Here is a 133,340-nt window from a genome sequence, read left to right as displayed (position 1 = left end):
CTTTCGATACCATCAACCATGGTATCCTTCTGGGAAGACTGGCTGAGTTGGGAGTGTGAGGGACTGCATGGAGGTGGTTCCACTCCTACTTGGCAGGTTGGCTCCAGAAGGTGGTGCTTGGGGAACATTGCTCGGCACCCTGGACTCTCAAGTATGGGGTTCCGCAGCGGTCAGTTCTGGCCCCCATGCTGTTCAACATCTACATGAAACTGTTGGGTTCAGTCATCTGGAGCGTTGGAGTGCATTGCCATCAGTATGCTGATGACACGCAGCTCTATTTCTCCTTTTCATCTTCATCAGGTGAGGCTGTCAATGTGCTGAACCGGGTGTGCCTGGCTGCGACAATGGACTGGATGAGGGCTAATAAACTGAGGCTCAGTCGAGACAAGACTGAGATGCTGCTAGTGGGTGGTTCTTCTGACCAGATGGTGGATGTCTAACCTGTCCTGGATGGGGTTGCACTCCCCCTAAAGGAGCAGGTTCGTAGCTTGGGGGTTCTCCTAGAACCATCTCTGTCACTTGAGGCTCAGGTAGCCTCGGTGGCACGGAGTGTCTTCTACCAACCGGTTGGTGGCCCAGCTATGCCCCTATGTGGACTGGGATAACTTGGGTTCAGATGTCCATGCTCTGGTAACCTCTAAATTAGATTACTGCAATGCACTCTACATGGCGCTGCCTTTGAAGATGATTCGGAAACTGCAGCTTGTGCAAAATGCAGCAGCCAGATCGGTAACAGGGACCAGACGGTTCGAACATATAAAACCAATTCTGGCCCACTTGCATTGGCTACCTGTATGTTTCTGAGCTCGATTCAAGGTTTTAACCCATAAAGCCTTACACAGTTTGGGACCACAATACCTGATGGAATGCCTCTCCTGACACGAACCCACCTGTACACTACGCTCAACATCCAAGGTCCTCCTCCGGGTACCTACTCTGAGGGAAGCTTGTATTCTGGGAACAAGGGAGAGGGCCTTCTCAGTGGTGGCCCCCAAATTATGGAATGATCTCCCTGACAAGGTGGGCCTGGTGCCAACACTGTTATCTTTTCGGTGCCAACCAAGACTTTCCTCTTCTCCCAGACATTTTAGCATTTGTTTTTAAATTTTAAATCCCACTTCTAACACCAGAGTTGTGCGCCTCCCCAATCTCCGAGAGGTGAGATTTCAGGGGTCCCTGCACTCCTCCAGGGTTTGGTTTCCTTTGGGAAGAAGGTCAGCGGAGACCGTGGTGTCTTTATGAAATATGGTTTGTTTATTTACACACATTCCAACCTGAGCTTAGGATGGAGGGGGTTCAAGGCATCAGCAGTCCAATATCCAGCTTTTCCATCTGTGTTACAGGAGGCACCCCAAATGCCATGGTGCAGAGAGCCAGCCTTTCTGTCTGCCTCCAGTCTCCAAGCATGCTCCAGACACAACTAAACTACAAGCCTTTTTTGGGCTCCCGGAAGGGGGGGATGCTCTCCAGAAGAGCTTTAATGATAAAAGGGTCTTCCTGGCCCATTCACCATTGCTGGGCAACCAATAGGCCCATTATCTTACCTGGCCACTCTATTTGATTAACAAAGGAGATTCATCTGGCTAGCAGAGCCAGCCTCAAGGCATGGGATTCCAAATCAGAGGCTGGAAAGGGGACCCACAGGGATCATCCATTCCAACCCCCATGCTCATAACACTACACTCTTCCCTGAAAAGGTCTGTCCCAGACCAGCAAATGAAAAATAGAATAACAGCTTCCCCTACAAAGAAGTAACAGGTACAGGTTAGTAAGACATTGAAATATACATCATTAAAAGCATAGTCATATTACAGTCTCATTTCCACACAAGTACAAAAACAGTCCATTCTCTTACAGCACATCCTCAATTAATTACTCTCTCTTTAGGCTTCCTCTTCTTTGCTGGAGCCCCCAGTCACAGTTCTGCATCCAAACAGCTTACCCAGTCCTCATAACTTGGCAGTGGTCAAGATACTGAGTTCCTGGCATGTTTAAGCAATATTACAGCCTCAGTACTGGAGCTCCTTTGCCTTGCCTTGTGCCACTGCAGAACAGCAGCCCTCAAACAGTTGTACATACACCCGCAATCCAACAGTCATGGAATAGTAAATCTTAACATTAAAACCTTATTGCAAAAAAACTATCCACATAATTCCCCCAAAAAGTCATTAAACAGCTCATATCCCCAAACGCATGCAAAAAGACAAATCAACAGCATTTCAAAAAGGCAATACCATCAGAAGAATTCCTACAGCGAATCAGTACATAGTCCCGTCAGTACACAGTCCCATAAGCACATCCTCAACCCCCAGACCATGCAGTTGCCAACATGGCCCTTTGTCTTGGGGCTTCATGGAATTCCCAGTCCAAGCTGATCCCTGCTGGTGCCTGCAGGGTGTTGGGACTCATATCCAGGAACAGATTTGTTTCCTCATCAGGACATGGCAGACTGTAGCCATTTTCTTCCCACCCTCTGCTCTGGAAAAGTCTTTAAGCCAGTCTACTTCACCTGTCCCAAATTCCGAATCAAAGTTCTGCCACAAGTCTTTGTCTGGGGGCATCTTCTTCAGGATGAACTGGCCTAGCCCACCCAGGTTGGCAGAAAGGAATCTTCTCCATTCTCTCCCAGAATCTCCAGTGTAAATCATGGGCCCAAACAGACGCAGGTAACCTCCCAGTGTCTCTTGCCCTCCAAACTCACAGGGTGCTGGGTGCCTCTCACTGCTGTATTTTGCCCAGGGACTGCACCCATCATAGGAGCTGCATCCCACCCTGTAAGACCATTATGGGACACCCAAGTGGCAAAATCAATTGGGGATTTTATCTCACCCATCTCTCCTGGCGCTGGGGGTTCCTCTTGGGCTTGCACTCCCACCTCAGGCTTCTCCTCCTGCACTTTTTCTTGCACAGCCATTTCTCCAGGCACCGGCAGCTCCTCTCCAGCCTCTAGTTCACCTTTCTCCAAGGCTGGAACATCAATCTCATCTGTTCCAGGAGGGTTGCTGCAATCTCCATCTTGAATCAGGCACACCTTGCTCCCAATGCTTCTCCCAGGAAACTCAATCCCACTTCTAACACCAGTGTTGCGTGCCTCCCCAATCTCTGAGAGGTGAGATTTCAAGGGTCCCTGGACTCCTCAAGGGTTTGGTTTCCTTTGGGAAGAAGGTCAGCAGAGACCGCGGTGTCTTTATGAAATATGGATTGTTTATTTACACACATTCCAACCTGAGCTTAGGATGGAGGGAGTTCAAGGCATCAGCAGTCCAATATCCAGCTTTTCCATCTGTGTTACAGGAGGCATCCCATCACCATGATGCAGACAGATAGCCTCTCTGTCTGCCTCCAGTCTCCAAGCATGCTCCAGACACAACTTAACTACAAGCCTCTCCTGGGCATCAGGAAGGGGGGGATACTCTCCAGAAGAGTTTCAATGACAAAAGGGTCGTCCTGTCCTATTCACCGTTGCTGGGCAACTGATAGACCCATTATCCTACCTGGCCACTCTATTAGCTTAACAAAGGGGAGACTCATCTGACAAGCATTCCAAGGCATAGGCATAGGATTCCAAATCAGAGGCTGGAAAGGGGACCCACAGGAATCATCCATTCCAACCCTCATGCTCATAACATTATTTTAGCAGGGAAGAAGCAACAATATTGACAGTTGATATAGTTCAGATAGACACTTTAAATATGTTTGATTTACTTTGCAAGTTTAGTGAAGTTTCCTATAGTAAATCATTTTCTTTTCCTTCTGTTTCTGTGAATATGTGAAGTACAGCAACACTTTGCATAATTTACACTAAAAAACCACCAAAAACAAATGTGGGATATTGACACTTACTTACTTACTTATTAGATTTCTATCCTGCCTTTTCTTCCAGTAGGAGAACAGTCTCCAGTGGACATCCAGAGTGTCTCAGTTTGCACAAGATAAAACAGTGGGAGGTGAAATATATTGTAGCAAATTTCTAAGTGACCTCCGTGTTTTTAATTGACTATGCCCACCTTTCCTTAAGTGGAGTGGTTTTAACATAGCAGGTTGAAAACATGCATCTTGGCCAGGCCGAGTTTGTTTTTTTCCAACAGCTAGATTCATTGCTTAAGTTGCAACATATTGTAATTAGTCTGATTTTACATCAAACTGCAGTTTCAAATTCAATTGTTAATGCACCAAAAATAGAAACAGAACATGATGTTTTAAAGTGTTTTCAGCATTTTTGTTTGCTGTTCTGGGCTCCTGCTGGGAGGAAGGGTGGGATATAATAAATAAATAAATAAATAAATAAAACCTCCAGTTTAAAACACAAAAGGCTGCCTTCACCGTGATATAACGTTGACCAATATAAAGGCTTTGGAATTAATGAAAATAAACTTGACACAGATTTCTAGGATGAATAATGAGAGAAATATAATTTTCTAGGTTAGATTCTCTCAGAGCTTGGAAGTAATTCATTACAAGTTAGAAATTACTTGTAATTCATTACTTTTTTGAGGAATGAGTGGGTAATTCCTTTACATTTTGATTGCAACAGAACTAGGAGTAATTGTGTTACTTTTATGGAGTAATTGTTATGTTTCCAGAATTATTTTGGGGTATTACTGGGGGGGGGAGCAGGGGAAGTCTTCTGCTCCTCTGATTTGTGGATTATTATTATTATTATTATTATTATTATTATTATTATTATTTATACGCCTTTTGGCCAAAGGCCCTCAAGACAGCTTACAAAGAGAAATAAACACAGGTATAAAAATACAATAAAAGCAATGCAATTTACAAAAATTAAATTAAAAACAAATAACATTATCATGATTGGCACCACCAAGAAAGAGGAAGTGGTGTTAGCGGGGGCAGCAGTTTCCGAGAGGCAGAAGGGCGACAGGCATTTGTTACAGCAAAGCTGTTTGTTGTTTCAATGCTGTCTTCCTCTCCGGGATTCTGCTGCTGCTGGTGGTGATGGTTTATGTCAGGGGGCTGCTGCGGGAGCTCGGGCTCGGGGACATGGACCTTGCCTGGAGCAGGAGGAAGATGCGGCAGCAGTGGCTGTTGTTGAGCAGGAAGCCCCTGTGACGTTCCCTCCTTTGGCTCCCCCCTGTCAGGTTCCCACCTGCTTGTGGCTACCGCCTTTCACTAGGCACCACCTCAGGCCACCACCAGTCAGGATCGTCATTTTTATTTTTTTCTCCGCTCTAGCACAGATCTCTCAAGATCCCACTGCTAGGCAGCACCACCAGTCACTCCCTGTAAACAATACTGCTAGAGACTTTGCCTCAGTCTCCCTATGACTTATTGTTACTTTGTGTCTGGGTGCCCTTGCTGTCCACAACCCCCCTGTATCTGTCTATAAAGCATATAATCCTGGGTTGCTCTGGATACTTGACGATGTTACACTTTCTTCCTTCACCGCTGCCACCATTAGATACAGTTTCTCTTCAGCCTTGGTAATTACCCTGCCCTCCCTTCTGGTCTGTGCATCCCCAGCCAAGGATCAGGCTTTTGGTAAACCAATAAAAGTATTTATTTGATAACACCAGGAAATAACAAGATTACTTTAGGAATGTTCAACAAGCGTATGGTTTCCTATAGTGTCACTCTTTATGTTTCTGGTCATATATATACTCTCTAAATATCAGCCAAATATAATCCAACCCTCCCTCAGAACTCTGCCAACCAACCCATCCAAATAACTCTCCAGTAACGACTCTCCAACTACTCTCACCAACCAACCCCCTCTCAACTGTCATCTTCCCATTTATACCTTCAGCCATTCAAACACTCAGCCAATCATCATCCAGCATTCTCCAGCCTTCCAACCCATGCTCTCCCCCCTCATTCAATTCACTTACCATATATCCCTTAATAAACCCACACTTACCATATTTACAGGTTTTAACATATAAGGACATCACAGCCCCACACTGGGAGGCCCCGCATAAGAGGCCCAACATCAGGCTGTTGAGCAGGAGGCCCCGTGCTGAGAAGCGGCGGTGAGGACCCGGGCCTTGCCTGGAGCAGGAGGAGGAAGAGGATGCAGCAGCAGCAGCAGCTGTTGTTGAGCAGGATTATATCTGTGCCAGTGCTTGCCAAACCCAATGCATTGCCCTTCTATCTGCCAGCTGCAGCGAGTCCCTCTGGGTGAGATAGGCCTGCCGAGCTCACAGAGGAGCTGCTGGAGCTGGTATTGCTTCTAGATGAAAATCATGTGCCTCAAACTGGGCTTCTGTGCAGCGTAGCTCTTCCCTCATGCTCTGTGCGTGTTTAGGAGGCGACGACGGAGGAGGTGGAGAGCAAGATGGGGTGGAGTGGAGAAAACAATTGTTTAAAAAAATGGATGGTGGTGGTGAAGAATGGAGTGGAGGGAAAAAGGAGCCAGAGAGCAAGAACGGAGGCAGCAGCAGAATGGAGGTAATGAACTGTGGAAGTGACAGATGATACTCTCGCGCGTGCGTGCGTGAGAAAGAGAATACTGTTTGCACTTGGCACACAAAGTGGCCTCCACCACCCTCTCTGGCTGCTGTGCTGCATTTGCAGTATTTTAACTTTTTTAAATCTCAGGAGAAAATGTTTGCTTGGGTGAGTGTCTCTTAGTTGGTGGCAGGGCAGGGTCCAGGAGGTGGTTAAGTGAGGGAGATTATGCTGGCTGGCTGAGTGGAGACAGAGGTTGCACTTGGTTTGACGTGCAAAGATCTGAGTAGTGGCCTCTGCCTCCCTCCCCACCTCCCTTACCAGCGGAGAGACCACCATTCCTATCTTATGGATAAAAAGAATTATTCTACTATTTCTGTATGTGTGTGTTTATTTTTAATGTTGTTTTAGGCTACTTAGATGTGCAGCAGCCAAGGCCAGCACCTTGTAGGCTTTTTTTTGAAGTAACTGAAATATAACTGCAGAGATTACGTTTAAGAAAAAGTAAAGTAATTAGTTACTTTCAGAGCAATTGTCATTGTAACAGCAATTGCTACTTTTGGGGCCATGTAATTGTAACTGTAATTTATTACTTTTTAATACTTTTTAGCTTTTACTCCTTGCCCCTTCTGAAGTCTCAGGTAAAAACGTTTCTCTGTTACACGGTAGTTGTGGTCAAATGGCAAGGACTGAATTTAGGAACTGACCCCTTTCTCTGGAATGAACACACGTTGGTTTAAAGTAATTAAAGTTTATTAAAAAAAAGAAAATAAGAAAAGCATAAAAAGGTTACAAAAGCGACTTCCGGGAAGGGTGACTTAGCCTGTGCCTGCTTTTGAGACGGGCTCCTGCCTCAAAAGAAGCTTATTCAGATATATCAGTCAGTTTTTTCTTTTTTTTTTTTTTTGACTGATTAAACTTCTCCCGGGTAGGGAGAAACGAAGAGATTAACCTCAAAGCCTATTTTTGTTGGGACGACCAGATCTCATTAATTTATGGGACGAGGTCCAGCCGACGAAGGTGGGACGGATTTTCAACAGCAAGCTCTATCTGTTAAAGCGAACGTTCATCTTATCTTCTAAGAGAGAACGCACTAACAGGCAAGCACCCTTCTTTCTATATTTTTCTTTTACTTGACTTAAATTGTTGCTGTTTAAAAGAGATTTGCCAGATTGATCGGTTTTTGACATCTCACTGGGGAGCCATAACTTCTCTCTGCTACGCACTAATTAATAGCTTATCTCTGTTTTTGTTGCAAAAAGCTGTCCTGGATTTGCATTCTAAAGATATACACAGAAGAGGGATTTCTATTCCAGATTTTTATTTTGAAGAATATTATACTGTCTGAGACTACTCTCTTTTTGGTCTATTTTATTTTGACGAATCTGTTTCTTGACGACTGCCATTAATTGTTTCGATCCTGGGAACTGCATTTTGTTTACTTAACTATGGAGAGATAAGGCTGTCTGCTCTGTTTATACTGTGATGTCACCAAGTTTGGAGTATTAACCCAATTGTTGCTGAAATAAGAAGTGGTTTTCCTATATTTTTCTTTTAAAATGGCAATTAAGAAAGTGGCTGAGAATCTGGAAATAACTATGTTTCAGAAAATAATGGATGAGATTGAGATAACGAAACAAAACCTGCGACAGGGTTGTAAGGAGCTGAAAATTGAATTGAGTAAAATGACGCAGGAGATTAAAGATATAGGGGTCCCTGTGAGAGAGGTGACCCTGGAAGGGGTCCCTGTGAGAGAGGAGACCCCGGAGATTGGAACAAACGTGGAACAGGAAAAAGATTTGGAGTCTATGGACTTTAGAAATAAAATCTATTGTTTGGAGACACAGGAGATTAAAGACATAGGGGTCCTTGTGAGAGAGGAGACCCTGGAGACTGGAACAGGGGTCCCTGTGAGAGAGGAGACCCTGGAGACTGGAACAGGGGTCCCTGTGAGAGAGGAGACCCCGGAGATTGGAACAAACGTGGAACAGGAAAAAGATTTGGAGTCTATGGACTTTAGAAATAAAATCTATTGTTTGGAACTCAATGTTATCTCTGAAGAAATTAATGAAGATTCTAGAGATAAAGTTATCAATGGCATGGATAATCTTCTGGACTGGAATGATGTGATGGAGCCCAATATAGAGAAAATTTATGGAATTAACTGCAGCCATGTAGCAATGGAAAAACTTTCAAGAGATGACCCAGTGTATTTTGAAAAAAAGAACAGAGATATGATTTTACAGCAGTATTTCAGCAACCTATTCAGAATGGATGGCAAGAAAATATTTGGGATAGAGGTAATTCCCATCAGACTCTTACTATATGACTATGGCTTTGACAGCAAGATTATTATGGAATACTGATAATGGAAGATTGGATACTGAAATTACTGGACTTAACAAGACTACTGAAGATGGAAGATGGAAAATGGAACTAATAGGGATAATAGAACAATGGCTACTGAAATTACTGAACCTAACAGATTCTGATGTGATGGATTAATTGAAATGTTTATTTTGACTATGGTTATGACAATAAGATTATCATAATTAGTAATGAGATGGATTAATTGATATGCTTATCTGGAAAAAAAAATTGTTAGATATATTTCTTAAAGAATTGAAACCTCTCTTTGACTTTTTGTGGAAAGAATAAAGTAATGTTTATGAGATTTGATGATTAAGTAAGATAACTATTGGAGGAAAGTGATTTTATAATATGACTTAAGAGACAGGATTGTTATATATTATAGACTTATAACTGATCTGATCTTTGACAAATGGGAAGTCAATATTTTACTCTTTATTTTTTATTTTTATTTTTATTTTTTATTTTTTATTTTTGTTTAACTATTTTTGATTTTGTTTTTTGTCTTTGAATGTTTTATGATTTCGTCTTGTATGTTTTATGAAAATTTGAATAAAAATTATTGAAAAAAAAAAAAAAAAGGTTACAAAAGCAAAAGGGTGCACAAAATTAAGTTTTAGCAGCGAGTTGGATCCTGATACCATATGCCCAAACGGGTAAGGTTTTAGTAAATAAAAGGTAAAACAAGGTTCTTGGCACAAATCAAAGTAACAAAGCTTTCTGCCTAGGCTATACTTACAAAACATAGGATCTCTCAATGGATAGCCTTCTTCCCCTCAGGGAGTTGCGAGTCAGGATGGAAATGGAGCCACAACAGAACATCACCAAAGAGACAAGGTGGTGCTCCGAAGTGGAACACAAACCCAGAGTTCTGAGCCTCTTCTTATGGATGAAATCCCCCTCCCAGCCGGAGACAATTAACCAATTAACATTTTCATCAAAGGGATGAAAAAACTATGCTCCCACAGCACCTGGCGCCTCCTCTTGGTTTCCCATAACAAAGCAAGGAGTTTTACGGCCTTGACGGAACCAGGCCCCTTCTGCTGATAAGAAGGTGCGAGCTAACTGTAAGCTGATACAGCTGCATTGTAAAAATCACCAAGTCACAGTGATGAAAGAAAATCAAATGTTTAACTGCTTGCTAGCAAGTTAACAAAAAAGATGTCAAGGGGAAAAATCCCCACAAGGCTTTGGGGTTTAGCCATTTTAAATGCAGGCCAGGGCAAGGCTGGCAAGCTGGCATGACAAATGCTATTCTCTGAGAGCGACCTTGGAAATAGGATCGGAACCACTGTAAAACAGTTCCTCCAGTACCCATCTCACCAAGTCGGCCCAGAAGGATACCATGGTCAATGGTATCAAAAGCCACTGAGAGATCAAGTAAGAATAACAGGGTCACCCTCCCTGATAAATATCATCCATCACTTGAGGCTCAGGTAGCCTAAGTGGCACTGAGTGCCTTCTACCAGCTTCGGTTGGTGGCCCAGCTACGCCCCTATCTGGACAGGGATAACCTGGCTTCAGCTGTCCATGCTCTGGTAACCTCCAAGTTAGATTACTGCAATGCACTCTACGTGGGGCTGCCTTTGAAGACGGTTCAGAAGCTGCAGCTTGTGCAAAATGCAGCAGCCAGATTGGTAACAGGGACCAGACGGTGCGAACTTATAAAACTGATTCTGACCCGCTTGCATTGGCTGCCTGTATGTTTCCAAGCTCGATTCAAGGTGCTGGTTTTAATCTATAAAGCCTTACACGGCTTGGGACCACAATACCTGATGGAACGCCTCTCCTGACCTGAACCCACCCATACACTATGCTCAACATCCAAGGCCAATTACATGACAAAAGTATGACCCCATATGACTGACACGCAGGTTGCCCCACATGCCTGTCAATATCTATTTCACGGGGTTGCCAAATGCCTGACAGCCAGCTGGCACACAGTCAAAGAAAACATTTTAAAGGGTTTTTTCCCCTTTCCCCTGGGATGTGTCAATTATATGGCTTGCAAAGTGGAAGGGGCATGCCAAGCAGGAGTTAGAAGCTTACATGCAATCACTTCCGGGAAGGGTGACTTAGCCTGTGCCTGCTTTTGAGACGGGTTCCTGCCTCAAAAGAAGCTTATTCAGATATATCAGTCAGTTTTTTCTTTTTTTTTTGACTGATTAAACTTCTCCCGGGTAGGGAGAAACGAAGAGATTAACCTCAAAGCCTATTTTTGTTGGGACGACCAGATCTCATTAATTTATGGGACGAGGTCCAGCCGACGAAGGTGGGACGGATTTTCAACAGCAAGCTCTATCTGTTAAAGCGAACGTTCATCTTATCTTCTAAGAGAGAACGCACTAACAGGCAAGCACCCTTCTTTCTATATTTTTCTTTTACTTGACTTAAATTGTTGCTGTTTAAAAGAGATTTGCCAGATTGATCGGTTTTTGACATCTTACTGGGGAGCCATAACTTCTCTCTGCTACGCACTAATTAATAGCTTATCTCTGTTTTTGTTGCAAAAAGCTGTCCTGGATTTGCATTCTAAAGATATACACAGAAGAGGGATTTCTATTCCAGATTTTTATTTTGAAGAATATTATACTGTCTGAGACTACTCTCTTTTTGGTCTATTTTATTTTGACGAATCTGTTTCTTGACGACTGCCATTAATTGTTTCGATCCTGGGAACTGCATTTTGTTTACTTAACTATGGAGAGATAAGGCTGTCTGCTCTGTTTATACTGTGATGTCACCAAGTTTGGAGTATTAACCCAATTGTTGCTGAAATAAGAAGTGGTTTTCCTATATTTTTTTTTTAAAATGGCAATTAAGAAAGTGGCTGAGAATCTGGAAATAACTATGTTTCAGAAAATAATGGATGAGATTGAGATAACGAAACAAAACCTGCGACAGGGTTGTAAGGAGCTGAAAATTGAATTGAGTAAAATGAAGCAGGAGATTAAAGATATAGGGGTCCCTGTGAGAGAGGTGACCCTGGAAGGGGTCCCTGTGAGAGAGGAGACCCCGGAGATTGGAACAAACGTGGAACAGGAAAAAGATTTGGAGTCTATGGACTTTAGAAACAAAATCTATTGTTTGGAGACACAGGAGATTAAAGACATAGGGGTCCTTGTGAGAGAGGAGACCCTGGAGACTGGAACAGGGGTCCCTGTGAGAGAGGAGACCCTGGAGACTGGAACAGGGGTCCCTGTGAGAGAGGAGATCCCGGAGATTGGAACAAACGTGGAACAGGAACAAGATTTGGAGTCTATGGACTTTAGAAATAAAATCTATTGTTTGGAACTCAATGTTATCTCTGAAGAAATTAATGAAGATTCTAGAGATAAAGTTATCAATGGCATGGATAATCTTCTGGACTGGAATGATGTGATGGAGCCCAATATAGAGAAAATCTATGGAATTAACTGCAGCCATGTGACAATGGAAAAACTTTCAAGAGATGACCCAGTGTATTTTGAAAAAAAGAACAGAGATATGATTTTACAGCAGTATTTCAGCAACCTATTCAGAATGGATGGCAAGAAAATATTTGGGATAGAGGTAATTCCCATCAGACTCTTACTATATGACTATGGCTTTGACAGCAAGATTATTATGGAATACTGATAATGGAAGATTGGATACTGAAATTACTGGACTTAACAAGACTACTGAAGATGGAAGATGGAAAATGGAACTAATAGGGATAATAGAACAATGGCTACTGAAATTACTGAACCTAACAGATTCTGATGTGATGGATTAATGGAAATGTTTATTTTGACTATGGTTATGACAATAAGATTATCATAATTAGTAATGAGATGGATTAATTGATATGTTTATCTGGAAAAAAAAAATTGATAGATATATTTCTTAAAGAATTGAAACCTCTCTTTGACTTTTTGTGGAAAGAATAAAGTAATGTTTATGAGATTTGATGATTAAGTAAGATAACTATTGGAGGAAAGTGATTTTATAATATGACTTAAGAGACAGGATTGTTATATATTATAGACTTATAACTGATCTGATCTTTGACAAATGGGAAGTCAATATTTTACTCTTTATTTTTTATTTTTATTTTTATTTTTATTTTTATTTTTTGTTTAATTATTTTTGATTTTGTTTTTTGTCTTTGAATGTTTTATGATTTCGTCTTGTATGTTTTATGAAAATTTGAATAAAAATTATTGAAAAAAAAAAAAAAGAAGCTTACATGCAAGAGGCGTTCTTTGGCTGCGTGTGCCTCTTCCTACGGAGCAAACTGAGCAGAATTTAATTAAGAATGATTGGGGATCAAATCTCTTCATTGCTAGGAGACATCAGCTGATTGACAGGTAGCCATATTTGATGGGAAATGGCCACATAGGCCAAGATTGGCCCATGGATTGGAGGCTCCCCACCTCTGCAGTAGAGAAATTATATATATGTATGGCGTGTGGAAAGAATTTCCATTACCATCAGAACCTTATTTCTCATAAAAGAACCCATACAAGCTAGCAATGATATAAATCTATGGAGTGTGGACAGAGCTTCTGCAACGTCTCAGAGAATGGTGGAATGTGCAATGATGTATGATTTATGTATTTGTTTAAAGCATTTGTAAACCACTTAACATTTTTAAAATCTCTATAACGCAATCCCAGGCAGGCTCTGTGTGGAGAAGCATCCCCCACTTCCTCCCTAACCTTTGTGGTGCTTAATTCTGTTTCTGCCCATAGCTCTAGGGGTCTCTGTGTTTGTAAAGGAACCTGAAGTGTCACAATTGGGGGGGGGAGGGGAGAGGTCCTAAAGCAGCAGGAGACCTTCTTTAAAAAATCAAGCAGGGAGGACTTCAGGGACCACCCCCCTATGTATTGCATGGCAGGAAATCAGCCTGGTGAGATTCCCTGTGGAATGGGGAAAGGATGATGGCCTGAGAGGACAGAGAGGTAAAGATGCAAAATGGGGGGTGATGAGACGGGGGGAGGAGGACGAAGACCCCCCCCTCCAAAAACGCTTCCCTCTGAGAACCCATAGAGAGGGGCCGGGTCCACGTACCCCACCTCCAAAAACTGCTGCATGATGGCACAAGCCCCCTTGAAGTCTTTCCGCTTCTGCCAGCAGAGATCAATCCCCCCTCCACAAAAATGCATCAGAGAATGTGCCACCGGGGGGGGGGGGTCTACAGGGAATCTTTCTGTGGAGGAAACAGCCTTGCATGGCTGGGATGGGGGGGAGGAGAACAGCTTCCGATATTCAGCTTCATTGGATGTTCGGGAGTTCTAGTGCAATTATTAAGTCTTTGGTAGATATATATTGCAGCTGAGTGAAGAATAACTGGCTGGTTAAGGCTGGTAGTGGAAAAAGCTGGTGGTGGGTTGCCGTTTATTACTACGAAGAGGTAAAGTCATACATGATGAAGGGGCCATGCGGCCTGCACTGGGGGAGCCGTTACTAACTGAGAACAAAGGAAGAAAAGGGAGGCAGGGGAGGAGCGAAAGCTGCAAACACAACACAAGTATCAGACTTCTGAAATGCTCAGAAATGCATAATGATGTCATAAAGTCATAAAAAGTAACTGAGGATACCCACCCCAAAATCTGCCCTGGGCCAGGACAAATACACCCCAGGAAAGGGGAGGGTGTCCTCTACAAGATCCCAGTGCTTGCTGCATGGCCCACGGTTTCTGCTGGGCGCAGGTCACTCATAAGGACATCTATGCACAATCAAACTAGACAAAAACGTGCAGGAAAAATAAGTAACTGGGGGTGCCCACCCCAAACTCTGCGCTGGCCCAGGACAAATCATACACCCAAGGAAAGGGGAAGGTGTCTTCTATGAGATGGCAGTGCTTCCTGCCTGGTCCAGAGCTTCTGCTGGGCGTGGGGCACAGAAAAGAACATGTGCTCAAACAAAATAGACAAAAACATGCTGGAAAAAATAGTAATTGAGGATGCCCCCCCAAAAAACAATCTGCTCTGACCCAGGGCAAACCATACAACCCAGGAAAAGGGAGGATGTTGTCTACGAGATGCCATTGCTTCCTGCCTGGCCCTGAGCTTCTGCTGGGTGCAGGACATGGATAAGGGCATCTTTGTTGTTATGTGCCTTCAAGTCAATCATGACCTATGGCGACCCTATGAATCAGTGACCTCCAACAGCATCTGTCGTGAACCACCCTGTTCAGATCTTGCAAGTTCAGGTCTGTGGCTTCCTTTACGGAATCAATCCAGCTCTTGTCTGGCCTTCCTCTTTTTCTACTCCCGTTTTCCCCAACATTTTCTAGTGAATCATGTCTTCTCATGATGTGTCCAAAGTATGATAACCTCAGTTTCCTCATTTTATCTTCTAGTGACAGTTCTGGTTTACTTTGATCTAACACCCAATTATTTGTCTTTTTCACAGTCCATGGTATGCGCAAAGCTCTCCTCCCACACCACATTTCAAATGAGTTGATTCTTCTCTTAATCTGCTTTTTCCACTGTCCAACTTTCACATCCATGTATAGAGATGGGGAATACCACGGTCTGAATGATCCCGACTTTGGTGTTCAGTGATACATCTTTGCATTTGTGTCTATGCTCAACACAAAAACGTACAGAAAAAGTAAGTAACTGGGGGTGTCTAGACCAAAATATGCTCTGGGTCAGGAAAACCTTTACACCCCAGGAAAGGGGAGGGTGTCCTCTACAAGATGCCAGTGTTTCCCGCCTCGCCCAGATCTTTTGTTGGGTGCAGAGCATGTATAAGTGCATTTATGCACAAAAGAAAAGGGGCAAAAAGTGAAGAAAAAAATAAGTATCTGGGGCAGTTTACCACAAAATCTGCTCTGGGCCAAGACAGATCAAACACCCCAGAAAATGATAGGGAACACACTCTTCCAGATGCATGGATGTATAATTTATGGTGTCCCAAATAATCTTTTAGGATGGGCACCCCAGTTCCTTATTTTCTTTCCTCTACATATTTGCTACTTTTGAAATACATATATTATTATTATTATTATTATTAATTATTATTATTTGATTTATATCCCGCCCTTCCTCCCAGCAGGAGCCCTTGTGGCATCTCGTTGAGGACACCCTCCCCTTTGCTCAGGTGAATGATGTTTATTTTAAAAAGCCATTTGTGTTAGAAGGACTCGTGGCAGGGTCAATAAACAATGATTTCTTAAAGAAGATGTAATTAGATGACACTCTAAAGTAGGCATGGAAAACATTCTCCCAGGTTTTTTTTTATTTATTAATTTTGCATGGAAGTTTGATTTGTGGTGTCCCAAATAATCTTTTAAGGATGGGCACCCCAGTTCCTTGTTTTCTTTCCTCTACATATGACCTATAGTGCCCAAACCATATTTTGGGGTGGGAACCCACAGTTCCTTATACACTTTCTACATCGCTTGTTGTGCATAGATGCCCATATCCATTTCCAGGCCAGGCAGGCTGCAGTTGCATCTCGTTGAGGACACTCTCCCCTTTGCTCAGGTGAATGATGTTTCATAGCCCACAGCAGGTTTTGGAGTGGTCACCCCAAATTACATACTTTTCTCTACTTACTCTCAGTTCTGCATAGATGCCCTTAACCATGCCCTGCGCCTTGCAGAAACGCTGGGCCAGGCCAGAAGCACTGGCATCTCATACAGGACATCCTCCCCTTTCCTAGGATGTATGATTTCTCCTGGCCCAGAGCAAATTTCAGGGTGGGCACCCTCAGTTACTTATTTTTTATGATTTTATGACATCATTATTCATTTCTGAGCATTTCAGAAATCTGATACTTCTGATGCAATCAGTTTACTGTTCTTGATGGGGAGAGTCCCCAGATCAAGGAGATATATCGTTTTGGGTACCCAACATATATTCTGGGGTTCAGAAACATGTTAACTTTGCTTTGGAGTTGCTGTAGCTGTGACCTTTTTTAGTATTTTGAACTCTCTGCTGGAAGCTTCTCAGAGAATTCAGCCCATCCTGCAGGATATGTACTGTGCCTGCTCCAGAAGCTGGTTCCAGGGAGAGAGGGGGTGGGGACCAGCCCCACCCAATGCCTGCAAATACAGGCAGGCCCGATTAACTGTTATTTTTAACCATACTGGTAACAACTGAAGCCTGGGTTGCACAAACCCGGGCAGGCAGTGGATGGAGCTCACTTGCCCAGAGAAGCTCTACGGGGAAGGAGTGGAGAGCATCCTCCCAATCACCCCCCCAACTGTTGCAACATTTAATTCCAATCTCCATTCCTCTCCTCTCCCAGCAGGTTTGGGTGAAGGTGGAAGGGAACAATTCCACAATGGAGCAGAGAGATATAGGGTAGGGGGTTAAAGTAGTGCCATCGTGACCAGCTCCCACTGGAACACAGGAGTCCTTAAAGCCGAACTGAGGTGGCTGGGAAGTGCTCCAAGGCATAGCTCTAGGGGTCCCTGCATTCGAAAAGGAACTTGAAGTGTTGCAAGTGAGTGGGAGAGGAGAGGAAAGCTCCTAGAGAGGCAGGAGATTTTAAAAAGAAAAGATTGGAGAGAGGGGCTTCAGGGGGCACCTCTCCCTTTGTATCGCGGGGGGGGGATCTGCCCGGTGAGTTTCCCTGTGGAAGGGGGGAAGGACGATGCCTGGAGAGGACAAATAAGTAAAGATGCAAAAGTGGGGGTGATGAGATGGGGGGACAAAAAAAGCTCCCCTCCCCTCTCAGAACCCATAGACAGGAGCCTGGGTCGATGCACCCCACCTGCAAACTGCTACATTAAGGCAAAAGTCCCCCCCCAGCAAAGATCAACCCTCCCGAAAAAATAATCAGGCAATGTTTATTTATATTTACTTACGTATTATTTGATTTATATCCCACACTTCCTCCCAGCAGGAGCCCAGGGCACCAAAGAAAGCACTAAAAACACTTTAAAACATAATAAAAAGACTTTAAAATACATTAAAACAAAACATCTTTAAAACATTTTTTTAAAGCTTTCAAGACATCTTTTTTTAAAAAAAAGTTTTAAAAACATTAAAAAGCAGTTCCACCACAGATGCTGAACTCTGAACTGTCCTGAATGTTCTACGCGGGAGGGGGAGCTGCAGGGTGCCCTCCTGTGGAGGCAACAGCCTTGCATGGCTGGGGGGGAAAGAGAAGGAGATCAATCTCTCCAAGAAGGGGGGGAGGAAGGGACCCCCTCCCAAGGAATCCATGTTGGTCTGCCCGCAAAGCCTCACCCCCGTGCCCATTTGCAGGGCTAGAATTGGAGGATCTTCCTGTTGGCGTGTGTGCATTGTTGCATGAAACAGCATACGTTACGATGGAGTTAAGTTGAGCAAGAAACTTCTTCAGAGCATTAGAGCATGTTAAGAGTCTTTATTAAGACATTAAGGCTTTTCCAGCAGTTTCCCCCCCCCTCTAGCTCTACAGCACATTTCTCTCCGAAAGCAAAAGTAAGACAGCCTCTCAGTTCAGAGGCATGATGCAGAAGGACACAACTCACAGACTCTGTTAGAACTTTCCCAGTCTATATCTTGATGGTTACCATAACAACGGCCTTCACTGTCCGTTCCCAGACTGGGCAAAGACATAACTCCTCTTAACTTTCAAAACGTTCAGACTTGATGGAAAACTACTAGGCCTCATGCCAACACTTCCTGCCCCCCAGCTCCCTCCAGTCTTCATGGGAGGGGTGGGATGGGATTGCCGGTCCAGAGGAAAAAGCCTTTGGCTTGAGGGGGAGGACGGCGGAGAGAGGGTTGTGCTGCTTCCCTCCTGGGGCGCCCTTTGGATTTTCTATACCTGAAAAAAAGGGTTCTGAAAAAAAGTGTGATCAGTTTCCCCCCTGCTAGGCGAAGAAAATGCAGGAGGGGTCTTATAAGCTTCAAAGGAAGTGGATTGGACTTTGAAAGACCAACCCAAATTGTGTTTGCATTTTGACCAATTGGTAGGGCTGGACAATATCTCAGAAAGGTCAGATCTGCTCCCCTGGTGCATTCACTATAGCTGTCCAATTTCCCTGCTTTTTAAAGTTTGATAGAAATATCTGTGGGCTATAGGTACATTCTTAAACTACAAGGGTTTTTTTTTTTTGCCTATTAGTGAATTTCTCTGCTTTTTAATCCGGGAGGTAAGACATCGGATCCTGTGCAAGTTTGCTGAGAATGGATTGATCATTTGCATGCTTATTGAGTTCAGTGGGATTTACTCCCCTGCAATCATGCCTAGGATAGGTGAAACTGATTAGAGGATGGGGAGGGGAGGGGAGGAGGAGGGAGGGAAGGAAGGGCAGAGGGGAGAAGGGGGATGGGAGCAGGCAGGAGGGGGAGGGGAGGGGCAGGTTTGATCATTTTGCATGTTTATTGTGTTCAGTGGGATTTACTCCCATGTGATCATGCTTAGTATAGGTGGGAGGAGGGGGAGGGCTCAAGTGGGCAGGAGAGGAGGAAGAAAGAAGAGGGGAGGGGAGGAACAAGGGAGTAGGAAGGGAGAGGAAAGAGGAAGGAGGGGAAAGGCAGGTTTGATCATTTGCATGCTTACTGAATGCAGTGGGAAGTGATGTAGCTAAAGCAATTAGGAGCTACAACGCAAGGTCTGAGTGAGTAATATCAATGAGATTAAATAGGAAACCTATTAACATAACCATCATCCAAGTCTACACTCCAACATCAAACACAGAAGAAGAATTGGGGAGATTTTACACAGAAGTACAGGAAGAAATTGATCACACACCAAAACAAGATATGATCATCATGGGAGACTGGAATGCAAAAGTAGGGAACAGAGAAGAACTAGGAATTGTGGGGGAATGGGGCCTAGGAGACAGAAACGAAGCAGGAGAAAAGACTTATTGAATTCTGTGAAGCCAATAATTTGTTTCTTACGAACACATTTTTTGAACAACCGAAAAGTCGACTGTACATATGGACATCACCAAATGGTCAATATAGGAATCAAATTGATTATATGATTGGTAGCAGAAGATGGAGAAGTTCCATACTTTCTGCAAAAACAAGACCAGGAGCAGACTGCGGTACAGATCATGAACTGGTCGTATCGAAAATCAGATTTAAAGCTAGAGAAGACCAAAAAAGCAATCATAATGCCAAAATGTTGGATGTTGTATCTGGCGCAAGCAGATGCCCAGGATGCAGAACAGTATAGTGACAGGCTAGATGCCAGTTGAAGCAATGAGCCGGACAAGCAATAAGTTTTAAGAGTTACTTTACTGACAATATATGACAGCTCTCTCTGTACAAACTCCTCGACCCCCACACCGACTGGCCAGTTCTGCTAAGTCTTATAGATAAGGCCAGCTGGTTGCCTTGGATACTTGTCCTTGAGATCTGCATGGACTCTGTGCTTCTTGGCCTTGTAACTCTGCTGTGGAAAAATACATTCAGGAACTTTTTACTTGCCAACACCCCCCACCTATTTTTCCATAAGCAGCACATTTTACATTAGCATTACATCTTTCATGTTTCTTCCAACTTTTGTTATCACAATTACAGTTACATTTCTTGCAGTCACTTAAATTACATTTCTCCACATGATACATTTCTTTTCTTCAGTTTACATCAGCATCATCTGTAATACAGTTACTCCATTGCAATCTCAGCATCATTTTTATTACATTTATTTCAGCAATTATTTTTCATGATTCCCATCATCCCACTTTCGCTGTCATACCTACTTGATTTATCAGTTTTAAGAACTTGTCTTCACTTAGTGGTTTTGTCATAACGTCAGCCAGCATATCAGCAGTGTTACAATAAGTTAATTCCACAAACCCTTGTTTAATCATTTCTCTGACATGGTGATATTTGATGCTGATATGCTTGGTTCTCTTGGTGTGTGCTTCTGACTGAGCTAGCTTAATGCAGGTCTGATTGTCCTCATATATTTTGATTGGTTTGTCTATGCCTTTTCCAATTTCAAACAGTAGATGGTCGAACCAGGTAAGTTCGTTACAAACCAGAGACAATGCTATATATTCAGCTTCTGAACTCGATGTAGCCACTATAGTTTGCCTCTTACTGCACCAATCAATCACTGAATCATATAATAGAATGACAACACCAGTAGTAGACTTGCGGCTGCTGGGATCGCCAGCATGATCCGCATCTACATAGCAGCACATACTCCCGTGTTTACTGCTGGACAACACTAGACCTTTACTGCTAGTACCTTGCAAATACCTCAGGACTCGTTTTATTCCTTGCCAATCTGTCTCAGTAGGCTGTTCTACTTTTCGACTTAAGATGCTAACAGCATTACAAATATCAGGTCTTGTTACCTTAACAAGATATTGCAACTGTCCTATGATGTGTCTGTACCTAGCAGTGTTTTCACAAGCTGTCTCTGTGGTTTCTTGTTGAAATGATGTTGTCATGGGAGTCCCTACTGCCTTACATTCAGACATCCCACATTCTGCTAGTATTTGTTTTATCTTTCCTTCCTGTTTTAACACAAAACTCCCGTCTGAACCCCGTATGACCTCTGTACCTAAATAATGACTTACAGGTCCCAAACTTTTTGTTACCACATGTTGTTTCAGACTATTATGGAACTCTCTTTCGTCTTCCTCCCCATGGGAAAAGTACAGGATGTCATCTACATAAACTAGGCAGTATGTGAGCCCCCCCTTTGTTTCTTTCACATACACACAGGGGTCTGCCACACAACGCTTGAAATTCATTGACTGCAGAACATCATCTAATTTTTCGTTCCAACAGTGCGCACTCTGGCGCAGACCATAAAGGGATTTCTGTAACTTGCAAACTAGACCTGGCTGTGTTTCACATCCGGGGGGCTATTCCATATAGATTTCTTCTTTTAACTCCCCATGTAAAAACGCCGTGCCGATGTCATAGTGGCTTACATGCATGTTTTCTATGGCAGCTATTTTTAGCAAAACCCTGATTGACTCATGTTTCACCACGGGAGCGAAAACTGCATCGTAGTCCGTCCCGAATTGCTGCGTAAATCCCTTAGCTACTAGGCGTGCCCTATACCTTTGTATCTGTCCTGTACTCGACTGCTTACGTTTAAATATCCATTTACACCCTATAGCTTTCTTCCCTGGGGGCAGAGGTACTAGCGTCCATGTGCCATTTTTTCGCATTGCTTCCAGCTCCTCTTTCATCGCTGCATGCCATTCATTCTGTTCGGCTATGGGTAATTGTTTTATATCCCCAAGGCTTGAGGGCTCTTTGTCCTGCTCTGTTTTATTAGCCACAACATCAGCATCAATCACTGGTGTCTGTGCTTTCACTGACTGCGTTAGGTTAATTCCTATTGAACCTCTATGTGTCCTGTCTGTGTCTTTACTGAGGACTCTCAGCTGCATATAGAACAGTGACTTCTTTACTATCCCTTTCATGAATATTTTTTCTCCTGTCATAATATGCACTGAACCCCTTTTGAACATTACAATGAACCCCATTTCATTGAGTTTCGACACAGCCATAATGTTGCTTTCAATATCAGGAACAAACAGCACATCTGTCATAATGGTATTGAAACCTGCTAATTTCACTGTACCCCTACTTTTGATCTGTTTCTTAGATCCATCAGCCATTATTACATGATCCTCTACGTCACAAAATGTATGAAACATAGATTTATCTTTGATTATACTATTTGTTGCCCCACTGTCAATTGCCCATAAATCTTTACAGTTATTTCCCTGCTCATTGTTAATACATTGCTTATTCTTACTAGCATAGATCACCTGTACACATGGTTTTCTTCCTCTTTCTCTTCTTCTTGCTTCACAATTCCTTTGAAGATGTTGCTTGGAACCACAAAAATAACATGCCTTTTGTCCATACAGTCTCTCTTGTGCAGCTTTGTTGTTCTGTTTTTCCACGTTGTGTTTAGACTCAGTCTTTTCCTGCTTTGCCATTTCCTGCCTCCTTTGGAATTCTTGTAAAAGTTTGCCTTCAATATAATCCATATTGAGATTAGCATCGTCCATTGCTTCCAAAGAGCTCACCAGACTATCATAACTTGAATCTAGTGAAGCTAATGTGATATACACTTTTTGCGTTTGAGAATGTTCAATTTCACGTTCTGACAACTCAGTAAACAGTCTGTTTATTTCCAACAAATGCTCTGACATGGTTGTATCTCCAGATAAGCGCATCTGATACAATCTTCTGGCAAGATATATTTTAGAACTGGCAGTCTTTTTCACATGAATATTTCTTAAAGTTTCCCAGGTTTCCTTTGCCGTTGTTGCATCACGCACGTGCAGTAATTGAGAATCATCAATAGCAAGAACAATTAACGCCTTTGCCCTCTCATCCAGCCTTCTCCAATCTGCTGGAATAGGCACCCCGGCGGGTGGGTCTTCTGCGATAGCTTTCCACAGGTCTTCTTTCACTAGAAAAGCCTGCATTCTCTGTTTCCAAGTGCCATAATTTTTCCCTGTCAGCCTTTCCAAGGGAATCCCGGCCGATAACGTAACAGACATACTTTCACTTTTCACAGTTCACCGCCTTTGTAATTAGAGCTTCTCACCTCTGTCCTTCAGTCAGTTTTTCCCACGGCTCTCTCACAGCTTTCAGCTCAGCTTTCGGTTTCTCCGTCTCTCTGCTGTTTTACTCGCTGGTCTGCAGTTCTGGCTTTTCTCTGCCGCTTTTCTGCAATCCTCAGCACCAGGTAATCCTCAGCACCAGGTAACCATCAGCACCAGGTAACCATCAGCACCAGGTAACCATCCTCTGCTACCACTTGTTGGATGTTGTATCTGGCGCAAGCAGATGCCCAGGATGCAGAACAGTATAGTGACAGGCTAGATGCCAGTTGAAGCAATGAGCCGGACAAGCAAATAAGTTTTAAGAGTTACTTTACTGACAATATATCACAGCTCTCTCTGTACAAACTCCTCGACCCCCACACCGACTGGCCAGTTCTGCTAAGTCTTATAGATAAGGCCAGCTGGTTGCCTTGGATACTTGTCCTTGAGATCTGCACGGACTCTGTGCTTCTTGGCCTTGTAACTCTGCTGTGGAAAAATACATTCAGGAACTTTTTACTTGCCAACACAAAATACAATTTAAATAACATCCCAGAAGCATATAAAGATCAAATAAGGAACAGGTTTGAGGCTTTAAAATTAGTTGACAGAGAACCAGAAGAACTATGGAATAAAGTCAGAGACGTAATCAGAGAAGAATGCAAAAAGACAATACCTCTAGTTAAAAAGAGAGAAAGACCTCAATGGATGACTGAAGAAACTCTTAAAATGGTTAAAGAGAGAAGGAAAGCAAAAGCAAGAGGAGATAGAAACACAGTCAGAACCCTAAATGCAACAATACAACAACTAGTACGTAGGGACAAAGAGGACTATTATAATATACTCTGCACAAGAGGCTACCGTAAGGACAGAATATGGAAAAACCAATTGGTTCCCCATCAGAAAGGGTGTGAGACAGGGGTGTATTTTATCACCCTATTTGTTTAATCTGTATGCAGAACATATCATATGGAAAGCGGGATTGGACCAAGATGGAGGTGTGAAAATTGGAGGGACAAATATCAATAATTTAAGATATGCAGACGATACCATACTACCAGCAGAAACCAGTAATGATTTGAAACGAATGCTGATGAAAGTTCAAGAGGAAAGCACAAAAGCAGGACTACAGCTGAATGTAGATTTATGCAACTTTACAGTTGACAATGAGGACATTGAACTTGTCAAGGATTATCAATACCTTGGCACAGTCATTAACCAAAATGGAGACAATAGTCAAGAAATCATACTTTGGACACATAATGAGAAGACATGATTCATTAGAAAAGATAATAATGCTTGGAAAAACAGAAGGAAGTAGAAAAAGAGAAAGGCCAAACATTCCATAAAGGAAGCCACAGACCTGAACTTACAAGATCTGAACAGGGTGGTTCATGACAGATGCTATTGGAGGCCACTGATTCATAGGGTCGCCATAAGTCATAGTTGACTTGGAGGCACATAACAACAACAACAAGCCAACAGCTGGTGTGCAGATATGGCCAGAAAGTGGAAGCTGTAACTTGGAAAGATGGGAACATAAAGAAAGCAAAGAGAAATTAACAGCAAATTATGCAGAAATGAATTTTGGGAAAGGGACAAATAATAAACAGTATCTGCCAGTAAAATAAAATGCAACAAGTTCATGGAAAAATAAAACAAAATGCAAATAATGCATCCTAAGCCAAAATATGGAATAGCTATTCTATGCCAAGATTACAGCCTATTATTTTGGGATTAATTAAAATTGGACTTTGAAACTTTACTTATGTTTGGGGATTTTCTATGGTAGCTGTCTGTCCCCTGATGGAAATAGGAATTCTGGGCTAGATGGACCTTAGAGCGGTTTCCCATTCCTGGACAAGGTGGAAGAGCAGATCCTCAAAGACAGCCCCTGCAAGACCAAGAGGCCTTCAAGCCTACTTAGAGTCTGCACTTGCTCTCCCTGCCACCCCTTCTGTCTGACACTTACCTATCTACCCCCTTTTTTTACCTGTAGGGGATGCAAACTCTGATGGGATCTCATGGTCACCATTATCTCCTGCCCATGAGCCCCAGTTAAGAAGCACCAAACAACCATTTTGTATCTTTAACCTGTAACCAGCTTAAGAAAAAAACCTCAGCCAGCACTACGAGAAAATAGGTTTGGTGCTATCTGCTTTCTCTCGTAGAGATAACGTGGTTGTGCTTTATTTAAAAAAAGAAATGCATGTTTATTTACTTATTTATTTATTCCCTTTATATCCCACCTTTCCACCAAGGAGCTCAAGGTGGCATACAAACATGGCTCTCCCCCTCCCAATTTTATCCACACAACAACCCTGTGAGGTAGGTCAGGCTCACTGTTGTAAAAGAAAATATTCCCTCTGGGATCTTTTCTAGGTACTGCAAATAACAGCCATTCGACAAGATGTAAAGTAATAAAAAAATAGCAACAATTTGTTGGAGGAGTGGTAGAGTATTAGCTCAGAGCTACGACCTCAGTTACAACCAAACTGACTGAAGGTCCCGAACACCGGGTATAAGTTATTTTTATACATTTCTGGTTACATACGTTGCATACCAGTTCCTGCATCATAGACACGTATTCTTTGCATAGATAAGAACTTAGCACTTTGCTAACCACACAGGCTATATGCTACAAACAAGCATGGCAAATATACTCTGCATAACCACAGAGGCACATTGTCTAGGACAAAGCAGGCTACTGGAACAAAGTTTGTGGTTAATAACAGGACGCTACGTCAAATAAGCTGAAAGAACAGGATGTGGTGCTCTGCTACTGCTGAAGGCACTAGGTAAGCAGATTTAACTGTGTGTACATCTCTTGCCCGCTTGGAGCCGAAGTTGTCAATCACATGGTCTAACAAATATGGGGTGACTCTGGCTCATATCACATCACCTAACTGGCCTAAGGTTGCCTAGTGAGCTTCATGGCCAGGCAGGGATTTGAACCCCAGTCGCTCAACTTCCAGTCTGACTCTCTAAGCACTACACCACACTCTCTCTCAGATGTAGGTAAAACTCATCTTCTAAAAGTTTGTTTTGGTAAAATCTAGAAATTGCCAGGTTCTCAGTACTGTTCCTTTTGTAAATGTCATCATAATATTCCACCTCCCTGGCACAGGGCTTCAGGGATAGTGTCCTTGTTGACAAACACCCTAGTTTTAAACAACAGCTCTTCAGCAATGATGATCCACTGAACAGAGAAACAGAGAACATGATCAAACCCTGCAACAAGCACAGAAGTCAACTCTGTCTCCGCGTCTACTCAGGCAAAAAGACTAGGGGGCCTATTATTATTATTACCTTTCCTTCACCATCAGGTCCCAGGGAAGGTTGCAATCTAGTAATCTTAGCCACATTAAGGTTTAGTGACTTGCATCTGCCCAAATAATGTAAGTTAATATCAGACAGGAACACCCTTCTTCGTATTACAAAGGCTAAACAGGCCAGTCAGTAATGAACCTTGCTTACTGTTTCTGTTGGAGTCCATGTCAACAGTTTCTAGGGGAAGGGATAACGTCCAGGGACAGTCTGAAGGTAGGGCCATGATGCAGCCACTTCATCTGATATAAAGTAAATAAAGTAATGCTTCTGCTATGACAGAAGTTCTTTCCACACTTCATACATTTTGGTTTCCTTCCCTGTGTAGGTTCTTTGGTGTGCAGTAAGATGTCACTCCAGACACTTATGTGGCTTCTCTCCTGTGTGGGTTCTTGGATGTGATGTAAGGCGGTGGCTCCAACTGAAACTTTTCCCACACTGTATGCATAAATATGGTTTCTCTCCTGTGTGTTTTCTTTGATGTGAAGTAAGGTGTTGGCTCTGACTGAAACATTTTCTACACTCTATACATTTATGTGGTTTCTCTCCTGTGTGGGTTCTTTGATGTGAAGTAAGGTGTTGGCTCTGACTGAAACATTTTCCACACTCTATACATTTATGTGGTTTCTCTCCTGTGTGGGTTCTGTGATGTGAAGTAAGGTATTGGCTCTGACTGAAACTTTTCCCACACTCTATTCATAAATATGGTTTCTCTCCTGTGTGGGTTCTATGATGTGAAGTAAGGTGATGGCTCTGACTGAAACATTTCCCACGCTCTATGCATTTATATGGTTTCTCCCCTGAGTGGGTTCTTTGATGTGAAGTCACATGGTGCCTCCAACTGAAACCTTTCCCACACTCTATGCATTTATATGGTTTCTCTCCTGTGTAGGTTCTTTGATGTGAAGTAAGGTGATGGCTCTGACTGAAACATTTTCCACACTGTATGCATAAATATGGTTTCTCTCCTGTGTGCGTTCTTTGATGTACAGTAAGGCTCTTATTGCAACTGAAGCTCTTTCCACACTCCAGACACTTATAAGGTTTTCTCCCCTGTGTGCGTTCTTTGATGTGAAGTAGGATGGTGCCTCCAACTGAAACTTTTCCCACAGTCTATGCATTTATATGGCTTCTCTCCTGTATGGGTTCTTTGATGGCAAGTTAGGCTTTGATTACAACTGAAACTCTTTCCACACTCCAGACACTTATATGGTTTCTCCCCTGAGTGGGTTCTTTGATGTGAAGTAAGGTGTTGGCTCTGACTGAAACATTTTCCACACTCAATGCATTTATATGGTTTCTCTCCTGTATGGGTTCTTTGATGAAAAATTAGGCTTCCATTACAACTGAAACTCTTTCCGCACTCCAGACACTTATATGGTTTCTCCCCTGAGTGGGTTCTTTGATGTGAAGTAAGGTGATGGCTCTGACTGAAACATTTTCCACACTCTATGCATTTATGTGGTTTCTCTCCTGTGTGGGTTCTGTGATGTGAAGTAAGGTGATGGTTCTGACTGAAACATTTTCCACACTCTATGCATTTATGTGGTTTCTCCCCTGTGTGGGTTCTTTGATGTGAAGTAAGGTGATAGCTCTGACTGAAACATTTTCCACACTCTATACAGTTATATGGTTTTTCTCCTGTGTGGGTTTTTTGATGTAAAGTAAGGCTTTGATCACAACGGAAACTCTTTCCACACTGCAGACACTTGTATGGTTTCTCCCCTGTGTGGGTTCTGTGATGTGAAGTAAGGCTTTGGCTCCGACTGAAACCTTTTCCACACTCTATGCATATATATGGTTTCTCTCCTGTGTGGGTTCTTTGATGGGAGGAAAGGCTTCCACTATCACTGAAACTCTTTCCACATGCCATGCATTCATATGGTTTCTCTCCTGTGTGGGTTCTTTGATGCAAAGTAAGTTTAGAGTTCACAGTAAAACTCTTTCCACACTCCAAACATTTGTGTGGTTTCTCTCCTGTGTGGGTTCTTTTATGTTTAGTTAAATCTCCTCTATATCTGCAGCTTTTTCCACACTCCGTACATTCATACGGCTTCTCCCCAGTGTGGATTCTTTGATGTAATGTAAGACTTCCATTATATCTGAAACTTTTTCCACACTCCAGACACTTATATGGCTTTTCCCCTGTGTGGGTTCTGTGATGTGAAGTAAGGTGTTGGCTCCGACTGAAACATTTTCCACATGCTATGCATTTATATGGTTTCTCTCTTGTGTGGGTTCTTTGATGCAAAGTAAGTTTAGAGTTCACACTAAAACTTTTTCCACACTCCAAACATTTGTGTGGTTTCTCTCCTGTGTGGGTTCTTTTATGTTTAGTTAAATCTCCTCTATATCTGCAGCTTTTTCCACACTCCGTACATTCATACGGCTTCTCCCATGTGGATTCTTTGATGTAATGTAAGACTTCCATTATGACTGAAACTCTTTCCACACTCCAGACACTTATATGGCTTCTCCCCTCTGTGGGTTCTGTGATGTGAATTAAGGTGTTCACTCCGAATGAAACTTTTCCCACAGTTTAGGCATTCATATGGTTTTTCGCATGTGTGGATTCTCTGATGTAAAGTAAGCTTATTTCTCATACTGACGGTCTTTCCACATTCAAATCACATATACGTTTTCTTCTCCGTATGGGTTCTTTGATATAATGCAGTTCCTCCTCTGCATGAGTACGTTTTATGTTGAGTAAGGTGGCCCTTCTGACTGAACCTCTTTCCACATTCCATGCGCTCATATGCTTTCTGTTCTATATGGGTTCTTTTATGTGAAGTAAGGTGGTGACAGTCTGAAACACTTTCCACACTCCATGTATTCATATGGTTTCTCCCACCTGTAGGTTCCCCAATTTTATTTTGGCTTACTTTTTAATAGTTTCTCCACACTGGACACTTTCCTTTCCTTTGTGATCTTCCTATGGGATCAAGAGTTCATCAATAACAGCATCCTGCAAAGTACAAGATTTCTTCTTTCTTTGGTTTACCATCTGCCTTTTAAGTTCCCTTTGATTCCCAGATGTCTCTTTTCCCACTTTCTGCTTTCTTGTTTCCAAAGACACTACAAAGAGATCCATATAATGCTTCTTCTCCTGCCCTTCACCTGTTTGGGCAAACAAGAAAGAAAAAGAAAAACCTGTTAGGAGTTCAAGGCAGAGAGAAACGATTGGATCAAGGATCAAATACAATGAGCTGCTTCTCTACATTCAAATATCCAGGAGGTTATATGATGGAAAGGAAATTTGGTAATGGCCCAAATAATAGGCAGTCGTGGCCCAAGACCAATGCTACACAGATCTGTGGTGGTGTGATGTACCGGGAGGGAATCGCTCACCACTTCATACCCATTCATGTCTATATTTTGCCTGCAACCTCTGAATCTAATCTAAGAAGGGTAGGTATTGCGCTGTCATTTAGCAACGGAATACCTCTTCCCTTTATAACCTGTCCTGCAATGAAACAATTCCCATTTAGACATCAACAAAGGCCAAAATCAGAATGCGAGGGAAGCTGTCCATGACCCAATGGGGCCAGATGCAAAAGTGAAGTCCAAAATTTGCAGGCAGGGAAAATTCCTGGAGCAGGAAAGACATGAGAGGAAGCCAGGGGCAAGTGCCATAATTCAAGGCTCCAGTCAAAGGAAAGGGAACTAAAGTTTAGGCAATGTCCTCCAAACTGAGAAGAGTTTCTTGGATTGAGGAGTCATCTCTGAGGCCAGGGGGGTAGTTATAGGAACTGGCACTTCGGACAAGCTGAATGAGTGCTATGGTAGACTGGTGCCTTTGAAGCCTAGCATTCTGTCTGCTAGGCTTACATCGCAAATAGATGCATTTATTTATTGATGCATTTATAACCTGCCTCAACAAGGGTCAAGTTCCAGGCAGTCAAGATCAGGACTTTCAGCTCCCCATCAATCCAACGGGGCCAGCGGCAAGCGTGATGTTTAAAGGGTGCAGGCAGGAAAAGAGGGATCAGAGGAGAAGATATAGTGGGTGTAATGAAAACCTTGGCCTGGACATGGAGAGAAGCAGTGGGATACGGATATCTCTGGATATAAACCCTACAGAAGGGAGAGTGAAGAATGTCCTGTTGCTCTGTATGTGAACGAGGGCAATGAGCCCAACATGCCAGAAATCCCAAAAAAGACAGACTCCTGGACAAAATTGTTGTGAGTAGCGATATCTGCTTCTCTGGCAAATATTTCCACTTCCGCACAACCTGTCTTGGTTGGGCTCAGGGTCAATGGATCAGGTCCCGGAGCTGATAGTCATATCAATAATTTCCCTCAACCCAAGGCAGCCTAATTAAACCTACTGCACTGGGAATAAAAGGCATCGTTTGTCTGTTTGTGATAGCCTCCTCAGAATGACAAGCGATGGAGATGAGATCCACATTGTGGGCCCATCGTTCCCTACACTAGGCAAATGCAGCTGTGTCTACTGACATAAAACTTCAATCTTCTCTCAAGGGCATGAGGCCTTTGATTAACATCAATTACAAGGAATAAAACCATGTTTATAAGAAAGCCACAAAATATGCCTGTTATAAATTGATAATTCGTTCCAACTAGTTAGGTAACTTTGTTTTCACAAAAATAACAAGTTGTACCAGAATTCCTAATTGTCAATTTTCAGTATGGTCAGGTGCACACTAAATATGTTCCCATGTCCAAGATACTTAATTCACTAATTGGCAACGAAAAAAAAACCCTTGCCACCAGTCACCATATGCTCAAAGGCGCTTATCACCAAATTCTTCCAATCTAGCCTAATTTCCCTGCTTTTTACAGAAATATCTGTTGACTATAGGTACGTTCTCAAACAGCAAGGGTTTTTTGCTTGTTGGTGAATTTGTCTGCTTTTTAATCCGGGAGGTAAGAAATGGGATCCTCTGCAAGTTTACTGAGAATAGGTTGATCATTTGCATGCTTATTGAGTTCAATGGGATTTACTTCCCTGTAATCATGCTTAGGATAGGTGAAACTGACTACGTGGGAGGAGAGAAAGAGGGAGGTTAGAGGGGAGGAGGGGAGATTGGAGCAGGTGGGGGAGGAGAGGAAGTGGGCAGGAGTTATCATTTCCATGCTTATTGAGTTTAATGGGATTTACTCCCATGCAATGGGTGTTACTCCCATGCAATCATGTTTAGGACAGGTGAAACTTGAGTATGATGGAGGAAGAGAAGGGGGGCTGGTGTGGGGAGTGGAGGGAGGGGAGAAAGGGGGAGGGAATGGAGGGGAAAGGGGTGTGTGGTGTAGGAGGTGGAAAGGCGGAGGGCAGGTGTTATCATTTCATGGTTATTGAGTTTAATGGGATTTACTCCCATGCAATGGGAGTTACTCCAATGCAATCAAATTGAGGACAGGTGAAAAAGCATGGTGGAGGAAGAGAGGGCTGGAGTGGGGAGGAAATGGAGGGGGAAGGGGTGAGGCACAGTAGATAGGAAGGGGAGGGGAGATATGATCATTTGCATGCTTGAGTTTAATGGGATTTACTTCCATGCAATCATCTACATGACAGGTAAAAATGAAGGTCAGAGTATGGGGCAAGGTCAGTAATAGGATTACAGGTACTTTGTGAACATGGCTGATTTTTCATTAATTTCAACAAATTATGAGACTGCTGAGAGAAAAAAGGGATCTGGATTTTTTTCTCGTTTTAGACTTTGAACTCTCGATTGTCGCTAAGTGTTTTGTGTATCACCATGAAAACTTAGAGGATTGTTAAACAAGCATTTCTGAGTTCAGGACTATATGTTTTCTAAGATTTTGTTTTTGTAAGACTTTTTATTTTGCTTATGGGAAGGAGCAGAATGGCATGAGAGGTATTTTCAATTTAACATGGAGGAATGTGAAGAATCTATTCTGGCTACAGTATATGCAGCCAATAATGTTTGTTAATTGCAAAGCTGTAATTTATTCTATTTCTTTCATATATTCAGGTATCACAGGAATGTACCATTTTGCTAACACAGGTTAAAGTGAAAAACGGGAGGAAAAAAAACTAGAAGCCGTTTGGATTTTTTTCTTGAAATTGACATAATCTGTTGTCGTTGATTACAACTCAGAGATGACTCTAAGGTATCCCTAATCAAATCCCCTTCTATGATAAGCTTCCACCGGGCCTTGAAGACCTGGCTCTTCAGGCAGGCTTTTGGGGTGGGTTAGGTTTCTTACTGTTATGGTTTTAAATTTTAATGTTTTAATGTATTGTTTTATCTTGTACGTCGCCCAGAGTGGCTGGACAACCAGCCAGATGGGCGACTAATAAATTAAATAAATAATAATAATAATCCCCGAGCTTTCCCCATACACAGTACTTCATCTGAAGTAGGTTTAAATTAAAAAAGGGCATGGTTTATTTTTAATTAAGTGATTAAAAAATGCCTTATAGTGGGTTATAACGTACCGCATGCGCAGAAGAAAGACTTCTTTCATTTCACTTTCTTCCCCTCCCCTTCCAGTTACTTGGAAGAAGCAGGGGAAGTCTGCTCCTGTGATTGATGGGCAACAGACATGTGACTCACACTGGCCTTCTGCTGAGCTTGAATCTGTGTGAGGAACAGAGAGAGAGAGAGAGAGAGAAAAAAAATGGCTGAAAATGGAGGGAGAAAGCAGCAGCAGATGGGAGGTGAGTGGGAAAGAGTTAAAAAATGGGGGGGACTTTCTTTCTGTTGTTCTCCAGTCCTGTTTTAAAGCAATTAGGCAGGGCTTACTTAGGCATTACAGTTTTTTATTATGTAGGAAACTAATACTGATTTGTTTAAAATTAATACTGATTTTTTGCAATGACAATAAAGTATTATATGGGCTGTATGTATTTATACATCTGCAGTGTGTGTATGGAGTCTTTCTAACAACTCTGTGATTGGTTTGGTGATTGGAAACCAAGGCAACTCACAACAAGAAATAAATCCCCTTAAAATCCAGTAACCATAAAGGAAGAATAAACAGTTGGAAAACAGCCTAAAGAGGCATGATTCTGAATTTTGGGTTGGGTGAATGAAGTTTATTTATTATTTGATTTATATCCTGCCCTTCCTCCCAGTAGGAGCCCAGGACAGGAAACAAAAGTACTAAAAGCACTTTAAAACATCATTAAAAACAGACTTTAAAATCTATTAAAACATCTTTGAAAACATTTTTAAAAGCTTTAAAAAACATTTTTTTAAAAAAAGAAAAGTCTTAAAACATATTAAAAAGCAATTCCAACACAGACTCAGACTGGAATAAGGTCTCAGCTTAAAAGGCTTGTTGAAAGAACAAGTTCCTTATCACTTGAGGCTGTAGTTCTCTGCACACTTCCCAGTTTAGTAAGCCCCATTGAATACATTGGGACTTGCTTCTGAGTAAACAAACATTGGATTGCACTATAAATATCAATTACAGATTGTGTAATTAATAAACATATTTGATAGTCATGTTTATATAAATATTTCTTCATACTGCGTCCCAATGAGTATTTGATTTCACACTATGGTTGTAGATGATTTTTTCTCTACATTTTAAGTGTGCCCTTCTTCCTTGGGGTAGTCATGGTACTCTGTTGTTTTCATCTTGAGGGGAGGATAGGCTGAGAGATGGTGAGTAGCACATGGTCACCCAGTATACTTTATAGCTCATTTCCATTTTGAAAAATTAATTAAAACGATTTACATGCAGGCAAAGTTGATTAAGTAGATCAACACATTTAAAGCACATCCAATTCACATTTAAAGCCCATGACTTCGCCTAAAGAATCCTGGGAAGTGTAGTTTCCCCCTCACAGTTATAGTTCTCACCACCCTTAACAAATGAAAATTCCCATGATTCTGTGGTGGGATTCATGTGCTTCAAATGGGTGTTGAATGTACGATAAATAAATGTTGTAGGTATGATGTGCATTCAAGAGTGAATTGCAAAGAAATTTTTTTAAAGATACTTTTTTAAACAGGGGGAGGGTTGTAGCTCATAGTTAGGGCATATGCTTTGCATACAAGGTCCAAAATTCAATTCCTGGAAAAGACTATTGCCTGGAATCCTGGACAGCCAATGCTAGTCCATGTCATGAGTACTGAGTTAGATGGTACAAAGTGGCCTGAGTCAGTATAAGGAAGATTCCTTGGTTCCTAAAATTTGGAAGAGACTCAAGGGCCACAGTGACCCCAACATTTATTGATGTATTTTTATTTACAACATTTATATACTGCTTTAGTGTAAAAAATCTCAAAGGTGTTTACAGAAAGACTTAAAACAATAAAATTATTGGCAAAAGCGTTAAGGACAGATATTTTAAAAAGTTCAAAATAATAAAACCAACAATGAGTTAAAAACAGATTTAAAAACACAATAGCTTCTACATGCCTGGAGAGGCTTGCCTCAAGAAAACTGATTTTAGCAGGTGCTGAAAAGAGGCGTCTGCCTAATGTCAATAGGCAAGGAGTTCCAAAGCATAGGTTCTGCCACGTTACAGGACTTTCTTACAAGGGCAGAACAAGTACTATGTGGCACCCATAACTTGGAAAGCACAGCTTGAACTTGGCCTGGTAGCAAATCAGGAACCAATGCTGATTTCAGAGCAGAGGTGTAATGTGCTGTTAGGATCTCACTCATGTTAGCAATTGTGCTGCAGCATTCTGCATTAACTGCAGTCCCCAGGTCAGGTTGTGCTGCATGGGGATTTCTGTGACCTTGGCTGACTGTCTGCCAGGATTTTTTTAGTTTGGGTTTTTGGTTATGAATCCTGACTGGTTGTGGGATGCGGAGTTTTCTGCCTTATTCATAGGAATCTTGTTGTGGTTGGTATGGTATTGCATTTAGGAAAGTGTTACTGGCTTTTGTGTTGTTGTTTTTTCTATTTGCATTTCACTTATCTTTAATAGAGTGAGATTAATAGAGTAAGATTACAGCCATAGAAGCAACAGCAGTGGTTCCATGTGCTCAGGACAACCCCCTTAAACCCATTGATGATGCAGGGGCATCAAATATGTGCAGTTAGTGTAATACCATATTACACTAATGAGGTGGCCAAGTGGTTTTTCTGTTTGTGACCAGCAGTGCAGTAGCAAATTAAAAAGTGCAGGGTCTCTTCATGATAGTCACAGCCATGCCCCTCCTTTTTTTGCTGCTGGGTTGAGAATAAGATCCTTTTTAATGCCTTCTCCTATAACAATAGACGTCCCTAGCTCAGTATTGACTGACAAGATTTCAGATAAGGATCTCTCCCAGCCCTAATTGGAGATGCTGGGTATTGAATGTGGGGACTTTTGCATGCAAAGCATGTTCTCTGCCACTAAGCCATGACCCTCTTGTAAAGATAAAGGCATTCTTGATGGTAATATAACATTTAAAATACACTGCTGAACTATTTCTGTTACTGCTGGTGCTAATTTGCACAGGATCCCATCTCTTACCTCCCGGATTAAAAAGCAGGGAAATTCACTAATTGGCAAAAAACCTTGCGGTTTAAGAATGTACCTATAGCCCACAGCTATTTCTATCAAACTTTAAAAAGCAGGGAAATTGGGCAGCTATAGTGAATGCATCAGGGGAGCAGGAGATCTGAACTCCTCTCTGAGATATTGGACTGCCCTACAAATTGGTCAAAATGCAAACACCATTTGGGTTGGTCTTTCACAGTCCAGTCCACTTCCTGTGTAGCTTGGAAGAATTTGGTAACATGTGCCTCTGAGCATATGGTGAGTGGTGGCAACACCTGCAATCAGCCCAAATAACAGAAACAAGACATGTGCTGTGCTGATCTTGTTTTAGCAGGGAGGAAGCAACATTATTCAGACAGTTGATATCATTGAGATGGTCACTTTGAATATGTCTGATTTCCTTTGCAATTTTAGTGAAGTTTCCTATAGGAAATCATTTTCTTTTGTTTCTATTTCTGCAAATATGTGTAGTACAGCAACACTTTGCAAAATTTACACTAAAAAAACTCCAAACATAATAATGGCACTGACTTCTGCAGAATAGTCTCCAGTGGACCTCAGGAGTGTGTCAATTTGCACAAGATAAAACAGTGGGAGGTGAAATATATTCTAACAAAATGCTAGGTGTGCTCTATGTTTTTAATTGACCGTGCCTACTTTGCCTTAAATGAAGTGGTTTAAACATAGCAGGCTGAAAACATGCATCCTCTTTTTCCCAACAGCTAGAGTGACTGCTGAAGTAGAAACATATTAGAATTAGTCTGATTTTACATCAAACTACAGTTTCAGATTCAACTGTTAAACCACCCAAAATAGAAATAGAAATTAACCCCATCATATGACACTGACCACTAAAAAGGCTTTGAAATTAATAAAATTAATTTGACACAGATTTCTAGGATGAATAATGAGGGAAATAAATTTTTCTAGTTTAGATTCTCTGTAGAAACATTAGTAACACAGGAAAGAAGCAAAGTAAGAAGAACACCAACAGACATACAAAAATATAATTCTCTATCTTTGGAGATTGCAGGTGTTGCCACCACTCACCATATGCTCAGAGGCACATGTTACCAAATTCTTCCAAGCTACACAGGAAGTGGATTGGACTGTGAAAGACCAACCCAAATGGTGTTTGCATTTTGACCAATTTGTAGGGCTGGACAATATCTCAGAGAGGAGGTCAGGTCTCCAGCTCCCCTGGTGCATTCACTATAGCTGCCCAATTTCCCTGCTTTTTAAAGTTTGATAGAAATAGCTGTGGGCTATAGGTACATTCTTAAACTGCAAGGTTTTTTGCCAATTAGTGAATATTCTTATATTTGTCAAAGGAAAAATTGTATAAATATTCCTTCCTTGCAGAACCTAGTGTGTCTTCTCATCCATGAGGTTCACACATTGCTTATGTACAGACTGCTTTGTGATTCAGGTAGTTATGAACAAAAGGGTACCACCACTCTGCATCAATGTTTTACATCTGTAATGCCTTGTAATTTAGCACTGGGGATGTGTAATTGTCCCTCTGGTCAAAATGCTCAGGGTCACCTTGCGATGAACAATGAAATCAAAGGAGTATCTAAAAAAGGAAATGTAACAGTGGGCGACTTCAACTAGCCTCATATTGACTGGCTACGTGTGCGTTCCTGTCCAAATCAAGAGGTGATATTTCTACATAAGCTAAATAACGGTGCCCTAGAACAGGTGGTCATGGAACTGACCAGAGGGGCAGCCACCGTGGACTTTGTCAAGAAAACGTGTTCATTTGGACTGAAAACATGGCTTTGCCATGAAGAATTGTGGGTAACATCTTACTACTGGAATGCAGCCTTATGGGTAACATCTTTCTGCTGAGAAGCTGTTTTCCCTTTGTAGATAAGCTCAGGATTAAGACACCTGCATGCACTCAAAGTCCTTAGCTAGCTGTGGGAGCGCACCTATGAGGAGGCGGGAAAAGGCGCTGGAATATTCCACCTTCCAGGGGTCTCCTGACTGACTGATTGGATATTAGGCCCCTCAGCTGTTGCTGCTAGGCCTTTTCCTATCCTAAGCTCTGTTCATGTGTCTTGTCTTAGGAACAGTCAGTTTCTTAATTTTCATCATGTGCTTCAATTTGCAACCACCCTTTGATCTTTATTGGAGATTTCTACCTGTGCCTTGTGGGCATTCTGGGTTTCAGGATTTTCATGCTGCTCTTTCATATGCACTTATATTTTTAATAAAGCAACCTCATATTAACTGGTGTGTGTTCTTTCGTAAGCCTTGTTGAGTGAATCCAGCACCTTGGTCTTTGGGCTATTTGCTACTGTTTAGCTGTTTTGCTCGGGACTTCAAGAAGCGGAGAGTCTGGTCTTTAGTGTTTAACTTAAGGTGTTAAGAGTCCCCTGGCCCAAACTGGTGGACAGAAGGGGTGGCAGCAACATGGCCTACCTGATAGGGTTGGCTTTCATTATCTACCAGCCCTGGTGAAGTTGGTGACTGCAGGGTGCCTGAAAAAGAATTGTGGTGTTCAGCAGCATTCTATGTTGCAGAGTTGGTTTTGGGGTTTCAAGGATTTTGGGAAAGACTTAGGATTAAATGGCTCCCTGGCCTTGATGAGAGACAGCACTGTTGTCAAAGTGACTGGGAAGAGCGACCATAGCACTATCAAGTCTTCCCCCTCACTAGTATAGTAGAGAAGACAGAAGTCCTCCCCTCCCAGCAACAGGAAGAGAAGATCTGACACAGAAAGAGAAGCTGGTGCTTCAACCTTCAGTCCTTGCCAGGCCAGAAGACGGTGACACAGGAAGGCTCAGGATGGGCAGGGCAGACTTACTGGCCACAGCCTTACCAGTAACTGATAAGAACAGGGCTGCAAGCCTTTCAGCCATACCACAGAAGGGGCAGAAAGCAGGATCCGTACCCAGAGATGCCACATTCCCACAGATCCCCAGCAAGGCGTCTTTCTGCAGAGCCCTTTGGCCTGGATCCAGCAGAGTCCGCTCCTGCTTGGACAGACAGGCAGTCACCTCCTCAAAGGACACCAAGCCTGGAGGGGGAAGGAAGAGGGAAGGTTTGGTGAGGAAAAGGTAACTCCGTGGCTGACTTAGCAAAAATCCTAACTTGTACCAAAATCTCAGCAGGAGCAGTAGAAAAACTCTGCTACAAGGACCCCCTAAATGTCACCAATTGCAGCCTCCTTACCTACAGCCCACTGCATTTCTCCTCCTCGTGGCCTGACAGGGGGACTCAGATGGGATGTCTGAAAAGGGCCCAGAGAACAGCTGCCTTCTCCATGGTCAACAGCGCTCCAATTCTTGATTTGGGACTTAATAGAGGGCTGGAGGGAGCAACCTGTGACCCTCGCGAGGGGGCGCCGCACCTTCCCGGGTGGGGCAGCTGGGGCATCCCGCAGCGCCAGAGGCAAAGCTAGGGAGACCCTTCCCGTCAGCCCCGGTGGAGGACCTCGGGGTGTCCCCAGGACCCCTCCCTACAGGAGCAGGGGCTGAGCCTGCTTCCCGAGGACCAGTCCCGCTTCTCTCCGCTGCGCTGGAGCCCGGCCTGGCCGTCAGCCGGGAGGAGGGCGCCGCTCGCCCCACACACACGTCGCGGCTCCCGGGCCAGAAGTAGCCCGGCCTGGAGGCGCCTCTCCGCGCCCAGCGCTGCCTTGTTCCTCCGCGCACAGGAGAAGGCCTAGCTGCCCGCCTGAGATGGCGGCAACCCACCCCGGGGCCCGCATGGTGTATTGGCAGAAAGAAACTATGGAAATGAATGAATGGCCCGGAGGTCAGTAGAGTAGCCCCTCCGGGGAAGAAGGGGGCTTTCGCGGTTCATTCCCTCCAGCCTCTGCCTGCAGCCATTTACCCCCCCCAAAGGAGGCTGCTTTGTCTCCCCCCAACCCCCACCGCGACTAGACAGAACTCAGAGAGGGGAGGGCGGGAGGAGCCTGCAAGTTGAGCGGGGGGGATCAGTTGGAGAGCAGCGGGGCGATTCTTGGTGAGGGGGATCTCTTCCTTCTTGGGGGAGCTCTTTTTCCTCCTCCCCATCACGTGGCCGGAGGAAGTTGATCTCCACGGGAGAGGGAGATTTAAACAGGATTGTGCAATGCAAAACTAGCTGTTCAGCCCCCGCACCGAGTTTTTTCCCCTCTCTCGGCTGGAGTGCATGCATTGCCAGAGGGGCGTTTGGGAGGGGGCTCTTCCTCCCCCCCAAAAAGAGGCAAATCAACCCCTCTTACTTGTTTGTCCTCTCCAGGCACCAGCTTCCCCTTTGCCCGGGAATCTGACCACGCGAGTTTCCCCTTCCTGGAGAACTGCCAGAACTCCGCCCCTCGGAATATCTCCCGCCTCTGAAGAAACCCCCCTCCTCTTCCTCCCTCTCTCTCCCTCCCTCCCTTTCTTTAAGCTGCGCTGATGGCCCTTCGAAACCTGTTCTAGCGACACTTCGGGTTCCTTTTCGAAGGCAGAGAACCATACAGCTACGGCGGTAGAGCACACCTTCAGCATGACCGGACTGCTTCCTGCACGTGTCGGAGCCGGGGGAGGAGCTCCTTGGTCGTCTCCGCGGGCTCAGGGACAGAGGAGCGCCGTCCTTCCTCGGAGCTACTACGAGGCTGTGTGGAGTTGCCCGGGCTCCTCTTTTTCTGCTTCCTAACCCTAACCTCTCAAGGCCGATCCTGAAGGAAAACAAAAGCCCCTGCCGGTGGATTGGTTGCAGCAGAGGAGAAATTGAATCGGAGCTTCCTTAAAACATCCCCTTGATAATTGAGCTGCACTTCACCGCAGAAGTTTATCAAATTATGGAAGGCATGAAGTAGGCGGACAAAGAAGTTTTTCTCCCTCTCTCATGATTGGAGTAAAGCACCAAGACATGTTACAAGTGACCTGAACCAGGGAGAAGGGACAGAAAGGCAATCTATTCTTCCCTCTGCTGAAAATTAATTGTTGTTCTTGACAGGAGAGTCCCCAGATCATGGAGGTATATGATTTGGGGTGCTCCAACATATTTTGGGGTTCAGAGTCATGTTAACTTTGCTTTGGAGTTGCTGTAGCTATGAACGTTTCTTCTTTTTTAGTATTCTGAACTTTCAAGCAAATAATGAACAGGGGACTGGGAACTAGGAACCAACTTCAGTGTCATACTCCAGAGGGGATCGAAGGGCAGCAAACTGTATGCTGTTCACAGGCCGGCTGTGATTGTTTTCAGGATCCAAGCAACAAAGAAAGAACATCTTATTTCCTGCACAAGAAAAGAGCAGCAAAACGAAAAGGACTTTGTTGTTGTTGTTGAACCCTGTTAATTGCTGGGGGGTGGGTGGGAAAGAAATTGTAATCCCTTTACTGTTACAAAGCTACAGCAACTAGACTGTTAAAGAGGGTTATTGTTACTTATCTGTTCTGATCACGTATGAGAATTATTTCTTTAACTTCAATGTACATATTCATAGGATCCCTAACATATTGGGAAGTAGAACGATATTATTGGTATACTCCTGCCTATCCATTTCGAAGGGAAGAGTACCACTTTGTGGATGTATAATAAGATGTGGCTGTTGTGGATATGGGGGCTTTTTCTATTTACAGGGGCAGAAGAACCAGAAAATTCAGAAGAAGAATGAGAAAATTCAGAAGAAGAACCAGAAAATTCAGTTTTCCATTTGATGCAAAAAGTGGTGAAGGAATTCAATTTCTCCAATTGTTGGGTGTGTGTGCATGCAGGAGGGAATAGCATAGATCCCCTCCCCTTTAGGCCTCTTCCCCTGACTGCTTATGGACATGTGTATAATGAATCTGTCCTACATGTGCAGTATGAAAATGTAAATGACACATGGAAAACATACAATTTTACCACTAGAAGAGATTGGTATTGGGTAGTCCCCATGTTTGGAACTTGGTGTTTCCAAAGAACCTCACGTAAAGGCGAGACAAGTATTTCTGTTGGGACCTCCAAATGTTCTATTACTCTCAAATGGCATCTAACTCCATATTGGGATAAAGGCCTTAATTGTACTCAGTACAAAGGATTATGGAATGAGACCCATATAAATGGTACCAGGACTTCTAAGAACCCCAAAGGGGACGACTGTTGGAAACATGACACGTATGAGATGACTTGCATATGTGTGTGTAGATATTTCAAGTCCACTACCATGTATTTTGATCATTCCCAAACCCTCCACTGGGTATGGTCAAATGGTACAGGGGTGGATGGGTTCAAAGAGTCATGGTTCGAGGTGGGAGCAGCATATCGATCCCAATCATGAGAAGGAGTGTCATGTCAGGGAAACAAAGATCAGCCAGCGCTTTGTGTGAAAAATGATAGTATGGTAAGATATGGTAGCCCTTTTTATGGGGGATGGTATGATCCAAAGAGACGCAGAGGATCTCCCATTTCACACCTTAATGGCTCTTGACCCTGGGATAAGGGACCTTTTCCCAATGGCATTAGAGCTAGGTTGGGACATCATTTTGTCTGTGGCTCACGAGCATATAAAGAGCTCCCAGCCAAGTGGACTGGAACATGTTATGTGGCCCTACTGTTGCCCCCAATTTTGATTCATAGTGGGACCGATGTAAAAATTTATGGTCCAGTACACCAGAGGGTAGCCAGAGAGGCTGAGGCTGTCATCTCTAAAGTAGCCCATGGGGGTCAACAAAAATGGGGAACAGAAATATGGACTGCTCAAAGGATAATAGATTGGGTTGGCCCTGCAACTTGGGAGTCCAATGTTGGTGGCAGAACTGCCCATTATTTGACCTATCGTGTTATTCGTCTGCAAGCAGTAGTGGAAATAGTGGTGGCTTTCCGACTGCTGGCTGAGGACATTAAAGCCCTGAAGCAAAGTATTCTCCAAATTAAACTTGGAATGGATTTCTTACTGGCATCCCAGGGTGGCCTCTGCTGATATTTGAATGTCTCTGATTGTTGTGTATTTGCAGATGAAAATGGGGAATTATTGGAAAAACATCTTAGGAGGATTCAGGAAGTGGCATATGTAGAACCCCAAAAGTGGGATGGTTGGAATTGGAATTGGCTAACCAATTGGGTTCCTAATTTTAGTTGGCTTAGAAGTGGATTTATGATATTGTGTGTAATCTTGCTGATTTTATTAATTTTGCCTTGCTTTATTCCATGTATTCGTTTGATCATACAACACATGGTTGAAAGTATAACACATAAACAAATGCTTATGATGTATCATGGCCTTCCACATGAGGAAGATAATAGAGTTTCAATCCCCTAAATAGCTTTTTGAGGGGGGAATTGCAGTGAAATTAGACACAGCTTGGGAATTGTAGTGCAACCAGATATAGTATGGGAATTGTAGTGCATGAAGTGTTAATTTGATACAGTATAGAATGTGTTAACCTGATATAATATAGAACCAGAAAAACAAAATTCCTAAGGTGCCTGTGGTTGCTAAATGTTCATTTCGTGCTTGATGCTTAAATGTCAGCTTACCCATGTAACGGGATATTATTCAAGTAGATAGTGGTTGGAATGCATTGCGTCAACTGGAGAAAGCAGAGACAGGACGGATGAGCAAAAAACACTGATAACCAAAGCCAGGGCATTGGCTCAATGCAAGGCAATGGAGAAACCTGGAAAGTTACTAACAAGATGGGAGGGGCTGTGTTTGGAGGGCTTCAGAGCATATATAACTTGTAACTGTGTAATCATGCTTTAGACTGGTTCTCAGGCATGAGCCAAAGAACCTAGTCTCCTTTTGCAAAAGCTATTGGTAATCAATAAAGGTGTTGACTTATACTTTGGTCTCCCATCTGGTGTGTGTTTGGAGCCTCCTCCAGATGCAAAGAACCGCTTTTGTGTAACAAGAAGAATTGTAAGTAAGGTTCCATGGTGAACGACCCTAATGAGTAAAGGAGTCCAAGGCAGGTGGGAGTTTCTAAAAGAGGAAATTCTAAAGGCACAATGGCAAACAATTCCGTCAAGGAAAAAAGGGGGAAGACAGCAGAAGAAGCCAATGTGGCTTCACAGAAAGCTTAGAGATGACCTGAAAACGGAAAAAGACACATACAGGAAGTGGAAGGAAGAGTACAGGCAGGTATCACGGAATTGCAGGGATGGCGTCAGGAAGGCTAAAGCTGAGAATGAGCTGAGGCTAACGAGATGCTAAAAGTCACAAAAAAGCTTTCTTCAGGTACATCCACAGTAAAACACAGAAAAAAGAAATGGTGGAACAGCTACTCAATGAGAATGGCAAAATGATAACAGATGACAAAGAAAAGGTAGAAGTGCTCAATTCCTGCTTTGTCTCAGTCTTTTCCCAAAACAGGATCTATGACCCTCCTGAGAAACATGAAGTGGAAGGGGCAGGATTGCAGCTTGAGATTGATAGAAAAATGGTCAAGAAATACCTAATCACTTTCAACGAGTTCAAACCTCCAGGGCCCGACGAACTGCATCCTAGAGTATTGAAGGAACTGGCTGAAGAACTCTCAGAACCTCTGTCTATTATCTTTGCGAAATCATGGAGGATGGGTGAAGTGCCAGATGACTGGAGGAGGGCTAATGTTGTCCCCATCTTCAAAAAGGGCAAGAAGGAGGAACCTGGGAACTACAGACCAGTCAGCCTAACATGAATCCCTGGAAAAATTCTGGAGCAGATTATAAAGCACTCAATCTGTAAGCACCTTGAAAGCAATGCAGTGATTACTAGGAGCCAACATGGATTTATAAAGAACAAATCCTGCCAAACTAATCTAATTTTTTTATCAGGTAACCTCCCGATCTATAGGAATGCTGTGGACATAATATATTTCGGCTTCAACCAAGCTTTTAACAAAGTACCCCATGATATTCTGATTAGTATGCTGGCTAAATGTGGGCTGGATGGAAAACATCAGATTGATCTACAGTTGGCTACAGAATTGTACTCAAAGAATGCTTATCAATGGTTTGTTCTCAAAATGGGGGGAGGTTACAAGTGAGGCGTCGTAGCACTCGGTCCTGCGTCCAGTGCTCTTCAACATTTTTATTAATGACTTGGATGAGGAGCTGCAGGGAATGCTTTTCAGATTTGCAGATGATACAAAATTGAAAGGAATACCTAATACCTTGGGAGACAAAACAAAATTCAAAGGGATCTTGATAGGCTGGAGCATTGGGTCGAAAACAACAGAATGAAATTTGACAGGGACAAGTGCAAAGTTCTACACCAAGGGGAAAAAAAACTAAATGCAGATGAGGAATACTTGGCTCAGCAATACAACATGAGAGAAGGATCTTGGGATTGTTGTTGATCAAAAGCTGAATATGAGCCAACAATGTGATGTATCTGCAAAAAAGACAAATGCTACTTTAGGCTGTATTAACAGAAGTATAGTTTCCTTTTTTTTTTTTTTTTTCAATAATTTTTATTCAGATTTTCATAAAACATACAAGACGAAATCATAAAACATTCAAAGACAAAAAACAAAATCAAAAATAGTTAAACAAAAAAAAAAAAGAAAAAAAAAAAAATAAAAAATAAAGAGTAAAATATTGACTTCCCATTTGTCAAAGATCAAATCAGTTATAAGTCTATAATATATAACAATCCTGTCTCTTAAGTCATATTATAAAATCACTTTCCTCCAGTAGTTATCTTACTTAATCATCAAATCTCATAAACATTACTTTATTCTTTCCACAAAAAGTCAAAGAGAGGTTTCAATTCTTTAAGAAATATATCTATCAATTTTTTTTTTCCAGATAAGCATATCGATTAATCCATCTCATTACTAATTATGATAATCTTATTGTCATAACCATAGTCAAAATAAACATTTCAATTAATCCATCACATCAGAATCTGTTAGATTCAGTAATTTCAGTAGCCATTGTTCTATTATCCCTATTAGTTCCATTTTCCATCTTCCATCTTCAGTAGTCTTGTTAAGTCCAGTAATTTCAGTATCCAATCTTCCATTATCAGTATTCCATAATAATCTTGCTGTCAAAGCCATAGTCATATAGTAAGAGTCTGATGGGAATTACCTCTATCCCAAATATTTTCTTGCCATCCATTCTGAATAGGTTGCTGAAATACTGCTGTAAAATCATATCTCTGTTCTTTTTTTCAAAATACACTGGGTCATCTCTTGAAAGTTTTTCCATTGTCACATGGCTGCAGTTAATTCCATAGATTTTCTCTATATTGGGCTCCATCACATCATTCCAGTCCAGAAGATTATCCATGCCATTGATAACTTTATCTCTAGAATCTTCATTAATTTCTTCAGAGATAACATTGAGTTCCAAACAATAGATTTTATTTCTAAAGTCCATAGACTCCAAATCTTGTTCCTGTTCCACGTTTGTTCCAATCTCCGGGATCTCCTCTCTCACAGGGACCCCTGTTCCAGTCTCCAGGGTCTCCTCTCTCACAGGGACCCCTGTTCCAGTCTCCAGGGTCTCCTCTCTCACAAGGACCCCTATGTCTTTAATCTCCTGTGTCTCCAAACAATAGATTTTGTTTCTAAAGTCCATAGACTCCAAATCTTTTTCCTGTTCCACGTTTGTTCCAATCTCCGGGGTCTCCTCTCTCACAGGGACCCCTTCCAGGGTCACCTCTCTCACAGGGACCCCTATATCTTTAATCTCCTGCTTCATTTTACTCAATTCAATTTTCAGCTCCTTACAACCCTGTCGCAGGTTTTGTTTCGTTATCTCAATCTCATCCATTATTTTCTGAAACATAGTTATTTCCAGATTCTCAGCCACTTTCTTAATTGCCATTTTAAAAGAAAAATATAGGAAAACCACTTCTTATTTCAGCAACAATTGGGTTAATACTCCAAACTTGGTGACATCACAGTATAAACAGAGCAGACAGCCTTATCTCTCCATGCTTAAGTAAACAAAATGCAGTTCCCAGGATCGAAACAATTAATGGCGGTCGTCAGGAAACAGATTCGTCAAAATAAAATAGACCAAAAAGAGAGTAGTCTCAGACAATATAATATTCTTCAAAATAAAAATCTGGAATAGAAATCCCTCTTCTGTGTATATCTTTAGAATGCAAATCCAGGACAGCTTTTTGCAACAAAAACAGAGATAAGCTATTAATTAGTGAGTAGCAGAGAGAAGTTATGGCTCCCCAGTGAGATGTCAAAAACCGATCAATCTGGCAAATCTCTTTTAAACAGCAACAATTTAAGTCAAGTAAAAGAAAAATATAGAAAGAAGGGTGCTTGCCTGTTAGTGCGTTCTCTCTTAGAAGATAAGATGAACGTTCGCTTTATCAGATAGAGCTTGTTGTTGAAAATCCGTCCCACCTTCGTCGGCTGGACCTCGTCCCATAAATTAATGAGATCTGGTCGTCCCAACAAAAATAGGCTTTGAGGTTAATCTCTTCGTTTCTCCCTACCCGGGAGAAGTTTAATCAGTCAAAAAAAAAAAAAATCTGACTGATATATCTGAATAAGCTTCTTTTGAGGCAGGAGCCCGTCTCAAAAGCAGGCACAGGCTAAGTCACCCTTCCCGGAAGTCAAAAAAAAAAAACAGAAGTATAGTTTCCAAATCACTTGAAGTATTGGTTCCCCACTATTCAGCACTTTTGAGGCCTCATCTTGAGTATTGCATCCAGTTCTGAACACCACGTTAAGAAGGATGCAGACAAACTGGAACAGGTTCAGAGGAGGGCAACAAGGATGATCAGGGGATTGGAAACAAAGCCCTGTGAGGAGAGATTGAAAGAACTGGGCATGTTTAGCCTGGAGAAGAGTGAGGGAGATATGATGGCTCTCTTCAAATACATGAAAGGTTGCCACACAGAGGAGGACCAGAATCTCTTCTCGATCGTCCCGGAGTGCAGGACACGGAATAATGGGCCCAAGTTACAGGAAGCCAGATTTCAACTGAACATCAGGCCAAATTTCCGTTAGAACTGTACGACAATGGAGCCAATGACCTCAGGAGGTGGTGGGCTCTCCAGTCCTAGAGGCCTTCAAGAGGCAGCTGGACAACCACCTGTCGGGGATGGTTTAAGTTGGATTCCTGCATTGAGCAGGGAGTTGGACTCAATGGCCTTATAGGCCCCTTCCAACTCTATGGTTCTATGATTTTATAGGATTTGTTACTCCATCTGTGTAGCAGTGTCAGAAAACCTTCACGGGTCTCCCTATATACCCTGATAAGTCTCAAGAACTCACCAATTTCCTAAACAAATGGAAAATTGTCCTGCTTGGGAGTGCCCCATGACTTGTCATTTACCAACCCAGGTTCTTGTGTTATGTGCCTTCAAGTCGATTACAACTTATGGTGACCCTATGAATCAGTGACCTCCAGTAGCATCTGTCATGAACCACCCTGTTCAGATCTTGTAAGTTCAGGTCTGTGGCTAGGACTGAAACAGTGAAAATCAGGAGGAAGAACACTGGGAATGTCAACTGGGGCTCAAAAAGAGATTGTGCCTGACTGACGGAGTTCATGTCTTTGCTTAATTTTACTTTGATGGCCTTGGAGCCCAAATTGCTTTTTTGCCTTTTCTTGGAGAGGAGAAGAGATCTCTTGCTTGGACCATCTCCCTCTGTCAAGACTTTGAAGATGCTCTGGGCCATTTTCTCTTTTTTGGGCCTGGGGTTTTGGCTCATGGAATAGTGGCAGTTTTTACTTTCCTGAAAGAAATATATTTATATTTTGATTTACTTTCTATTTACTCCCTGGAGAGGCTGAGACCAATTTAAAACAAAGAGGATTTTAAACTTTTCTCCTGTTATTCATTTTTATTTATTTATTATTTTATTTATACCCCTCCCTTCCTCCCAGCAGGAGCCCAGGGCGGCCAACAGAAACACTAAAAAACTTTAAAACATCATAAAAAGACCTTAAAATACATTAAAATAAAACAACATTAAAAACATTAAAAAAAACTTTTAAAACATCTTTTTTAAAAAAAAAAAAGGGTCAAAGACATATTAAAAGCAATTCTAACGCAGACACAGACTGGGATAGGTCGCAACTTAAGAGGCTTGTTGGAACATGAACCAATTGCCCATTTGGACGATTTGGGATCCTGGATTCATCTTTCCCAGTTCCGTGGATCGCTGCTTAGAGAGGTTGACGGAATCTATGTTTACCTCATGCCTCATAGTGATATACATGCTTTGTCAGTGGCTGTTTGCTGAATTATTTTCATTTGCCAATTTCAGATCATTCTTTTCCACGCATATGCACTTCTGCCATATTTGTTATGCATTCTTTCGGCATATAAGCAGGCTATAAATGAAAATGATAATGCTCATATGTTCTTAAAATAATCATCTCTCTGTTTTGATAGAGATAAATCTTTTGTGTATTTTTTTCTTATTTGCCCTCACTCTGCTCGCTGTAGGGAGTGAAGTTTAGAGACCTATTTTCAACCCTCTGCAGTCTGGACAGCCCCCCCAACAGCTGCAAGCCCAGCAGAGGCCCGTCAGAGTCTGCCTTGAGGCTTTGGCTTGGGGGGGGGGAGGGTTGCAGGCACAGAAACCTGGATTCCTTGAGAGGAGATCCTTTCTCCCCCCCCCCTTTTTGGAGAGCTCGTTCTCCTCCCCTCACCGCAGCCATGCAAGGCTGTTTCCTCCGCAGAAAGGCGCCCTGCAGCCCCCACCCCGGCATATTCCAAGGAGGCTTGTGCCATCATGCTGCAGTTTTTGCAGGTGGGGTGCACGGCCCCGGCCCCTCTCTATGGGTTCTGAGAGGGGAGGGGAGCTTTTTTGGTGGGGGGAATCTTTGTCCTCCTGCCCCCCCCGTCTCATCACCCCCACTTTTGCATCTTTACCTCTTTGTCCTCTCCAGCCATCCTCCTTCCTGGCCTCTTTCCATAGGGAATCTCACTGGGCCGATTTCCCGCCCTGCGATACAAAGGGGGGTGTCCCCTGAAGCCCCTCCCCTCACTTTTAAAAAAAATTCTCTTGCCTTTCTAGGACTTTCCTCTCCCACTCACTTGTCACACTTCAGGTTCCTTTTCGAATGCAGAGACCCCCTAGACCTATGGTTTTAGAGCAGTGCCTCCACTCCAGCCGCCCCACTTTAGGGACTTCTGTGTTCCAATGGGAACTGGACGCAACCCAGACTTCAGTTGCTGCTACCAGCATGGTAAATCCAGTATCATAGAGGACACCAGGACACCCTATCATTTTCTGGGGTGTTCGATTTGTCTTGGCCGAGAGCAAATTTTGTGGTAAGCTACCCCAGATACTTTTTTTCTTCACTTTTTGCATCTTTTGTTTTGTGCGCAAAAATGCATTTATACATGCCCTGCACTCAACAAAAGCTCTGAGCAAGGTGGGAAGCACTGGCATCTCCTGGAGGACACCTTCCCCTTCCCTGGAGTGTATGATTTGCAGGGCCGGTTCTAAAGGGCAGCCAGGTGGGGCACTGGCCGAGGGCTCCTGGGGCTACAGGGGCCCCTGCGCTCCCCTTCCGCAATCCGTGGCAGGATTGCTGCTGTGGATAGCAGGACAGGAGCTTCAGAGCCACCCGCCATTCCTCTGCTTCACCTACCTTTCTCTCTGCTGTATTTTTGTGGCTGCACGCGCTGTGCACAGGTTTGCCATCAATCAAGATGGCAGCTAAGGTTTCCTGAAGGGGCTGAAGCCTCTGTCGCCATCTTGGTTGATGGCAGCAATGCATGCATGTATTCAGGGGATTATGACCCTCAATTACAGTTATGCTAAATTCCTAGAGATCTGGATTGTTTTCTGCAGGACAGCAGAAGCAATGGCCTCTCCACCAGGGAAGATCAGCAGAAAAGGCTTAAAGACAAACCTAGAGCAGCTTTGAAATATACATTAAAATTATCAACAAAAGTCAAAGGTTAAATACAATGTAACATCAAAAATGTCAAGATATAAACAAAATCAGCCATTTAAAATTATACATTGTAAAAAAAACCTGCATATGGAAATACAAGTCAGCATTGCAGGTCTGGGCAATCTTCCCCAAGCAAAAACTTTTTTAGCAGGCACCAAAAATAATCTAGCCAAGGTGCTGGCCTGACATCAAGCAGCAGGGAGTTCCAGAGTGTATGGGTGCAGCCGTACTAAAACATTCATTCCTTACAACTGTAGAACGAACATTATGCAGCCCTCCCCTTGGAGAGGAATGTCAGTCATAGCCATGGCTTTGTCCATTGCCTAAAAACTCAGAAAGGCCAGAACCGGTGAGCTCCTAACACAATACAGGGGAACAGCACTTGCACCTTTTGCCTCATATTTCATGTTCCACAAATGCTAGAAATTTACTCTCTTTAAAATGAAACCTGAGAATCAGGCTTATGAATCCTCCCATGGACAGCCCATGTTTTCAGTGTTGAAGGAGATGGTGGGGCTGGAGTGCTCCCTCCTGACACACATCATGATCAGAGGGGAGGTTTTATACATAATAATAATAATAATAATAATAATAATAATAATAATAATAATAATAAACTTTATTTCTACCCCGCCCTTTTTCCAATAGGACTCAGAGCGGCTTACAACTAAAAACAACACCATTTAAACATACAGAAATATACAATTAAAATAGAATTAAACTATGAGAAAAATTAAAAACCATAAAACATATGTTAAAAACAGCGGACAATTTAAAATAATAAAATCATATACTGTAGACACCAATCCTATGACATTTAATCTTGGTCGTTCTCTATCCCAATTACCCGTTGAAATAAAACAGTCTTTACTTGTCGCCGGAAAGATGGCAAGGAGAGAGCTAATCGCACCTCACTCGGAAGGGAGTTCCATAGCCTAGGGGCAGCCACTGAAAAGGCCCTATCTCATGTCCGCGTCATATGTACTTGCGAAGGTGTGGGGAGCACAAGAAGGGCCTCACCCGAAAATCTCAAATCCCGGACAGGTTCATGTAGGGAGATACGATCTGTCAAATAGCCTGGACCTGAGCCGTATAGGGCTTTGTAGGTCTAAACCAGCACTTTGAATTGTGACCAGAAACAAATTGGCAGCCAGTGAAGCTGTTGTAATAGGGGAGTTGTATGGTCCCTGTAACCAGCCCCGGTTAGCACTCTGGATGCAGCTCTTTGTACCAATTTAAGTTTCCGAACAGTCTTCAAAGGCAGCCCCACGTAGAGCGCATTACAGTAGTGTAAGCGGGATGGCTACACATGGCTCCCCAGTCACAGCGCTTTGAGGGCTATTGATGCAAATCACACATGTCTTTCACCTGCTTGGGGACTCATTTGCAAGTACAATCCCTCCTCAGCAAGATGCTTCAAAGGGTTGTGGGAGGAGGGGGGAGGCAACATCCGTCCTGCCAGTCACTTCCTATTTTGAATACCAACGTCATATACTCACCCTCCACCACCTTTGTTTTATTTTTATTCCATATTTATGCTTGTTCCTTTTTTTTGAGTGGGTTCAATTTTTATTATTAGAACACAAAGTCACCCCCCCTTCCCACCCCACCCCCTTCCTTAGTTCTAGGGCAGCTGAGATTTCCTTTTCGCTGGTTAATTGTTTTGGGGTTGGGCTTTTGCAAAGAGTCTTTCCAGGGCTTCCTTGTCCCTCGATCCTTCTCACTTCACTTATAGGCCTGGTATCTGTGAGCGATTTCACTCCATGTTTAAACTTGTCTGGCCACTGGAGCTCTGTCAGGGGAATAGGAGTCTCCTCTCAGCCCCCTTCACAAACTACACTTCCCAGGATTCTCTGAGGGAAGCCATGACTGTCTCAAGTGAAATCAAAGCCTGGTGTGGGTGTGGCCCCCTGATTAGCCAAGCCCAGCAGCTGTGAGTCTGGATTTGAGAACAGTTGGTTCATACTGAGCATGCCCGCCCTTATCATTGGCTTCAAGCTCCAGACAAGATGGGGACCTTCTGGCCCTTGAGATGTTATTGGACCCCACCTCCCATCAGCCCCAGCCAGCACAGCCAATGGGGAGGGAAGATGAGAGATGGAGCCCAACAGCATCTGAAGAGCCAAAAGTATGCACAGGGCAGACACAAGCAAGCCCCCCTTGTTGAAAGCAAGGTCCTTAATTTGCCCCAGCAGGCAAATGGCTGGTGACCAGATAGAGCCAGAAGCTGGAAGCTGATTGGAAAATTTATTTAACATACATCAGCATCTGCTGTGCATCTCAATTTAGGAAAGATGTGACCACAAGGAAAGCAAAGAGAAATTAACAGCATATTATGCAGAAATGAATCTTGGGGAAGAGAAAAAAATGAAGAACAATGTTTGCCAGTAAGATAAAATGCAACAATTACACGGAAAAACAAAACAGAATGCAAATAACACACCCTAAATACAAAGATGGGATAGCTATTCTGTGCCAAGATTACAGCCTGTTATTTTGGGATTAATTACATTTGGACTCTGAAACTTAACTCTACCTATTTTCTCTTTGGGGTTTCCATGGTAGCTGTCTGTCACCTGATGGGCATAGGAATTCTGGGCTAGATGGACTTTAGCGCAGTTTCCCATTCTTGAACCAGGTGGAAGATCTGCTATGCCACAGCAGGATCATCAGAGACAGCCCCTGCAGGACCAAGAGGCCTTCATGCCTACTTAAACACTGCATTTGCTCTGCTTGAATACTTCTAGCTGCACAACTGCTGTCTCACACTTACCTTTCCCCCCGTTTTTTTACCTGTAGGGGATGCCAACTCTGGTGGGATCTCACATTCACCACTATCTCCTACCCATGAGCTCCAATGAAGAAGCACCAAACAACCATTTTGTATCATTAACCCTTAACCAGGTAAAGAAAAAAAACTGCCAGCCAGCACCACAACAATATAGGTTTGGTGCTATCAGCTTTCTCTTGTAGAGATGTAGTTGTAATTTTTTTTAAAAAAAGAATGCATGTTTATTTATTTATGCCATTTATATCCCATCTTTCCACCAAGGAGCTCAAGGTGGCATACAAACATGGCTGTCCCCCTCCTAGTTTTATCCTCAGAACAACCCTGTGAGGTAGGTAAGGCTGAGAGAGTGACTGGTGCAAAGTCACACAGTAAGCCTCATGGCAAGAGAGGATTTCAACTTTGGTCACCCAGGTCTCAGTCTGACCACTCTAACCACTACACCATACTGTCTCTCAAAATGCTGACAAAACTCATCCTCCAAATGTTTTAAGCATATATCTAGAAATAATCAACTCCTCTCAGTACTGTTCCTTTTGCAACTATCATCTTAATATTCCACTTCCCTCACACAGGACTTCAGGGATAGGCTTCTCCTAATCTGAAACAGCTCCTCATTAGCAATGATGTTTCACTCAACAAAGAAAAAAAAAAAGATCAAACTCTGCCACAAGGCCTGATGTTAATGTTGGGGAAATTCTTTATATACAAACAATAAGCAAAATATATTCTTTTATAAAGCTATAAAGGTTTATAACATTTTAATAGTTTAATTTAACATTTAATAAGTTTAGTAGCCAGCCAGAACCCTTTTTCTTCTTGGAGCTGTCTTCCCTGACTGTGCTGGTTTGTTTGGAACAACTTGTACTCTAAACAATTATGATAACACTGAATAGACACTGAACATCTTTGTGCTCTCCAAGACGTAGGAAGGATTGCATTAGCTGGAATGCTTAGCTGACAGTGGAAATGTACTTTTATGTGAAGTACTGAACATTGCCAAATTCACTAGAACACGATGCAGAAAGTACAGTACCTATGCAATACCTGTGCAATACTGTAATGTCTATGTCATACTGATGTGGAACCTCCTGATTGGTAGAAGCTAAAGTCTTTGTCCTGAAATGTATAAAAACCCCAGGCAACCAGTGCCATGTTGCAGTTCTCCACTCACTAAGAAGGAGATTGACCAAGCGTACACTTGTCATCCAATAAAGGCCTACCTTTTTGCTGCAAGCCTGTGTTCTTCGATTTTACTAAAGGACCCCCAGTCCAATGAACTACAAAATTCCCCGTCATCAACTCTGTCCCTGCATTTATTCAGGAAACACCACCACAGGATGACTTACAGTGATGATGATGGTTAAATTTATTACCCATCCTTCATCAGCAGAGTGGACTGCAACCTAGTAATGCTAGCCACATCAAGGTTTAGTGATTTGCATCTGCCTAAATAGTTTAAGTTAATATCTGACAGCAACACCATTCTTCATTTTGTTACGAAGGACAAACAGCTCAATCAATAATGAACCATGCTTACTGTTTATGTTGGAGGGGGAAGATCCCTCAGAGTGTGGGAGGAGATTAAGGGAGCATGGAATGACAGTAGGGGTCCTCATGAGAATTTAATTGGTTGACAGTTGGAAGTGGGTGGTGGGTAGAAGGGATTAATGGAGGACTAAGGAAAGCTATTCCACCTATCCCAGATTTCAGTTGACTGTGAATTCGGTTTCATTGTTGCTCAAATCAATACTTTGGGCATTGGATTCAAAATCATCCATGTCAACAGTCTCTAGGAGCAGATATAATGTTGCAAGGCTATAATCTATAGGGCCATGATGCAGCCACTTCATTTCATGTAAAGTAATATTTTTGCTATGAATGAAACTCTTTTCACACTCCACACATTTTTGTTTTGTTCTTTGTGTAGGTTCTTTTGGGTTCAGTAAGATGCCACTGATTAAGGTAACAGCTCACACTGACCCTTTCCAGTCAAAGAACTTTTGCAGTTCTCCCTGCGGGTTTTTTGATGTCGAGTAAGTTGCTGACTCTGACTGAAGCACTTTCCACATTCCATACATTTAAATAGTTTGTTCCCTGTATAGTTTCTTTGATGGAAAGTAAGGCTTCCACTGCAACTGAAACCTTTCCCACAGTCCATACATTCTTATGGTTTCTCTCCTGTGTGGATTCTATGGTGTAAAGCAAGGTTTTGGCTGTGACTGAAACTTTTTCCACACTCTATGCATTTATATGGTTTCTCTCCTGTGTGTGTTCTTTGATGTAAAGTAAGTTTACTCCTTACACTAAAGCTCTTTCCACACTCCATACATTTATATGGTTTCTCTCCTGTGTGGGTTCTTTGATGTAAAGTAAGTTTACTCCTTACACTAAAGCTCTTTCCACACTCCATACATTTATATGGTTTCTCTCCTGTGTGGGTTCTTTGATGTAAATTAAGGCAATCACTACGAATGAAACTCTTTCCACACTCCATACACATATAAGGCTTCTCCCCTGTGTGGGTTCTGTGATGTAAAGTAAGTTGTTGGCTGTGAGTGAAACTTTTTCCACACTCCAAGCATTTATATGGTGTCTCTCCTGTGTGGGTTGTTTGATGGGAGGACAGGCTTACACTATGATTGAAACTTTTTCCACACTCCAGACACTTATATGGTTTCTCCCCTGTGTGGATTCTGTGATGTGAAGTAAGGTGTTGGCTCTGAGTGAAACTTTTTCCACACTCCAAGCATTTATATGGTTTTTTTCCTGTGTGGGTTCTTTCATGAACGGTTAGCACTTCTCTTCTACTGAAGCCCTTTCCACACTCTATGCATGAATATGGTTTCTCTCCAGTATGAGTTCTTTGATGTGAAGTGAGGTTTCCGCTCTGACTAAAACTCTTTCCACACTGCGAACATTTATATGGCTTCTCCCCTGTATGAGTTCTTTGATGGAAAGTAAGGCTTCTACTACCAATGAAACTCTTTCCACACTCCATGCATTGATATGGTTTTTCTCCTGTGTGGGTTCTTTCATGTACAGTTAGACCTTTTCTGGAGCTGAAGCTCTTTCCACACTCTATGCATTCATATGGTTTCTCTCCTGTGTGGGTTCTTTGATGTACAATAAGGGTTCCACCACGACTGAAACTCTTTCCACACTGCAGACACTTATATGGTTTCTCTCCTGTGTGGATTCTGTGATGTGAAGTAAGGTTTTGGCTCTGACTGAAACTTTTTCCACACTCCAAGCATTTATATGGTTTTTCTCCTGTGTGAGTTCTTTCATGGACGTTTAGCCCTTTTCTTCCACTGAAGCACTTTCCACACTGTATGCATGTATATGGTTTCTCTCCTGTGTGAGTTCTTTGATGTGAAGTGAGGTTTCCGCTCTGACTAAAACTCCTTTCACACTGCGAATATTTGTATGGTTTCTCCCCTGTATAGGTTCTTTGATGGAAAGTAAGGCTTCTACTATCAATGAAACTCTTTCCGCACTCCATGCATTTATATGGTTTTTCTCCAGTGTGAGTTCTTTAATCTACAGTTAGATCTTTTCTGAAGCTGAAGCTCTTTCCACACTCTATGCATTCATATGGTTTCTCTCCTGTGTGCGTTCTTTGATGTACAATGAGGGTTCAACCATGACTGAAACTCTTTACACACTCCAGGCACTTGTATGGCTTCTTCCCTGTGTGGGTTCTGTGATGTGAAGTAAGGTATTTTCTCTGATTGAAAGTTTTTCCAGTCTCTATGCATTTACATGGTTTCGGATTTTTTTAAAGTTTGGTTTATTTTTAATATTTATTTCCCCCCCCCATGGACACTTTCCCTTTCTTTTCCCTTTCTGATCTTACTACTGGATCAACAGTTCATCAACAACAACACTCTGCAAAGTACACAATTTCCTCTTCGTTTAGTTTTTCTGGTGCCTTTTACTGTAGTTGCCTTTTATTCTCAGATGTCTTTTTTCCTGCTTCATTCTTGTTTTTTCCCTAAGACACCATGAAGGGATCCATATGATGCCTTTTTTCCTGCCCTTCACCTATTTGGGCAAGTAAGAAAGAAAAAGAAAAACCTGTTAGGAGTTCAAGGCAGATACAAATGATTGGGTCAGGGTTCAGACCCAAGGACCTGCTTCTCTACATTCAAAGAGCCACAGATTTGGTAAGAGTCACAAGAATAGGTGGTCAGATACAAAGGCAGTGGAGACGCAAGACCAATGCTATACAAACTTTTGCAGCGTGCTGTCCTGAGAGGGGCATTCCTCATGTGCGTATTTTGCCTGCAACCTCTGAATTCCTGTTCCTGTTATAATCTGTCCCTCAATCTACAAGTTATCTCCCATTTAGGCCTCAACAAAGGCAAAGAACAGGATGTGAGAGAAGCTCTCCATCAACCCAATGGGGCCAGATGGAAAAGTGAGGTCCAAAGGTTGCAGGCAGGGAAAAGTAACACAGCAGGATGATAGGAGGCCAGAGGCAAGTGCCATAATTCAAGGCTCCAGTCAAAGAAAAAGGAGCCAAAGTTCAGGCAACGTCCTCCAAACTGAGAAGAGTTTCTTGGATTGAGGAGTCAGCTCTGAGGCCAGGCATTTAACAGTGAAGTCGTGACAGGAACTGGCGCTTGGGATAAGGTGAATGAGTGCTGTGGTAGGCTGGTGCCTTTGAAGCCTAGAGCTCTGTCTGCCAGGATTGCATCGCAAACAGATGCATTTCTTTATTGGGGGATTTATAATCCGCCTCAACAAGGGTCAAGCTCCAGCCAGTCAGGATCAGGACTTTGTGGGAGTTCTCCATCAATCCAACAGGGCCAGAGGCAAGTGTGATGTTTAAAGGCTGCAGGCAGGAGAAGAGGGATCAGAGAAGAAGACAAGTAAGTGCACTGGTAATCTCCTCGCTGGATTACTGTGGAATTCCCTTCCCTTGAATATTAGGCAGGCGCCATCTCTGCTATCTTTTCGGTGCCTTTTGAAGACTTTCCCCTTTCAACAAGCCTTTTAAGTTGAGACCTATCCCAGTCTGTGTCTGTGTTAGAATGGCTTTTAATATGTTTTCTTTAATATGGTTTTAACACTTTTTTAAAAAAAATGTTTTTAAAGCTTTTTTTAAAATGTTTTAAATGTTGTTTTGTTTAAATGTATTTTAAGGTCTTTTTATGATGTTTTAAAGTGATTTTAGCATTTCTGTTTGCCGCCCTGGGCTCCTGCTTGGAGGAAGGGCGGGATATAAAGCCTGCTGTTGCTGCTGCTGTTGGAACACCACCTCCACCACCCTTCCCAGTGGGACTGCTGCCTGGCAGATGTGCCTCCTGCAGGACCAGGTCCCAGGTACCCAGCCAGCTGTGACTGATTTCCATCACCTGTCCCTCTTGGGAGGGATACATAAGCCGGCTGGCTGAGGTGGCCTGGGAGACCCAGGCCCTGCAGGAGAAAGAAAGCATCGCCCAAGGGAAGGAGAGGCTGCTGCTCTTGCTGCTGCTCTTGCTGCTGCTCTTGCTGCTGCTCTTGCTGCTGCTCTTGCTGCTGCTCTTGCTGCTGCTGCCGCCGCCGCCGCCGCCGTGGGACCACCACCTCCACCACCCTTCCCAGAGGGACTTCTGCCTGGCAGGACCAGGCCCCAGGCCTGATCCTGATCAGGGCGTGGACGTTTCTGTTGCTGCCGTTGGGCTGTCCTGGAATGCGAGACTGAAGTGCTGCTGTTGCCTCTTCTGAGGTGTATGCCACCGTTGCTGCTGTCATTATCACCAGGTTGGGGGTCATTGCTGTCTATCGTTCTTGGGTCCCATTACATCAGCTACTACGGATTATCGGCTGCTGAAGCTCCTCGGATGCTGCTGTGTTGTCTGAATGTATGAGTGGGTTGTATGAGTGAGTGTGTGATTGTGTGTATATGCCATGAGTTTTATTATTTATTTTATTTTTATTATGTGCCTGGGCGAGAGGACAGTGTTGTGGGAGGGAGGACCAAAGGGGGCCCCTATTAGTGTAGTGACGGGTAATGGGAGGTATGGCGCTGTGAGTAGGACATGCCAGTTAAGGGGAACTCGCCCCAGACAACTGGTGGCTGTGACGTGTTCCGGTCCTCCTCACACCCACAGGATTGCTGGTAGTTCTATCAGCCAACCCTCGGATCTCCAGTTGCTGCTTTTTAATGCCAGATCGGTAAATAATAAAACCTCCCTCATCCATGACCTAATTGTGGATGAGGCGGCCGATCTGGCATGTATTACCGAGACCTGGGTGAGCGATCTGGGAGGTATTAATCTCTCCCAGTTGTGCCCACCTGGGTATTCGGTTCAGCATCTGGGTAGATCCGAGGGTCGGGGAGGGGGAATCGCTGTGGTCTATAGAAGTTCCATCCCTCTTGTTAGGCACCCTATCCAGATGGCTAATGGTCTAGAGTGTCTGCACATAACGTTGGGTCAGCGAGACAGACTGGGAATTCTGTTGGTGTACCGTCCACCCTGCTGCCCAACAGCCTCCCTAACTGAGCTGACAGAGGTGGTCTCGGATCTATTGTTGCGTTCCCCCAAACTTTTGGTATTGGGGGATCTCAACATTCATGCTGAGGCTGCTTTATCTGGAGCAGCTCAGGACTTCATGACCTCCATGACAGCCATGGGGCTGTCTCAATTTGTTACTGGCCCTACGCATGTGTTGGGGCACACTCTGGACTTGATTTTTGCCACTGGATTAGGGGATGGTGATCTGAGAGTGAGGGATTTTTCATCTATTCCTTTGTCATGGTCAGATCACCGCCTATTAAGGTTTAGACTTACACTGTTTTCTCCCCTCTGCAAGGGTGGAGGACCAATTAAGATGGTCCGTCCCCGGAGACTAATGAATCCTGAGGGTTTTCTGATGGCTCTAGGGAATTTTCCGGCTGATAGAATTGACGGTCCTGTCGAAACCCTGGCCATGCTGTGGAATACGGAAATGGCCCGGGCAGTTGACACGATCGCCCCGGTGCGCCCTCTCCGTTGCAGAGCTCAATTGGCTCCCTGGTTTACTCCGGAGCTAAGAGTGATGAAGCAAGAAAGGAGACGGCTTGAGTGCAAATGGAGGCGAACTCCCGACGGCTGTAATCATGCACTTGTGAAGCTCTCTACCAAACTCTATGTGAAGGCAGTGAGAGCAGCAAAGAAGCAATACTTTGCTGTCTCTATTCAGTCATCCCTTAACCGCCCAGCGGAACTTTATAAAGTTGTCCGGGGACTTTTACACTCTGGTCCCCAGGAAGCAATAACACCATCAATTGCCCGCTGTAATGAGTTTGCGCGACACTTTCGTGATAAGATCATGAACATCCGCCGGGACCTTGACTCCATTATTGTAGCAGTTGATCCTAATGAGGTATCCAGAGCACAGTCTTGTCCTGTTTTATTGGATGAGTTTCAGTTGGTACAGCTCGAGGATGTGGACAAGGTGCTTGGACAGGTGCGGGCGACCACTTCTGCTCTGGATCCTTGCCCCTCATGGCTAATAAAAGCTAGCAGGAATGGAACAGCCGGCTGGGCCAAGGAGGTGATTAATGCCTCTTTACGAGAGGGAGTGGTCCCACCCTGCCTGAAACAGGCGGTGGTGAGACCGCTCCTAAAAAAATCCTCCTTGGACCCTGATAATTTGGACAACTATAGGCCAGTAGCAAATGTCCCATTCCTGGGCAAGGTTCTAGAGCGTGTGGTCGCTCGCCAACTCCAGGCTCTCTTGGATGAAACTGATTATCTAGACCCATTTCAATCGGGCTTTCGGCCGGGGTTTGGTACAGAAACGGCCTTGGTCGCCCTGTATGATGACCTCTGTCGGGAGAAAGACAGAGGGAGTGTAACTCTGTTGGTTCTCCTTGATCTCTCAGCGGCGTTTGATACCATCGACCATGGTATCCTTCTGGAGCGACTTACGGATTTAGGAGTGGGAGGCACTGCTTGGCGGTGGCTCTGCTCCTATCTCGGGAATCGTCTCCAGAAGGTGATGCTGGGGGAACATTACTCGAGTCCCTGGGTACTCCAATATGGGGTCCCGCAGGGTTCAGTTCTGTCCCCCATGCTTTTTAATATCTATATGAAGCCGCTGGGTGAGGTCATCAGGAGTTTTGGAGTGCGTTTCCAGCAATATGCTGATGATACGCAGCTCTACTACTCCTTTTCATCTTCCTCAGGTGAGGCTGTTGATGTACTAGACCGCTGCCTGGCCGCGATAATGGGCTGGATGAGAGCTAATAAACTGAAACTCAATCCTAACAAGACTGAGATGCTGTTGGTGGGAGGACCCTCTGCCCAGATGGTTGACGTTCGACCTGTCCTAGATGGGGTTACACTCCCCCTAAAGGAACAGGTACGTAGTTTGGGGGTCTTATTAGATCCGCTTCTGTCACTTGAGGCTCAGGTAGCCTCGGTGGCACGGAATGCATTCTACCAGCTCCGGCTGGTAGCCCAACTACGACCCTATTTGAGCAAGGAGCATCTTGCCTCAGTTATCCATGCTATGGTAACCTCTAGATTGGACTACTGTAATGCACTCTACGTGGGGCTACCTATGAAGACGGTTCGGAAACTTCAGCTAGTGCAAAATGCTGCGGCCAGAGTTCTCACTGGGACAAAGAAATTTGACCATATAACACCTGTCCTGGCGCAGCTGCACTGGCTACCGATATGTTTCCGGGCCAGATTCAAAGTGTTGGTTCTTACCTATAAAGCCCTAAACGGCATCGGACCGCAATACCTGATGGAGCGCCTCTCTTGCTATGTACCTACCCGTTCACTACGCTCGACGTCGAAGGCCCTTCTCCGGGTCCCAACCCATAAAGAGGCCCGGAGATCAACAACTAGATCTAGGGCCTTCTCGGTGGTGGCCCCCGAACTATGGAATGCCCTCCCAGACGAGATACGCCTGGCGCCTTCTCTGTTATCTTTTCGGCGCCAGGTAAAAACTTACCTTTTCGCCCAGGCTTTTTAAATTTTGTAAATTTTTAAATATTTTAATTTAACATTTTAAACTTAATATGATCTTAATTTAATCTCAATGGCAATTTTATTAATGTTTTATAATTGTACTATATATATATATTTTTTCCACACTTGCTCATATTTTAATTGTGATTTTATTTGTTGTACACCGCCCTGAGAGCTTTCTGCTATAGGGCGGTCTAGAAATGTAATTAAATAAAAAAATAAATAAAAAATAAAAATAAATAATAAATAAAAATGAATAAATATCCATCCATCCTCCCTGTAGGAGCCCAGGGCAGCAAACACAAGTACTAAAAACATTTTAAAACATCATAAAAACAAACTTTAAAGTACATTAAAATAAAACATCTTTTAAAACAACTTTAAAAAAAGATTTAAAACATTTTTTTAAAAAAAGGGTTAAAAACATATTAAATAGCAATTCCAACACAGATGTTGCCTGTCTAATATTTAAGGAAATGGAATTCCACAAGGTAGGGGCCACCACACTAAACATCCGTTTCCTACGTTGTGCAGAACGGACCTCCTAATAAGATGGTATCTGCAGGAGGCCCTCACCTGCACAGAATGGTGATCGACTGGGTATATAAGGGATGAGATGGTCTTTCAGGTATCCTGGCCCCAAGCTGTATAGGGCTTTGTATACCAAAATGAGAACCTTGAACTTCGCCTGATAGCAAATGTGCAGCCAGTGCAATTCTTTCAGCAGTGTGGTGACATGTTGGCGATACCCTGCCCCAGTGAGCAGTCTTGCTGCCACATTTTGCACCAGCTGTAGCTTCCAGACCAACCTCAAGGGCAGCCCCACATAGAGCGCATTACAGTAATCCAGCCTGGAGGTTACCAGTGCATGGACAACTGTGGTCGGACTATCCTGGTCCAGAAACGGTTGCAGCTGTCTTACCAGCCAAAGCTGGTAAAAGGCACTCCTAGCCACTGAGGTCACTTGGGCCTGTAGCGACAAAGATGGATCCAGGAGCACCCCCAGGCTATGGACCTGCTCTTTCAGAGGGAGTACGACCCTGTCCAAAGCAGACAACTGACCAATTATCCAAACTCAGGAACCACCAACCCACAGCACCTCCATCTTGCTAGGATTCAGACTCAGTTTATTGGCCCTCATCCAGCCCACCAGAGTCCAGGCAGCGGTCAAGGGCTTGCACGGCTTCTCCCGATTCAGAAGTTATGGAGAAATAGAGCTGGGTATCATCAGCATACTGCTGACACCTCACCCCAAAGCTCCTGATGACTGCTCCCAAGGGCTTCATATAGATGTTAAACAGCATGGGGGACAAGATGGTACCCTGTGGCACCCCACATAACAACTTCCAGGGGACTGAAAGACAATCACCCAATGCTGTTCTCTGAAAACAAGCTTGGAAATAAGATCAGAACCACTCTAAAACAGTGCCTTAATACCGATCTCACCAAGTCGGCCTAGAAGGATAACATGGTCAATGATATGAAAAGCCACTGAGAGATCAAGTAAGAGTCGCACTCCCCTTGTCCTTCGCCTGATAAAGGTCATCCATCAGGGTGACCAACGCTGATTCAGTCCCATAACCAGGCCTGAACGCAGACTGAAATGGGTCAAGATAATCAGTTTCATCCAAGAGTACTTGCAATTGCTGCACCACAACCCTCTCAATCACCTTCCCTAAGAAGGGGGCATTTGTGACTGGTCAATAATTGTCGCAGACCAACGTGTCCACACAGCCTTCTTCAGGAGTGGTCAGATCACCACCTCTTTCAGGGCGGCTGGAACCACTCCCTCCTGCAACAATGCATTGACTGCATTCTGGATCCACTCAGTCAAACCCCCTTGGCAAGCTTGAATAAGCCAAGAAGGGCAATGGTTGTTGTATTTATAATCTGCCTCAGCAAGGCTCAAGTTCCAGCCAGTCAAGATCAGGACTTCAGTGGAGCTCTCCATCAATCCAACATGTGGACATAAAGGGGCTCACGTCACCCAAAAAGTTCCATCTTTCACTCATAGAATCACTCATAGAACCTCTATGTGACAACCTATCATGTACTTGAAAGGTTCTCGTACTCCAGACAGAAAAATCATTTCTGCCATTGAGGGAGATATTCAGGCCCCTTTCAGTCACTTATATTATCTTTGTGAAATCGTGGAGGATGGGCGAAATGCTGGATAACAGGAGGAGGGCTAAAGTTGTCCCAAACTTCAAAAAGGGCAAAAAGGAGGAACCTGGGAACTACAGACCAGTCAGCCTGACATCCATCCCTGGGAAAATCTGTCAGCCTGTAAGCAGCTTGAAAACAATGCAGGGATTACTAGAAGCCAACATGGATTTATCAAGAACAAATCCTGCCAGACTAATCTTATCCCATTTTTTGATCGGGTACCCTCTCTGGTAGACTGTGGTAATGCTGTGGACATAATATATCTTGACTTCAGCAAAGCTTTTGACAAAGTGCCCCATGACATTCTGATTAGCAAACTAATTAAATGTGGGCTGGATGCAACAACTATCAGGTAGATCCACAGTTTGCTACAGCACTGTTCTCAAAGAGTGCTTATCGATGGTTCCTTCTCAAACTGCAGATGGTACAAAATTGGGAGGGATAGCTAATACCTTGGAAGACAGAAACAAAATTAAAAGGGATCTTGATAGACTGGAGCATTGGGCTGAATCGAACAGAATGAAATTTAACAGGGATAAGTGCAAAGTTCTACACCTAGGAAAAGAAACCAAATCCAGAGTCATACGATGGGGGATACTTGGCTCAGCAATACTACATGCGAGAAGGATCTTGGGATTGTTGTTGATCACAAGCTGAATATGAGCCAACAATGTGATGTGGCTGCATAAAAGGCAAATGCTACTTTAGGCTGCATTAACAGAAGTATAACTTCCAAATTGCGTGAAGTATTGGTTCCCCTCTGTTAGGCACTGGTTAGGCTTCATCTTGAGTACTTCATCTATTTCTGGAGACCACATGTTAAGAAAGAAGCAGACAAACTGGAATGGGTCAGAGGAGGACAACAAAGATGATCAGAAACAAAGCCATATGAGGAGAGACTGAAAGAACTGGGCATGTTTAGCCTGGAGAAGAGAAGACTGAGGGGAGATGTGATAGCACTCTTCAAGGACATGAAAGGTTGTCACACAGAGGAGGGCCAGGATCTCTTCTCAATCGTTCCAGAGTGCAGGACACAGAATAATGGGCTCAAGTTGCAGGAAGCCAGATTTTGACTGGACATCAGGAAAATCTCCTAACTGTTAGAGTGGTACGACAATGGAACCAATGACTGGGGGAGGTGGTGGGCTCTCCAACACTGGAGGCATTCAAGAGGCAGCTGGACAGCCACCTGTCGGGGATGCTTTAAGTAGGATTGCTGCACTGAGGAGGGACCTGGACTTGATGGCCCCAGAGCACATTACCAAATTCTTCCCAGCTACACAGGAAGTGGATTGGACTGTGAAAGACCAGCCCAAATTGTATTTGCATTTTGACAGATTTGTAGGGCAGTACAATATCTCAGAGACAAGGTCAGCTCTCCTGCTCCCCTGGTGCATTCACTATAGCTGCCCAATTTCCCTGCTTTTTAAAGTTGGCTGTAGGTACATTCTTTAACTGCAAGGATTTTTGCCTGTTAGTGAATTTCTCTGCTTTTTAATCCAGGAGGTAAGAAATGGGATCCTGGGCAAGTTTTCTGAGAATGTATTCATCATTTGCATGCTTATTGAGTTCAGTGGGATTTACTCCACTGCTATCATGCTTAGGATAGGTAAAACTGACCATGGAGGAGGAGGATGGGGAGGGGAGAGAAGAGGGAAGGAGGGGGATGGGAAAGGGGAATGGGAGGCAGAAGGAGGAGTGAAGGAAGGGCGAGGGAAGGGGCATGAGGAAGGAGATAGAAGGGAGGAGCCCACTCTAGCATGCATACTTTAATGTGGTGAGGGGGTCTGAGAGTGTTGAAGAAGCTGAGAGCAATGCCGGCAGGAGTCTAGATGCTAGACTCCTAGTAGGGGCACCCAAGGTGGAATGGTCAAAGCTGAGACACCAGATTAAGATGCATCCAGACTCAGAGGAAGGCAATGGTAAACCACCTCTAAATACCTCTTACCACAAAAACCCTATGAACAGAGTATCCAAAATGCAACACAAGATAGTGCTGGAAGATGAGACCCCAGAGAGAAGGCACTCACCGAGCTACTGGGGAAGAACAAAGGACAAGTACGAGTAGCACTGTGACTAATGACATAGCTGGGTCAAAGCCGAAAGGAAGCCCAGAGGCTGATGCACACAGATGCGAAAGGAGAGTCCAGAGTTGTACGATGCACATAATAGGAATATGGAATGTGAGAAGTATGAACCAGGGAAAGTTAGAAATTGTCAAGCAAGAAATGGAACGTATCAACATTACAATACTTGGCGTGAGCGAAATAAAATGGACGGGAACGGGACATTTTCAATCTGGCAACTACAAAATATTTTATGCAGGAAATGATAAATTAAGAAGAAATGGGGTTGCTCTAATAGTGAGAAGTGATGTAGCAAAAGCAATAACAAGCTATAATGCAAGGTCTGAGCGAGTGATATTAATGTGATTAAATGGGAGAGGGGATTGGAAGGAGGGGCAAGAGGAAGTGATGGCAGGGAGGAGAAAAGGAGGGCAGGTTTGATCATTTGCATGCTTTCTGAGTTCAGTGGGATTTACCTCAGTGCAATCATGCTTAGTATAGGTAAAACTGATCTGTGGGGGGGGGAGGGAAGGAAGGAGGAGGGCAGGAAGGGGAAGGAGGGGGAAGGGGAGGAGATTTTGTCGGTGGGCACTGGGCAGAGAGGAAGCCCCTTTCCTTTCCAAAAGGAAAACATTGTGGACAGTATCATTGCTTTTCAGCATTTCCCCCAACTTTTTATTCTACAGCAGGCACATGTCTTCTCCCACCCAATTTAAACCAAAGCTGTCCCTGGCCACATCCACACCAGACCTTTATTTCACTTTAGACAGTCATGGCTTCTCCCAAAGAATCCTGGGAAGTGTAGCTAGTGAAGGGTGCTGAGCGTTGCTAGGAGACGCCATGTTCCCCTCACAGAGCTTCAGTCAGAGTGGCTGACTGTTCAACCACTCTGGCCACTAGAGCTCTGTCAGGGGAATAGGAGCCTTTTCTCAGCACCCTTCGCAAACTACACTTCTCAGGATTCTTTGGGGGAAGCCATGATGGTCTAAAGTGAAATAAAGGTCTGCCGAGGGTGTGGCCCCCTCATTAGTCAAGCAGCTATGAGTCTGGCTTTTAGAACATTGGTTCTTACTGAGCATGCCCAGGCTTATCATTGACTTTAATGTGAAATTTCTTAAATTAATTAAAAATCAGCTAGACGTGTTTTTTTTTACTTGTAAACTGCAGAAGATGAAGGTCAGAGTATGGGGCAAGGTCAGTAATTACAGATACTCTGTGAATATGGGTGATTTTTAATTAATTTCAACAAATTGTGAGAACTCTAACAGAAAAAATCCAAAAGGGGTCTGTTTTTTTTCTCTCTCTTTTTTTACACTTTGAAATCTCGATTCTCTCTGTGTTTTATATATGGCCATGAACATTTAGAGGGTTGTCAAGCAAGTGTTTCTGAGTCCAGGACTATAAGTTTTGTAAGGTTTTGTTTTGAAATGAGCTAAAGGAAGCATCAGAATGGCATGGGGTGTATTTTCAATTTAACATTGCGGAATGTGAAAAATCCGCATTGGCTACAGTATACAGCCAATCTCATTTTTAGGTCATGCCTAATAGCAATATACATGCTTTGTCAGTGGTTGTTTAGTGAATTATTTTCATTTGCCAATTTTATCTGTTCTTTTCCATTCAAGTGCCGTTCCGTCATTTTTCGGTATAAGCAGGATATAAATGAATCAGTGATAATTAGTGATAAACAGTTACTGCTGAGTTTATGTGTTCTTAAAACAATCATCTCTCTGTTTGGATATAAATAAATATTTCAATTTTGTTTTCAAAAAATGGCCTCATTCCTTGCTCTAGGAAGGAGTGAAGTTTGGAGACCTACTTTCCAACCCCCCCTTCTTCCCCACAGGACAGAGAGTCCCGTCAAACTCTCAAGAGATCTGAAGAGCTGCAAGCCCAGCAAAGGAGAACAGGAGGGGGGCACTGACTTCATTCCCTTCAGCCTCTGCCTTGAGGCTTTTGGCAGAGGGGGGCGCCTGCTCAGCTTCAAGACAGCCACCATCACCCCCGTTTTCCTGGCCTAGCGGGGGGGGGGGGACTGACCAGACCGCTTTTTTTTTTTTTTGCAGGTATACAAAAATCCAATGGGCAGCCCCTCCAGCAGGGAAACAGCACATCTATCTCTCCCTCGTCCCCCCCCCTCCCGCAGCCAAAGGTTTTTTCCTCTGGACCGAGCAACCCCATCCCACCCCTCCCCTAGAGACTGGAGGGAGATCAGAGAGGGGAGGGCAGGAAGACGCTCCAATTCTAGCCCTGCAAATGGGCGTGGGGGGTTGCAGGCAAAGAAACCTGGATTCCTTTAATGGGCTCCTGTTTCCGCCTTTTTGGAGAGCTCGTTCTCCTCCCCCCACCGCAGAAAGGCGCCCTGCAACCCCGCCCCCCGCGGCACATTCCCATGAATTTTTCTGAGGGGAGGGGTTCATCTCTGCTGGGGGGGGGAGAGTTCAAGGAGGCTTGTGTCATCATGCAGCAGTTTTTTCAGGTGGGGTGCATGGACCCAGACCACGTCAATGGGTTCTGAAAGGGGAGGGGAACCTTTTTTGGTGGGGGGGGGTCTTTGTCCTCCTGTCCCCTCCCGTCTCATCACCCCCACTTTTACATCTTTACCTCTTTGTCCTCTCTGGCCACCGTCCTGCCTCCTTTGCACAAGGAATCTCACCGGGCCGATTTCCCGCCCTGCAATACAAAAGGGTTCCCTGAAGCCCCTCCCCCAGTTTTTTTTTTAAAAAAAAAACTCTCCTGCCTCTCTAGGACATCCCTCTTCTCTCCCTCCCAATTGCGACACTTCAGGTTCCTTTTCGAAAGCCGGGACCCTTAGAGCTACGGCAGTAGAGCAGTGCCTCCAGTGCTGGAGCCGTAGTTTAGGGACTCCTGTGTTCCAATGCGAACCGGACCGACGGCGCTACTTTAACCCCCTGCCCTATATCTCTCTGCTCCGTTGTAGAATTGCCCCCTTCCACCACTCGTTATTCCTGCTGGGAGACGACAGGAACGGGAATCGGAATTAAACGTTGCAAAAGTTGGAGGGGTGAGGAGGAAGATGCTTCCTCCTCCCCCCCCCGTCGGAACTTCTCCATGCAAGCGAGCTCCACCCACTGCCTGACCTGGTTTCCGCAACCCAGGCTTCAGTTGTTGCTACCAGCATGGTCCAAAAGGAGAGGAAATCCGGCCTGCCTCTGTTTGCTGGCATTGTGTTGGACTTGTCCCCTCCCCGTCTCGTTCTGCAACCAGCTGCTGGAGCAGGCTCAGTACGTACCCTGCAGGGTGGGCTGGCTTCTCTAAGAAGGTTCCAGCAGACCAGCCCAACTCCTGAGGGGATGGGAAGGCCAATATTTGTGCAGACCACAATTAAAGACAATTAAAAAGCAATCAGCCTCACGGAGAGCACATTACAATTGCTACAAGAGGCAGAAAAAACACAGACTGGTCTCCCAGATGACCAGCAATTTTCAAGTGCCCTGTGGAAAGCACAGTTTGAGAACCACCACCCTAGAACCGTTGGTCAGGAAACTGACCAGAGGGGCAGTGACCCTGGACTGAATTGTAGGTGGTGCCCAGCACAAGGCATGAGATGTGAGTCTTGGGCAGTGGTGTGCTGGTAAATATTTAACAACCGGCTCTCTGAAAAAAAAATCCAAGCTGGATTTAGAAAGGGGAGAGGCACCAGAGGTCATATTGCATGCATACACTGGATGATGGATGAATGGACCAAGGTATTTCAGAAGAAAATCACCCTGTGCTTTACAGATTACAGCAAAGTCTTTGATTGTGTAGATAACAAAAAACGATGTCCTCTTCAAAGTACTGATAAGCCTCTTATTTTAATTAAAATAATAATTATAAATTCTTGCTCTTATCACTAATGGGAGTTAATTATCTTGCATATGCCCATAGTAAATTTTCAGATACTTTCGGACCCTCAGCAATTTTCAAGTGGTCTATGTAAAAGAAAAGTTTGCGAACCCCTAGTATAAGACATCTGCTTATGTCCCTATGCTGCACTCTCCCCTCATTTAGGTGCCTGGGATGCATGCGTGTGGACATACCTCCTTACAGTTATGGAAAGTGATTCTTAATAATAAGTCTCCAGACACAAAGTTACATAGCTATTTATCAGTTGTTTAGTAGAAAATTCAGAAGTGCAGAGTCCCTTCATGATAGTTGCAGCCACATATACCCTTTTTTACTCCTGGATTAAGAATGAGATCTTTGTTAATGCATTCTCTCAACAACAAACATCTCTAGGAGCCAATCAGCATGTAAATGGAGAGTGTTAGCAACTGAGAAGAGTCTTCTCAGTGGCTGACTCACCTCCTTTCACTCTGATTGGCTCCAATCAGCAGGAAAGGCAAGGAAACATATTAGAAGACTCTTCTCAGTGACTAACACACTCCCTTTTCATGCTGACTGTAGGATGCTTGGAGACATAGGGACCCTGCTCCCAAAACAGCAGAGGGACTGAGATCCCCTGGGCGACTACCCTTCTTGTGCTTATGGACATGACTGTAAAATATTTTGTGACGTGCAAGTTCGATATTATTTATTAAGTGTGTTTAGGATTACACTGATGGCATTCCCAAATATGTACTTTCACACAGACTTTGGTTTTCCATAACACAATGTTTGTCCAAGCCTCCACACTTGGGGGGGCACTACTTGCACACCCCTTCCATAAGCACATCAAAGTTGGATACACACCTGAACCAAGACCCAGGCAACAGGGCACTCAAAACAAAAAGGTAATTACAGTGGCTGAGTAGATCTTGTACAGTGGTTATACTGACTGGGCAGCCACTGTCCTTCACATTTTACAAAATAAACTTTTTCCTATACAAATATTAAATTTCTATGTATGAAAAAGTAATATATGAAGTGGTCTCAATAGTGAGAAAAGTAAACAAGTGAATGGTGATCCAAATGTTTTTCATTCTCACGTTATGAAGCTAGCTGCCAGATGACGTATCACCTTCCCTACGCATGCAGCGTAGACTGAAAAAACAGCACCCAAGCCACCATTCAATACGTGCACGTGTTCTTTCCAACATGAATCTACAGGTCTCAAAAAGTAATGTGTGACAAAGTCCTCAGACACCTTATAACATGCCTCAAACATGGTCTCTTGTTCTACCAGCAGGCCTTCACACCATCACTTTGCCAAAACATGAGGATAGGTAAATTGCTTTTAGGGAGGTTCACAATTAGGATTTCCTATTGATTTAATCTAAACATATTTAAAATACATAAAAACAGCCAGGGGAAGATATTGGAGAAATATAAAATAAAGACAAATAAAAAGGGGGGGGAGGTGAAGAGACTTTAAATGTGCTACTCACCATCTCTCAGTCTATCCTCCCCTCAGGATGAAAACAATGGAGAACCATGACCACCCCCAGGAAGAAGGGCACACTTAAAATGTAGAGAAAAAAATCATCTACAACCATAGTCTGAAATCCAATACTTATTGGGACACAGTATGAAAAAATATTTATATAAACATGACTCTCAAATATGTTTATGAATTACACAATCTGTAAATATATTTATAGTGCAATCCGATGTTTGTTTACTCAGAAGCAAGTCCCAATGTATTCAATGGGACTTACTCAAACTGGGAAGTGTGCAAAGAACTACAGCCTCAAGTGATAAGGAACTTGTTCTTTCAACTTGTTCTTTTAAGTTGAGACCTTATCCCAGTCTGAGTCTGTGTTGGAATTGTTTTTTAATATATTTTTAAGCCTTTTCTTTTTTAAAAAAAGATTTTTTTAAAGCTTTTAAAAAATATTTTCAAAGATGTTTTAATATATTTTAAAGTCTGTTTTTTATGATGTTTTAAAGTGCTGTTAGTGCTTTTGTTTGCCACCCTGGGCTCCTACTGGGAGGAAGGGTGGGATATAAATCAAATAATAAATAAATAAACTTCATTCACCCAACCTAAAATTCAGAATCATGCCTCTTTAGGCTGTTTTGCAACTGTTTATTCTTCCTTTATGGTTATTGGATTTTAAAGGGATTTATTTCTTATTGTGAGTTGCCTTGGTTTCCCAACCCTACCTCACAGGGTTGTTGGAAAGACTCCATACACACACACACACTGCAGATGTATAAATACATACAGCCCATATAATAGTTTATTGTCAAACCAGTTGGTCATTGCAGAAAAATCAGTATTAGTTAAAAAAAATCAGTATTAGTTTCCTACAGAATAAAAACTGTAATACCTGCCTACTTGCTTTAAAATAGGACTGGAGAGGACCAGAAAGAGTTAGAACACAAACACAATTCTTTTTTACATTCACTCAAAAGTCCCATTAATTTACAGCACATTCATAACCATGTCTACTCAAAAGTAAGTCCTATTGAATTCAATGGGATTTACTCTGGGCATATGAGATTAGCATGCTTTTACCCCCACAAAAGCAAGTATTGGGAAGGTTTTGAAAACACTGCCCAGGATCTGACTCCTGCACACAAGAGGGGAAAAAACTGAAATGTATATACTTACCCAATTTATGAGATTTTCAGATAAACGGAGGGGGGGAAACCACCATTTTCTGGCATTGCAATGAGGTTTTCTAGACACTGCCCAGGTCAACCAAACTGGCTTCACACTGATTGGCTGCAGTCCTGAATGGGCGGGGTTAGACTGAGCTACGAAGTGCTATACAGGACAGATTTGTTTTTAAAAAAGATTTAACAGTTGTGGGGGTGGCTGACGTTTTTATGTATATCTCGAGAACCGGACCACCTAGAAACTTATTTTTTAAAAAAATTAAAGTTGAGAATCTGGGCCACCTAAGGGGCTAAACTGGCGCTGTGTGGCATGCTAAGAATCCAGGTAAAACCCGGCTAACTGGGCAATATGGCAACCCTAACTACAACTCCCATCAGCCCCAGCCAGCATGGCCACTGGATTGGGCTGATGGGAGTTGCAGTTCAAAGAAGTAACTTTTGTACGCTCTGCCCAGAAGCCCATGCTTCTGGCACATGTCTTTTGTTCACCAATCAGAGTAGCAGAAGACTTCCCCTGCTCCCTCTGTTAACAAATGGCTTGCAAAATTCTTGAAACTTTAGCAATCGACTCTCGCGAGTCCATGCGAGCCGGCTCCAGCACACCACTGGTCTTGGGTATGAACAGTGTCCGTAGCACTGTCAATTCAATGGATGAGAGCCAGTGTAGTGGTTAAAGTGTTGAACTATGACCTGGGAGACCAGGGTTCAAATCCCCACACAGCCATGAAGCTCAATGGTCAACCACCTCTGAATACCGCTTAGCATGAAAACCCTATTCAGAGGGTCGTCATAAGTTGGGAGCAGCTTGGAAGCCAGTCCATTTCCATTTCATCAGTTCAGTGTAAATGGCCAATTGCCCTTAGGTAAGACTGTCTTACTATAATAATACTATTATTACATTCTTATGACAAATATTGTCTATGTCAACCTCCTGATGACAAAGGAAGCCAATTTAACTCAGAGATATCACTTAATTTGCAATCGTGTAGGCTGTGTGGATCCAGAATTTGCGTCCACAGTCACTTATGAACCGATTGTTAAATACCTTATCTTGGAAGACAATCTTACTCAGCCACGAGTGATCACCAATGATGACACCCTTAACCTGGGAGTATGTCCAATTGAAGTCAATGGGACATCCTTTTGAGCTGACGTGCCATTTCTTGGAATTATCGACTTGCAGATGGCAAAGGTAACTTCTCTTAGGGGCTAAGGGGCCCACTGATGCCCTATGAGCTATCATCAGCAGATTTGGGTTGCAGTGTCACCAATATGCGGATGACACTCAGCTCTATCTCTCATTTAAGTTCTCACCGGAGTTGGCTGTGGAGACTATTTCCAAGTGCCTGGAGTCTGTAAGTGAATGGATGGGAGGAAACAGGCTGAAACTGAACCCTGACAAGACCGAGGTACTGCTTGTGGGAGATAAGAGAAGGATAGGAGATATTGACCTGACGCTGAATGGGGTTAGATTGCCCCTGAAGGACCAGGTTCGCAGTCTCGGGGTCATTCTTGACTCCCAGCTGTCCATGGAGGCTCAGGTGTCAGCGGTGAGCTGGGCAGCTTGGTATCAATTACGTCTGATACAGAGGCTGTGACCCTACCTTCCGGTCCATCTGCTCCCACGGGTGGTGCATGCCCTGGTCTCCTCTTGCTTAGACTACTGTAATGCGTTCTACGTGGGGCTACCCTTGAAGACGGTCCGGAAATTACAAGTGGTACAGAATGCGGCGGCACAGCTGATTAAAAACAGCCGCCGGCGGGATCATATCACCCCAGTGCTGGAAGATCTGCACTGGCTACCAGTTGTATACCGAGCCCAATTCAAGGTGTTGGTGTTAACCTTTAAAGCTCTATATGGTGTCGGTCCAGTTTATCTAAAGGAGCGCCTCCAGCATCACCAAATATGCCGCCTGACGAGATCTGCCTCACAAGACCTTCTCTCGGTCCCACCAGTTAAGACAGCTAGGCTGGTGCAGACCAGAGAGAGGGCATTCTCAGTTGTGGCCCCCACCCTCTGGAACTCTCTGCCATATGACCTTCGCCATGCCCCCTCCCTGGTAGGTTTCCGCCAAGGATTGAAAACTTGGTTGTTTCAGTGGGCATACAAGTCTCCTGGATAATTTTAGTTTACAGTGTATAGATGTAGGTTGGTGGATTATAATTGTTTTATATGTTAAAACTGTATTATATGTTGTATTTTTAATTATGTACGCCGCCTAGAGTGGCCGTTCATTCGGCCAGATAGGCGGCCTAAAAATAAAATTATTATTATTATTAATATTATTATCATTATTATTATTATTATGCCCAAGGGCCCCCAGACACCTGGAACTGGCCTTGATTTGACCTTCTTGGCATTGCCTTTCAACTTCCTTTTTACCAATCCTGTCACCTGGATTCTGAATGGACGTAAGCGCACGCTTGGTCTTCAAGCTTCATGCAGGTGGTCTGTGCGAAATATAAGGAAAACATAGTTTAACTCTGCACTGTGGGAAGGACATTATTTTCTCTGTCCCAAATAGTCCAAAATCCAGCTTCGTTTAGAGTGCAGAAATAGCAGGTCTGTTAAGTCTGGTAGTTGAAAGAACACACAAATGTAAGGTTTATTAGTATAAAGAGGTAATACATTATGAGATGACCATGAAGCCTGCACTCAGGGAGCCATTACTTACTGAGAACAAAGGAAGAGAAGGGAGGCAGGGGAGGAGCAAAGCCTGCAAATGCAACACTAGAGGAAGAATCAGCAGAGGGAATAGATTGCCTTTCTCTCTCCCCCTCCCTGGTTCAGGTAGCTTGTAACATGTCTTGGTGCTTTACTCCCAATAGTCATGTTCTTGCCTTCAAGTTGAATACAATGTATGGCGACCCTATGAATCAGCGACCTCCAATTGCATCTGTTGTAAACCACCCTGTTCAGATCTTGTAAGTTCAGGTCTGTGGCTTCCTTTATGGAATCAATCCATCTCTTGTTTGGCCTTCCTCTTTTTCTGTTTTCCCCAGCATTATCATCTTTTCTAATGAATCATGTCTTCTCATGATGTGTCCAAAGTATGATTAACCTTAGTTTCATCATTTTAGCATCTAACGGTAGTTCTGGTTTAATTTGTTCTAACACCCAATTATTTGTCTTTCTCCATTAACAGAGTATCCAACAGCCATGAGAGAGGGAGAAAAACTTACCTCTGTCCGCTTACTTCATGCCCTGCATAATTTTATACACCTCTGTCGTGAAGTGCAGCTGAAGCATCAAGGGGATATTTTAAGAAACCTCCGATTCAATTTCCCTCTGCTGCAAACAGGCCACCGGCAGGGGCGTTTGTTTTCCTTCAGGGTCTGCCTTGAGAGTTTAGGTTTAGAAAGCAGAAAAAGAGGAGCCAGGGCAATTGCACACAGCCTCGTAGTAGCTCCGAGGAAGGACGGGACTCCTCTGTCACTGAACCCGAGGAGATGAACAGGAGGCTCCTCCTCCGGTTTCGACACGTGCAGGAATGCAAGCGGGGCATGCTTGAGGTGTGCTCTACAGCTATAGCTCTATGGCTCTCTGCCTTCGAAAAGGAACCTGAAGTGTCTTCAGAACAGGTTCCGCGGTGCAATGACGGGAGCATAAAGAAATTATCGGGGGGGGGGAAGAGGAAGGGGCTTTCTCGAGGGGCGGGAGGTATTCCGAGGGGCGGAGTTCTGGCAGTTGAGACCCTCCAGGAAGGGGAAACCCGCGTGGTCAGATCCCCGGGCAAAGGGGAGGCTGGTGCCTGGAGCGGACAAAGAGGTAAGGGGGGGTAATTTTTTTTGGGGGGGGAGGAAGAGGCCCCTCCCAAACTCCTCTCTGGGAATCCATGCAGTCGAGCTGCCAAGTTTGCATTGCACAATCCTGCTTAAATCTCTCTCCCCTGTAGAGATCAACCCCCCCAGACCCATGGGAAGGGTGGGGGGCAGGCCAGCTTGGTGATGGGGAGGGGACACAGCCCTGCTTGTCTGGGTCGGGAAGAAAAAAACTCCCCCCCCCAGGAAGGAAGGGATTCCCCCTCACCAAGAATCCACCAGCCGCTCTCCAATTGTCTTTCCGCCCTCCCCTCTCTGAGCTTTGCGTAGTCTGGGGGGCTGGTGGTGGTGGAGAAAAAGCAGCCTTATTTGGGTGAGGGGGTCGGTAGGTGGGGGGCGTAAATTGCTGCAAGCCTCCAGGCAGAGGCTGGAATGAACCACAAAAGCCCCCTTCTCGGAAGGGGCTTCTCCAGCTGACCTATTGAGAGTTTGGCTGGACTCTTCTCTATTTAATATTTATAAGATTTCGTACCCACCCTTCACCACAAGGTCTGTTACAGTTTCAAATTTTATTCAGTGTTAAAGAATAAAAGCAGCAAAATGCTAAAGAATAATATACATCAGACAATGAAAAGAAAAAGAGTGAATGAAAAAAAGAGGGTTATTTTAATTTTTTTCTTCCCTATCTCCCTGTGGTCCCAGGACGGGTTGCAACAATTTTAAATACAATCCTCCTCCCTAAATTTCGCTCCCTTCAGCTTATGGTGATAATCGGAGAAGGAGCAGAGTCAGGCCAAAAATAAATGCAAATGTGATCTATTTAAATCAAAACAGAGGGATGATCATTACAAACACATAAACTCAGCGAGGACTGAAATAACAGAATAAAAGGTGCATATAAATGAAATACATACTGCGGTCTTCTATTTCAGTTCTATACTCGTATGGGAAAGAACAGTATTAAATTGGCAAATAAAAATAACCGGCATGTATCAAGAAAGCATGTATATCTCTAAGCCCTAAATTGCATATCCCTAAAACGTCTGCCAGCCCAACCCTCTCCCAGGCATTTTAACATGTGTTGAGCTCAGACTCCAGGTCTTTTTAACTTGTTTATCTGCGCTTTATGGTTTTAAATTTGGTATGGTTTTAAATTGTAATGCTTGTTTTAATGTTTTCAATTTTTGTAAACTGCCTAGAGAGCTTCGGCTATGGGGGGGGGGTATATAAATGTAATGAATGAATGAATGCTCACTGGATTCCCAACGTTATAGCATCTGTTCCAAACTGTTCATGTGCTAAATTCCCTTTGGAGTTGGCTGCCCTGGGGGAGGACCAGGAAATGTGGAACCCCCAGAATCCTTCCCCTAGTTCTCCTTGTGCAGCTGACCTTCCAGAATACAGAGATTTTAAGGAGGGGGGGACCTCCCAAGGTTAAGAGTGAAAGAAGTTGGTGAGGTGGGGAGATGTTGGGCCAAACTCTCTTGAGCTGTTCTAGATCAAGCCCACCAAGAGAAGTAGCGGGCCATAGTTCTCCTGCGAGGAAGTAGCACTGGAAATATGTATCCTGGCATATTTCTCCCTCCCCATTGTTACCCTCACATGCAGGGGAAGACACTTGTGACATGCTCTGGATCCTCTCCCCTTTGTATGAGGTCAGGCTAGCCCAGATAAGGGAGGGGAGGTCTTCTCCTTCTCGGGTTTAATGGCTTTGCAAGGCAAGGGTGAGGTCTCCTTCAGAGGTGGAAGTTGTCCAGGAGTGGGATGGCTCCTCCCACTTGCTTCAGAGGCGGGGCTATGCACCACCACCACCACCACCAAACATGTGTCAGAGATTGGCAGGATGGAGAGGAGGGCCTATGTGGAAGACCTCAAGACTCATGAGAAGTCAGTCCTTCCAGTGACCTGGTCCCAAGCCGGTTAGCCTTTTCTGCGTCACAACCGGCCCTTGAATCATGCCCAGACACACCTTGGGAGGCAGGCAGTGCAGCTGTTGTAATGTGAGAGATGCAGTCTGCCCAGAACTGGCCCTTGTCCACTGCCGGGCTGCAGTGTTCTGAACCAGCAGAAGTTCCTGATCACTCTTGGAGCCAGGTATCATCACCAACAACAATTCTCGTGAGAAGTCTACCTCTCTGGGGATGTCTAGCCTGTGGCTCTGCCCTCTTTCACGTACAGAGCAACACCACCTCCAGGACATCCTTCCTCTTCTTTCCCACAGAGTTTGCATCCAGAGATAACGCTGCACCACTGATTCTCTCCATCCCACCAGGTGTCAATTATGCCCGCCACATTGGTGCTGTCCTCTGCGACCAAGTGCTCCAGGTTCCCCATCTGGGGTCAGAGGCTCCTCACGTTGCCATCTAAACACAGGTATCTCTGTTCAAGCCCTGGCCTCAGAGGGGGCTCCTCAGTCCCAGCAATTCATCTCAGGTGTGAGGTCCTTGCCTAAGAAATTAACCTTCCCAACATGGGTCTCTGTCTTCATTCATGAGCCTTGTTGCAGTTCTCCTGTTTTTCTGCTTTTCAGTTGGTAATCTGAGATTACAGGATCAGAGGAATTTGGGTTGTTGCCTTCACACAGTAATCAAAAGGTTTCAGCAATGCACAGAAAGAGGAAAGTGGAGAACTTTGGAAATGATGAAGGCAAAGAAGGAGGCAGGTGTGTATTCTCAAGGGGACACCTTGGGACACAGTTGCATTCCTTTTTTTGGAGGAGGTCCCCTCCTGGCCCCCTCTGTCTCTACAGCCAATCAAGTTGTGCAATTTTCAAGTGCTGAGCATGCATGTTAAAAGCTAAGTCCTTTCCTGGTAGCCTTGGGAGAGACGGGCCTTGAATCCAGTGAGGTGAGCAGTCACTACAGCCAATAAACAGTCAGCATGGATCCCCTTGTACACTGATTGGCTCCCACCATTGTTGCGGGGAAGAGAGAGTCATGAGGACCTGAGACATAGAAGTTTACATAGAGGAGGGTGGACAGCCAAGCCCAAGTGCTTACTTTCTTTTGATCGCTGCAAACTCAGACTGCCAGCCAGCCGCAAGGTTTGGGGAAATGCCGGGGGCTTGCTTTTAAAAATGGTTGTGAAAGGAACTATGGGGCAGTATATGGGTCGCTGCATGCTGAAGATGCTGTTCACTGCCAGCGAGTACCTCCTTTCCTTTGCCCCAGGGAGAAAATTTTCTGAAGGGTGTGTGTGTTCAAGTAGTGTTGTGTGTGAGAAAGCTTTTGTTCAATGGGGACTTACTCCTAAGTAAATGTGCCTTGGATTGCAGCCTTGCAGCCCATTCCCATGCATGCTCACTCAGCAGTAAGTCCCACTGTGTTCAATGGGTTTTACTACCAGGTAAGTGTGTATCTTAATAACAACTGTAGGAAGATCATCAGAAAACTCTGACAGTGCAAATGAAATCCCAAGACAGAGAGAGAGAGAGAGACATCCACTCTAAAGCAGTAACTAGAAACTTTCTCAGATTGGTACCTTATTTTTGGAGCAGAGAAATAGAAAGTGTATTGCTAACTCTCCTTTAAAAAAAAAAGCCAAAAAAGAGGGGATGTGTGGTTTTGTTCCAGCCCAAAGCCAGGAGTTAGGGAGGGAAAGAGAGAGAAAAATAAGTTTGGGGAGGTGTGTGTGTGTGTGTGGAGATCCATAGAGCTGGTGTGTGTCTGGGGAGGTGGAGTTGAGTTACTGAAGGTCTTCCTGCTGATCTTAGGCTGGTAATCTTAGGCATTGCATTTCAGATGGAAGGGGCTGACAGTGATTATGTTCAGATGCTCATACTGGGATAAACTGAAGATTTAAATAGTTGGAAATCAAGACTGATTCATTCGTTATGGTTATTGACTAGTACATCGTAATAACTACCTCTCTTTTCTCTTTTTCTTTTTTGATCAAAAATGATTTTTTACCTCACAGGCTTGTTGTGAAGGTATAGAGGGAGATGTACAATGGTTGAAAGGGGGACTTAGTGCTTGTATCATAGGCATCCTTCCTATGCATCTTTATAAAGGAAGGGACATGATTTTTTCTCCACCCCGCTTAGTACACCTGCAGGCTTCAACCAATCTGGCATGATTATTGTGTGTTTAGATGCATGCATTAGTCCCGATGGCATTCAAGGGTGCTTATTCCCAGGTTGGTGCGTACAAGAGGCCCTCTCACCATGAACCCTCTGCCCCTTCCTCACAAGAAATCCTAGGCTATAATCTTTTACCCACTTACCTAGGATTAAGTCCCATTAAACATACATGCTTCTCTGAGTAGGCATGTATACCATGGGATTTTTTAAATATCCATCCACACTTACTGAGTAGTAGAATCTACAGAAAATAATTTATAAGGTGTACCTGATCTTAAATGCAGATTACAAGGAGACATAAGCCAGTAGCTTGTACAGGGAAGGGGGAAACAGCAGCTCTTTAGGACCCCAGGTATTCCTGTTGTCCAAAATGAAAATGAAATGGACTGCCTTCAAGTCGATCCGGATATATGGTGACCCTATGAATAGGGTTTTCATGGTAAGCAGTATTCAGAGGTGGTTTACCATTGCCTTCCTCTGAGGCTAAGAGGCAGTGACTGGCCCAAGGTCACCTAGTGAACTTCATGGTGGTGAGGGGATTTGAACCCTGGTCTCCCAGGTTGTAGCCCAACACTCTAGCCACTACACCACACTGGCTCTAAACAACGCACTTATCAATGGATGAGACTGAAAGCTTATTTTTACTGAATAAAATACAATGGTATTGTATTGCCACCCTGGGCTCATTTGGGGGGAACTGCAGGATATAAATTCAATACATGAAATAATCTTAGAAGGTTGCATAATATTACAAGGGAACATGGCTGTAAGGGATAGGAGGGGGCACTGTGTGACTATCATGAAGGGGTCCTGCACTTCTAAATTTAACACTACACTACTGAAAGCAGGTGTGTGGGGTTCATTCCTGCTCAGATAATTAGTCTTTGCCTTGAATTCCTAAGAGGAATTTATTTTCTCTTTCTCCAAACAGGTGCAGGGCAGAACAAAGAGAATTATAGGGAGCCATCTGTGGTGTCATCAGAAACAAGCAACCTTGAAGTGGGAAAAGAGACATCTGGTTGCTGAAAGGGACCAAAAATCATGAGGGAAGCCAACTGAAGAAATTCTGTATTTTGCAGGGGGCTGATGTCCAATAACTCTTGGGAAGTTTACAAAGGCAAAAGAAAGGGAAATTTTCCAATACAGGGAGAAATATTCAAAAGTAAACCAACATTAAATAAACAGTGCGGAACACACATAAGGAAGAAGCCATGTCAAGGCATGGAGTGTGGAAATAGTTTCAGTCAGAGTGGAAGCTTTATTTTACATCAAAGACCCCATGCAGGAGAAAAACCATATGAATGCATGGAGTGTGGGAAGGGCTTCAGTAACAGTGAGAGCATTTCTACATGTGAAAGGACCCACACAGGAGAGAAACCATATAGATGTATGGAGTGTGGAAAGAGTTTCAGCCGAAGTCACAACCTTATGTCACATCAAAAAACCCACACAGGAGAGAAACAGTACCAATGCACTGAGTGTGGAAAGAGTTTCAGTCAAACTGGACACCTTAGTTTGCATCAAAGAACCCACACAGGAGTTAAACCATATAGATGTATTAAGTGTGGAAAGAGTTTCAGTCACAGGGGAAACTTTATTGTACATCAAAGAAACCACACAGGGGAGAAACCATATAAATGTATGGAGTGTGGAAAGAGGTTCATTCGAAGTTACAGTCTTTCTTCACACCAAAGAATCCACTCAGGGGAGAAACCATATAGATGTATGGAGTGTGGTAAGAGTTTCAGTCGAAGTGACAGCCTTACTTCACACCAAAGAACCCACACAGGGGAGAAACCATATAGATGTGTGGAGTGTGGAAAGAGTTTCAGTCGAAGTCACAACCTTATGTCACATCAAAAAACCCACACAGGAGAGAAACAGTACCAATGCACTGAGTGTGGAAAGAGTTTCAGTCAAACTGGACATCTTAGTTTGCATCAAAGAACCCACACAGGAGTTAAACCATATAGATGTATTAAGTGTGGAAAGAGTTTCAGCCACAGGGGAAACTTTATTGTACATCAAAGAACCCACACAGGGGAAAAACCATATAAATGTATGGAGTGTGGAAAGAGGTTCATTCGAAGTTACAGTCTTTCTTCACACCAAAGAATCCACTCAGGGGAGAAACCATATAAATGTATGGAGTGTGGAAAGAGTTTCAGTCATAGTGGAAGCCTTAGTTTGCATCAAAGAACCCACACAGGAGAGAAACCACATGGATGTATTCAGTGTGGAAAGAGTTTCAGTCGAAGTGGGAGCCTTACTTCACACCAAAGAATCCACACAGGGAAGAAACCATATAAATGTATGGAGTGTGGAAAGAGTTTCAGTCATAGTGGAAGCCTTAGTTTGCATCAAAGAACCCACACAGGAGAGAAACCATATGGATGTATTCAGTGTGGAAAGAGTTTCAGTCGAAGTGACAGCCTTACTTCACACCAAAGAATCCACACAGGGAAGAAACCATATAAATGTATGGAGTGTGGAAAGAGTTTCAGTCAGCGCAGAAGCCTTAGTTTGCATCAAAGAAACCACACAGGGGAGAAACCATATAAATGTATGGAGTGTGGAAAGAGTTTCAGTCGAAGTGACAGCCTTACTTCACACCAAAGAACCCACACAGGGGAGAAACCATATAGATGTGTGGAGTGTGGAAAGAGTTTCAGTCGAAGTCACAAGCTTACTTCACATCAAACAACCCACACAGGAGAGCAAAAGTACCAATGCACTGAGTGTGGAAAGAGTTTCAGTCGAAGTGAGAACCTTAGTTTGCATCAAAGAACCCACACAGGAGTTAAACCATATAGATGTATCAAGTGTGGAAAGAGTTTCAGTCGCAGGGGAAACTTTATTGTACATCAAAGAACCCACACAGGGGAAAAACCATATAAATGTATGGAGTGTGGAAAGAGTTTCAGTCGAAGTGACAGCCTTACTTCACACCAAAGAATCCACTCAGGGGAGAAACCATATAAATGTATGGAGTGTGGAAAGAGTTTCAGTCATAGTGGAAACCTTAGTTTGCATCAAAGAACCCACACAGGAGAGAAACCATATGGATGTATTCAGTGTGGAAAGAGTTTCAGTCGAAGTGGGAGCCTTACTTCACACCAAAGAACCCACACAGGGAAGAAACCATATAAATGTATGGAGTGTGGAAAGAGTTTCAGTCAGCGCAGAAGCCTTAGTTTGCATCAAAGAAACCACACAGGGGAGAAACCATATAGATGTATGGAGTGTGGTAAGAGTTTCAGTCGAAGTGACAGCCTTACTTCACACCAAAGAACCCACACAGGGGAGAAACCATATAGATGTGTGGAGTGTGGAAAGAGTTTCAGTCGAAGTCACAAGCTTACTTCACATCAAACAACCCACACACGAGAGCAAAAGTACCAATGCACTGAGTGTGGAAAGAGTTTCAGTCGAAGTGAGAACCTTACTTCACATCAAAGAATCCACACAGGGGAGAAACCATATAAATGTATGTAGTGTGGAAAGAGTTTCAGTCATAGTGGAAGCCTTTGTTTGCATCAAAGAACCCACACAGGAGAGAAACCATATAGTTGTATGGAGTGTGGAAAGAGTTTCTGTCAAAGTGGCAGCCTTACTTCACACCAAAGAACCCACACAGGGGAGAAACCATATAGATGTGTGGAGTGTGGAAAGAGTTTCAGTCAAAGTCACAACCTTACTTCACATCAAACAACCCACACAGGAGAGCAAAAGTACCAATGCACTGAGTGTGGAAAGAGTTTCAGTCGAAGTGAGAGCCTTACTTCACATCAAAGAATCCACTCGGGAGAAACCATATAGATGTATGGAGTGTGGAAAGAGTTTCAGTCGAAGTGACAGCCTTACTTCACACCAAAGAACCCACACAGGGGAGAAACCATATAGATGTGTGGAGTGTGGAAAGAGTTTCAGTCGAAGTCACAAGCTTACTTCACATCAAACAACCCACACAGGAGAGGAAAAGTACCAATGCACTGAGTGTGGAAAGAGTTTCAGTTGAAGTGAGAACCTTACTTCACATCAAAGAATGCACTCAGTGGAGAAACCATATAAATGTATGGAGTGTGGAAAGAGTTTCAGTCATAGTGGAAGCCTTCATTTGCATCAAAGAACCCACACAGGAGAGAAACCATATGGATGTATTCAGTGTGGAAAGAGTTTCAGTCGAAGTGGGAGCCTTACTTCACACCAAAGAATCCACACAGGGAAGAAACCATATAAATGTATGGAGTGTGGAAAGAGTTTCAGTCAGCGCAGAAGCCTTAGTTTGCATCAAAGAAACCACACAGGGGAGAAACCATATAGATGTATGGAGTGTGGTAAGAGTTTCAGTCGAAGTGACAGCCTTACTTCACACCAAAGAACCCACACAGGGGAGAAACCATATAGATGTGTGGAGTGTGGAAAGAGTTTCAGTCGAAGTCACAAGCTTACTTCACATCAAACAACCCACACACGAGAGCAAAAGTACCAATGCACTGAGTGTGGAAAGAGTTTCAGTTGAAGTGAGAACCTTAGTTTGCATCAAAGAACCCACACAGGAGTTAAACCATATAGATGTATTAAGTGTGGAAAGAGTTTCAGTCACAGGGGAAACTTTATTGTACATCAAAGAACCCACACAGGGGAAAAACCATATAAATGTATGGAGTGTGGAAAGAGGTTCATTCGAAGTTACAGTCTTACTTTACACCAAAGAATCCACTCAGGGGAGAAACCATATAAATGTATGGAGTGTGGAAAGAGTTTCAGTCATAGTGGAAGCCTTAGTTTGCATCAAAGAACCCACACAGGAGAGAAACCATATGGATGTATTCAGTGTGGAAAGAGTTTCAGTCGAAGTGGGAGCCTTACTTCACACCAAAGAATCCACACAGGGAAGAAACCATATAAATGTATGGAGTGTGGAAAGAGTTTCAGTCAAGTCACAAGCTTACTTCACATCAAACAACCCACACAGGAGAGCTAAAGTACCAATGCATTGAGTGTGGAAAGAGTTTCAGTCGAAGTGAGAACCTTACTTCACATCAAAGAATCCACACAGGGGAGAAACCATATAAATGTATGTAGTGTGGAAAGAGTTTCAGTCATAGTGGAAGCCTTCGTTTGCATCAAAGAACCCACACAGGAGAGAAACCATATAGATGTATGGAGTGTGGTAAGAGTTTCTGTCAAAGTGGCAGCCTTACTTCACACCAAAGAACCCACACAGGAGAGATACCATATAGATGTGTGGAGTGTGGAAAGAGTTTCAGTCGAAGTCACAAGCTTACTTCACATCAAACAACCCACACAGGAGAGGAAAAGTACCAATGCACTGAGTGTGGAAAGAGTTTCAGTCGAAGTGAGAGCCTTACTTCACACCAAAGAATCCACACGGAAGAAACCATATAAATGTATGGAATGTGGAAAGAGTTTCAGTCAGCACGGAAGCCTTAGTTTGCATAAAAGAACCCACACAGGGGAGAAACCATATAGATGTATGGAGTGTGGTAAGAGTTTCAGTCGAAGTGACAGCCTTACTTCACACCAAAGAACCCACACAGGAGAGATACCATATAGATGTGTGGAGTGTGGAAAGAGTTTCAGTCGAAGTCACAACCTTACTTCACGTCAAACAACCCACACAGGAGAGAAACAGTACCAAAGCACTGAGTGTGGAAAGAGTTTCAATCGCAATGACAACCTTACTTCTCATCAAAAAATCCACACGGGAGAAACCATATAAATGCATGCTGTGTGGAAAGAGTTTGAGTCATGAGGGAAACTTTATTGTACATCAAAGAATCCACACAGGAGAAAAAGCATATAGCTGTATGGATTGTGGAAATAGCTTTAGTCATAGAAGAAGCCTTACTTTACATAAAAGAACCCACACAGGAGAGAAACCATATACATGTATGATAGAAAATATATAAATGTACATAAAAGAACCCACACAGGTGAAAAAGCATATAGATGCATGGTGTGCGGAAGGAGTTTCATTTTGAGTAGTAGTCTTGCTTTACATTGAAGAATTCATATAGGAGAAAATCCATATCAATGCATGGAGTGGGGTAAAAGTTTCAGTCAGAGTGGACACCTTACTTCACACCAAAGAACCCATACAGGGGAGAAACCATATGAATGGAGTGTGGAAAGAGTTTCAGTGAAAATGGAAGCCTTAGTTTACATAAAAGAACCCACACGGGAGAAATATAAATGTGTGGAGTGTGGATATTTCTTCAATTGCAGTGGAAGCCTTAGCTGACACAAAATAATCCACATGGGGGAGACACCACACACATGTTTGGAGTGTGGAAACAGTTTCCGTTACAGGGTAAACCTTACTTCACATCAAAGAATGCACATAGGAGAGAACCCATATCGGAGTATCGAGTGTGGAAAATGCTTCAATCGCAGTGGACACCTTGCTTTACATCAAGGTGTTGACCCATAGGCAATACTACCTCTGGTTATTTTCCATCAAGCCTGAAAGCCTGGAGCATGAGTTAAGTTTCTTGAAGGTCCTTGGAGAGCCTTGGCAGAGGCCTGGCACGGCCTCAAGGCCAACCACCTGCTGCTACCAAGGCAACCGGTCAGATAAAGGCTGGAGAAGCTTTTGCCAGCTTTCTGTGGGGGTTTGAGTTCTGTGGGGGTTTGATTTCTGTGAGAAGAAGCGGCTTTCTGTGGAGTTCTGTTACTGAGTGTTTTTTATTGCTAGGAGGAAAGTGAAACTACTTTGTAAGCGTGCTTGCCTTAATGTCCAAGTAAAGGACTCTTAAACTATCTCTTGCCTCTGGAGTTTCTTGACCGTCTCAATCTCAAGTGTAAGCTGCGCTGATCACGCAAACATCTGCAAACACCAACACAAGGAACTCGCACAGGAGAGAAACCATATAGGTGTATGGAGTGTGGAAAGAACTTCTGCAGCAGAAAAGCACTAATAGGGGAAGCCTTACTTCACATCAAAGAATCGACAGAGAGAGAAACCATATAAATGCATAAAGTGTGGAAAGAGGTTCAGTACAAGTGATAAAGGTTCTTCAAATCTAAGAACCCACAAAAGTGGAAGCTTTACATTTCATCAAACATGGGCCAGATTGTTATCAGGATCGGCTTCCCAGACCAGACTTGAAAGGTGTGCATGGTTACCTACCTGTCAATCACATGACACAAGCATTTCCCATATGAGTGACAGGCAGGTTGCCTCACATACCTGTTAAAATCTGTTTCATAGTGTTCCCAAATACCTGACAGCCAGCTGGCACACAGTCAAAAAAAACCTTTTCAAGGGTTTTCCCCCCCTTTCACTTGGAATGTGCCAATTATATGGCTTGCAAAGTGAAAGGTGCATGCCAAAGAGGAGTTAGAAGCTTAAATCTAACCGTCTTTCTTTGGCTGTGTATACCTCTTTCTGAAACTGAGCAGAATTTAATTAATAATGAGTGGGGATCAAATCCTGTTGCATCGCCAATAAGTTGTCTCTTCACTGCCAGGGGACATCAGCTGATTGACAGGTAGGCATGGTTTGTGGGAAATGGCCTCACAGGCCCATGGGTTGGAGATTCCCCACCTCTGCAATAGAGAAATCATATAAATGTATGGAGTGTGGAGTTTCCATTTCCATTAGAACCTTATTTCTCACAAAATAACCCTTACAAGTGAGCAATGATATAAATGTATAGAGTGTGGACTGAGCTTCTGAAGGATTCTATATTATGGTGCCTCTGGAATGTCTCAGAGAATGGTGGAGCATGCAATGATATAAATATGATTTATGTATTTGTTTAAAAGCATTTATAAACCACTTAGCATTTTAAAAATTTCTGTACAGAATGATGGATGCTTCATCTAGAACCCGTGTTTCATTAGTCCTTCTCGAGTCCTTTAGCAAAACTTTATAAATGTATTAAGGCTCATCCAAACGAGAGTTAAATGTGGATTTGAAGATGTTTGTGCCTTTGCAAATTTTCTCTCATCCTGTTGTGCTTCAAGGGGGTGGGCATGTGTGCCACGGTACATTAAAGGGGGCTGCAAAATAGGGGGAAGGAAATGTGGAGGGTGTAAGGGGAGAATGACAGAAAGTGCTGGAAAGGAAGAGTGCTCTTTGCCAAGTTGTTGCTTGCCCAGTTGACTTTACCATTCCCCTCCTCATCGAGGCTTTGCTGGAGTTGTTAGGGGCAACTGAGCTTGCACCAAAGGCTGATGTGTCTGTGTGGGAAAGAGTAGACATAGAGAAGAAACTCCATGCTTCCTAGACAATCTTTTCCCCTTTAACCTGTGTTGATCCTCCATCCCACGATGGACCGATACTCTTAAATGCAGGAGCAAGCATGCTTTGTTGCATTCCCACCCTAGTTAGCCAGAACGAGGGATCTATCCTATCAACCTGTATTTCCTTTACTAAATGCTAGCTTTGCTGTTTGCTCAAGGCCAGCGTCTCGGTGTGATTGTATCCAGGGTGAAGTGGGCTCCTCCAACAGGGATTCTGCTGCAGCCCAGCTTCTGCCGGCATTCAGCTCGGCTGCTAACAAGGCTTTCCATATCCAGTCATTTGCACCTCCAAGATGAAACAGATTTAGAAGGAAGAAAGCGAGACAAGGGAAATGTGGACTGCTACGCTAGCCACCAAGGAGGTAGGCTGGAAAGGAGATCCACCTCACACCACCATGTAGTGTGAAGCCGAGCGGCTGCTGTCCCTGCCACGGTTCACAAACACGCCAGGGACCACCACCGTGAACCTTGCAGACCAAGAGAGCAGCCAAGCACAGGAAACCAATGGATGATTTCCATCAGCATCTCCTGCAAAGCACTGTGATTGGACAGCCAGGATTAAAACCTTTGAGATGTGCCAGTCACAAAAGGGAAGGGGGGAGTCCCTGCACATTTCCCTTCAGCATTGTAAAAATGGGGGGGGGGTCCCCACAGGCTGTTTGTTAATTCCCAGATTCTTCTTTTTAATAAGATCTTAATTTCTAGCATTTGTGGAACCTAAGATATGAGGCAAAAGGTGCAACCGCTGTTCCCGTTTGTTTTGCAAGAGCCTCACCTGCTGGCACTTTTCCATGTTTCGTAGCAATGACTTGACATTTCTCTCCAATCAGAGGGCCACATAATCTTTTATGAATCTTTTAACATGGCAGCACCTACACTCTGGAACTCCCTGGCCCTTGACACCAGCCAGGTGCCTTCGACTACATTGACTTGCACCCGCTGAAAAATGTTTTTATTTTGGCAAGCATATCCAAACATGCAATGTTGATATGTATTGCAATATGCAATTTTATCACTTTATTTTTTCGACTCCTGCTTTTATATGTATCTTGAAATTCTTGAGGTTATCTTGTTTTTAAGTGCTGACTTTTGTTGATAATTCTAATGTGTGTTTCATGTCAGCTGCTTACGGATTTTACAGTTAAGCGGTATACAAATTCTGTTAAATAAAAATAAAGAAATAATTGATGAAAGTAGATCTAGGTCTGTCTTTAAGCTTTTTCTGCCAGTCTTTCCTGGTGGAGATGCGATTGCTGGTAGTGCGCTGCAGACAAAATGTGGTCTCTACTATTTTAGTGCAGCTGTAACTGAGGGTCATAAACCCCTGAATCAGTGTTATATGTTTTTATACAGTAATTTAGGTTGCATTTTTGTGTTAATGGAGATTAAAACAGCATACATAGTGTACACTGTGCAGACTTTTTAAAATGTTAAGGTAAATATTTCTATTTCTAAAATATTTAGAAATGCTTTGAGATAAAATAAAATACACACAAAAGTTAGCAAGGACAAGAGGGCATGATGTTTCTTACTCAGTCTTATCTCATACCCCCTTGTGAGTTTATAAACATTTTTAAAAAATTCTCTGTTAATGCCAATGCACAAAAAGGTCCAACATAATTATACCCATTTTGCAGGGAGCAAGACTGTGGCTAAGGATCAGTTACACCAGCCCTGCAAAGTAATGCACTATTGTGATGTGCAGTTTGCTGAAGGGATGGGCGTAGTTTAGGGTAGGAGCCAACAACAACTTTAACGTGCAGTCCACTGTTGTTATCCTGGCACATTGGCTGTGTTTTAGGGGAGATTGGGGTGTTCTGGTCTTTGAAGTTGGGGTTCCTTTTAGGGAAGGGCCATAGCTCAGTGGTGGAGCATCTGCTTTGCACGAAGAAGGTTGAGGTTCAGTCCCCAAGATCTCCAGATGAGGCTAGGAAAGAGACTTCTGCCTGACAAGACTTCTCCAGTGAATGAAGGTTGGACAGCTTTACACACATGCGCAGCCATCACCCCCACAGGGAGCGGCTCAGGGGTTACGCGCCCTGCCACCTGTGCAGCCGTGGGCAAACTGCAGAGTCCCAAGCAGCCCAGTTGCCCCCCAGCTGGCAGTTGTGGACAAGGAAGGGGCTGGCTTGTGCAGCTGTGGCAAGCTGCGCAGGCCCTAGCCAGCTGGGGAGGACTAGCCTCAGAGGGAGGCAATGGGAAACCCCCTCTGAATACCGCTTACCATGAAAGCCCTATTCAGAGGGTTGCCATAAGTCAGGATCGACTTGCAGGCAGTCCATTTCCTCATTTTCAGACACGCCCCTCTTCATCTTTGCACCCAGAGACACTTTAACAATTTCTTTTGGTTTATGAACTGAAATTGGTGGGGAGCAGGAACCTCTCCGGGCCTGTAGATTTGCTTCAGATGGTGAAGGACCCCAAACCTGCGTCTCCTCTGGGCAGGCAGGCAGGCAGTTGAGCTGCTTGGGAATTCTACCCATCCTCCCTTGCGCATGGAGGAACTTAGCTCTCTAGGAGCAAGAAGCAACCCGGGGCAGAAGCTCACTCAGGATAAATCCAAAGCCTCCCCACGGCCCCACCTGTATCTGGGGAACAGCTGTCCTCCTTCAGCTAGGCTGTAGTCAGGCAGGTGAGGCTGAGCGAGAGTGGCACATTGGCCTCGGCTGACTCTGGGGCACTTTCATGGCAGAGCAGGTATTGGACTCGGAGCCAAGGGTGCAATGTTCATAATTAAGAAATAAATAATACAAAATTCAGCTGGCTGCCTGCCGCCATTTTAAAGGCAGAGGATCTCAGATGCAGATTCTGTCTCAGTTTAAACCCCCTCCCAGCGCTGTAGTCAGGCTTTCTTGTTAGGTGGGGCAGCTACATTTCTAGGAGGGGTATGAGGGGGAGAGGTGTACAGTGCTAGCCAATCCACACACCCCACTGGAAGGATGCAGTATGTTTCTGAAAACCACTTGCCGGAAGCCTCAGGAGGGGAGAGTGTTCTGGCACTCAGGTCCTGCTTGCTGACTTTCCCCAGGTACCTGGATGGCCACTGTGAGAACAGGATGCTGGACTAGATGGGCCACTGGCCTGATCCAGCAGGCTCTTCTTATGTTCTTATGATGCGAGGGCCAGGACAGGGGAAAGACTGTGACCTCCCCCACACTCGTGCTCCATCCAGAGAGATTGTTAACTTACATGAATGAAGTTTAATCTGTTGAATTGTCATACCTCCAGGAATTATGTGCCTTCAAGTCGATTATGACTTACGGCGACCCTATGAATCAGAAATCTCCAACTGCATCTGTCATGAACTACCTTGTTCAGATCCTGTAAGTTCAGGTCTGTGGCTTCCTTTATGGAATCAATCCATCTCTTGTTTGGCCTTCCTCTTTTTCTACTCCTTTCTGTTTTTCCCAGCATTATTGACTTTTCTAGTGAATCATATCTTCTCATTATGTGTCCAAAGTATGATAACCAGAGACATTTTAAAACGTTTATAAACTCACAAGGGGGTATGAAATAAGACTAAGAAACATCATGACCTCTTGTCCTTGCTGCTAACTTTTGTGTATATTTCATTTTATCTCAAAGCATTTCTAAATATTTTAGAAATAGAAATATTTACCTTAATATTTTAAAAACTCTCTGCGCAGTGTACACTGTATGATGTCAAGGGACAGGGAGTTCCAGAGTGAGGGGGTTTGAGAGTGTTGAAGAAGCTGAGAGCAATGCCGTCAGGCGTCTAGACCAAGAGGCTAGTCTCCCTAGCAGGGACACCCAAGGTGGAATGGTCAAAGCTGAGACACCAGACTAAGATGCATCCAAATGCAGAGGAAGGCAATGGTAAACCACCTCTGAATACCTCTTACCACAAAAACCCTATGAACAGAGTATACAAAATGCAACACAAGATAGTGCTGGAAGATGAGTCCCCCAGGTCAGAAGGCACTCACCGAGCTACTGGGGAAGAACAAAGGACAAGGACAAGTAGTGCTGTGACTTACGATGCAGCTGGGTCAAAGCCAAAAGGAAGCCCAGAGGCTGATGCGCACAGATGCAAAAGGAGAGTCCGGAGTGGTACAACGCACACAATAGGAACATGGAATGTGAGAAGCATGAACAAGGGAAAGTTTTAGTGTCCCACCCTGGTTTTTTCCTGGCAGAAAGACCAGGATATAATAATAGTAATAAATTTATTTTCCTCCCAACCTGCTCCTTCCCAACACTCAAGCAAATTGCTGCATCTCAGCTCACTCACCAGATGGACCCAGTCAGTTCTTCGGCACCCACTTCAGTCCCCAGTTGTCTTTGTGCCTCTCTCGGCCACCATGAACAGCCTCAGGCAAGGTGGGGACCTTCTGGCCCTTGAGATGTTATTGGACCCCACCTCCCATCAGCCCCAGCCAGCAGAGCCAATGGGGAGGGACGATGAGAGTTGGAGCCCAATAGCATCTGCAGGGTGAAAGGTCCCCCCCCCCCAAAAAATAAAAAATCAGTGGTTGAGCATCTGCCATGCATGCAGAAGGTCCCAGGTTCAGTCCCGATTGTCATCTTCAGGAAGATATGGGAGAGAGCTCCTGCCTGGAACCCTGGGGAGCTGCTGCCAGTCAGTGTAGACAATACTGGGCTAGATGGACCAATGGATGTGACAGTATAAGGCACCTTCCTGCATTCCTAAACACGATAACCTTTGATACCCCTGTAACTTCTGTGCCAACTCAGGCCAGGAATCCTCAACCAGAGTGTTTAATACAGAGGTCTCATACTTAAAACAGGCCAAGAAAGCTCTGTAGCCATCATTATATGTTTGCCTACGCCGATTTAAACCTACTGTCCTAGGTCCGGGTGTATTATGTATGCTACGTGTAACATATGTGTTATTCACTAATAGGCAAAAAGCCTTGTGGTTTAAGAATGTACCTATAACCAAATTATATTTCTATCAAACTTTAAAAAGCTGGGAAATTGGGCAGCTATAGTGAATGCACCAGGGGAGCAGGAGACCTGAATTGGGTGTTAGAACAAATTAAACCAGAACTATCACTAGAAGCTAAAATAATGAAACTGAGGTTATCATACTTTGGACACGTCATGAGAAGTCATGAGTCACTAGAAAAGACAATCATGTTGGGAAAAACGGGAGTAGAATAAGAGGAAGGCCAGACAAGAGACGGATTGATTCCATCAAGGAAGCCACAGACCTGAACTTACAAGATCTGAACAGGGTGGTTCATGACAGATGCTCTTGGAGGTCGCTGATTCATAGCGTCACCATGGGTCGTGGTCGACTTGGAGGCACATAACAACAACAAAAATCATGCAAAAGGACATTTTTAATCTTCATTCTAAATAATTAATCACATTTATTTAAATAAAGAAATGTCATGAAATGTATTTTAAGAGTAAATGATTGCAATTTAAAGAAATGTGACATTTAAATTTTAACTGAAAATGTCCAGACTGCTGAAATATATATATATATTTTTACAAAATTCCTCGCACCATAAATCTCTGGAACAAGTTGACGTTGTCTCCTGTCTCTAGTTGAACGAAAATAAAGAACAGCAGGTTGGGGGTCATAACAGGCTGTACAGATCCCATTCAGAGTGATGTTTATTTGCTTGTGTGTCATCCACTATAAGGTTGTGCAAGGTCACAATTCTTTCAGTTTGCACTGAGTGTAGGGAGAGAGTTACAATTGCTGCCAGAAGTTTTTGCACCATGCCAGAAGTTATGGGCAACAGCTGGCAAAGACGCAGACACTGAACACACTAACCCCACTGCCAATGGCAAGTGAATCACGCACCCAAACCCAAAAGAACTTATTTTATTAAACTGGCTGAATGGTGAGGAGATATGGCCAGAAAGTGGAAGCTGATTGGAAACGGTGTTTGCCAGTAAAATAAAATGCAACAAGTACACGGAAAAATGAAACAGAATGCAAATAATGCATCCTAAGCCAAAAGATGGAACAGCTATTTTATGCCAAGATTACAACCTACTATATTGGGATTAATTAAAACTGGACTTGGAAACTTAACTCTCCCTATGTTCTCTTTGGGGTTTTTCCATGGTAGCTGTCTGTCACCTGATGGAAATAGGAATTCTGGGTCTAATGGACTTTAGTGCAGTTTCCCATTCTTGGACAAGGCGGAAGATCTGCCATGCCACAACAGATCCTCAGAGACAGCCCCTGCAAGACCAAGAGGCCTTTTAGCCATCTTAGAGTTTGCACTTTGTCTGTGTAGTCCCAGCTGAAAAACAGCTCTCTCTCTCCTACCCTTTCTCTCTCACACTTACCTATCTACCCCCTTTTTTTACCTGTAGGGGATGCCAACTCTGATGGGGTCTCAGGTTTACCACTATTTCCTACCCATGAGGCCCAGTTAAGAAGCACCAAACAATCATTCTGTATCTTAAACCTGTAACCAGGTTAAGAAAGAAACCTGTCCTTTCCACCAAGGAGCTCAAGGTTGCATACAAACATGGCCCTCCCCCTCCCAATTTTATCCTCACAACAACCCTGTGAGGTAGGTTAGGCTCACCTAGCTGTCCTAGGGTTATCTAGTGAGCTTCACGACCGAGCAAGGATTTGAACCCCAGTTGCCACACTTCCAGTCTGACTCTCTAACCAGTACACAACACTCTTTCTCAGTGTGAGGTGAAACTCATCTTCTAAAAGTTTGTTTTGGTAAAATCTAGAAACGGCCTGCTTCTCAGTACTGTTCCTTTTGTAAATGTCATTATAATATTCCACCTCCCTCGCACAGGGCTTCAGGGATAGGCTTCTCCTTGTCAACAAACAACACCCTAATTTGAAACAACAGCCCATCAGCAATGATGATCCACTCTACAGAGAAACAAAGAAAATGATTAAACCCTGTAACAAGCACAGAAGTCAACTCTGTCCCCACATCTACTCAGGCAAAAAGACTAGGGGGCCTATTATTATTATTACCATTACTACTACTACCTTCTCTTCATCATCAGGCCCCAGGGCAGGTTGCAATCTAGTAATCTTACCCACATTAAGGTTTAGTGAATTGTATCTGCCCAAATAGTATAAGCTAATATCTGACAGCAACACCCGTCTTCGTTTTATTACAAAGGCCAAACAAGCCAGTCAGTAATGAACCTTGCTTACTGTTTATGTTAGAGTCCATGTCAACAGTTTCTAGGAGCAGGGATAATGTCCCAGGAACATAATCTGAAGGTAGGGCCATGATGCAGCCACTTCATCTGATACAAAGTAATGCTTTCGCTATGACAGAAGTTCTTTCCACACTTCATACATTTTTCTTTCCTTCCCTGTGTGGGTTCTTTGGTGTGCAGTAAGATGTTACTCCAGACACTTATGTGGCTTCTCTCCTGTGTGGGTTCTTTGATGGGAGGAAAGGTTTCTACTATCACTGAAGCTCTTTCCACATTCCATGCATTCATATGGTTTCTCTCCTGTGTGGGTTCTTTGATGCAACGTAAGTTTAGAGTTCACACTAAAGCTCTTTCCACACTCTAAACATTTGTATGGTTTGTCTCCTGTGTGCATTCTTTCATGTTTAGTTAAATCTCCTCTACATCTGAAGCTTTTTCCACATTCCATACATTTATATGGCTTCTCCCCTGTGTGGATTCTTTGATGTGAAGTAAGGCTTCCACTATGCCTGAAACTGTTTCCACACTCCAGACACTTATATGGCTTCTCCCCTGTGTGGATTCTGTGATGTGAAGTAAGGTGTTCGCTCCGAATAAAACTTTTCCCACACTGTAGGCATATATATGATTTCTCTCCTGTGTGGGTTCTTTCATGTTTAGTTAAATCTCCTCTACATCTGAAGCTTTTTCCACATTCCGTACATTTATATGGCTTCTCCCCAGTGTGGATTCTTTGATGTGAAGTAAGGCTTCCACTATGAGTAAAACTCTTTCCACACTCCAGACACTTATATGGCTTCTCCCCTGTGTGGATTCTGTGATGTGAAGTAAGGTGTTCGCTCCGAATGAAACTTTTTCCACACTCTATGCATCTATACGATTTCTCTCCTGTGTGGGTTCTTTGATGCAGTCTATAGATTACACTAAAGCTCTTTCCACACTCCAAACTTTTGTGTGGTTTCTCTCCTGTGTGGGTTCTTTCATGTTTAGTTAACTGTCCTCTACTTCTGAAGTTTTTTCCACATTCCATACATTCATATGGCTTCTCCCCTGTGTGGATTCTTTGATGTAAAGTAAGGCTTCCACTACAACTGAAACTCTTTCCACATTCCATGCATACATATGGTTTCTCTCCTGTGTGGGTTCTGTGATGCAAAGTAAGTTTGCAGCTCGCACTAAAGGTCTTTCCACATTCCATACATTTATAGGGTTTTTCTCCTGTGTGAATTCTTTGATGTAAAGTAAGGTTTCCACTACGACTGAAACTCTTCCCACACTCCAGACACTTATATGGCTTCTCCCCTGTGTGGGTTCTGTGATGTGAAGTAAGGTGGTGGCTCCATCTGAAACTTTTTCCACACTCTAGGCATATATATGGTTTCACTCCTGAGTGAGTACTTTGATGGGATGTAAGGCTTCCACTACAACTGAAACTCTTTCCACATTCCATGCATACATATGGTTTCTCTCCTGTGTGGGTTCTTTGATGCAAAGTAAGTTTGCAGCTCGCACTAAAGGTTTTTCCACAATCCATACATTTATATGGTTTCTCTCCTGTGTGGGTTCTGTGATGTGCAGAAAGGTGTTGGCTCCGACTGAAACTTTTTCCACACTCTATGCATTCATATGGTTTCTCTCCTGGGTGGATTCTTTGATGTAAAGTAACCTTATTTCTCATACTGACTCTCTTTCCACATTTAATACATATATATGTTTTCTTCCCTTTATGGGTTCTTTGATATAAAGTAAGCTTACTTCTTATATGGATGGACTTTCCACACTACATTCATTCATGCAGTTTCTCCTCTGCATGCATACATTTATGGTGAGTAAGGTGGCACTTCTGACTGGAGCTTTTTCCACACTCCATGCATTCATATTGTTTCTCCTCTGTGTGGGTTCTTTGATGCAAAGTAAGGTGAGAACTCACACTGAACCTCTTTCTACATTCCATGCACTCATATGCTTTCTCCCCTCTGTAGGTTCCACAATTTTACTTTGGCTTACTTTTTAATATTTTTCCCCACACTGGACACTTTCCCTTTCTTTTCCTTTGTGATCTTCCTATGGGATCAAGAGTTCATCAATAACAGCATCCTGCAAAGTACACGATTTCGTCTTTCATTGGTTTATCCTTCTGCCTTTTAAGTCCCCTTCTATTCCCATTTTGTGCTTGCCTGTTTCCAAAGGAATCCATATAATGCTTTTTCTCCTGCCCTTCACCTGTTTGGAAAAATTAGAAAGAAAAAGAAAAACCTGTTAGGAGTTCAAGGTAAAGAGAAATGATTGGATCAGGGATCAAACACAATTACTGACTTCTGTATATTCAAATATTCAGATTATATAATGAAAATGAAATTTGGTAATGGCCCAAAGAGTAGGTGGTGAGATACAAAGGCAGTGGTGCCCCAAGACCAATGCTACACAGGCTTGTGGTGGTGTGATGTACTGGGAGGGAATCGCTCACCACTTCATACCCATTCATGTCTATATTTTACCTGCAACTTCTGAATATAGTCTAAGAAGGGCAGGTATTTAGCAATGGAACACCTGTTCCCGTTATAGCCTGTCCCTCAATGAACCCATTATCTCCCATTTAGACATCAACAATGTGGGCGAAATTGTACATTGGTTCAGGCTTTAGTGAGCCTTCCAAAATGGCTAGGCCTCAATTTGTTTAAAATAGATGGTGAAAATGCTGTGCAAGGAACTAAGGCAAAAGCTGAATGATATAACGTATCAAAATGCTTGCTTGCTTGGCATATTTTGTCAAGGGAGTCATAAAGGAAATGAGGAGGGGTAAAGAGAGATCTTTGTTTGAAAGGAAGTGAAAAAGTCAACTTGACACTGCATATTTTCTTAGGATTTAGTTACTTGTTTATGTTGACTCATAGGCATGACTGGCACTAGAGTTTCCATCAAGCCTGAAAGCAAGGAAGAGCAAAGCGGGGGTTAAGCTGCTTGCAGAGTCTTGCAGAGAGCCTTGGCACGGCAGGGCTCAAGGCCAGCACCTGGTGCTGTCAAGGCAACCGACAGAGATATAGGCTTGGCAGCCTTGGCAGCCTTCTGTGGTGGTTTGGACTTCTGTGAGTGTTTTGTGTTCTGTGAAGAAAGCAGCTCTGTGGAGGGAAAGTGAAACCGCTTGTATGCTTGTATGCCCTAATGTCCGAAGTAAAGGACTCTTAAACCAAGTTCTTTGTCTGTGGATCTCTGCACGCCTTGCTCATCAATTGTAAAGTCCTGGACACGCAATATATCCACACACACCAACAGTTTATGCCAAGTATTGGGAACTCATGCCAAAGTATGAGAATGAGTGACATATGTATTATCATGTGATAATTGTGTAATCATGTAACCTTGAACAAGTATATAAGTTGGTCTAAAACTCATGTCGGGGGGCTTGTTTTGAGAATTGTATCTCTGGACAACCTCCCAGGCAGCTGCTTGAAATAAAGCTATCTAATCAAAGCATCAATTCTGTGTCTTGAGAGTGTTGGTGGATAGGGCCTCCCAGTAATGAACTAAGCAGGGGTAAGCCCAGTTGGGCTCCTGCGACAACGAAAACGAAAATCCGGATGTGTAGGAAACTGTCCATTGACCCAACGGGGTCAGATGCAAAAGTGAAGTCCAACGGTTGCAGGCAGGGAGAAGTTCCGGAGCAGGAAAGAGGGATGAGAGGAGGCCAGGAGGATGTCATAATCCAAGGCTCTAGTCTGGGAAAAGGAGCTAAAATTTGGGCAAAGTTCACAAGAAGAGTTGCTTGGATTGAGGAGTCATCTCTGAGGCCTGGGATATAACAGGGATGGTAGTGACAGGAATTGGAGTGGGGAGGGGAGAAGGGGAGGGAATGGAGGGGAAAGGGGGAGGGAAAGGGGGAGGGGGAGGATGTGGGAAGGGGAGGGGAGGTTTGATAATCTGCATGCTTATTGAGTTTAATGGGATTTACTCCCATGCAATGTGAGTTACTCCCATTCAATCATGCTTAGGACCGGTGAAACTGAAGGTCAGACTATGCTGCAAGGTCAGTCATAGGATCACAGGTACTCTGTGAACATGGGCTGGTTTTTTTTAAAAAAAATTGAACTCTCAATTCTCTCTAAGTGTTTCATGTATTGCCATGAAAACTTAGAGGATTGTTAAGCAAGCGTTTCTGAGTACAGGACTATAACTTTTATAAGATTTTTGATTTTGCTTATGGGAAGCAGCAGAATGGCATGAGGGATATTTCAATTTAACATGGAGGAATGTGAAGAATCCATGCTGGCTACAGTATACAGCCAATAATGTTTGTTAATTGCAAAGCTGTAATTTATTCTATTTCTTTCATATATTCAGGTATCACAGGAATGTACCATTCTGCTATAACACAGAATGGTTTTGCTTTTCTCTGATAATTGTGATAGGTAGAAATTAAGCTTAGGTATATAACATAAACTTATATTCTTACATTCTATGTATTTGTCAAAGGAAAAATTAGTATAACTATTCCTTCCTTTGAGCACCTAGTGTGTCTTCTCATCCGCGAGGCTCACACATTGCTTATGCCCAGATAGCCTTGTGGTTCAGGTAATGATTAGGTACCTCCACTCTGCATCAACGCTTTAGATCTGTAATGCCTTGTAATTTAGCACTGGGGATATGTAACTGTCCCTCTAGTCAAAATGCTCAGGGAGATATTGAGATGAAAAATGAAATCAAAGGACTATCTAAAAAGGAAATGTAGCAATGAGTGACTTCAGCTAACCTCACATTGACTGGCTACATGTGTGTTCCTGTCACAACGAAGAGGTGAAATTTCTACATAAATAATGGTGCCCTAGAAGAGGTGGTCATGGAACTGACCAGAGGAACTGCCACTGGTGACCTTGTCAAGAAAACCTGTTTCTTTAGCCTGAAAATATGGCTCTGCCATGAAGAATTGTGGGTAACATCTTACTACTGGAATGCAGCCTTATGGGTAACATCTTTCTGCTGAGAAGCAGTTTTTCCTCACTAGATGAGCCCTAAGATCAGGATTAAGACACCTGCATGCACTCAAAGTCTTTAGTCTCAGCTAGCTGTGCGAGCACACCTATGAGAAGGCGGGAGAAGGCCCTGGAATATTCCACCTTCCAGGGGTCTCCTGATTGGCTATTAGGCCCCTCAGCTGTTGCTGTCAGGTCTCTTCCTATCCTAAGCTTTGTTGGCATGTCTTAATCTTAGTAATAGCCAGTTTCTTTATTTTCATCTCGTGTTTCAGTTTGCAATGGCCCTTTGCTCTTTATTGGAGATTTCTACCTGTGCCTTGTGGGTGTTCTGGGTTTCAGGATTTTCATGCTGCGCTTTCATATGCACTTATATTTTTAACAAAGTGACCTCATATTGACTGGTGGATGTGATTTGGTATGCCTTGTTGAGTGAAACCAGCATGCCTTTGGGCTATTTGCTACTGTTTAGCTGTTTTGCTCAGGGCTTCAAGAAGCGGGAGTCTGGTCTTTAGCGCTTGCCTCTTTGGAACCCTGAGGACATCCGATCAACTTAGGGTTTGGCCCAAACTGGTGGACAGAAGGGGTGGTAGCAACATGGCCTACCTGACAGGGTTGGCTTTAATTATTTACCAGCCCTGGTGAAGTTGGTGACTACAAGGTTGGTTTGGGGGTTTCAAGGATTTTGGGACACAGTGATCACGACAGACTCAGGATTAAGTGGCTCCCGGGAGAGAGAGACAGAAGTGTTGTCAAACCGACTGGGAACAGTGAGCACAGTACTATCAAATTAAGTCTTCCCCTCACTGGTATAGTGGAGAAGGCAGAAGTCTTCCCCTCACAGCAATGGGAAGAGAAGATCCAGCACAGAGAGAGAAGCTGCTGCTTCAACCTTCAGTCCTTGCCAGGCCAGAAGACGGTGACACAGGAAGGCTCAGGATGGCCAGGCAGACTTACTGGACACAGCCTTCCTCTCTGGCTCCATCCTTCCCAGGAACTAATCAGAACAATAGGACTTCATACCTTTCAGCCATACCAAAGAAGGAACAGACTGAAAGATCCGTACCCAGAGAAGGCACATTCCCATAGATCTCCATCAAGTCTTCTTTCTACTGAGCCCTTTGGCCTAGATCCAGCAGAGCCCTCTCCTCCTTGGACAGACACATGGTCACCTCCTCAAAGGACACCAAGCTGGGGGGGGGGAGGTTTAGTGTGGAGAAAAGGAAGTACTTCTTTACTCAGCACATAGTTAAACTATGGAATTTGCTCCCACAAGACACAGTAATGGCCACCAGCTTGGATGGCTTTAAAAGAAGATTAGACAAATTCATGGAAGGCAGGGCTATCAATGGCTACTAGCCGTGATGGCTGTGCTCTGCCACCCTAGTCAGAGGCAGCATGCTTCTGAAAACCAGTTGCCGGAAGCCTCAGGAGGGGAGAGTGTTCTTGCACTCGGGTCCTGCTTGCAGGCTTCCCCCAGGCACCTGGTTGGCCACTGTGAGAACAGGATGCTGGACTAGATGGACCTCTGGCCTGATCCAGCAGGCTCTTCTTATGTTCTTATGTTCTTAAGGTAACTGTATGGGTGACAGCAAAAAATATCAAAATCTCAGCAGAAACAGTAGAAAACTCTGCTACAAGGACCCCGTAAATATCACCAAGTGTAGCCTCCTTACCTACAGCCCACTGCATTTCTCCTGCTCGTGGCCTGACAGGGGGACTCAGATCGGATGTCTGAAAAGGGCCCAGAGCACAGCTGCCTTCTCCGTGTTCAACAGCGCTGCAGATTCTTGATTTGGGACTTAATTAATAGAGGGCTAGAGGGAGCAGCCTGTGACGCCCGCAAGGTGGCGCAGTGCCTTCCGGGGGGGGGCATCTGTGCCATCCCGCAGCGCCAGAGGCAAAGCTGGGGAGGCTCTTCCCATGAGCCTCGCGTCGAGGACCTCGTGGTGTCCCCAGGACCCCTCCCTAAAGGAGCCGGGGGTGCTCCCCGGGGAGCCAGTCCCGCTTCTCTCCGCCGCGCTGTAGCGTCGGCCTGGCCGTCAGCCGGGAGGAGGGCGCCCCTCGCCCCAGACGCACGTCGCGGCTCCCTGGCGAGCAGTAGCCCGGCGTCGAGGCGCCTCTCCGCGCCCAGCGCTGCCTTTCTCCTCCGTGCAAGGGAGGAGGCCTCGGTGCCCGTCCGGCATGGCGGCAACCCACCCCGGCGACCGCATGGTGGAGAGGCAGGAATCGTGCGAAGAAATGAATGAACGAAGGAATAGCGGGTGAAGCTTTTCTGGTTCACTCCAGCCTCTTCCTAAAGGCAATTTACCCCCCTCCCGCCCCCCACTCAAAGGAGGCTGCTTCTTCCACCCCTTCCCAGACTAGACAGAGCTCAGAGAGGGGAGGGCGGGAAGAGCCTGCAATCAAAAGCCTGCAATTTGGGCGGGGGTGGTGGTGGTGGTCAGTTGGACAGCAGCTGGTGGATTCTTGGTGAGGGGGACCCCTTCCTTCCTTTGGGGGGGGCTCTTTTTCTCCCGCCTCAGCCAAGCAAGGTTAGCTAGCCTGCTGCCCACGCATCTCTTGGGCGGGGAGGGTCGATCTCCAAAGGGAGAGAGATTTAAACAGGATGGTGCAATGCAAACCTGGCAGCTGTTTGGCCCCCGCACTGCAGCTGGATTACATGGATTCCCAGAGAGGAGTTTGGGGCTCTTCCTCCCCACCAAAAAAGGCAAATTAACCCCCCTTACCTCTTTGTCCTCTCCAGGCACCAGCCTGCCCTTTGCCAGGGGATCTGACCACGCGGGTTTCCCCTTCCTGGAGGGTCTCAACTGCCAGCACTCCGCCCCTCGGAATATCTCCCGCCCTTCGAGAAAGCCCCCTCCTCTTCCTCTTCCCCCCACACTTTCTTTAAGCTGCCCTCATTCACCTGAGAACCTAGCAACACTTCAGGTTCCTTTTCGAAAGCAGAGAACTTCCTTTGTTCTCAGTAACGGCTCCCTGAGCGCAGGCCACATAGCCCCTTCATCATGTCTTATTTTACCTCTTCATAGTAATAAACCTTACCTTTGTCTGTTCTTTCCACTACCAGCCTTAACTGGCCAGTTATTCTTCACTCAGCTGCAATATATATCTACCAAAGACTCTTAATAATTGCACTAGAACTCCCGGGCATCCATTGAAGCTGAATATCGGAAGATTCGGGACAGAAAAAATAAGCACTGCTTCACACAGTGCAGAGTTAAACTACACTTTCCTCCTATTGTGCACAGACAAGAGTGGACGTGCGTCCCTTCAGGATCCAGGTGAAAGGGTTGGTAAACAGAAAGCTGGAACGTAATGTCAGGAAGTTCAAATCAAAGCCACATCCAGGTGTCTGGGTGCCCTTGGGGATGGGACATCAGTGGGCCACCAAGCCCCTAAGAGAAGTTCCCTTTGCCATAGTGGAAGTTGGCAATCTCTAGGAACTCAGGAGGGGCTTTTCCTGCTGACCTCTGGCCATTCATTCATTCATTCATTTCTTTGTGCCTCTCCACCATGCGGACCCCGGGGTGGGTTGCCAACATCCCTGGCCGGGAGCAAGACCTCCTTCCTTGCACAAAGGAAAAAGGCAGTGCTGCGCATTACGAGGCATTACAGATGGATGCTGTGGATGGAGTTCGCTTTGTGGAGAAGTGGAGGGGCGGCGGCGAACTGCTCTAGGGCTCCCCGTGTTCGAAAAGGAACCAGAAGTGTGGCAGGTGAGTGGGAGAGTAGAGGAAAGGTCCTAGAAAGGCAGGAGGTTTTTTTAAAAAGTGAGGGGAGAGGCTTCAGGAGTCGCCCCTCCCTTTGGATTGCATGGCAGGAAATCGGCCAGGTGAGATTCCCTGTGGAAGGTTTGTTGTTGTTATGTGCCCTCACATCGATTACGACTTATGGCGACCCTATGCATCAGTGACTTCCATGAGCATCTGTCATGAACTCCCCTGTTCATATCTTGTCAGTTCAGGTCTGTGGCTTCCTTGATGGAATCAATCCATCTCTTATTTGGCCTTCCTCTCTTTCTACTCCCTTCTGTTTTTCCCAGCATTATTGTGTTTTCTAGAGAATCATGACTTCTCATGATGTGTCCAAACTATAATAAGCTCAATTTCATCCTTTTAGCTTCTAGTGACAGTTCTGGTTTAATTTGTTCTCACACCCAATTATTTGTCTTTTTCGCAGTCCATGTTATGCACAAAGCTCTCCTCCAACACCACATTTCAAACGAGTTGATTTTTCTCTTCGCTTTTTTTCACTGTCCAACTTTCACATCCATACATAGAGATTCGGAATACCACGGTTTGAATGATCCTGACTTTGGTGTTCAGTGATACATCTTTGCATTTGAGGACCTTTTCTAGTTCTCTCATAGCTGTCCTCCCCAGTCCTAGCCTTCTTCTGATTTCTTGTCTCCATTTTGGTAAATGACTGTGCCGAGGTTATTGATAATCCTTGGCAAGTTCAATGTCTTCATTGTCAACTTTAAAGTTCCATAAATCTTCTGTTGTCATTACTTTAGTCTTTCTGACATTCAGCTGTAGTCCTGCTTTTGTGCTTTCCTCTTTAACTTTCATAAGCATTCGTTTCAAATCATTACTGGTTTCTGCTAGTAGTATGGTATTGTCTGCATATCTTAAATTATTGATATTTCTCCCTCCAATTTTCACACCTCCTTCATCTTGGTGCAATCCCGCTTTCCGTATGATATGTTCTGCATACACATTAAACAAATAGAGTGATAAAATACACCCTGGTCTCTCCATATTCCGTTTTGACAGTAGCCTCTTGTCCAGAGTATACGTTGTGCATCAGGATAATCAGATGCTGTGGCACCACCATTTCTTTTAAATCATTCCATAGTTTTTCATGATCTACACAGTCAAAGGCTTTGTGGTAATCTATAAAGCACAGGGTGATTTTCTTCTGAAATTCCTTGCTCCGTTCCATTATCCAACGTATGTTTGCGATATGATCTCTGGTGCCTCTTCCCTTTCTAAATCCAGCTTGGACATCTGGCATTTCTTGCTCCATATATGGTAAGATCCTTTGTTGTAGAATCTTGAGCATTACTTTACTTGCATGGGATATTAAGGCTATAGTTCCAGGACTCATGAAGTAGACCTTACTGCTCCATCAGGATCCCATGGTGTGCAGAAGCCCCCACTCTGGAGTCGGCTGCAGGGCAGAGGAGTGGAAGAGATGATGGGGGTCCCCTCCACATTGGACTTGGGGGTCCTCCTTGGGGGTGTGGTGCTGGTCTCCTCTCCGGAGGTGCTGGGTGTGGAGCAGCCTCCAGGTGATCAGAGATCCAAGTTGGGGGGGAAGTAAGAGAACAGTACTTTGAGAGACCCCCCCAAACATCAGTGGGGCAGCAGCAAAGGGGCTTCTGATTGGGCTGGCCAAGGAGAAGGGGTTAGCATCCTCCCCCTACTCAGAAACAGCAGCTTGGGCTTTTTTGGGGTGGGAAGAAGAGTTATTTCTTTGTTTACTTATTTATTGCAATTAATTTATATCCCACCAGCCTGGATATAATTCCTTCCAAGGTCTTACAAGTGACAATCAATGACATTTTTCAAAAACACAATACTAACATCTTTATAAAAAGGCATCAGGACAGCTGATGGGGACAGCCCTGAGTTTTAGTGGGGGGTTGGAATTAAAGCAGGCCTGAGGGGGTCTTCACTGGCTTCCCTCTCGGTCTCAGCAGATTATTATTATTAAACTTCTCGTCCTCCTTTCATTGCCAGGTGATCTCAGGGTGAATAAAAACAAATGCTCCATAACAGTTATTAACTGTTATTAACTTAGAATGTTCCCCCCCTTTACCCAGGAGCTGCTCTAAAGGACAGAGGAGGGGGGTCCCTTTTATTCTTTCACTCTGGGAAGGGACCTCAAGCGTCATCTAGTCTATCCCTGAGTTGGGGTGATGAATCCATCTCTGGGGGTGGGTGAGGGGAGCATCCAGCCTCTGCTTACAAGCCTCTACAGGAAGGGGAGACTGCCACTTTCTGAAGCAGCCATACTACACATTTCAACCAGGATCCCCCCTTTCAACAACATTTGTGGCTTCCCTGAACCAGAATCCTGGGAGCCGTAGTTTGTGATGGGTGCTGGGAGTTGTTAAGGAATGACCCCTCTTCCCCTCCCAGAGCTACAATTCCCAGAGCTCCTTGTTTGGGTTCCTTCTGGAATACAAACAAAAGACCCCAAACTGGAGTTGCTGTTGCCCCACTTCCAACAGGTTTAACAATCCATCCCTCTTCCCAAGGAGCTAGAGAGAGTGAGGGTCCTCCAGCCAGCTAGGCTTGCCTACCTTTACCTGTGCTGTTCTCTGCCTGACTTCTTCCATTGCAAACTGATATGCTCAGGGAAGCTGATCTGCCCCTCCTTTGTCTTCTTCTTTGACTGTCCAAGAGAGAGAAGACATCTCTGTCTCTGCTGTCTCTCTCCTGAGCCATGAGGGCAACTACCAAACCTGGGTGTTGCTACTCCAACTTAGTTAGCTAGTTAGAACTACGGAATGCCTTTCCTATCAACTATGTATTTCTATAAATAAAGTAGCCTTTCTTGTTTTAAGTCTCAGTGATCCATAAACCTTCTTTATACTTTTTACCTAAGAAGACTGTCTGTTGTTTATTTATCTAGAGTGCGCAAGAGGAAGGTGGGCCTGGCTATTCTCAATTCAGCTCCTGCGTCTACACTTTGCTAAGAAATAGGAATACAAACTGTTCCTATTTCACTGAAACCAAACAGATGGTGCCAGTGATGATGCCCAGAATTCCAATGGCCAAGCCCAGGGCACAGAGCACATTCTCCATTGTCTTAGGGATGGGAGATGGAGCCTTGAAATCTGGGGGTGGGTGGGGGTGCGAAGAGACAGGAAAGGGGGAAGGATGGGCTCTGTGCATCTCCCCACCACTTGATCCCCAGCTGAGGGGGGGTTGTCCCACCAATCCCAAAGCTCCATTCTTTACTCAAGTGCCTGTTGGTGTTTGCGGATGTTTGCATGATCAGCGCAGCTTACATTAGAGATTGAGACGGTCAAGAAACTCCAGAGGCAAGAGATAGTTTAAGAGTCCTTTACTTGGACATTAAGGCATGAACGCTTACAGGCTACAAGACAAACGGTTTCACTTTTCCCTCACGACACCTCCTTCTCCACACAGAATCAAAACCCCCACAGCTAGGCTGGCAGAAGCGCTCCAGCCTATATCTCGATCTGTTGTCTTGACAGCAGGTGCTGGCCTTGAGGCTGTGCCAGGCCTCTTGCCAAGGCTCTCCAAGGACCTTCAAGAAACTTAACTCCTGCTAATGAACATCCTTGTTCCAGGCTTTCAGGCTTGATGAAAATAACCAGAGGTAGTATTGCCTATGGGTCAACAGTGCCTGCCAAAGAAAGGCATCCCAAAAGCTACCCATAAGCAAATCCCATGTTTAATTTTTTTAAAACAAAAAAATTACAAGTTTCTAAGCCTTAAGATACACTTGGAAAATTCAAAAGAGAGGCACCATCTACCTCCTGAAACCCCAGAAGGGGGCTGAGCACCTTACTGTGCCCCACAGCTGGCAGGAAAAGTGCAAGTGTTCTTAATCTCCATATATTATGCCAGATCTTCTCCATCCTCCCCTCAGCCCCAGTGCTCCACTTGGCAGATGTAGAAGTTCCTCTGCTCCAGGACAAAGGGGAGGTAGGAGAACTTGCAGAAGGTTTGTCCACGCTAGGGTAGAAGCCCATCTCCTCCACGCCCTGTGAGACCACCTGGTGGTTTTTCAGCCAGGTGATGTTCAGCACTGGGGGAGAAAAGTGGTCCACAAAGCAGATGAGGATGTTGGGGTCCCCCAGTTCCATGAGGTCTTCCGGGTACACGGTTGCCAAAGGAGCCACTGAGGAAGGAGAGGGACAAGGCCAGGGATCAATCCTCTGTGTCCACCAGAGGCTCATTCCTTCCTGGGCAGCCCCTGTGTGACCTCAGCAGTCCCTGGTCACAAGTTGCATCCCCTCCGAGGCCTGCCATTCCTGGTCCTCAATGCCTCTCCCAGGAAGCCACACTGTGTTCCCAGGGCGAGCAGCTTCAGCTGAGCCAGAGGGGAGGCTCTGAGACTCTTTGAGATGGCCACCACCTTCCCCAACCCTTTGGGCATGAGACTGGAGTCAGATCCATATAGCTGAAAGGCACCTCAGAGGTCATCTAGTCCAATCCCCTGCTGAAGTAGGAAGCCCTCTCCTGCAGCATCCCAGGATATTCCCTTTCTGTGAGGATCTGGGGGGCTCCTTTCCTGTTAAGTGTGAGAACTTTTGTGCTTGTCCTATCAAATGCAGCAGTGTCCCTCTCTCTGTGGGGCAGGCTTCCTTCCCTTTCAGTCTCTCCATGTGAGACAGGTTGGACTCCCTGGCCATACAGGGCCCTTCAAACTCTGCTGTTCTATGATCCTAGGAATGGGTTGCTTCCCTCAGGCAGGATTCCTGGGGCAGCGGAAGAGGCTGAAGGGTTTTGTCACCAAAGCCATGAGGAACTCCCACCCCACCTGCCTGGGTCATCCACTCCATCCTGTTGGAAATGGGGCAGGAGCCACTCCTATTTGGGTTCTTGTGTGTGTGTTCCAGGAGAAAGATAGAGTGAGGGTCCTCCAGCTGGCTAGACTTGCCTACCTTTACATGTGCTCTTCTCTACCTAACTTCCTTCTGTTGTAAACTGATATGCTGCATTGCCTTTCCTATCTACTGCGTATTTCTATAAATGAAGTAGCTTTTCTTATTTTACTAAATCTTAAGTCTCAGTGATCTAAATGCAGGGTAAAAACCTGCTTCTAAGGTAAATGCACAAACCACTGAGTTACTCTGCGTATGCATAGCACACACACACCTTTGCACCATTCTGGGCATGGGTGCGCTTGCTGTCTATGTCTGCCATTGTACTTCCGACCTTACTGTACACCTGTGAAACATAGACCATCTATAAATGCCACTCCCAGCTTCTTCAAAGATTCCACCAACTCTGCCTCTGGAAAATTATGCCAATTACTGGGGAAGACAGACAGACTAATGTTAGCGTTTTGGAAGAAGCAGAGACTACCAATGTTGAAACAATAATCCTTCAACATCAACTTAGCTGGACTGACCATGCTGTTGGAGTACCTGATCACCATCTTCCAAAGCTGCTAGTTTACTCCCAATTTAAGGATGGAAAACGGAATATTGGCAGACAGCAAAAGAGGTTTAAAGATGCTCTTAAAGCTAATCTACAAATGTAACATGAGCATTGAGTCCTGGGAAGCTTTGCCCATGAGTGTCCCAATTGGAGGTAGGCTATTATCAAAGGTGCATGGTGCTGGACTATTTGCTCGCTACGGATGGAGGGACTAGCACCATCATTGGGAGCAAATGTTGTTCCTACATAAACAGTTCAGCTGGAGAGATTGAATCTCCTGCCAACTTCATAATATATCATGTTAAGCAAATTGCAGAAGGACCTTATGTTGACCAGAGTAGTGATTTTGATTGGTGGGGATGGCTACCGAATCCACGTGGATGGCTAGGAGGCCTAGTAAAAAATCTGCTAAAATAAGTTATAATGGGATTATGCTTGTTTATGCTCATATATGTAATAGTCCAGTTGGTTTTGTGGTGTATTAGACACTGTGTGACAAAGACTACTAACTCCATCACAAAAACTGATGTTTGAATGATGTACATGGAGGTAACAATGGCAGAGGGGGAGGATGTAGAGGAAGTAGATAAAGTAATACATGAAACTTCATTAATTGAATATTCGATTTGGCAGCTAGAAACTGCCAGGGGGGGGAATATGATGGGGAAAAACTGGATAACTGAGAGGGCCATTGTAGTTTCTGCAGCCACATTGGCCTCAGCATCCATTTTGGGTGCTCACCCATCTCTGGAAAAGCCAAAACCTCTCTGCCTCTGTAAAGGAAAAACTGACAGGCCATCAAAATAGCAGGTGAAGGGAAGTGGAACACTCTGTGGTTAAGCTAAAAGAAGAAGATTGTTGGGGGTCTGAAACTCCCTTAAAAATCATGTTGGTAGCCTGGCTTCCCCCTATGAATCCTCATCTCTTCCCTTGTATGGATGCTTTGATGTGCCTGAAGGTAGCCATTCTGAGGAAAGGTCTTTCAACACTACAAGCATGTATAAGGTTTGTCTCCTGTATGAGTCCTGTGATGCAAAGTAAGGGCGCTACTCTGACTGAAGCTCTTTCCACACTCCAAGCATTTATAAGGTTTGTCTCCTGTGTGAGTTCTTTGATGCGAAGTAAGGGTGCTACTCTGACTAAAGCTCTTTCCACACTCAAAGCATTTATAAGGTTTCTCCCCTGTATGAGTTCTGTAATGCAAAGTAAGGTGGCCTCTCCAGCTGAAGCTCTTTCCACACTCCAAGCACTGATAAGGTTTGTCCCCTATGTGAATTCTTTGATGCACCTTAAGGGTGCTACTCCGACTGAAGCTCTTTCCACACTCCAAGCATTTGTAAGGTTTGTCCCCTGTGTGAGTTCTTTGATGCACTGTGATGGCACTACTCCACCTGAAGCTTTTTCCACACTCGAAGCATTTATAAGGTTTGTTCCCTGTATGAGTTCTATAATGCGAAGTAAGGTGGCTACTCTGACTGAAGCTCTTTCCACACTCCAAGCATGTATAAGATTTGTCCCGTATATGAGTTCTGTGATGCAAACTAAGGGTGCAACTCCAAGTGAAGCTCTTTCCACACTCCAAACATTTATAAGGTTTGTCTCCTGTATGACATCTTTGATGCAAAGTAAGGGTGCCACTCCGACTGAAGTTCTTTCCACACTCCAAGCATTCATAAGTTTTGTCTCTCGTATGAGTTCTACAATGCAAAATAAGATGGTTACTCTGACTGAAGCTCTTTCCACACTCCAAGCATTTATAAGGTTTGTCCCCTGTGTGAATCTCTCTCTCCTCTTGTCTCTTTGCTCTGTCTTGACTCCTCAGTTTCTGCTCCTGCACCTTCTCCCCATTTTTTGCCAGTGAGACTTCAGATGGTTCTCCCTCAGCCTTGACACCCCAGATGTATCCTGATGGAATGAAAAGGAAAGGTGATAAAATACTGCAGAGAAATTCTGTGAATATATTATGATTTGTACTTTGAAACTTATTTCTGGGAGCTCTGTTGATATCAGAGTTTAACTTTCAAAGCTCTAGGCCTTGTTTGGAGTTATTTTAGCAGTAGGTGCTTGGTAACCAGTTGTGAAAAGAAACACAGAGAGAGAGAATTGTAACAAATGTCTGCTCTCTTGTTCCTCCATTGAAGGTGAACAGCCCAGTACTTATGCACAGCTGGAATTTACAAACCTAGGATGGATCCTGTCTGAAGGAAACATGGCCCTTTCTACTGCCCAGAGGGCAGCTCGCATCCCTCCCTCCCTCCCCAAATGTTAGCCCCCTGTTACCTGCAACACAAGATAATGCTGGAAGATGAGACCCCCAGGACAGATGGCACTCTGTGAGCTACTGGGGAAGAACAACGGACAAGTACAAGTAGCACTGTGACTAATGACGCAGCTGGGTCAAAGCCGAAAGGGAGCCCAGAGGCTGATGCGCACAGATGCGAAAGGAGAGTCCGGAGTTCTACGATGCACACAATAGGAACATGGAATGTGAGAAGCATGAACAAGGGAAAGTTAGAAATTGTCAAACAAGAAATGAAACGCATCAACATTACAATACTTGGCGTGAGTGAATTAAAATGGACTGGAATGGGACATTTTCAGGCACCTACAAAATATTTTATGTAGGAAATGATAAATTAAGAAGAAACGGGGTTGCTCTAATAGTGAGAAGTGACGTAGCAGGAGCAATTAGGAGCTACAATGCAAGGTCTGAGTGAGTTATATCAATGAGATTTAATGGGAAACCTATCAACATAACCATCCTCAGTCTATGCTCCAACGGCAAACACAGAAGAAGAGGAAATTGAGAGATTTTACGCAGAAGTACAGGAAGAAATTAAAGGGAAATTTAGACCAAGAGTAGGGATGTTGAATAATCAACAGGGGAACACACTGAGTGACCAAAATAAAACAAAAGGAAGATGGAAGCAATACACTGAAGAACTTTATAAAAGGGATGGAAGGGTGACAGATTCATTCACGGAGGAACCGTATGATAAAAAACCAGAAATGTCAGAATGTGAGGTGAAAGCTGCTCTTAAATACTTGGAAGAAACAATCACCAGGAACAGATGGCATACCAAGAGAGTTGCTACAAGCTACTCAGACTGAATCTGTCGAAATTTTGACAAAACTTTGTCAACAACTATGGAAAAGAAAACAAGGGCCCAGAGTGGAAGCGTTTAATATACATCAAAGAAAGGGGATTAAAGTAAAGGCTCTTAGCATATATGGAGCGAGAAGTGCCAGATGTCCAAGCTGGTTTTAGAACGGGAAGAGGTACCACAGATCATATCGCTAACATACGTTGGATAATGGAATGGACCAAGGAATTTCAGAAGGAAATCACACTGTGCTTTTTAGATTATAGCAAAGCCTTTGCCTGTGTAGATTATGAAAAACGATGGAATGCTTTAAAAGAAATGGGGTACCAAAGCGTCTGATTGTCCTGAATAAATGAACAGTTCTCCCAATCGAGGGATGTAAGAAGTGCCCCCCCGCCAATCATCAGGATTAGGACCTGTGCTTTTAAACTTGTTTCAAAATGACATGGATTTGAGGTGAGAAGACAGGTAACCAACTTTACTGTTGATGTCAAGTTCAGAATTAATGATCAAATTGAGAGTATCCCAAGGTATCACCAAGAGAGACAATTTCTATGAAACTTGGTATCCATTTATACTCTATGTGAATCAAAAGGACATTACACTTGAATCTGGAATGCCTAACATTGTTTGTGTGTTTACTTTGTCTTTTTTGTTTTAGTATTTATAAGACAATGATAGGTGCTTTAAAAACTCATATTTATATATGAATGTGTCCTATATTTGTTTTTTAACTTTATGGTAAGAATTTTCTGATCTCTATTATATATGGGCTTTAAATTCAATATTCTGCAGCAAATGGGAGGGGGTTTCAGGTTTGTTCTGGTTATATAATTTTTCTTTTTATGTCAAGCAGTACTCGTGTTTGGAGGCTGTAATTAATGTCTCATTCTGTATCAAAAAAGTGAATAAAATAATTTTTTTAAAAAAAGTAAAATAAAGAGGGATTGTGAGGAACTAAAAAAGGAACTCTCCAAGCGGGCTTGTGTATTAAAGAGGAGATGCAATTAAATGTAAGCAAGCATAAGTGACGCATAGAAGTAAAAAATCCGAACAGCCCTTGTGGTCATAGAGGATGCCTCAGTTAAGATACTGATGTTATAGCTACGGAATTGGTGGATTCCATGTGAGGGATCATTAAGACACAGATTGAAAAGAAAACTGCCAATATCATAAAGACATAAAGATGTGATCCTACTTGGAATGCTGTCTGCAGTTCTGGTTGCCTGACCGCAAAAATAGCATTCTAGAGGTGGAAGAGGTAGAGAAATGGGCAACCAAAATGCTCAAGGGTGGCAACATTTGGGGATTTTTGCTGTAGAAAAAAAGCTTAGAGGAGACATGATAGAAGTCTATGATCACACCAGACTTTTAAACCACATTCAACACAAATGTAAAGACATGGCTTCCCCCAACGAATCTTGGAGAATAGTTTTTCCTCACTGCGCTACATTCCCAGCACCCTTCATAAACTACAACTCCCAGGACTCTTGGGAGGAAGCCATATGCTTTCAATGTACACTGTGGATATGCCATAAAGGTGTGTGGTGTGGAGAAACTGGATAATACCCTCTGATTTAGTAGGGAACTTACACCTGGCGTGTAGGAAGAGGAAGGGAAGTACCTTCCACCAATTTGCACCCGTTGCACGAAAAATGTCACTCGCTAAACAGTTTAGCGCACTGTTGTCTCCTTAGCTCTCTTCCGACTCTGAGGCGCTTCTATCTCCAAGCTGAAGGCCACGAAATTTATCATGAGAGCCACAGATGTTCCGAGGGATGCTTCGCTGCCGCCCACCACAGCCAGCCCAGCTCAGGGGCAACCCCGCTCGCCAACATCACTGCGCATGAAGAGAGACTCCGCGCTCCCACGCTGCATTTCTGGCCGAGAGGCGGGGCAGGAAAGGGACGTCCCTCGGTTGCGCTCTTTCCTTCGGCTCCATTGTCGTTTGATAACCCTTAAAGAGCAAAGTGGCTGGAGCGCCTCGGCTGCTTCGGTGATGGGGAGATGCAGGACTCCTGGGTTCTCAGCTGACCAGGGACAGGAATTGAGAATAACCAGTCCCACCTTCCTCTTAGGCACACTAGTTAAATAAACAACAGACAGTCTTCTTGGGTAAAACGTATAAAGAAAGTTTACTCACAACCTTTCATATGTTCAGGAAACATAGGCTCTAAGCTTAGATAGGAAGTTACTTTGCTTGAAATGCTTTGGCTGCATTAGACGCCTTTGCAAGGGATGTGATTCACCAATATTTTGATCCCCCAGATTTTTGTTGTCATTGCGCATGCTCGCTCTTTCTCCCCTTTCATATGTATTTCTTATTGGAAGTGGGGCAAGAGCAACTCCTGTTTGGGTTCTTTCTTCCTTCTTCCAGAATGAAGAGACAGTTTGGGTCCTCCAGCTGGCTAGGCTTGCCTACTGTTACATGTGCTGTTCTCTACCTAACTTCCTTCCGTTGTAAACTGATAGGCTGCATTGTGTAGACTACTGAGAATGACTATGAGTCTGGTTTTCCAGAAAGACAGAAATGAAACAAATAAGAATGGGTTAAGCTGTGTTTAGCATTGCCAAGGTCAGCTCTCAGCGGACTGCAGCTAGGAAAGTGCAGTAAAAGATATAAAAGCCTTGAAACTGAAAGTACAAGGTGTGGGGGTGTTTTTGAATGTTAGGAGAGCTAGGAAAGCATTCATGTGTGTAAGAAAATCCTGTCAGTAAAGACTCTTAAAACTTAAACTGGTATGTGTCTGTGAAGCTTATCTTTCCGTTGGTTCATTGCATCTGGGCACAACTGGGCATACTGGGAACACACTAATGACACGCTATATCACCGCTACAACAGGGGTTATGGGCCCAGCCTAGAGGCCCAGCCTAGCTGCCCAGCTTACCAGCCTAGAGGCACAGCAGCAGACTAGCGGAGCAGGCTACCCAGGTCAGAGGCAGCTGACAGACCAGCCTAGAAGCCCAAGCAACCCAGCCTGGAGACACAGCAGCAGACAGCTGAGGAAGAGTGCTTGATCGTGAAAGGAATAGCTGGAGAAGTGGCTGCAGGGATGGCAGTTTCACTTTCAGCAGGGATGCCTTTGGAGAGGCTTACCGAAAGGAACTATTCCAGTTGGAGGTTAAGAATGCAAGCATTTCTTATAAAGGAAGATTTATGGCAGGTGATTGAAGCCGACCCACCACCGGTGCCACAGCAAGCATGGATTCGCATGGATGAAAAGGTGAGAGCATTTATCATTTTGGCTTTAGATGACTCACAATTGCTGAATGTACAGGAGAAGCCAACAGCAAAGCTGATGTGGACTGCTTTGAACAAAGTTCATGTGCGGAAAACAGCCAGTAGCAAAATTCACTTAGCACGTAAACTGTATCAGATGAAGCTGGCTGAGGACGGGACAATGTCTACGCATTTAATGGAATTAAAGAAGCTGTTTGCAGAGCTGCAGGAGAGGAATGTGGAGCATACACTATTGCAGCAAGTTTACATCATATTATCTTCATTAGATTCATCTTGGGATCCGATTGTAAGTTCGTTAGAAGCAATGCAGGATGCAGGTCTAACTGTGGAATACGTCTCAGGAAAACTGCTCCAGGAGTGGGACAGACGCAAGGAAGCCGAAGGAAGAGAGAAATCAGAGAAAAGAGAAAGCAGGAAAACAAACTTCAAAGACTCAGAAGCAAGACTGAAAGCTTGTTATTTTTGTGGTTCGAGAACTCATCTTCAAAGAGACTGTGAAGCAAAGCGAAAAGGACGAGGCAAGAAGTCGTCATGTGTACAGCTGGTGAGTGCTGACAAATGCAAACCAAATAGCTCTGAGAACAGAGACAGTACTGTATGGGTTGTAGATTCTGGAGCAACACCTAGCATGGTGAAAGACAAAACTTTGTTCAGAACTTCACTTCCCAGGAAAGAAGTTGTGGTGCTTGCGGATGGCACAAACAGAGAAGTGTTGGGAGGAGGTACAGTAAAGCTGAGTGTTTTAAACACAATAATGACAGATGTATTGTATGTACCAGGTCTGGAGTGTAATATTATGTCTGTAAAGAAACTGAATGAAATGGGATATAGTGTCATGTTTAAACAAGGGACATGTATGATACAGAAAGGAGACAAACTCTGTGTGCAGGGGTTTCTAAGAAATTCACTGTTTTATGTCAATATGAGTGTCCTCAGGAATAGTAAGAGGGGGAACAATGACACAATGATGCAAAGGGTGGATAACAGTAAGAGCCCAGAAGGTGCAACAGTAATGTGCCCGTTGATAGAGCCGTCTCCGGCATTCACCGCTGCCATAATGGCACCTGAGGCGATACTGGAGGAACCCTCTTGCATAGCTGACATCAGGCAATTGCCTGAGACTGAGCAGGCTAAGTGGCAGGCAGCCATGGAAAAGAAGCTGAAAGCCATGGAAAGTAATGGCACATGGACGTTGGGCAGTCTTCCCACAGGAAAGAAAGCCATCGGATGCAAGTGGGTGTTCAAAAGAAAAAGGACTAGCTCAGGAGAGGTGCACAGATATAGAGCGCGTTTGGTAGCTAAAGGGTTTACGCAGCAGTATGGGACAGACTACGATGCTGTCTTCGCCCCTGTCGTAAAACACGAGTCCATTCGCATATTGCTGAAGATAGCAGCAATGCAGCACATGCAGGTCTATCATTATGATTATAGGCACGGCGTTTTTACACGGAGACCTGCGGGAGGAGATTTACATGGAGCAACCTCCAGGGTTTGTGACAAAGCCAGGGCTAAATGTAAGCTGCACAAATCTTTGTATGGTCTTCGCCAGAGTGCGAGGTGTTGGAATGCAAAGCTGGACGACGTGTTAAAGTCGATGGGTTTCAAATGCTGTATTGCAGACACTTGTGTGTATGTCAAGGCAAATGAAACAAGCACCACGTATTGTTCAGTTTACGTGGGTGACATTTTGTATATATTCCACAATGAAAGAGAGGAGAGATTTCCAGAATAGCTTGCGACAGCACGTAGACACAAAATGCTTGGGGCCAGTGAAACACTATTTAGGCACTGACATCGTGCGTGGTAGTGATGGTAGTTTTATGCCGCGACAAGAAGGGAAAATAAAGCAGCTCCTTGCGGAAAGTGGGATGTCAGACTGCAAACCTGTGCGGACACCCATGACAGTTACATTTCAACAGGAAACACAGGAAACACTATGCGCAAACCCGACTCTGTACAGGCATATATTGGGCAAGCTGCAATACCTAGTTAAGGTTACACGCCCAGACGTGTGCAATGCTGTCAGTATCTTGAGTAGAAAGGTGGAGAAACCCTCGGAAGCGGACTGGCAAGGTGTCAAAAGGGTGCTTCGATACCTCCAGGGCTCGAGCAGAAAAGGACTGGTTCTTTCTGTACAGGACCAGGGTGGCATGGAATGTTATGTGGATGCAGACCATGCGGGTGAACTCACAAGCCGTAAATCAACCACTGGCATGGTGGTGCTGCTGCACGGATCGGTGGTTGATTGGTGCAGCAGAAAGCAAGCAGTAGTAGCTACTTCTAGCTCAGAAGCAGAATATATTGGCTTGTCAAGCGCATGCAATGAGCTTCAATGGTTTGCGCACCTACTGCACGAAGTAGGAATAGGGGTCAGGATGCCTATCAAAGTACATGAGGACAACCAAACCTGTATCAGGTTAGCAATGTCAGAAGCGCATACCAAGCGCACTAAACACATAAGCGTCAGATACCATCATGTGAGAGATAGTATACAGCAAGGGCTCATTGAGTTGACATACTGTAACACTGCTGACATGTTAGCAGATATCCTGACCAAACTCATATGTGAAGAAAAGTTCAGCAAACTGGTTGCCATGCTTGGTGTGTTTGACATGAACAATGAATAATACGTGTAATGACTGTAAATGTGAAGAACGGCAAGTAACATGTATGTAACAAACAAAGCAATGTATGTCTTTATGGAAAAGGTGGGAACTGTAGACTACTGAGATTGACTATGAGTCTGGTTTTCCAGAAAGACAGAAATGAAACGAATAAGAATGGGTTAAGCTGTGTTTAGCATTGCCAAGGTCAGCTCTCAGCGGACTGCAGCTGGCAAAGAGCAGTAAAAGATATAAAAGTCTTCAAACTGAAAGTACAAGGTGTGGGGGTGTTTTTGAATGTTAGGAGAGCTAGGAAAGCATTCGTGTGTGTAAGAAAATCCTGTCAGTAAAGACTCTTAAAACTTAAACCGGTCTGTGTCTGTGAAGCTTATCTTTCCGTTGGTTCATTGCGTCTGGGCACAACTGGGCATACTGGGAACACGCTAACGACACGCTAAATCACCACTGCAACACATTGTACCTCCAACTTAGTTAGAAGTAGGTATGCCTTTCCCATCTACTATGTATTTCTATAAACAAAGTAGCTTTAATGAAGTAGACTTAGTAAAATTTCAAAAAAGCTAGATGCTCTTCTGTAGCACACAATTTTTGCTTTTGGTGTTTAGTTTGTTTATTACGACAATGAAGGTAAGGCAGGAAAATCGACTCCCTCAACTCCATAAAAAACCCTTTGGTTCTTTTGCCAATGTTCAGATGGATTCCAGAGAAATGCCTCAGTATGCAGAATTTAAATATGCATTGGTTTTACTTGACATGTTTTTAGGATGGGTTGAGAAATACCTGCCAGGCATGCAGATGCCTTCATAGTGGCAAAGAAATTGGACAGAGACCTCATCCCATGGTCTGGCCTCCCCCTCTCCCTGGACAGCAACTGTGGATCTCATTTTACTGGACAGGTGTTTAAAATGAGTGGTCAGACTCTCTACCACTTGCCCTTCTGCAGATCAGAAGTACTGCTTGTTGTTATGTAAAATAACTTTGTACCTAAATAATAAAGCAGAGTTTAACATCTGAAATGCTTTTGTGTGCTGGCGTGTGAGTGATTACCTTAGAAGCAGGCTTTTACCCTGCATCGAGATCACTGAGGCTTGAGACTTAGTAGAATAAGAAGAGCTACTTTATGTATAGAAATATATAGTAGATAGGAAAGGCATACCTATTTTGATGGCATGGGCCATGTGCATGCCCTATTCACCACCTGTTCTCTCTCATCCTTCCACATTAACGTTAGAGGATGAAGCCTTGTTGAAGTACTGTGGTGTATTAATTGATGCTGTTAGAACATTGCATTCATAGGTTAAAGAGGCCTTTCCAGAGCCCCTCACGGAGCCTAGTCATCCCACTCTGCCTGGTGAGTGGGGGCAAGGTCCATATCTAGTGACGCTGATGGCCCGTTCTGCCATCAAGGTGCAAGGCACAAACAACTGGACATGTGTCACAGCACAAGAACGTTGGAGCTGAGCTGAACCCAGAGGCCTACCTTCTGAACCTCTACAGGCTGATTCTGTACCTGATGCAAGTGAGACCAAGTTTTCCCATTGTTGCAGAAGCCCAACTGGGCTAACTCCTGCTGAGTTCAATGCTGGGAGGCCCTAAGCAAACTCTCAAGACAACAAATGATACTTTGATTAGAAGCCTTTATTTGCAAGCAATTGCATGGGAGGTTTCCCAGAGACAGAATCTCAGTGCAAGCCCCCCATCATGTGCCACACAGCATCATTATATACTGTTTTCAAGGATACGTTGATTACACAACCATCACATGATGATACATAAGCATATGTCGCTTAATACAATAAATTGGCATAGATATTCCTTTTTTGGCATAAACATGCAACTACATTTCCTAAAGATATGCATGTCAAGATAACTTTTTCTCCTCTTTTCTCATGCAAACTACTCCAATTTCCCCCCTCCTCATTTCCTTTATACCTCCCTGGATAATATGTGTCCTTGTTAGCAAGAATTTGGCACATGATTATAACTTTTGCTCTACTTCCTTTCACAGCCTTATAAGATTATGCTTGTTTATGCTCATATATGTAATAGTCCAGTTGGTTTTGTGGTGTATTAGACACTGTGTGACAAAGATTACTATCTATATCACAAAAACTGATGTTTAAATGATAAACATGGAGATAACAATGACAGGAGGAGGATGTAGAGGAAGTAGATAAAGTAATACATGAAATGTCATTAATTGAATATTGAATTTGGCAGCTAGAAAATGCCGGGGGGGATACGATGGGGAAAAACTGGACAATGGAGAGGCCATTTTGGCTTCTGCAGCCACCTTGGCCTCAGGATCCTGTTGGCTCATGTTTAGCTGAGTCATTCCACAGGTTGGGAATGGGTTAAAAGCTATGCAATTAGTCAAGGACACACAGCTGCAACTGATCTAAGGTGCTGGTTATACATTAGAAGCCTAGAGAGCCAGGCTGTGTGGGGGGATAGTAGGAGCATGTAATGTTGGTGAATGTATTTGTATTTGTTAAACTGCACGTTGATAAAGATTTCTGTTACTGGCACAAAGCTGGACTGTGTCGGAGTTCTTCATTCCTGTTTGCTGCCTTACTGGAACTGTTTTGTCAGTAAACCTCTGTGTCCTGTGCAGCAAGCTAATTCTGCCTTGCCTGTGCAGACTAGAGCTCAACAAAGGGTTATGGGCCCAGTCATTGCAGCTGACACAATGATCTTGTGAGGTTGTGCAACAGGCAAAGAATTACAAAGTGCAACAGAACAGAACAGCCGAGAAGGGTGAGAAGAATGGCAGCGTTTGGAAGCGCGTCTTTTCCCTTGGAGAGGCTGGGAAGCACCAACTACTCCTACTGGAAGGTAAAGACTGAAATGCTGCTGGTGAAGGAGGGTGTCTGGCACACTGTTGCAGAAGACCCCCCAGCAGCCCCACCGGCAGAGTGGATAAGAGCAGCAGAGAAAGCTAAAGCTCTGCTTATCCTAGCTCTGGAGAATGAACAGTTAATACATATCAGAGGCTTAAACACAGCAAAGGAAGTTTGGAATGTTTTACGTGCTGTACATGTGAGAAAAACTGCAGGCTCTAAAGTTTTACTTGCTAAAAGACTGTACCAGACCCGTTACAAAGAGGGAGAGTCCATGCAGAGGCATTTACAGAACTTACAACATTTGTTTGCCGACCTGCACGAAATGGACATGCAGCATACACAGGAACAGATGGCATATATTACACTGTCTACTCTAAATGATTCCTGGGAAGGAGTGATAAGTGCGTTAGAAAGTCTTCCGGATGCGGACCTCAGCATGACGTACATCACAAACAAACTACTTCAAGAAGCAGAACGCCGACAAGAGAAAAGTAAACAGAGCAACAAAGAAAACCCGGAGCGGAATGCACAAAGACCGATGGCGTATGGAGTGAAACGTTGCTACAGATGCGGCTCCACAACTCATCTACGCAGACAATGCCAGCCAGAGATGAAAAGAAGATTGCAACAAAGCGAGAAAGACCCGTTTAAAGTGCATGTCGTTGGCACTAAAGACAAGGACAATGAACTGCAAAACACATCCTGGGCTGTAGACTCGGGAGCAAGTCATTTTCTAGTAAATAATGAAAAACAGTTTAAAATCCTGACCCCAACAAAGAACCAGAAAGTTTATTTGGCGGATGGAAGCTGTCATCAAGTTAAAGGGGTAGGAGTGATATATTTAAAATGTTTAAAAACGCTAGTTACAAATGTGCTTTATGTTCCCAGTATGGACAGAAATATTATGTCAGTAGCCAAGTTAAATGCTATGAATTATGTTGTTAACTTTGACAAAGGGAAATGCACAATAGCTAAAGGGAATAAGATTTGTGTGATAGGAAAGTTCAAAGAAGCCTTGTTCATAGTAAATGATGAAGCCCCACAATGTGTAAACACAGTAAGAAACAAACGAAAGCATGAAAAATGTATACATTTGTATCATAGAAGATTGGGACATGTAAGTTATGCTACTCTACTAAAAACAATGAATCATAGTGCAGACTTACAGTTCAAACCTTGTAAGCAGTATGAGGACTGTGACGTTTGCAGTGAATGGAAATCAACTGCAGCTCCCATACACAAAGAAAGGCTAATTAGCACGCAAAGGCCATTTCAGTTAATCCACATGGATCTGGCCGGTCCCTTTAAACAGTCAAAAGGAAATGCAAAATTTTATTTTGTGTTGGTCGAAGACTATTCAAGATACGCTTTTGTTTACCTATTGAATAACAAAGCACAAGCCGCTGGGAAGTTACAGCATTTTGTGGAATGGGTAGAGGCGAGATTCAAAACCAGGATAGCTACATTCAGGTCGGATAGAGGAGGGGAATTTCTCTCCTCAACTCTGCAAAAATATCTGTACAGAAAAGGAATAAAACACGAATTAACAGCTCCTTTTGCGCCACATCAGGACGGTGTTGCAGAGAGATATCATAGATTTTTACAGGACACTGTGAGAGCGATGTTAGCAGACTCCAAACTTACCAGGGATTTCTGGGGTGAATGTGCAATTTATGCTAATTTTCTGTTGAACAGGGTATATAAAAGTACTGTGGATTGTACACCTTATGAAAAGATGTTTAACAGAAAGCCTTATCTAAACCATGTAAAGAAATTTGGAGCAATATGTTGGGCACATATTCCCAAACCTCAACGTAAAGGCAAACAAGGTCCGAGAGCGTTAAAGGGTTACTATCTTGGCTTTGAGGGAGCATATCACAGAGTCTGGTTAATGAAAGAAAAACGTTTACATGTGTGTAGAAGTGTTAAAACACAGGAGCAAGACTGAGAAGACAGTACACAACATGTAGAAATAAACATAGATAGCACACAAGATGAGCAACAGGAAATAAACGTTAAACCTGATCCCCAGGAAGAGAGGGGAGGGGGAATTGTAGAAATTGCAGAAACTGAAATTAAACAAGAGGCAGAGGAAAGAACAGATGAATGTCAGAATGTTGAAGAGATAGAACAAAACATAGCACAAACAGAAAGTCCAGAAGTACCAATAGAAGAACCTACACACATACCAAGGAGATCAAAAAGAGCTAATCTGGGTCAACCGCCGAAAAGATACACAGTAAATGTTGTATCTGGCATTACAGAGCCGACATCCTATGAGGACGTCATTAATTTGCCTGCCACAGAAGCACAGCTATGGCATATTGCCATGCAAGAGGAACTGCAAGCTATGTCCCGAAATGGTACCTGGATACTGGAAACCCTGCCTTATAACAAAAAGGCTATAGGGTGCAAGTGGATTTTTAAAATAAAGAAGGACAGTGCAGGACAGCCACAGCGTTACAGAGCACATTTAGTGGCTAAGAGTTTCGATCAACGGTATGGCTTTGACTATGATGCAGTATTTGCACCCGTAGTGAAGTTTGAGACAATTCGGCTTATGCTGAAGGTGGCAGCCACCAGGAATATGCAAGTATATCATTATGATGTAGATACTGCGTTCCTGTATGGGGAACTCCAGGAAACCATATACATGGAGCAACCCCCTGGTCATATAGAGAATCCAGCTCTTGTCTGCCACTTACAAAAGTCTATTTATGGGCTTAAGCAAAGCACCCGATGTTGGAACAAGAAATTACATGACATTCTGACTGAAATGGCATTCATACGTAGTGTAGCTGACCCTTGCCTATATCATTGTGATACAGGTGGAGAAAAATCATTCTGCCTAGTCTTTGTAGATGATATTATGTATGTATGTGGATCTGAATATCAGGAGAAAGCATTCAGCTCTCAATTGCAACAACAGATCAATATCAAGTGTCTAGGTCCCATAAAACAATACCTGGGAACTGAGATACTGAGGCAGACAGATGGCAGTTTCCTGCTGCATCAAACTGCAAAAATAATACAAATACTCAAAGAGATAGACATGATGGAATGCAAACCGGTGAACACTCCCATGGTGGTAGATTTCCAAAGGGAACAGGATAGTCAGGCGATCTCCAATCCCAGTATGTTCAGAAGTATGGTTGGCAAACTGTTATACATTGCAAACATATCCCGTCTGGATATCAGCAATGCAGTAGGAATACTAGGCAGAAGAGTGTCAAATCCCACGGAGTATGATTGGAAGGGCTTAAAAAGGGTGATCCGATATCTTAAGGGTACCTATGGCATAAAACTGATAATCTCTGCTAGTCAGGAGAATGGTGTTGTATGTTATGCAGATGCAGACCATGCATCTGACCCCACTACTAGAAAATCCACATCAGGGATAGCTATCATGATACAGGGGTCTCTGATTGAGTGGACTAGCAGGAAACAATCAGTTGTAGCCGTTTCCAGTACTGAGGCTGAGTACATCTGCCTATCTATAGCATGCAATGAGCTCCTCTGGTACCAACAATTATTACAGGATATTGAACTAATCATAGGCACCCCATATACCATTAAGGAGGACAATCAAGCATGTATACACATGGCTAAATCAGAAAGCAACACCAAACGGATGAAACACATTAGTGTTCGCTACCACCATGTGAGAGACTGTGTACAAAGTGGGCTTATAGAGATACACCACTGTGAAACGACAAGAAAAGACATTCTCACAAAGCCACTCTGTGCAGATAAGCATGTACAACTCTCAAAGATGCTGGGACTCAAATGGGACTGAGACTGCATGTATAAAAACAGTATTGAGTATATGTATATGTAACAAGACTATTGTAAATATAAAATGTAAATGTAAAATGAAATGTAAAACAAAAGTATGTAAAATGTAAAAACAGGAATTGCGGAGCAACACCCAACATGTGGAATGAGGTGGGGGCTGTTGGCTCATGTTTAGCTGAGTCATTCCACAGGTTGGGAATGGGTTAAACGCTATGCAATTAGTCAAGGACACACAGCTGCAACTGACCTAAGGTGCTGGTTATAAATTAGAAGCCTAGAGAGCCAGGCTGTGTGGGGGGACAGTAGGAGCATGTAATGTTGGTGAATGTATTTGTTAAACTGCACGTTGATAAAGATTTCTGTTACTGGCACGAAGCTGGACTGTGTCGGAGTTCTTCATTCCTGTTTGCCGCCTTACTGGAACTGTTTTGTCAGTAAACCTCTGTGTCCTGTGCAGCAAGCTAATTCTGCCTTGCCTGTGCAGACTAGAGCTCAACAGATCCATCTTGGATGCTCACCCATCTCTGTAAAAGCCAAAACCTCTCCATCTCTGCAAAGAAGAAACTGACAGGCCACCAAGATAGCTGGTGAAGGGAAGTGGAATAGTCTGTGGTTAAGCCAAGAGAAGAAGATTCTCAGGGGTCTGAAACTCCCCATAAAACTCCTGTTGGTAGCCCGGCTTCTCCATATGGATCCTTTGATGCACAGAAAGAGTTGAACTCTGCTTAAAACTTTTTCCACATTCAAAGCATTTATACATCTCTTCCCTTGTATGGATGCTTTGATGTGCCCGAAGGTACCATTCTGACAAAAAGTCTTTCAACACTACTAGCATGTATAAAGTTTGTCTCCTGTGTGAGTTCTTTGATGCGAAGTAAGGGTCCTGCTTTGACTGAAGCTCTTTCCACACTCAAAGCATTTATAAGGTTTGTCTCCTGTATGAGTCCTGTGATGCAAAGTAAGGGTGCTACTCTGACTGAAGCTCTTTCCACACTCGAAGCATTTATAAGGTTTGTCTCCTGTATGAGTCCTGTGATGCAAAGTAAGGTGGTCACTCCGACTGAAGCTCTTTCCACACTCCAAACATTTATAAGGTTTGTTCCCTGTATGACTTCTTTGATGCAAAGTTAGGGTGCCACTCTGACAGAAGGTCTTTCCACACTCCAAGCATTTATAAGGATTCTCCCCTGTATGAGTTCTGTGATGCGAAGTAAGCTTGTCACTCCGACTGAAGCTCTTTCCACACTCCAAACATTTATAAGGTTTGTTCCCTGTGTGAATTCTTTGATGCAAAGTTAGGGTGCCACTCCGACAGAAGGTCTTTCCACACTCCAAGCATTTATAAGGTTTGTCTCCTGTATGAGTCCTGTGATGCAAAGTAAGGGCGCTACTCCACCGGAAGCTCTTTCCACACTCCAAGCATTTATAAGGTTTATCTCCTGTGTGAGTTTTGTGATGCGAAGTAAGGTGGCCACTCTGACTGAAGCTCTTTCCACACTCCAAGCATTTATAAGGTTTGTCACCTGTGTGAGTTCTTTGATGCACCGTAAGGGCACTACTGTCACTGAAGCTCTTTCCACACTCCAAGCATTTATAAGGTTTCTCCCCTGTATGAGTTTTGTGATGCGAGGTAAGGTGGCCTTTCCGACTGAAGCTCTTTCCACACTCCAAACATTTATAAGGTTTCTCCCCTGTATGAGTTCTGCGATGCGAAGTAAGCTTGTCACTCCGACTGAAGCTCTTTCCACACTCCAAACATTTATAAGGTTTGTTCCCTGTGTGAATTCTTTGATGCAAAGTAAGGTGGCCACTGTGACTGAAGCTCTTTCTACACTCAAAGCATTTATAAGGTTTGTCTCCTGTATGAGTCCTGTGATGCAAAGTAAGGGCGCTACTCCACTGGAAGCTCTTTCCACACTCCAAGCATTTATAAGGTTTCTCCCCTGTATGAGTTCTGCGATGCGAAGTAAGCTTGTCACTCCGACTGAAGCTCTTTCCACACTCCAAACATTTATAAGGTTTGTTCCCTGTGTGAATTCTTTGATGCAAAGTAAGGTGGCCACTGTGACTGAAGCTCTTTCTACACTCAAAGCATTTATAAGGTTTGTCTCCTGTATGAGTCCTGTGATGCAAAGTAAGGGCGCTACTCCACCGGAAGCTCTTTCCACACTCCAAGCATTTATAAGGTTTGTCCCCTGTGTGAGTCTCTCTCTCCTCTTGTTTCTTTGCTCCATCTTGACTCCTCAGTTTCTGCTCCTGCACCTTCTCCCCATTTTTTGCCAGTGAGACTTCAGATGGTTCTCCCTCAGCCTTGACACCCCAGATGTATCCTGATGGAATGAAAAGGAATGGTGATAAAATGCTGCGGAGAAATTCTGTGAATATATTATGATTTGTACTTTGAAACTTATTTCTGGCAGCTCTGTTGATATCAGAGTTTAACTTTCAAAGCTCTAGGCCTTGTTTGGAGTTATTTTAGCAGTAGGTGCTTGGTAACCAGTTGTGAAAAGAAACGCAGAGAGAGAGAATTGTAACAAACATCTGCTCTCTTGTTCCTCCATTGAAGGTGAACAGCCCAGTACTTATGCACCGCTTGAATTTACAAACCTAGGATGGATCCTGTCTGACAGGAACATGGCCCTTTCTACTGCCCAGAGGGCAGCTCGCATCCCCTCCCTCCCTCCCCAAATGTTAGCCCCCTGTTACCTGCAACACAAGATAATGCTGGAAGATGAGACCCCCAGGACAGATGGCACTCTGTGAGCTACTGGGGAAGAACAATGGACAAGTACAAGTAGCACTGTGACTAATGACGCAGCTGGGTAAAAGCCGAAAGGGAGCCCAGAGGCTGATGCACACAGATGCGAAAGGAGAGTCCGGAGTTGTACGATGCACACAATAGGAACATGGTATATGAGAAACATGATCAAGGGAAAGTTAGAAATGGTCAAACAAGAAATGAAACGCATCAACATTACAATACTTGGCGTGAGTGAATTAAAATGGACTAGAATGGGACATTTTCAGGCAACTACAAAATATTTTATGTAGGAAATGATAAATTAAGAAGAAATGGGGTTGCTCTAATAGTGAGAAGTGACGTAGCAGGAGCAATTAGGAGCTACAACGCAAGATTTGAGAGAGTTATATCAATGAGATTAAATGGGAAACCTATCAACATAACCATCATCTCAGTCTATGCTCCAACGGCAAACACAGAAGAAGAGGAAATTGAGAGATTTTACGCAGAAGTACAGGAAGAAATTAAAGGGAAATTTAGACCAAGAGTAGGGATGTTGAATAATCAACAGGGGAACACACTGAGTGAATGAGATAAAATAAAAGGAAGATGGAAGCAATACACTGAAGAACTTTATAAAAGGGATGGAAGGATGACAGATTCATTCACGGAGGAACCGTATGATAAAAAACCAGAAATGTCAGAATGTGAGGTGAAAGCTGCTCTTAAATACTTGGAAGAAACAGTCACCAGGAACAGATGGCATACCAATAGAGTTGCTACAAGCTACTCAGACTGAATCTGTCGAAATTTTGACAAAACTTTGTCAACAAATATGGAAAAGAAAACAATGGCCCACAGACTGGAAGCGTTTAATATACATCCCAACTCCAAAGAAAGGGGATCAAAGTAAAGGCTCTTAGCATATATGGAGCGAGAAGTGCCGGATGTCCAAGCTGGTTTTAGAATGGGAAGAGGTACCACAGATCATATCACAAACATACGTTGGATAATGGAACAGACCAAGGAACTTCAGAAGGAAATCACACTGTGCTTTTTAGATTATAGCAAAGCCTTTGCCTGTGTAGATTATGAAAAACGATGGAATGCTTTAAAAGAAATGGGGTACCAAAGCGTCTGATTGTCCTGAATAAATGAACAGTTCTCCCAATCGAGGGATGTAAGAAGTGCCCCCCCGCCAATCATCAGGATTAGGACCTGTGCTTTTATACTTGATTCTAAATGACATATATTTGAGGTGAGAAGAGAGGTAACCAACTTTACTGTTGATGTCAAGTTCAGAATAAATGATCAAATTGAGAGTATCCCAAGGTATCACCAAGAGAGACAATTTCTATGAAACTTGGTATCCATTTATACTCTATGTGAATCAAAAGGACATTACAGTTGAATCTGGAATGTCTAATATTGTTTGTGTGTTAATTTTGTCTTTTTTGTTTTAGTATTTATAAGACAATGATAGGTGCTTTAAAAACTCATATTGATATATGTATGTGTCCTATATTTGTTTTTTAACTTTATCTTAAGAATTTTCTGATCTCTATTGTATATGGGCTTTAAATTCAACATTCTGCAGCAAATGGGAGGGGGTTTCAGGTTTGTTCTGGTTATATAATTTTTCTTTTTATGTCAAGCAGTACTCGTGTTTGGAGGCTGTAATTAATGTCTCATTCTGTATCAAAAAAGTGAATAAAATCATTTTTAAAAAAGAAATTAAAATAAAGAGGGACTGTGAGGAACTAAAAAAGGAACTCTCCAAGCAGGCTTGTGTATTAAAGAGGAGATGCAATTAAATGAAAGCAAGCATAAGTGACGCACAGAAGTAAAAAAATCCGAACAGCCCTTGTGGTCATAGAGGATGCCTCAGTTAAGATACTGATGTTATAGCTACGGAATTGGTGAATTCCATGTGAGGGATCATTAAGACACAGATTGAAAAGAAAACTGCCAATATCATAAAGACATAAAGATGTGGTCCTACTTGGAATGCTGTCTGCAGTTCTGGTTGCCTGACCGCAAAAATAGCATTCTAGAGGTGGAAGAGGTAGAGAAATGGGCAACCAAAATGCTCAAGGGTGGCAACATTTGGGGATTTTTGCTGTAGAAAAAAAGCTTAGAGGAGACATGATAGAAGTCTATGATCACACCAGACTTTTAAACCACATTCAACACAAATGTAAAGCACATGGCTTCCCCCAACGAATCTTGGAGAATAGTTTTTCCTCACTGCGCTACATTCCCAGCACCCTTCATAAACTACAACTCCCAGGACTCTTGGGAGGAAGCCATATGCTTTCAATGTACACTGTGGATATGCCATAAAGGTGTGTGGTGTGGAGAAACTGAATAATACCCTCTGACTTAGTAGGGAACTTACACCTGACGTGTAGGAAGAGGAAGGGAAGTACCTTCCACCAATTTGCACCCGTTGCAGGAAAAATGTCACTCGCTAAACAGTTTGTCTGCCAGACTACCCTAAAAAAATGAGGGCAGGGCCACGTTTCTGCTGTCCTGAATTAAATGGCGACCTGAATTCTAACAGAATAGGAAACTGGGGAGGGCTGGCAGAATGTAGGCATTGATAGAAGAGCCTCTCTACTAAACTATCACAGCTGAACCAAAGGACAAATGAGGACACATGAAGAACCAGTCCATTTAGCTCGCTGGTGTCTCCTTAGCTGTGTTCCAATTATGGGGCGCCTCCATCTCCAAGCTGAAGGCCACGAAATTCATCCTCAGACCCACAGATGTTCCGACGGGTGCTTCGATCCGGCCCCACCACAGCCAGCCCAGCTCAGGGGGGAGGCAGACGGGAGGGGCAGAGCTGCAGCCTCCGATCTGGAGGGTCTGCGGGGGGAGCGCTTAAGGGGGGTCCTCGCCTTCTTCCACCCTCCCTCCCGCCCCAATTGCCTACCTTTGTTCCGAGGCTTCCCCCGCGCAACTCCACCAACCAACATCACTGCGCATGAAGAGAGTCTCCGCTCCCACGCTGCATTTCTGGCCGAGAGGCGGGGCAGGAAAAGGACGTCCCTCGGTTGCGCGCTTTCCTTCGGCTCCATTGTCGTTTGTTAACCCTTAAAGAGCAACGTGGCTGGAGCTCCTCGGGGAGGGGGATACGGTCAGTCCCCGCTTGCACTGCGCTCTCCCGGAGCTCCCAGCGGAGACAGGCTCCTTAACGGGTGGGGCTGGGGGAGTTATCAGGCTCCGCTCCCGGAGCCCCGAGCGGTAGGCCAGCGGCTGGCTCTGGGCAGGTGAACCTTCCCCTTTAGCCCCTCTTCCGGTATCCTGAACAGATCGCCCTTGGCCCAGCAGTGGCAGCCACCCCTGCTCTTGTCCCACCAGTGAGCTGCCTGCCCTGGCCGGGCTTGTAAAGGTTTTCTCGGGAGGTCGCTCTGGGTCCCGCCGCAGAGGGAGCGCGCCAAGAAACAGGCAGAGGGATGATGGGAGCTATTCGGAGTGGGGAAATTTTGGCTGCCTTCAGTTCCTCCCTCCGATCCCAGCTACGCTGTTCCCCCTTCCCGCCAGCAGCCTCCAAGACCGGGATCGCCTTTCACCTCCACCTGCCACCCACTCATTGTCTCCTTCCCTCCCCCCCTCCCCAGAAGGATCAACCTTTCCAGTTTGTGTCTGCCCCAGCAGAGGTCCGATGGCAGCTGCAGGGATCGCAGGAGGCATCAACTGAGGCGCCGCTTAGAAAGCCCTCCAACCTCCCTAGGTCATTTGTTCCATTATCATACTGCTCTAACAGTTAGGAGGATTTTCCTGATGTTCAGCCAAAATCTGTCTTCCTGCAACTTGAGCCCATTATTCCGTGTCCTGCACTCTGGGATGATTGAGAAGAGATCCCGGCCCTCCTCCATGTGGCAACCTTTCAAGTACTTGAAGAATGCTATTATATTTCCCTTCAGTCTTCTCCAGGCTAAACATGCCGAGTTCTTTCTCCTCATAGGTCTTTGTTTCGAGTCCCCTGATCATTCTTGCTGCCTTCCTCTGAACCTGTTCCAGTTTGTCTGGATACTCCTTCATGTGTGGTGTCCAGAAGTGGAGGCAGTACTCAAGATGAGGCCTAACTAGTGCCTAATAGAGGGGAACTGTACTGTACTTCATGCGATTTGGAAACAATGCTTCTGTTAATGCAGCTTAAAATAGCATTTGCCTTTTTTGCAGCCATATCACTGTTGTGAGCCCTGCCAGGTGGCAGTGGGGGTGAGTCAGAGGATGAGGACTTAGACTGGGACACATCACCTGGAGAAGGTCCAAGTAGCAGGTCGAGCTTAGAGAGAGCCCGAGCTCTGCCTTTGACACTAAAGCTCCCCAACTCCAGCGCCCCCCAGTGGGAGTTCAGCCTG

The 133,340-nt window shown here is 44.0% G+C and overlaps 5 protein-coding genes and 2 pseudogenes across 5 annotated transcripts in view; 3 read left to right on the top strand and 4 right to left on the bottom strand.

The window, feature by feature from the left end:
- Positions 1 to 27,151: 27,151 nt before the first annotated feature.
- Positions 27,152 to 69,383, bottom strand: LOC133381784 (zinc finger protein 850-like; annotated as a pseudogene).
- Positions 69,384 to 76,929: 7,546 nt separating this feature from the next.
- On the top strand, positions 76,930 to 85,688 carry LOC133381783 (zinc finger protein 208-like; annotated as a pseudogene).
- Positions 85,610 to 86,175, top strand: LOC133379070 (zinc finger protein 664-like; the record flags this gene model as incomplete). The annotated part of the gene is made up of 1 exon (XM_061613680.1): positions 85,610 to 86,175. A coding segment is annotated over one exon (465 nt), but the record flags the coding sequence as incomplete, so codon positions are not given.
- LOC133381795 (zinc finger protein 239-like) lies at positions 86,102 to 87,807 on the top strand (the record flags this gene model as incomplete). The annotated part of the gene is made up of 1 exon (XM_061621260.1): positions 86,102 to 87,807. A coding segment is annotated over one exon (732 nt), but the record flags the coding sequence as incomplete, so codon positions are not given.
- A 6,956-nt stretch (positions 87,808 to 94,763) lies between these two features.
- LOC133382450 (zinc finger protein 420-like) lies at positions 94,764 to 104,309 on the bottom strand. The gene is made up of 2 exons (XM_061622173.1): positions 104,204 to 104,309; positions 94,764 to 98,730 (listed from the first exon to the last, which is right to left on the bottom strand). Exon 2 carries the CDS (start codon positions 98,183 to 98,185, stop codon positions 96,695 to 96,697), a length of 1,491 nt encoding a protein of 496 aa, XP_061478157.1. The 5' UTR covers positions 98,186 to 98,730; positions 104,204 to 104,309; the 3' UTR covers positions 94,764 to 96,694.
- Positions 104,310 to 111,398: 7,089 nt separating this feature from the next.
- Positions 111,399 to 115,669, bottom strand: LOC133379069 (zinc finger protein 239-like). The gene is made up of 2 exons (XM_061613679.1): positions 115,569 to 115,669; positions 111,399 to 112,524 (listed from the first exon to the last, which is right to left on the bottom strand). Exons 1-2 carry the CDS (start codon positions 115,667 to 115,669, stop codon positions 111,612 to 111,614), a joined length of 1,014 nt encoding a protein of 337 aa, XP_061469663.1. The 3' UTR covers positions 111,399 to 111,611.
- A 5,573-nt stretch (positions 115,670 to 121,242) lies between these two features.
- LOC133379068 (zinc finger protein 91-like) overlaps positions 121,243 to 133,340 on the bottom strand; it is a 24,964-nt gene continuing 12,866 nt past the window's right edge. Inside the window, exons 3-4 of the mRNA XM_061613678.1 lie at positions 131,906 to 132,052; positions 121,243 to 128,560 (exon numbers count right to left, since the gene is read on the bottom strand). Of these exons, the coding sequence (XP_061469662.1) occupies positions 127,059 to 128,560; positions 131,906 to 132,052 (1,649 nt within the window). The 3' untranslated portion in view covers positions 121,243 to 127,058. The remainder of the gene's footprint in view (positions 128,561 to 131,905; positions 132,053 to 133,340) is intronic.

The sequence above is a fragment of the Rhineura floridana genome, chromosome 3 (genome assembly GCF_030035675.1).
Source record: "Rhineura floridana isolate rRhiFlo1 chromosome 3, rRhiFlo1.hap2, whole genome shotgun sequence".
Classification (NCBI taxonomy): domain Eukaryota; kingdom Metazoa; phylum Chordata; class Lepidosauria; order Squamata; family Rhineuridae; genus Rhineura; species Rhineura floridana.
This window is presented reverse-complemented; position numbering and strand designations above follow the sequence as displayed.

Coding starts and splice junctions, on each gene's coding strand:
- LOC133382450 (XM_061622173.1), bottom strand. CDS start 98,185: ATGAGAAATAAGGTTACTTTACATCAAAGAATCCACCCAGGAGAGAAA.
- LOC133379069 (XM_061613679.1), bottom strand. CDS start 115,669: ATGGAGCCGAAGGAAAGAGCGCAACCGAGGGACGTCCCTTTCCTGCCC. Junction 112,525..115,568: donor GGAGTCTCTCTTCATGCGCA/GTGATGTTGGCG, acceptor TCCATCAGGATA/CATCTGGGGTGTCAAGGCTG.